This window comes from Onychomys torridus, chromosome 8, assembly GCF_903995425.1.
Source record: "Onychomys torridus chromosome 8, mOncTor1.1, whole genome shotgun sequence".
Taxonomy (NCBI): domain Eukaryota; kingdom Metazoa; phylum Chordata; class Mammalia; order Rodentia; family Cricetidae; genus Onychomys; species Onychomys torridus.
Genome location: NC_050450.1, coordinates 86,233,859 through 86,356,555, shown reverse-complemented (window position 1 = coordinate 86,356,555; position 122,697 = coordinate 86,233,859). Strand labels below are relative to the sequence as shown.

At 42.5% G+C, this 122,697-nt stretch overlaps 2 protein-coding genes across 5 annotated transcripts; both read left to right on the top strand.

Moving 5' to 3' along the window:
* Positions 1-10,400: 10,400 nt before the first annotated feature.
* On the top strand, positions 10,401-52,745 carry Med1 (mediator complex subunit 1). Of its 3 annotated transcripts, none has more exons than XM_036195764.1 (18): positions 10,401-10,641; positions 14,616-14,722; positions 20,741-20,819; positions 24,244-24,298; positions 24,403-24,535; positions 25,682-25,710; positions 32,665-32,736; positions 34,041-34,115; positions 34,714-34,787; positions 36,980-37,069; positions 38,589-38,700; positions 39,383-39,507; positions 39,792-39,910; positions 41,753-41,954; positions 44,095-44,190; positions 44,389-44,494; positions 46,430-46,570; positions 51,765-52,745. In XM_036195764.1, exons 1-18 carry the CDS (start codon positions 10,617-10,619, stop codon positions 51,793-51,795), a joined length of 1,671 nt encoding a protein of 556 aa, XP_036051657.1. In that variant the 5' UTR covers positions 10,401-10,616; the 3' UTR covers positions 51,796-52,745. The 3 variants fall into 3 exon arrangements, with proteins under 3 accessions (XP_036051657.1, XP_036051656.1, XP_036051655.1); XM_036195763.1 differs by lacking the exon at positions 51,765-52,745 and adding an exon at positions 46,765-47,440; XM_036195762.1 differs by lacking the exon at positions 51,765-52,745 and having other exon boundaries at positions 46,430-50,725.
* A 2,090-nt stretch (positions 52,746-54,835) lies between these two features.
* Fbxl20 (F-box and leucine rich repeat protein 20) lies at positions 54,836-120,028 on the top strand. Of its 2 annotated transcripts, none has more exons than XM_036196292.1 (15): positions 54,836-55,045; positions 79,452-79,513; positions 91,875-91,929; positions 94,468-94,542; positions 96,350-96,444; positions 97,640-97,708; positions 103,101-103,196; positions 105,897-106,023; positions 107,405-107,479; positions 108,616-108,746; positions 110,698-110,758; positions 112,327-112,371; positions 113,497-113,553; positions 114,866-115,078; positions 116,434-120,028. In XM_036196292.1, exons 2-15 carry the CDS (start codon positions 79,452-79,454, stop codon positions 116,539-116,541), a joined length of 1,269 nt encoding a protein of 422 aa, XP_036052185.1. In that variant the 5' UTR covers positions 54,836-55,045; the 3' UTR covers positions 116,542-120,028. The 2 variants fall into 2 exon arrangements, with proteins under 2 accessions (XP_036052185.1, XP_036052184.1); XM_036196291.1 differs by lacking the exon at positions 54,836-55,045 and adding an exon at positions 55,063-55,347.
* The last annotated feature ends 2,669 nt before the right edge of the window (positions 120,029-122,697 follow it).

Here is a 122,697-nt window from a genome sequence, read left to right as displayed (position 1 = left end):
GAGACGCATCTTAGCAGGCTTGTAAGAAGTCATTTGATTGTCAGGATCTTTTAAACAACGGACAGGTGGACGTTGGGGACATTACAGCTGAAGTCTGCGTTTAAACAAAGATTGCTATGAAGTGCCAGGCATTTTGCATTCATTTTCTCGTCCCACACATCGAGCTCCCGGGGCCGGGTGGTGGTGGTGGTATTTGCCGTTATCCCAGCACTCGGGAGGCAGAGGCAGATGGATCTCTGAGTTCGAGGCCAGCCTGGTCTACAGAGTGAGTTCCAGGACAGCCAGGGCTACACAGAGAAACCCTGTCTCCAAAACAACAAAAAACCCAGTCACTGGACACTGTCTTCATTGCGATTTTACAGGCGAAGAATTCCAGATTCAGAGAAGTAAGATTAGGGATAGAAAAGTTAGTGCAGAGTGCCAAAGGAAAAGTCACTCTGTAGCGCAGGCTGGCCTCAAAGTTTTGGCTATTCGGCCTCAGCTTCCCTATTGCAGAGATTACAGGCGCGAGCTTTTTTCCTCTGCATTATAATTTAAATTTTAAATTTTCTCCTTTTTTTTTTTTTTTTTTTTTTTTGAGATAGGATCTCCCTTCGTAAACCTGACTGGCCTGGAACTCACAAAGATTGGAATGCCTCTGACCGAACCACCACGCCTCTCTTTTACATTGTTTTAAATAATTTTAAATGTCAATTGAACAAGCGAAATAGACACAAAGGATATATGAAGCTAATTACAGTTGGAAATGGAACTCAAACATCTGAATGGTTTGCTTAAATCCAGATTCTGAAGACGTTTTAAGAACGGTATTAGAAGTCAGTTTGAGTCGGGCGGGGGTGGCACATGCCTTTAATCCCAGCACTCAGGAGGCAGAGGCAGGTGGATCTCTGTGAGTTTAAGGCCAGCCTGGTCTACAGAGCGAGATCTAGGACAGGCTCCAAAACTACACAGAGAAACCCTGTCTCGAAAAACAAAACAAAAACAAAAACCACTGGATCTAAACACATTTGCACTAGGTTCAGGCCCCCCTGGGAGGATTTCTTTTGCACTACTCTTGTTTGGTGGATAAAATCCTATTCTAGGAAATCTTGTGTCCAAAATTTCTTTCTTCTGGGGCTGGAGAGATGGCTCAGAGGTTAAGAGCACCAACTGCTCTTCCAGAGGTCCTGAGTTCAATTCCCAGCACCCACATGGTGGCTCACAACCATCTGTAGTGAGATCTGATGCCCTCTTCTGGCATGCAGGCATCCATGCTGTGATGTAATAAATAAGTAAATATTTTAAAAAGTTTTTTTTTCTTTCCCCACTCCCCTTCTGTTTTCTCTTTTCCTTTTCTCTCCTCATCCCCTTACCTCTCCTACTGCCCTGGAGAAATTCTCCAGGCTATCCTGGCACTCACAATTATCTGCTCAAGTGTCAAAACCCTGGAATTATAGGCATGTATTGCCATATGGGCCTCTCAGGTTTTTTAAATACAAAAATTCATAAATTCCTGTTCCAGGACAGCCAGAGCTGTTAGAGAAACACGGGGGGTGGGGGGGGGGTACCGCGAGGGGGGATGTAAACTCCATGAATTCTCACAATAACCAGTGACAACAGTGCTTTTGTGAAAATAAAGATTGCTCTCAAAAATAAATGGAAAATAAGGATTGTTTCCCTTTGCAGAAAAACTTTGAACTCAATGATTCGAGGAGCGTTTCGGGGCTCTATTTGCACACCCTCCAGAGGTAGGGTGGTAGGACTCTGTGGAGACAGGCCCTTGCCTACAAATCCCCCAAAGCAGGTCAGAAAGTTTCTATTTTCATTTTACACAGGAAGTTATGTGGCTGGAAAGACAACTCAGGAGATGAGAGCACTGGCTGTTCTTCCCAGAAGACCTAGGTTCAATTCCCAGCACTCATAAGGCAGCTCACAACTATCTGTAATTCCAGCTCCAGGGGAACTGACACCTTACAGAGAAATACATCTAGCTAGGCAAAGCACCCATGCACATAAAATAAAAATAAATAGATCATAAAATTTTTAAAACTAGACTACGGATAGGAAATTTAATTAAAGTTACAATTGGACAGGCGGGTGGTGGCGCACGCCTTTAATCCCAGCACTTGGGAGGCAGAGGCAGGCAGATCTTTGTGAGTTCAAGGCCAGCCTGGGCTACAGAGGGAGTTCCAGGAGAGGCTCCAAAGCTACACAGAGAAACCCTGTCTCGGAAAGAAAAAAACAAAAAACAAACAAACCAAAAAGTTACAATAACTACCTCCACACACAAATGAACTTAATAGTTGAGATTCTTGGTGGTATGGTGCTGTTTCTGAGACAAGATCTCCTGCTGTAGCTCAGGCTGACCTGAAAGTCATGTGGTAGTTGAGGCTGGCTGCAACTCCTGCTCTCCCCGCCACTCTCCACAAGTAACTGAGATTACAGTTTGAGTCAGCATGTCTCCAAGTTACTAAGTTTTAGGTTTAAAGAGTTCTCCTGGGCCTGATGGGATGGTACAGGAACTCAGCCTACCTCTGTCTCCCCAGTCCTGGAATTAAAGACATGCAACTCCACTCTGGGCCTTATTTTGTTTTGGGTTTGAGACAGCATCTCAGGTGGCCTCATAGCCATAAGTAGCAGGGTCTGGCTCCTGGTTCTTGCTTTCATCCACAATGTGCACCTCCAAACCAGGCTGAGGGATTCTTTGTGTATACCTTGATTACTTTCCCAGAGATGTTAAACATTTGTCTTTCTTCCTAGAATGCTCATTCAATGTGTGTGTGGGTTTTTGTTTGTTTTTTTGTTTGTTTTTTGAGACTTGGGGGAGGGGGAGGTCTTGGCCTAGAACTTACAGAAATGTGTCTGTCTGCCTATGCCTCCCAAGAGCTGGAATTAAAGGTTTGTGTCACCACAACCAGCTAATTTTTTTTTTTTTTTTTTTAATTTTTAGACTAAGTCTTATATTACTCAAGCTGGCCTCAAACAGCTTTGTAAACTTTACATTTTCCTAGCTACACTTAGTAAAGACACTAGTGTTTATTTGTATGGAACGTTTCCATGAGAAAGTGTTAGGTCTGAGAACCCAGGACAAACAGCCAAGGGAGGTGTCTATTTAACATCTCAAAGGGGACTTTGGCCTCTCCCTCAGTTCCTACTTGTTAGAAAGTCCAGGCTCCTCAGTACTTCTCACCCCACCCTCTACCTCAACCTCTCCAGCCCCTGAGCTTCCTGGCTTTTCCCCAGCTGCTATTCCCTATATATAACCCAGGCATTTGGTTATGCAATCCTTTTTATTTCTTGGCCACTGGCTCTTGGTTCCCACTCTCCTGTCCTCTTGGCTTCTGGCTCCACCCTCTCTCTCCCCTCTCTCCTCACGTGGCAGGGTTCCGTCTGCTGGTCAGTCCTCGCCCTCTCCACTATCCAGGTGTGTCTGCCTCTGCCTGTGCTCCCCTCTATAGCAAGAACCTCAGCCCTTCAGGAGCAATCATGTCCTCCTCCCAGAATAAGGAATAAAAGGAGGACACCACTGTTCCTAAGGGGCTGAGGTTTTTGGGTTTTGGTGGGTTTTTTTTTGTTTTGTTTTGTTTTTGTTTTTTTTTTTGAGACAGGGTTTCTCTGTGTAGCTTTGCGCCTTTCCTGGAACTCACTTGGTAGCCCAGGCTGGCCTTGAACTCACAGAGATCCACCAGGCTCTGCCTCCTGAGTGCTGGCATTAAAGGCGTGCGCCACCAGTGCCCGGCAGGGGCTGAGGTTTTTATTGTAGATATAAAGGAGAGCACAGGTAGAGGCAGAGGCATGTGACAAAGTCCAGAGTGAATTGGGCCAGGAGAGAAGGGGAATGAGAGAGAGAGAGAGAGAAACTAGGGGCCAAGAGGAAAGGAGGAGCCAGGAAGGAGACCAAGAGACTGGTGTAACCAAAATGGCTAGGTTATATAGGAATCAGAGATTGGGAAAGGAAAACCCAGCCACTATAGAGTTTAGAGTAGGGGCCAGGGTGGCAAGTGCTGGAGAGCCAGGAGTTCAAAGTCAGCCCGGTCTACAGAGTGAGTTCCAGGACAGCCAGGGCTACACAGAGGAACCCCCTTTGAAAGGGGGGGGGGCACTGGAGAGATGGCTCAGCAGTTAAGAGCACTGGCTGCTCTTCCAGAGAACCAGAGGGTGGAGGTTCAATTCCCAGAACCCACATGTCCGCTCACAAAATCTATAACTCTTTTTCCAGGGAATGCAATACCATCACACAGGTATGCATGCAGGCAAAACACCAATATACATAAAATACAAATAAATATAATAAAAAAAAAGAAAGGAAGAATCACAAAAAAAGGGAGGGGGAAATAGTTCCCCCAGGCAAGCTCTGTGCCTGCTCCTGGGGAGGGGGAAATGTTCCACTTCTTTCTCTTTCATGATTTATGTGTCCTTATTAACCAGTAATCCACATAATTGAAGAACTCAAAGCCCACCATCCTCTGAAACACAGTAGAAAACTGCCCCTGAGCTGAGCTGAGCTGGGTGGTTGCTGCCCAACAACACAGCCTGGACAGAAGAGGTTCTCCCTTCTGTCCAGTACTAACCAAGGGGACTTTCATTTTTTTTTTTTTAAGATTTATTTATTTATTGTGTATACAGTGTTCTGTCTGCACATATCCCTGCAGGCTAGAAGAGGGCACCAGATTTCATTACAGATGGTTGTGAGCCCATCAGGTGGTTGCTGGGAATTGAACTCAGGACCTTTGGAAGAGCAAGAAGTGCTCTTAACCTCTGAGCCATCTCTCAGCCCCACAAAGGGGCTTTCAACAGCTTTTACTTTTACTAGGTTCCTTTTAAAGGGTTAAAGACAGCTGCTAAGGACATAATATCATGAATGTAATAAATCAATACAATTAATGTAATTAATGAATATCATAAATATAATTATTGAATGAACTAAAAAAAGAGAAACCCCACAAAAAAAAAAAAAAAAAAAAGACAGCTTCTAAAAAGATTTCCTTTGTCACCCAGTCGGCCCCAGCTGTTAGAAAAAAGTTATAAAAGTTAAAATTTTCTAGCTGGGTGGTGGTGGTACTTGGGAGGCAGAGGCAGGCAGATTTCTGTGAGTTCGAGTCCAAGATGGTCTACAAAGTGAGTTCCACGACAGCCAGGGATACATAGAGAAACCCTGCCTCGAAAAACAAAAACAAACAAAAAAGTAAAAAATGTCAAAGTATAAGCAGGTCCCAGTTGCTGGAGGTAGCTTTAAAAAATGTTTAACAACAAAAAACTGATTGGGACAAGAACTTTCAAGCCACTGTGATGATGCTGGCTAATAGTCTTCTCTGGTGACTGCCCCACAACTCTGGGGGCAGTGCTAGCACAGGGAGGCAGTGGGGACAGCAGTCGAACAAGGAGACCTAGTGCAGCACTTCCTAGCAAGGACAGGTGTTGACCACCAGTGCACAGTTTTGATGGCCAAGTCCTACTAAAGGTTTGAAATATGGCTGGAGAATGGTTCAATGGCCAAGTGTTTACTGCACAATCATGAGCACATGGTTTTCCCCTGGAGTTTGCTTGCCGGTCAGTCTAGACAGGGAAGCAAGCTCTGGGTTCAGTGGCAGACCCTGTCATAAACACACATATACACATACAGAAAGGATTATTTTTTCAGTTCTAGGGATTGAACCCCGGTCTTGAATATACTAGGCAAGAACTCTACCAGGGGCTGGAGAGATGGCTCAGCGGTTAAGAGCACTGGCTGTTCTTCCAGAGGTCCTGAGTTCAATTTCCCAGCAACCACATGGTGGCTCACAACCATCTGTAATGAGATCTGGTGCCCTCTTCTGGCCTGCAGGCAGAACATTGTATATATAATAAATAAATAAATCTTAAAAAAAAAAAAAAAAAAGGGTTGGGGGATTTAGCTCAGTGGTTGAGTGCTTGCCTAGCAAGCGCAAGGCCCTGGGTTTGAGCCTCAGCTAAAAAAAAAAAAAAAAAAAAAAAAAAAAAACCTCTACCAGAGCCATGTCTCCAGTCTAAAACATCCGGTCTAACAGAAGACTTCAAAGAAGCGTTAGGTTATAGCAGTTTGCTATGTATTTTTTTTATACAGTGTTCTGTCTGCAGGCCAGAAGACAGCACCAAATCTCATTACAGATGGTTGTGAGCCACCATGTGGGTGCTGGGAATTGAGCTCAGGACCTCAAGAAGAGCACCCAGTGCTCTTAACTGCTGAGCCATCTCTCCAGCCCAGCAGTTTGCTTCTTTTGTCTAGAACGACGTAGAGATCTGAAAAAGACCTGCATGGGAACATAACTCAATAGTAGTGTCTAGAGCAATTAAAATCTTGGGTTCAGAGTGGGCATGGTAACACATGCCTTCTATCTCAGCCCTCTGGGAGTTAGAAGCCAGCCTGGGTTATATAGTGAGTTCCCAGGACAACTCAAAATAGTTTCAAGAAGTCCCTGAAACTGACCAGAGTCACCAGGCTCCTTCTTCCCCAGAGTAAAGGAGCCAGCTGCAAAGCATACTTTCAGGAATGGTAAGCTGCAAAAATTCTGAGACCAGTCCTGCTGCCTGGAAGAAGCAGAAACCAGCTTAGCTGCCTTGAAGAGGTTTAGACCAACTGAGTCACCTGGAAAGGACATTGTTCAACCTTTTGAGATGCCTGCAGTGTGCTCCAGGTTCCCAGCTTTTGTGAGCTGTCACCCATGCTGGGTTGGGCTTGGAATCATTTCTATTCCTGTAAGTAATCCTGTAGGCATCTTCCTGTAAGTAACCCCAATGAAACTCATTGGTTTACCAAGTTGGAATTTGGTCCTGTCCTGTATTGAGCTACCTATCTAGGTGTGAGTACATGTGTGTGTTGCATTTGCCCAGAAAAGGTATTGTCACACAATAGCATCCAGATAAACATCACAAATATATAAACACACTAAGAATGTTTGCAGATGTTAATTAACAAAGATCTCCTCTTATTAGATGTATACTGCTACTCCTGTTCATCTGAACCACATTATCTGTTAGGATGTTTGAATACCGAAATAGAATGCCTTACCATGTATTGCTGGCTGTTTATGTTGATGTTTGTTTTTCAAGGACAGCCTTGAATGTAGCCCAGGTTAACCTGGAACACACAATCTTTCTACAGAGTGATAAGATTGAATGTGTTTGGGGCTTGAAAGATGGCTCAGCATCTAAGAGTACTTGCTACTCTTCCAGAAAACTGGTATTCAATACCTACCCACATGGTGGCTCACAACCACTTGTAACTCCAGTTTCAGGGAATCTGCCCTCCAATGACACTGCATTCATGTGGTACACAGGCATTCATTCAGGCAAACATTCATACACCTGGGTTGTTTTTTTTTTTAATTTTTAAAGATTTATTTATTTATTATGTATACAGTGTTCTGCCTGCACACCAGAAGAGGGCACCAGATCTTATTACAGATGGTTGTCAGCCACCATGTGGTTGCTGGGAATTGAACTCAGGACTTCTGGAAGACTAGTGAGTGCTCTTAACCTCTGAGCCATCTCTCCAGCCCCCACACCTGGGTTTTGATCAAAATTCAGTAAGCTAGAGGGGAAAAATCCACCCTTTATGGAGCAGTTATTCTCAAGAATAATAAAAGTACATTAAAAAAAAAAAAGAACTTGGTCAGCAGTGGTAGCACACAAATGTAATGCCAGCACTAGGGAGGCAGAAGCAGGTGGATTTCAGAGTTTTGAGTCTAGCCTGGTCTACAGAGTGAGTTCTGGACACCCTGGCTGTTACAGAGAGAAACTGTCTCAATAAACAAAAAAGAAAACAACAACAAAAGTATACTAAGAACTTTCACCATTAATATCACTGTCGCTTGTTGGTTTGTTGGTTTTCCGAGACAGGGTTTCTCTGTGTAGTTTTGGTCGCTGTCCTGGAGCTTGCTCTGTAGACCAGGCTGGTCTCGAACTTACAGTGATCTGCCTGGCTCTGCTTCCGGAGTGCTGGGATTAAAGGCAAATGTCACCCTGCCTGGCACTAGTATAATCTTTTAAAGAATGTTAGATAATACTTTAATAGTTTCTGTGCCTGATACAGGTAAGTCCTTACTTATTATAAATAATGCCTGACCTCTGTACAAATGGGGGCAAATTAAGCTTAACATTCTTAGATCAGTATGACTGTTCATATCTGTACCATGCCCAGCTCAGCATGGTAAACTAGGACACTGTTTTCTAAAGCCATCTCTTTGTGTGTGTAAAATCATTCTTTTGAAAAGAATTCCTGTTTAGTGTTATTTATTTTATTTTATGTGTATGAGTCTTTTGCCTACATGTAGGTACACCACATGCACCCTGGTACCCTGAGAGTTCAGAAGGTTGGATTGCTGAAACTGGAGTTGTAGATGGTTGTGAATCATCATGTGGGTGCTGAGACTCGACTCTTGTCCTCTCTGGAAGAGCAGCCAGTAGTCTTAACCACTGGCCACCTCTCCAGCTCACTGAAATAATCATTTAAGCACCTAGTGTTTATCAGGCACTGCGGCAGGCACAGCAATACAAAGTTGCATAATATAGAGTGCTAGCCTGCTCTTTCCGAGGACCCTGACTCGATTCACAACACCCACACAGTGGGCCATCTGTTCCAGGGGATCCAGTTCCAGGGGATCCAGTGCCCTCTTCTGGCTTCTGGCATACGTGCAAACACTCATACAGATAAAATAGAATTAAAAAAATCTAAAAACATAGATTAAAAAAAAAAGATAAGAAGCACATATAAAGAAAAATTCCATACAGAGCAAACTTTTGTAAACTACATTACAAAAGCATTACTTTATAAGCACATGTGAATGTTTGCTTCCTGTTGGAACTAAACCACATAAACGTTCCTTGAAAAAAAAAAAAAAAAGAAAAGAAAAAGAGCCTTAAGGATTCAGTCTAGATGGGAGAAAGTGTAAACAGTAAAACAAACACTAAAAACAACAATAACAACAAAAACCACCTGTGTGATACAGCACCAGTATCCTTTTTTTCTTCCTTTAAAGACATTTTTTAAAATGTATTTATTTTATATGTATGGGAGTTTTGCTTGCCTGTATGCCTGTGTATCACAGAGGTGCCTACAGAGGTCAGAAGAGGGTGTTGGATTCCCTGCTTGACTGTGAGTTGCCTTGTGGGCGTGGGAAATTGAGCCAAGGTCCTTTCCTTTTCTTCCTTCCTTCCTTTCTTTTTTTTTCTTCGAGACAGGGTTTTCTGTGTAGCTCTGTAGGAGTTGAGGTGGTTTTCAAGAGCACGTGCTCTAAAGCAGTGAGCCATCTCCCCAGGAACCTCTTTTTTTTTTTTTTTTTTGAGATAAGGTCTCACAAATTCCAGATTGGTCTTGAAACTTAAAATTCCATCTTATTTATTTATTTTGGGTTCCTGTGCCATGGCTCAGGAGAGGTTATCAGAGGAAAACTTCCAGGAGCAAGTTCTCACTTCTTATCAAGTATGTTCCAGGGATGGAATTCGTGTCGGTTGTCAGTGGGTACCTTTGCCCATTGAACCATTTTGCCAGCCTGATACCAAGTTTTTGAAAAACTGTTTTGTAGCTCAGGCATGTTTTGACTTGCTATGTGACAGTCAATGACCTTGAACTTCTGATCTTCCTGCCTAACCTCTCAATGGTAGAATGACAGGCAAGCCACCAAGCTTGGTTTAAGTTGTGCTGGGGGTTAACCCCAGGGCTTCTGCATGCTAAGCATGTGTTCTACTCGTCAGTGGCATGCCCTGTGAAATCTTACTATCTTTGAAAATATTCCTGACACCAAAACTCACCGAAGGGCTGGAGTGGTAACTCAGAGGTTAAGAGAACTGGCTGCTCTTCTAGAGGTCCTGAGTTCAATTCCCAGCACCCACATGGTGGCTCACAACCATCTGTAATGAGATCTGGTGCCCTCTTCTGGCCTGCAGGCATGCATGCAGATAGAACACTGTATACTAAATAAATCTAAAACACACACACACACACACACACACACACAACTCAATGAATATCTTTCAGTAAAGAGGTTATTACTTTTATAAATACTCTTTTTTCTTTGGTTTTTCGAGATAGGGTTTCGCTATGTAGCTCTGCCTGTCCTGGTACTAGCTCTGTAGACCAGGCTGTCCTCGAACTCAGGAGATCTGCCTCTGCTTCCCCAGTGCTGGGATTAAAGGCCCGCGCCACCACCGCCCGGCCAAAGAACTAATTTTAATTTACAAACTGTACATCTATCAAAATGAAAACATAGAGTTTCGAAAAGACGCCAACTCGGTGGGCGCACACACCTTAAAACGCAAAGGTGTGAGAACTGGGCAATCCGTGACGGGCCTGTTAGAAATCCCGCGGGAAGGACGACTCAGCCAATTTTCGCGAGACTTTGGTACTTTTTTTTTTTTTTTTTTTTTTTTTTCCTTCTTCCTCTGCCTCGCAGGAACACGATTAGTCTCGCGATCTTTGGGAAGTTCCGTTGGGGAAGATGGCGGCGGCCGCGAGCACCCTTCTCCTCTTGCCGCCCGGGACTTCAGACTGAGCCTTCCCCGGAAGAATAGGGGCCGCTGGTGCGCTGCTTCCCCGGAGCTCAGGCCTACTTGGTTCCCCGCTTGGAGCTGGGGAAAGGCTTACCCTCCTGTGGCCGCCCCAAGACCTCACCGCTGTCGGGATGAAGGCTCAGGGGGAAATGGAGGGTGAGTGACTGGGGGAGGGGGCTGGGAGGGGGCGGGACACAAGTGTGGGGAGCCAATCTCCGAGAGGAGGTGCGGACCCACGCCCCTCCAGGGCCACCTGGCACGGAACTGGAGCCAGGTGGAATGTGCGCTTTAGATTCTGATGGTGTCTTCGAGGTGGTGGAGCGCCGCCTCTGAGGGGGTCTCCCCGCCCCCCTTTGTGAAAGGTTTTCGGCACGATCGGGGACGAGGAGTTGAGCCGCGGGGTAGCTTAACCTGGTGGGACGCCAGGAAAGTGAACCGGAAACTTGTCTACTCTTTATTCCAGGAACGATATCTGAATATGACCTTAGAGACAGTAATACAGAGCAATGTGTCAGGGTAATGAAGGATGTCTTAGCGTGAGTGACACGGTGGGGTCTTTACGATAATAAAAGCTGGCAGCTAGTTCCTTGGAATGTCAATGTTCAAGTCCTGTGTTGTGTATTTAAAAACTGCTCTTTTAATGGTGCTTGAATGGCGGCTTTGTTGTTGTTGTTGTTTTGTTTTGAGACTGGGTTTCTCTGTGTAATAGCCCTGGAACTCGCTGTGTAGCCCAGGCTGGCCTCGAACTCACAGAGATCCACCTGCCTCTGCCTCCCGGGTGCTGGGATTAAAGGCGTCCACAACCACTGCCCGGTTTGAATAGTGGCCCTAAAGAGATACTGGAAGAATGTGTTCAGAACTGTAAACGGGCAGGAACAATTCCCAAACCAATTTCCCAGAAGAGGGCAGATAAGGGAAGAGATTGAATCTATTTTGTTTTGAGACAAGGTCTTTCTGTGTAGCCCAGGTTCACTCAGGTCAATCTTTCTGCCTCAACCTCCCAAGTACCGGCTTACAAACTTGTACCATCACGGTTACCTAAGTGTTTTGTTTATTTGTTTGTTTGTTTTGGATTTTTGTTTACTTTTGTTTTTTTGACCCAGAGCTGTAGCTCTGGCTGTCCTGGAATTCGATCTGTAGACTAGGCTGGCTTCGAACTCAGAGATCTAGCTGCCTCTGCTTCCTGAGTGCTGGGATTAAAGGTGTCTGCCACCTCCGCCCGACCAGGTCAGTTAAGAGTTCAGATTTTGGTTTAGATCCTTTCTTCACTACCTTAACTCAACTGGTTTATCCAAAGTGAAGTCATGACATTCTTAGACATACTTAGACATACTTAAACCATACTTAGACAAATACCACATTTTCTCTCTTAGGAGTCTAGATTTAAGTATGTGTTTGTGTATGTTGATTGTGAAAATACAGAATCATGTGAGGAGATTTTATTTTATTTTATATCAAGACAGGGCTTCTCCATGTAGCCCTGGCTGTCTTGGAACTGTTCTGTAGACCAGGCTGGTCTCAAACTCACAGAGATCTACCTGCCTCTGTCTCCTGAGTGCTGGGATTAAAGGCAAGTGCCACCACCTCCTGGCATGAGGAGGAGCTCTTAAGGGAAGAAAGGTTAATGGAATATGACATGAAAGTGGAAGGCAGGGCTGTTTGGAGGTTGGGGCATTGATGGAGTCAGAGAGGAAGAAGAATTAGACCAAAGGATAATGTCCTATATTAATCTGAATGCCAAAATGATCCCCATTATTTTGTATGTTAATTTATAAAATGATTTAGGGACTGGGGATGTAGATCAGTGGTTATAGCAAGAGTGTTCTTCTTAGGTTCAATACCTTGCACCAAAATAAAAGGAGAAAAGGGGGAAGCAACAATAATTATGCCCCAAAATTAATGGAGTCCATGTTTTCATACTGAAAACTATGTTTTTCTTTCAAAGTGTGCTCAAAACATATTATTTCAGGTATGGTATGTGTATCTATGTGATTAGAAATGGTTGTTTGTTTGTTTTTTGTTGTTGTTGTTCTATTTCAACATTTTAACAGAACCTGGGCCCAGCATGCCTGTAATCTCATTTATGAGAAGGTAGAGGCAGTAAGAGCAGGACTTCATGTCCTCTGCTGCTCAGCAGGTCCAAGGCCAGCCAGGCTGTATGAGACTTCCTCCAGGGGGAAAGGCTGGAGAGAGAACTTGGTCAGAAGGCAAAGTGCTTCTTGTGCAGAAGACTTTTTGAGTTTGAGCTGCAGTACTAGGGGGGGATGAGACAGGCAGGTCTTTGGAGCTCACTCTGTGAGCCTAATCAGTGAGAGACCCCCCAAAATGGTGTCTGTTTATAGTGGTACACATCCATAGGAGGTGCTGAAGGAGAGGAGGCAGGAGGATGGTCTGGGCCAAAACTCAAGCTTGGGGTAGCTCGTGTTAATAATCCCAGCACTTTGGAGATAGAGGTAGGAGCATCAGAAGTTCAAGGTCATCCTCCACATTTATTTATTTAGGGGTGAGGCAGTCTGCCATAGGGTGAATGTGGGGTCAGAGGACATCTTGCTGGAGTCAGTTATCCATCCACTGTGGATTCTGGGGTTGAACTCAGGCTGTCTTGTTTGGTAGCAGGTGTGTAACTCACACTGAGCCATCTCGTCAGGCCTCAAGGTCATTCTCAGCTAGATAGACCTGGAGGTCAGCAGGGGCCATGAGACACCATCTCAAAAAGGAAAAAAGGGGTGAGGGGTTGAAGATAATGGCTGAGTGATTAAGAGCCCTCACTGTTCTTGACATAGGTCCAGGGTTCTGTTCCCAGAACCCACATTCCCTAGTTTTAGGGGTCCTGGTGCCATCTTCTAGCGTCCTGAGTAATGAACAGATGTGGTACACATGAATGCTAAAAATTCACACATAACATAAGTAATTTTTTTTAAATATGTATTTTATGAATATGGTTGTTTTGTCTTAATGTATTTCTGGGTACCAAGTGCATACCTTGGAGGCCAGAAGAGGACATCATATCCTCTGGGACTGAAGTTACATATGATAGTGAGCTGCCATGTGGGTGCTTGGATTTGAACCCAGATCCTCTGAAAGAGCAGCTAGTGCTCTTAAAAGGATAGGTTGGGCATTGTGGAACACTGCTTTGATCCCAATACTCAAGAGACAGAGGCAGGTGGATCTCTACGTGTTCAAAGCCAGATTGTTTAAACCCTGTCTAAAACCAAACCAAACTTCTGTCTGGGCTGGGAAGATCCCTTGGCCTCATGTAAAAGACAAGGACAGCCTGGAGCAAGTTGTCCTCTGACCTTCACAGGCACTGTGGTAGGTTCATACCAGTACTCACGTTTATATGACGCACACAGACATCCAGACACAAATAGTGACTAGTAGTATTTTAAATGTTTGTTTTATGTATGTGAGTGTTTTGCTTGCATGTATGTCTATGCACAGCATGTGTGCCTGGTGCCTGTGGAGACCAGAGGAGGGTGTCAGATCCTTTGGAACTGGAGTTAGAGATGTTTGTGAGCTGCTATATGGATGCTCGGAACCTAACCAGGTCCTCTGGAAAAGCAACTGGTGCTCTTAAGTACTTAGCCATTTTTCTATTGTTTAAGACAGGGTCCTACTATGTAGGTTATGCTGTTATTGACATTGCAAAGATGTGACTACTTCTGCCTCCTGAGGCTAGGATAGAAAGTGTACATCACTATGCTTGGCATAAAAATTGAAAGCTCATTTCTGAGCTGGACATAGTATATAACTAGTCACAGCTATCCAGGAGGCTAGGGCAGGATGATTGTTAGGGCCTAAGACTTCAAGGCCATCAAAATGGACAACATAGTAAGACCCAGTCTCTTAGGAAAATAAGTTAGAAAACTGTGTGTGTGTATGAATGAGTACATTTGAGACATGGTCTTCCTCTGTAGCTCAGGCTGGCCTTGAATTCATAAACCTCTCTCAGTCTCTTCAGTGCTGGCCTTGAAGATGTGGGCAACCATCTAGCTTTCTTTGTTTTGGAGTAAATGATATTAAAAATATTTTGACAGTTCCTAACTGAAGTACAAAGCTTCTTTGTAAGAAAAATGATGGAAGGTCTTGATATGAGAGTGTCTAATGATGTTTTCTGCTTTACATTATAGAATCGGAAAAGCTGAGTAAGATGAGTTCCCTCTTGGAACGGCTCCATGCAAAATTTAACCAAAATAGACCTTGGAGTGAAACCATTAAGCTTGTTCGTCAAGTCATGGTGAGAATTGTGACTAAATGGGTAAAATGCTGAGAGGATTGTTTAATAAACTAGCCTTTCTGTGTCTAATTGTTACTAGTTACAATGCTGTATCCTCACTTACTCCTCATAGAACAGCCGAATCCATGTGGGTATTGATTTCAGGGGCCAGCTTAGGAAGGAAGTGGCTTGAATTCCCATATCCACAGTGGATTCATGCTAGGATTCCTCACAGATCCTAAAATCCATGAGTCCTTAAATTCCTTGTTTTAAAAGGCATTGTCGCCAGGCAGTGGTGGTGTACGCCTTTAATCCCAGCACTCGGGAGGCAGAGGCAGGCGGATCTCTGAGTTCGAGGTCAGCCTGGGCTACAGAGCTAGTCCAGGACAGGCTCCAAAGCTACAGAGAAACCTTGTCTTGGAAAAAAAAAAAAAAAGAAAAGAAAAGAAAAAAAGAGAAAAAAAAGGCATTGTCAGCCAGGCGTGGTAGCACGATTTTTATCTCAGCACGTGGTTGCAGAGGCAGGCAAATGTCTGTGAGTTTGAGGCCAGCCTGGTCTACAGAGTGAGTTCCAGGACAGCCAAGACTCACAGAGAAACCCTGTCTTTTTGTTTGTTTTTGTTTTCTGAGACAGGGTTTCTCTGTGTAGCTTTTTTCTTGGAACTTGCTTTGGAGATCAAGCTGGCCTTGAACTCACAGATGCAGCAGGCTCTGCAACCAAGTGCTGGGATTAAAAATGTGTGCCACCTCCAGCCGAAACCCTGTCTTAATAAACCAAAAAAAAAAAAAAAAAAAAAAAATCAAAAAGACATTGTCCTTGTACACTGTAAACATTCTCCTGAGCACTTTCAGCAAATCTGTACATTACTTACAATAGTTAAAACAGTACAGATAACATGTAAATATTTGTTATGCTGTGGTGTTCATTGTCAGTATAGAGAAATACTGTTTCTAGTTCAGAAGCAGAATCTTATGTATCTCTCTCAGGTCTTGAACTTGCTTTGGTAAGGCATGTGCCCAAACTGGCATTGAACTTGTTCTGTAGCTCAGACAGGCTTTGCACACAAATCCTCCTGCTTCAGCTTCTCGAGTAACCTGTATCATGGTCCTTTTGAGTCAGGTCTTCTGTGTGGCTTAGGTTGGCTTTGAACTTGGTATACAGCCTTTGCTTCCCAGGTGCTGAGAGTTCAGTGAAGTACCACCACCCCTGCGCTATTCGCGTTTTCTTTGACCTGTTTGAAAATAGGGTCTCATCTATTTTTTGTGTGTGTGTTTTTGATTTCTAACTCTTGTTTGGTGCCCATTCACTGTTAATGGTCCCCTATGGTATTATTACTTCCCTTTGAGTCATAAGCCAGTGTAGTGATACTTGAAATACCTAAGTGGAAGGTGGGGCGCTGGAAAAGTATAGTAGCTGTGTGCTATATGTCCATTAGTATTACTTAGGGATAGAGAACAGTGATTGGGTTTGGGATTGTTTCACTTAGTTTTTAAGAATTCTGTATATAAATTCGGCTTTAATGAGACTATTCTCTCCTCCCTACTAAAGTTCACTTTAGTTCCAGGTAAGGCTAGTTTATTACCGTTAATCTGTCCAATCATCAGACTGTCACTAGTGGAAGAACTAAGTTCATTAGTGAAGAACTGTAGTTTAGAGGTAAGGGGTGTAATTAATTCAGTGGTAGAACATTTGCCTAGTATGTATGAGGTACATGGTGTTCATTCACTAGCAACAGAGGATAAATGAACCAAAACCAAACCCCTGTATTTCAGACTTGATTGCATTGCAGTACTTTACCAATGTGACTTTGAGTAAATTATGTAATCTCTGTGAATTTCTGTTTTCTCATGGAAGCATATAATGCTGGTTTGCTATTCCAAGTTTTTTTTTTTCTTGTTTTGATTTTGTATGTATGTGTTTTGTCTGTATGTATATCTGGGCCAGAAGAGGGCATCAGATCCCCTGGTACTTGAGTTACAGATAGTTGTGAGTCACCATGTTGGGTGCTGGGAATCAAATCTGGGTTTTCTGTAAGAACAGCCAGTTCTCTTAACTGTTGAGCTATCTCTCCAGCTCCTGGTTTGCTTTTCTACATGATTTTGTATAGCAGGAACCTTATAAGTCTTATTAATAAAATCAAACCTGAGGCCAGTTATTGGGGTGAGTGCTAGAAGATCAGAGGGACAGAACAAGCCACAGCTTCCTCACCTTGCCAGTTCCTCAGCTGATTCTGTTTCCTCAGACTGGAAACCTCTGTGTCCTCATCCAAATGGATCTCAGCTGAACTGCTGCTTGAAGCCTGAAAGCTTAACCAGCCAAATGCTTCTAGTTTCTGGTCCTCACGCCTTATATACCTTTCTGCTTTCTGCCATCACTTTCTGGGATTAAAGGTGTGTGTCACCATGCCTTACTGTTTGTAATGTGGCATTGAACTCACAGAGATCAGCCTGGCTCTGCCTCCTGAATGCTGGTATTAAAGGCGTGTGCTAATACTGCCTATCCTCATGTTTAATATTGTCTCTGACCCCAGATAAGTTTACTAGGGTGCACAATATTTTGGGGAACACAATACCATACCACCACAATTTTGTTGTAAGGATCATAGGAGCTAGCATACTGGTGAGGGTAACCTTGAAATGACCTTTAGCCCACATCCTCCTTCTACCTCTGAGTGTTGAGATTACAGGCAAAGGCCACCATGACCAGTTACTGCCTTGCTGGAGATTGAAGCCAGGGCTTTGTGCATGCTGGGCCATTGCTCTCCCGGCTAAGCCATATCTCCATCCTGGTAAAAAGATTTTGAAACTGAATTTTATATATGAGTGCATGTGCATCTTCATTTAGTTTGCATACAAAAAAGTACCTTTTTTTTTTTCCCCTCAAGACAGGGTTTCTCTGTGTAATAGCTCTGGTTATTTTGGAAATCCTTTTGTACACTAGATTGGCCCTAAACTCTCAAAGATTTGCCTTCCTTATATCAATAAATCCTCATAAACAAAATTTCAGTAATGCTTAGAAGTTCATGGCCTCTGGAACCAAAGAACCAGATTAAAATGCAACAGTGATATCAATGGGTAAAAGTTCTTAGTATCGTTTTGTTGTTTTATTTGGAGGCAGGGTTTCTCTATAGTTCTGGCTATCCTGGAACTCACTCATATATTTATTATGTATACAGCATACTGCCTGCACTTATCCCTGCAGGCCAGAAGAGGGCGCCAGATCTCATTACAGATGGTTGTGAGCCACCATGTGGTTGCTGGGAATTGAACTCAGGACCTCTGGAAGAGCAGCCAGTGCCCTTAATTGCTGAGCTATCTCTCCAGCCCCTGAAACTCACTCTTTAGACCTGATTGGGCTCAAACTCTGGAGATCCACCTGCCTCTACCTCCCTAGTGCTGGGATTAAAGGTGTCGACCACCACCACCCAGCCAAAAAATATTTTTTATTTCTTGCTTTTTTCTTTTCGTTGTTCCACAATTTGCTCTCTGTCTCATATATTCCAAACTGGTCTCAAGCATATAATCTTTCTGCGTCTGCCTCCTGAGTGCTGGCATTACAATCATGTATCACTGTTCCATTAAATTAAAAAACAAAAAACAAAAACCAAACATTTATTAGTCTTTAAGGCAGAGTTTTACTATAGCCTGATGTGGGTTCTGGACACTAAACTCAGGTCTTCTAGAGGGGCTGCAAGTACTGGCAAATACTGAGCCATCTCTCCAGCGCACCTCCTTCATTAAAAAAAAGAGTTGGGGGTTTGTTTATTTTTATATTACATGTATGAGTGTCTTGTCTTTGTATGTATGTGTACTCTGTATCTGGTGGCCAGAGAGTTAGTTCGGAAGAGGCATCTGTTGATCCCATGGAACTGGAGATACAGATGTTTGTGCGTGGCCCTGAGGGTGACTGAAATCAAACCTGGGCCCTCTGCAAAAGCAACAAGTACTCTTATTTGCTGAGTCATCTCTCCAGCCCCTCCAGCCTTTTTTTTGGGGGGGGGGGTTGAGACAGGGTTTCTCTGTGTAGCTTCGTGCCTTTTTCCTGGAACTCACTTGGTAGCCCAGGCTGGCCTCAAACTCACAGAGATCCACCTGGCTCTGCCTCCTGAGTGCTGGGATTAAAGGCATGTGCCGCCACCATCACCTGGCCCCTCCAGCCTTTTTTTCAGACAGGGTATATGTTGCTCTCAGTGGCCTGGAACTTGCTATAGAGACCTGGCAGGCCTTAAAATCACAATGACTTGCCTGCCTCTGCCTCCCTAATGCTGGGATTAAGGTGTGTGCCACTATGCCTTATAGATTTATTTTTATTTTCATTTCTTGAGTGTTTGCTCATGTGTATGTAAGTACACCATGTGAATGCAGTCCCTGTGGAAGCTTAGAAGAGAGTGTTGGGAATACTGGTACCTTAAGTATGGGTGCTAGGAACTGAACCCTGGTCCTGGTCCACTTGCAAGTACAGCAAGTGCTTTTTTAATCACTGAGCCATCTCTCTAGTCCCCCAGAAAGCTTATTTATTTTTATTTATATACATTGGTGTTTTGTCTGTTAGTAGGTATCCTGGAATCAGATCCCCTGGGACTAGAGTTATAGACAGCTGTGAGCTGTTATGTGGGTGCTGGGAATTGAACCTGGGTCCTCTCAAAGAGCAGCCAGTGCTTTTAACTGCTAAGCCATTTCTCCAGCCCCCCCCCCCCCTTTAATTGGTTTTTCAAGATACAAGATAGGTTTCTCTGTGTAGCTCTGGCTGTCCTGCAGCTCACTCTATAGACTAGGCTGGCTTTGAACTCAGAGAGCCACCTGCCTTTGCCTCCTGAGTGCTGCTGGGATTAAAAGGGTGAGCCACTACTGATAGGTGTTTGTTTTGTTTTGTTTTAAGTTACTTATTTTATTTTACGTGCATTGGTGGTTTGGTTTTGTTTTTCGTCCCCTGGAAGAGCAGCCAGTGCTCTTAACCGTTAAGCCATCTCTCCAGCTCCTTGTTTTTGTTTTTTGACACAAGGTCTTAGTATATAGCCCTGGCAGTCTTGGAAACCCCCTGTGTAGACCTGTCTGGCCTTAAACTCACAGAGATCCTCTTGGGATTGAAGGCATTTGTCACCACATCTGATGATGATGTCACTTTGTAGGAGGTAGATCTCACTAATAACATTTAGGTTCTTAACACTTTTTTTTCCCTGAAAGCTTAGCCTGTATTAGAAACTAAAATACATTTTTTTTTACTATTACATGTAAGTATGGATATATTCATCTATATGAACTTTTCCTTTGGGTAGGTGGACAGGATAGCAGGTTGATGGTATACACCTCTAATCTCAGTTCAATGGCCATTCTAGGCTATAGGAGGAGTTCCAGACCCTAAAATACTTTGGGTTGTAATGGCCCTGCAGGTAAAGGGGGTTGCTGCCAGGAGTGATGGCCTGCATTTGGTACCCAGAACCCATATGGTGGAAGAACAGAACCAACTCCTAGACATTGTACTCTGACCTCCATGTGTGTCCACATGACTCTTTGTCTCATACACACAGATAACTTAATGTTAGGAAATACATTCCCGTTGCTGGGCAGTGGTGGCCCACACCTTTAATCCCAGCACTTTAACCCCAGGAAATCAGAGGCAGGTGGATCTCTGAGTTTGAGGCCAGCCTGGTCAACAGATTGAGTTCCAGGAGGGTATGCAGAGAAACCTTGTCTTGAAAAACTACCCCAAAAAAAGGAAAAGAAAGAAAAGAAAGAGAGGGAGGGAGGGGAGGGAGGGAGGGAGGAAGGAAGGAAGGAAGGAAGGAAGGAAGGAAGGAAGGAAGGAAAATAAATAAATAAAATACTCCCCTCCAAAAAGAGTTCTCAGGAAGTGGAGGCTGGAGGATCAGAAGTTCAAGGTTATTCTTTGCTACATAATAAGCAAAGCCTGCCTGGGCTAGAAACTTTATCTCAAAAGAAACAAAAGAATCTGTAACTTTCCTACTAGGTTAACTGTGTTTAACTGAAACATTGGTTTGGTTGATGTTTTTGCTTTAATCATTTTGTGATTTGGTGCAGGAGAAGAGAGTCGTAATGAGTTCTGGAGGGCATCAGCATTTGGTCAGCTGTTTGGAGACATTGCAGAAGGCTCTCAAAGGTTTGTACATACCTTTGAAATATGTTGCTTTTATTCAAACTCACATAAAGGAGTATTTGGGGGGATGGCTAACTTCCAAACTTAAATAGAAATACAAATTAATTTTCTATATTGAATGTTGCTTTTATTTTCATTTATGGAGTTGAAATGAGCTTGTTTCTGAATTTTTAAATTTTATTGACTTATTTACTTTATGAGGGGTGTGTGTGTGTGTGCGCGCTCGCGTGTGAGGGGGGTCAAATGTATACCACATGGAGGACAGAATTCTCTTTTTTGGGGGCGGGGTTTGGAGACAGGGTTTCTCTGTGTAGCTTTGTGCCTTCCTTTCCTGAATCTCGCTCTGTAGACCAGGCTGGCCTCAAACTCACAGAGATCCGCCTGCCTCTGCCTCCCTAGTGGTGGGATTAAAGGCATGCGCCACCACTGCCTGGCAGGTTTCTCTTTGTAACAATTTTGGCTGTCCTGGGGCTTGAATCAGAAATCAGTTGGTTTTTTTTCCTTTCTGCTGTGGATTATGGGAATTGAGCTCAGGTTGTCAGGCCTGCAAGATAAATGCTTTTTTCCAATTCAAAAATATTATCTCAATTTTGAAGCATTTATTATTTATTTGTTTGTTTTCTGAGACAGGGTTTCACTATGTAGCCTTGGCTGCCCTGAACTCAACTATGTAGACCTTGAACTCAAAGAAAGCTGCCTGTCTGTGCCTGCCAAGTGCTAGGATTAGTGGTGTATACACCACCAGGCCTGGTTTGGAATATTTATTTATTTATTTTTACTTTGGGCTTTTTGAGATAGGGTCTTACTATTACAAGTCAATATTCTTGCTGTCTTTGATCTGAAGATCTTTCTACCTCATTCTTCTGAGAACTGGGATTATAGGTGTATGTGGTCATACAGGACTACAACTTAACTTTATTTTTAATATTAAATAATAATGATTGGCTGGTATATACAAAGCTATCTGTACTGGGGCCAGGGATGAATAATATGTGTGAATGTATGTATGTACCATGTGACTACAGTGCCAATGGGTCAGAAGAGGGCATCAGATCCTCAGGAACTGGTTGGTATTCCAGATGGTTGAGAACCATCATGTGGGTGCTGGGAACTGAACCTGGGTCCTCTGCAAGAGCAACAAGTGCTCTTATCTGTTGAGTCATCTCTCCAGCCACTTCCCACTCCCTTTTTAGAAGTGGTTGCATCTAATCCACACAGGTTGAAAAGTCTTTATGTAGCCAAAGATGACCTTGAACTCTTGATCACCTTTGCTTCTACCTCCTAAGTGTTGACACTATTATGGCTTGTGCCATAATGCCTGACCTCCATTGCACCTTTGATTATTCATTCATCTGTTTATAGACACTTGGATTGATTTCATCTTTATTTATTTTGTTTTGTGCTGGAAGTTAAAACCCGACCTCACATGCATTAGTACTGAGCTACAGCCTCTAGCTCTCCATCTTTGATTTTTACGAATAATACTGTGAAAATTATGTCTTTGTTTTTGGGGGAGCTACCTTTTGAACTAAAGGTAGTTCAGAGTCTATGTATGCAAGTAAGCTGTCTGCAAGTACAGTGTATCCTGAGCCAACTATTGGGGTTTTGGTGATAGAAGTAGAGTCTGAGACATCATGAATGCTGTGTGTTCTACCACTAAGATACATCCTTGACTCTCTTTATGTTGGTTTTCATATTTATCTTCCTTATTCTAGCATTAATAGATAGCCTAGCTTCATGAGTGTAGCTAGGAGCAAAGGTGTACCATGATGCCTGGCTTTGTATTACTTTCTCTTTCTTTCTTTCTTTCTTTCTTTTTTTTTTTTTTTCCAGAGCTGAGGACTGAACCCAGGGCCCTGTGCTTGCTAAGCAAGCGCTCTACCACTGAGCTAAATCCCCAACCCCTTGTATTACTTTCATATGGTTTCTATAAGTTAAAGATTCCTTGACCCAAATAAGGAGTAATAAAGGAGTATGCTGGGCAGTGATTGAGTAAGCCTTTAATCCCAGAACTTGGGAGGCAGAGGCAGGTGGATGAGTTCAAGTCCAGCCTGGTCTGCAAAGCAAGTTCAAGGGCTACATAGATAAACTCTTGTCTTGGAAAAAAAAAAAAAAAAAAGAATGACAAAGATGAGTAGCATTTTTAGCTACTTTCTGGGTTGGGTTTGTGGTAGTTGTTAAGGCAGAGTCTGATAGACCAGTCTGACTTGGAACTTATATAATGCAGCGCAGGGATGGGATAACAGATGTGTATCTTCATGCGTGGTGTTCATGTTTGTCTATTTTGTATTTTGAGACAGGTTTCACTATATAGCTAATGCTGGCCTTGCTCCTAATCCTTTTCCCTCTGTTCCCCAAGTGTTAGTTATATTTAGTCTCATAATTTTTCTTTCATTCTTTTTTTGGTTTTGTTTTTTAAGACAGGGTTTCTCTGTGTGTCTTTGGCTGTAAACCAGGCTGGCCTCCTGAGTGCTGGGATTAAAGCCATGAGCCACCACCACCCGATTAAGTAGATCTTAATATTGGTTACTTTCCATATTTCTATTTAAAAATACTTAACAAAAGCAATTTAAGGAAGGAAGGAAGGTTTGAATTTTTTTTTTCCTTAGAGTTTAATCATGGCAAGGCAGCCTGAGTTAGGCAGCTGGTCACAATGCCTCTACATTCATACAGTGAGTGCTGGTGTTCAGCGTACTTTTCCCTTTGTCCTGTTCAGTCTAGGACTTCTAACAATAGTATTGTGCCACCTGTATTCAGAGTGGGTCTTAGCTCCTCAGGTAAACCTCTTTAGAAAAAACACCTCTGAGCTGCAGAGATGGCTCAATGGTTAAGAGCACTGATTGTTCTAGAAAATCTGAGTTGGATTCTTAGCACCCACATAGTAGCTCAAAACCATTTTTAACTCCAGTTCCAGGGGATCTGATGCCCTCTTCTGGACTCCGTGGCCACCCATATATATAAAATTAAAAAAAAAGAAACACCCTCAAAAACACACAGAGCCAGATGGTGGCGGCACACCCCTTTAATCCCATCACTAATGAGGCAGAGGCAAATTGATCTTTGAGTTCAAGGCCAGCCTAGTCTACAGAGTGAGTTCCAGGACAGCCAGGGCTACACAGAGAAACCCTGTCTCTAAAACCAAACAAAAACCAATGGACAGCAGTATGTCTCTTTGGTACTTCTAAATCCAGTCCAGTTGACAATGAAGGTTAAGCATCATAATCACTGTGCTGATATCATTTATTTACCTAGTCACCATATTACCTCGTCACCTGATTACTAGGTCACATCTAAACATGGTGCAGATTATACACATCTGAACATCTGAACTATTGAATAATGTTTAAGGGTGTGGAAGGAAGGATATACTTGTTGATTTGGAATAATCTTTATAAATTCCTTTTCTTCTCTCCCCGTCTTTCTACAGTAACATCTTTGCCAGCAATGACTGATCGTTTGGAATCAATAGCCAGACAGAATGGGTATGTAACCTAATCTGTGGGCAGAAATATTCAGCACAGTGCTGATTTTGGGTAGCATTATTATGTGTCTTCTATTAATTTTTGTTTTGATTTGTTCCTGCTAGACTGGGCTCTCATCTCAGTGCCAGTGGCACTGAATGTTACATCACGTCAGATATGTTCTATGTGGAAGTGCAGTTAGATCCTACAGGACAGCTTTGTGATGTAAAAGTGGCTCACCATGGGGAGAATCCTGTGGTATGTGTCGATATTTCACTGGAACCTATGGGGTTTACTTAGGAACATAATTAAAAATGAATTGTTGGGGGTCTGTATAGCTTTTAGGTTTTTTTTTGTTTGTTTGTTTTTTTGTAGAGATGATGTGATGGGCTATATTGGTAGTTTTAGGATAAAGTTTCAAAGTATGGATCCTCTGCCATCACCAAGGGTTGATGAGTGGGAACACCATAGGGACCCTTTTTATTCCAAATACCAAACTAGAGCTTAGGGTGACTGAGCAATAATTGCTCAAGACACAGAAACAGCCTTTCAATTCCTTTTAAAAGTGATTATAATCAAGACAGATAATATGAACAATCCTGCAATAAAAGTGGATGTGACCGGGCGGTGGTGGCGCAGGCCTGTAATCCCAGCACTTGGGAGGCAGAGGCAGGTGGATGGATCTCTGTGAGTTCGAGGCCAGCCTGGTCTACAGAGGGAGATCCAGGACAGGCTTCAAAGCTACAGAGAAACCCTGTCTCGAAAAACCAAAAAAAAAAAAAAAAAAAAAAGTGGATGTAAAATGCATATAATTAAGCAGTTTTATTTAGATTCCAGGGATGATGTGAAGAGAGATCTTAATGTTTTAAACAAACTACTTTAAAAATGACTCCTTTATAAATGATTCCATATATTTGATTTTTCATATCCCACCCCAAACTCATGGTGCACATGTCGAAAGACAAGGCTTTTTGACGGCAGAGAATAAAGCGCTTGTTGTATAAGCATGAGGACCTGAGTTGAGAGTCTTTGCACCTGAGTGAAGGGTTAGTTACCACCCCAGTGCTGGGGCTGCTGGGTGCTTGCTGACCAGCTAGCCTCATGGAAACATCAAGTTCCGGGGAAGCTCCAGATCAGCAAGAGACCTTCTCTCAGAACATAGGAAGGAGAGTGATAGAGGATGACAGCCGATCGCCTGCGCGATCTCTCTCTCTCTCTCTCTCTCTCTCTGTCTCTGTCACACACACACACACACACACACACACACACACACACCTTTTGATGTCTTGATGTAGGGCTTTCTATAGTTTTAATGTTTTTGTTTTAAAGCATATGTTATTAATAGAAAACTTTTCAATTCTGTTAATTTAGTTTAATGATGTAACATAATTTCTTTGATTTCAGAGCTGTCCAGAGCTTGTACAGCAGTTAAGGTAAGCAGATAATATTGGTCTCTTTTTTTGCACTGATAGATAATCTTGTTCTTTCTTTGGAGGGAGATGGATGGGCAGGGTCTTGCTTTAGAGTCCAGTCTGGTCTGGAACTCTGCATCATTGTTGCTCAGCTTCCTGAATAGCTCAGCATAAGTGTCTGTACTCTTGCTGTTCTTTATAGCTGGGACTTGTGGATATATTTTCTTGATGAGCATTTCTTCAGTCTGTTTCTGTTTGTGTTGAGAATTGAGTTAATAGGACTTTGTTGGTTTGTTCAAGATTTGGTCTCATGTAGCCAAGGGTGACATCAGGACTTCTGCTGCTTCTGCTTTCTCCACCTCCTTTTTTTTTTTTTTTTTTGGTGCTGAGGATCGAACCCAGGGCCATTGCTCTACCACTGAGCTAAATCCCCAACCCTTGTTTTTGTTTTTATTTTTTTTTTGTTTGGTTTGGTTTTGCCTTTTTCGAGACAGGGTTTCTCTGTGTAGCCATAGCTGTCCTAGAACTCACTCTGTAGACCAGGCTGACCTCAAACTGATCCACCTGCCTCTGCCTCCTGAATGCTGGGATCAAATGTGTGCCACCACCTGCTAGCCCTGCCTCTCCACTTAAATGTTAGGATTAGGGCTGGAGAGGTGGCTCAGAGGTTAAGAGCATTGGCTGCTCTTCCAGAAGTCCTGAGTTCTATTCCCAGCACCCACATGGTTTCTCACAACCATCTGTAATGAGATCTGTGCCCTCTTCTGACATAAAGGTGTACATGCAGATAGAGCAGCATATACATAAATAATAAAATCTTAAAAGGAAATAAATATCACCATGAAAACTTTTTCACTTCAGAGAGAAGTGAAGGAGAGAAAGCTGTATTATAATCTGTCACAATAAAGTAGTAGGCTTGACAACAGTCTTTTATCTGCTGGTGGCTTTCCTACTGACTTGATTTTTCCCTTTGAATTGAGTGGGATTTCCATGTTTAAATTTAAATCCAGACTAAGACTTTCTGGTAATTTGAGGCAGTTTAGTTTTGTTGTGGACATGCTCTGTTAGCTATGGATGGCTTAGAAAGCGTTGTAACTTTGGGGGAGTAGGTTTTATAGTCAGGTTTCTATAGTAGTAGTTTGTAGTTAGAGTTTTCCTGCCTGGCCCACAGTCAGGACAAATCTCTCTCACCCGCCAGTCCCACAGTCACTCAGACCCAACCAAGTAAGCACACAGTTTAGAAACTGTATGGCCATGGCAGGCTTCTTGCTAGCTAGCTCTTATATCTTAAATTAACCCGTTTCTATTAATCTATACTTTGCCACATGGCTTGTGGCTTACCAGTGTCTTTACATGTTGCTTGTCATGGCGGTGGCTGGCAGTGTCTCCTCCAGCCTTCTCCTTCCCAGAATTCTTTTCTCTCTTGTCCTGCCTATACTTCCTGCTTGGCCACTGTCCAATCAGAACTTTATTTACACAGAGCGATATCCACAGCACTTCCCCTTTTCTTTTTTTTTAAGGAAGGTTTTAACTTTTACATAGTACAATTACATATAACAAAACAATTATCAAGCAAGAATTACAGTTACAATATTAAAGAAGATATCCTATCTATCTTATATTTATGAGTCTAAGGTTTTATATCTAATGTATCTTTTATCATAACTGAGGAAATTATAACTATCTAGTCTTCAACCACATCAAAGACCTCAGAAGGATATAATATTACCTGAGAACTGGGAGAAGGATGCAAACAACTTTCGGGAGTCTTGCAGGAGTAGACAGAGACAGCTGGCAGCCTGGACAGTCACCTAATGTTCCTTTGTAAAGTTGGGGCATTTGTCTTCAGCCCACAGGGCTAGAGTCTCTTGGTCACTTCTCTCAGTGTCCTGTAGAATGTCTGGCAGTTTCCTCTGTGAAGGAGGAACCTGAAGGACCATGCTGTCAAGCAAAGTTTAGTGGTCACCTTTCTATGGGTCCTGCATGTCCAGTCGATCGAGCAGTCCAGGCAAGAACAGTTTCTTGCTCAAATGGCTATTTTTGCAAAGGTGAAGATAAGATATGAAGTGTCTTAAATGCCCATCCTCCTCTCTGAAGTAAATTGGTGCTACAAGGAGCAGACATGTCTCACTGTCCAGAAAGTCTAAATTTTAAAAGTATTTTAAATGCCATATTCTGTAGGTCTTTGAAGTATTTGAAGATTACCTATCTATCTGAAATATCTCTATGTATATGTAGAAGACTTAAGTAACATGGCTGTGAGTATGATTATCATAGATGACTAATTATTAATCTATTTTTAATTATCGATTACAATTTAAAATGAGTTATACAAACATAATACCTTAAACATGAGTAGAAATATGCACACAGTATAATAAAATTAACTTTAAGTTTGTATCAATAGACTAAAATCTATACCAAAGTAAAACATTTTAAATGAGTTTTTGCTCTTTAGAAGTAAGTTCCCTAATCTACCCTTTCATCCTATTATATCTATATCATATTCCCCTTTCTTCTTTAGAAAGAGATCTCATTTATAATCAACCTGCTTTAAAGAAAAATAGTGTTTTTTCTCTGTCCCACACCAGAGGGCTCTTCTGATTTGGGACACAAGACTCTCTTAACCTTTTCTTTTAGCAATATGTCTGGGTTTAGAGAAGGAGTGAGCCAATTCTATCTCCAAAGCCAGCTTGATAATTTTGGGAAATTGGGCGTAGTTTCTCTTACTACTTCCTGCTGGAGGGGGGCGCTGCATCTAATGGGAACACAAAGAAAATTTTAGGATTATGGAGTAGTCCATTAGGGTGAACCTCTGAGCCAGTGGCCTTGAAACCATTCTGGATGTCAGATCATCTGGGCCATGGTATCATCGGAGACCTTTCAGGTGGTCTTGGTTGATCAAACCTGATATATCTTAATCTGGAACAAATCCACAGCCTCTGGCTTTCTGTGGAAACAAAAGCAGAGACTCTTTTCCAAAGCAACATATCCTTATATCCAAATTTTGAAGTCAAGTTACCTTTAAAATTTACGTATTTATTTAACTCAACAGCTTTTACGATCAAATCTTTTTCTTCAGTTAAAAATCCCAAAGACAACATAAACCAGATTCTCTGTGTAATATCCATCTTTGTAAGACTGAAACACCTCTGTGGCTGCTGGCTCCGCCCACCTCAGCTTCCCAACATGGCGGTGGTTCAGTTTACTGTCAGCTCTGGGTCTGGAGCCATGTGTACCATCAATTATCAGAAGCAGTTCTATCAAAGCAGTGCATAGCCCAGAAACTTTTTTTCTTTTTTTTAAACTAGAAAAGGCTAAATCTACCATGCAGCAGAGTAAAGTGTCGCTTATAGATTCCTCATTCCTGCCACACTGCAGGTCAGACTCACACGCCAGGAACCCGCCACAGTAGCTCAAACCGGCAGGCTGCCGCTAACTTGAGAGAGACAACTAGGAAGCTGTTTTTAGCTCCGTTTAGAGTCTTTTTTTCTCAGGTTTTAGGTGGAAACTCTTGCAAACACGTTGGGCGCCATTTGTAGTTAGAGTTTTCCTGCCTGGCCCAGTCAGGACAAATCTCTCTTACCCGCCAGTCCCACAGTCGCTCAGACCCAACCAAGAAAGCACACAGAAACTTACATTGTTTAGAAACTATATGGCCGTGGCAGGCTTCTTGTCATCTACTTCTTCTCTCTTAAATTAACCCCTTTCTGTTAGTCTATACTTTACCACATGGCTTGTGGCTTACCAGTGTCTTTACATGTTGCTTTTCATGGCGGCGGCTGGCGGTGTCTCTCCCCACCCAGCCTTCCACCTCCCAGAATTCTCTTCTCTCTTGTCCCGCCTATACTTCCTGCCTGGCCACTGGCCAAACAGCATTTTATTTATACAGAGTGATATCCATAGCACTAGTTTATTGTATTTGTGGTCAAATATACCAGATTCCAACCTTTCTTTCTTTCTTTCTTTCTTTCTTTCTTTTTTTCTTTCTTTCTTTCTTTCTTTCTTTCTTTCTTTCTTTCTTTCTTTCTTTATCTATCTATCTATCTATCTATCTATTTATCTATTCATTTCATCCATTTATTTATTTATTTATCTAGCCATCTGTTTGCTTGTTTGTTTATTTATTTATTTGAGACAGGGTTTCTCTATATAGTTTTGGTGCCTCTCCTGGAACTCACTCTGTAGCCCAGGCTGGCCCAGAACTCACAGAGATCTGCCTTCCTGAGAGCACCACCATCTGGCTACATATATATTTTTTTAATGTGATTTAGGTGTTTTGTCATGGGTTTCAGGTCCCCTGGAACTGAAGTTACAAATAGTTGTGAGCTGCCATGTGGGTGCTAGGAAGTGAACCTGGGTCCTCTGGAAGAGCAGTCAGTGCTCTTAACTGCTGAGCCATATTTTGAGCCCCATAATTTTTGTTTTATAGATTTATTTATTTTACTTTTTGAGTATTTTGCCTGTATGTATGAATGTTCACCACATAGTTGTCTATGAACACTTGTGAGCCACCATGTGTTTACTGGGAACTAAACTTGGGTCCTCTGTAAGAATAGCCACTGCTTTTAACTGCTTAGCCAGTTCTACAACCATCTTCTAAAAGCTGTAATGCAGTCAAATATGATGGTGTGTCTTTATTCATTCCCAGCTTCCCAGAGGCCAGTGGAGGGGAATTTCTTCATGTTTGAGGCCACTTTGGGCTACATAATTTCAGGTTAGCCTGAGCTACATAGCACTACCCTGTCTAAAACAAACAAAAAAGTAGTAATTTAATGTAAAATAAACCATACAACTATTTGATTGAAACTTACCAAGATGTTTAACCACGATACTCCAGAATGAGTGAATATTTCTGGCGTTCACCCCTGAGTAGAAGACTATTAACTTATGAACCTGGTGATAATCTAAAGTTAATTTGTAAACCCATTTGGAAGAAGGAATGTCAAAATGAAAGTTATCCAGATACTTTAGCCACTCAGTATGCATGCTGCCAGCATGTCAGGGATATCTTGCTGACCCTTTTGTTTCTTCCCTTCTTACCGACCCTCGCTGTTGTATTTAAATGCTACCATATGGAGGCTGATTAGTTTGTTGTAGGCCTGTTTCCTGTAAGACTGGAAAGCAGAGCCAGGTGGTAGTGGTGGCGCACACCCTTAATCCCAGCACTTAGGAAGCAGAGGCAGGAAGATCTCTGCCAGTTTGAGGCTCGTCTGTTCTACAGAGTGAGTTCCAGGACAACCCAGAGAAACAAAAGAAAAAATTATTCAAATGAGCTTTGCGTATTGGCACTAAGATCAACACCTGCTAAAGTGGAAAAATGGAAAAAAGTTACCAATTTTCAACCACTTACTGTTTCTCAGTCCTTTTTTTTTGTTTGTTTGTTTGTTTTGTTTTTTCGAGACAGGATTTCTCTGTGGAGTTTTGGTCCCTTTTCTGGAACTCATGCTGTAGCCCCAGACTGGCCTTGAACTCACAGAGATCCGCCTGGCTCTGTCTCCTGAGTGCTGGGATTAAAGGAGTGGGCCACCTATGCCTGGCTAGTCCTTTTTTTTTTTTTTTTTTTTTTTTAAAATAAAATTTTAAGCCTGAATATTGGGATCAAAAAACCAACCATTGTACTAATATAATCTTTATTCTGTGGGTGTAGACCTATTCTTTTTCTTTTTTTTTTTTTTTTTTTCTTCTTCTCTCCTCAACTTCCCCTTTGAGATTAAATCTTGCTCTGTATCCCAGGTTGGTCTCTCACAATTCTCCTGCCTCAGATTCTTGAGTTCTAGTAGGGATACACCACTAAGCCCTGCTACTTTTTGACTTAAAATTTAAAAAATATCTATTTATAGATATGAGTGATGTCTGCTTGTCTGCCTGCATGCAAGGAGAGGTCATCAGATCCCATTACAGATGCTAGGTGGGTGCTTGGAATTGAACTCAGGTCCTCTGGAAGAGCTGCCAGTGCTCTTAACTGCTGATGATGCATCTCTCCAGCCCTCTTGTTTTCAGGTTTTTGTTTTGTTTTTTTAACATTGCCAAATTCATTTTACGAGGCCACAGTTATCCCTACATCCAAACCACATAAAGATTCAACAAAGAGAATTACAGATCAGTTTTCCTTATGGACATAGATGCAAAAATTCTCAATAAAATACTTGCAAATCCAAAAACACATCAAAATTATCATCCATCACAATCAAGTAGGCTTCATCCTGGTGTTGCAGGAGTAGTTCAACATAATCAATAAATATAACCCACCATATAAACAAATTTTGTGACAAGACCGTGTGTTTCTTTTGGCACAGCTTCCTCAGCTTGCATATAGTTTCACAAGTCCATTATCAGAATGGTGGAGGACAGCGGGGTGCAAGTAGACATGGTGTGCAGAATTCTACCTTTTGATCCAAGGCAACAGGAAGTGAACTGAAACACTGAGTGTTTTCAGTTTTTTCACTTTATGGGTATGAATGTTTTATCTGCACCATCTGGATGCAGTGCTGGTGGAGGCCAAAAGAGGGCATCAGATGCCTTAAAACTGGAGTTACAGACATTAAAACCCTCGTGGGTGCTAAGAATTGAAAGCAGGACCTCTGGAACTGCAGCCAGTGCTCTGTTGAGCCTTCTTTGCAGCCCCCTATCCCCCCCCCCATTCTTGATTAACTATAAAACTCTGGGACTTCAGAGGCGGTGGTGCTTGCCTTTAATCCTAGCAGTGAAGAGTCAGAGGTAGGAGAATCTCTGATTTTAAGGCCAGCTTGATCTACAGAGCAAGTTCTAGGACAGCCAGAGCTACAGAAACACTGTCTTGAAAACCAAAAACAAACAAACAAGCAAAAAGCTCTCTTTGAGATAATGATGTGAGCAGTTTATTAAAATGACTTTTAGATAGCCATGTTTGGGGGCTTTTTTTTTTTTTTTTAGGATAAAGTAGTAATTTTGTGTTGTATTCTCTCTTTTCCCACCTTCCTGAATTACCTATAGGGAAAAGAATTTTGATGAGTTTTCTAAGCACCTTAAGGGTCTTGTAAACCTGTATAACCTTCCAGGAGACAAGTAAGTAATTTCATTTCATTTATTCATTTATATAAGTTTTCCATTTTGGAAAAATGTGTATAAATCTGTGAGCCAGTTTGGGTTACACATTTTCTTACTCTTCTGATGTATATTTATCCCTGTTTCTATTCATACTGTAATCTATAGTTCAGCTTCTGACATTATATATTTGTTTTTAATTTTTAAATTTATATATATATATATATTTGCATCTGTTTTTTGCCTTCATGTATTGATTTCCAGGATATGGAACTAACCTCCCCTCGTTTATTTATTTATTATTTTTAATGATTTATTTATTTATTATGTATACAGTGTTCTGCTTGCATGTATGCCTGCAGGCCAGAAGAGGGCACAGATCTCATTACAGATGGTTGTGAGCCACCATGTGGTTTCTGGGAATTGAATTTAGGACCTCTGGAAGAGCAGGTAGTGCTCTTAATCTCTGAGCCATCTCCCAGCTCCTCCTCTCTTTATTTTAGCCTAACTGGGATTCTATTAAACTGCATATTTTAAAGGGAAATAAACATAAACTCTGATAGTTCTAAAAATAAACTTTGTTTTGGTTGTATTGGAAAAAAAAAATAGTAGCCCAGGCTTGACCTCAATATGTTGTTGAAGATGCCCTTAAATTCCTTAGGTTCCTCTTTCTCCATTAAAGTGCCAAGATTGTAGTAGGCATGTGCTCCAATATCCAGCTTTGTGAGTTTATTTGTATTTAATTTGTTTATTGGTTTTGCTTTTTGAAACAGGGTCTTACCGTATAGCTCTAGATGTCTTGGAACTCACTGTGTAGACCAGGCTGACTTCAAACTCACAGAGATCTGCCTGCCTCTGCCTCCTGAGTGCTGGGATTAAAGGTGTACAAATCATACCTGGTTTTGTGTTTTCTAACTGTTTTTAAGAGTAAAACATGCTAGGTGGCTCCACCCTTGAGAGTTTCTGTGTTGGTACTTTTTGATTTTGCTGTTTTGAGGCGGGGTCTCATTGCATAATTTTGGCTGGACTAGAACTTGCTTTGTAGAACTTGCTAGCTAGCCTAACCTTAGAGAGATCCATCTGGCCTGTGTCGGTACTTGTATGTGTTAATTTTTCAAGTGTTTTTTTTTTTTTGTTTTGTTTTGTTTTGTTTTTTTTGAGACAGGGTTTCTCTGTGTAGATTTGCGCGCCTTTTTCCTGGAACTCACTTGGTAGCCCAGGCTGGCCTAGAACTCACAGAGATCGCTGGGATTAAAGGTGTGCGCCACCACCGCCTGGCTATTTTTCAAGTGTTTAACTAAGTTTTCTCCTCATTTACTCTCCAGCAAACTGAAGACTAAAATGTATTTGGCTCTCCAATCATTAGAACAAGACCTTTCTAAAATGGCAATTATGTACTGGTAAGACTGGCTGATGAGGCCATTCTACATGACTTAGTTTCTCATCGAGAAGATTTCTAAGGTCTTAATTTTTACATGGGTGTACTCTAGGTATATCTGATTACATATCTTTGCATGAAACTATGTAGCATATGTCTGTATTGTACCTGTATTGTACATACTTGTCTTTTGCTATTGCTTCCCCAATGATTATTGCATTCCATTTTTCTGAGTAACTATCATTTAAGTTATGGCTGTTATTCCATAGACTTTATCTGAAATATTTTCACACTTGTTCACGTTATCTGATGAATAGTAGTTCAGTTGTGGTTTTTATTCATTAATTTGAGATGGAGTGTCACTAGGATGTCCAGGCTGGCTGACATCATGGGATGCACCAGAGTTAGCCTCTCAAGTTACAGAATTATGGGAATATGTAAACCTGATTTAGTTTTACTTTTTATTATGTTACTTATTGATGTCTACTGGAAAATAGCCCCTTTTATTGAAGGTGAAACACACTTCTTATATGTGCTGTTATAAGAGAGTCATTTTGATAACTACTATAGAACTTGTGTGAGGTACCAAATCCAGTCATCGTAGATCATTTGTCTTGTAGGAAGGCAACTAATGCTGCTCCGTTGGATAAGATCCTTCATGGAAGTGTTGGCTATCTCACTCCACGGAGTGGGGGTACGGTATCTTACCTTGATTGTTTTGAAAATGTCTAGTATTAGTTTAAGGGTCATTATTTTATGTTAATGTGTGTGAGTGTGGTGTGCATGTTTGTGTGTGGAGGCCAGAGAACAGGTCCTACACTTGGTCCCTTGAGACAGGGTTTCTCAGGCTACAGTCAGTAAGCACCAGTGCTGGGATTAGACATGTGCTTGTTGCCATGCTTGGCTTTTCGCGTGAGTGCTGAGGTCCTGAACTAGGTGCTCATGCTAGCACGGTACACTCTTCCCCACTCTCTAGCACCCTTATTACCATTTTGTTGTTCTTCTGCAGTGCTGGTAATCAAAACCGAGCTTTGTGCATAGTAGGCCAGGTTTTCCACCACTGAACTACCTGCTCAGCCCTGAGGAGATACTTTTCATTTAACATGAGCTTGTGAAGACATAAGTTAATGGAGATAAATACCAGAAATTTGTGATGACTTCTTAGATGTTGATACTTGCCCTCTCTTTTTTATTTTATTGTGTGAAATATATTGTTGTTCCCAGAATTATTTTTGCAACTTTTTAATTTGATTGCATATTACCCCCCCCTGTGTGTGTGTGTGTGTGTGTGTGTGTGTGTGTGTGTGTGTGTTTCATGTTCTATTAAGTATGTGGAAGTCAGAGGACAGTTAGTGGGAGTCAGTAGTTCTGTTCTTTTGCCATGTAGGTCCCTGGGAACTCAGTTGTCAGACTTTGTGGCTAATGTCCTTACATGCTGAGCTATCCTATTGGCCCTATGGAATCGTTTTTTGCATATAGACTTATAGAAATGTGGATTTTGTCTGTTTTTTTGAGATAGGGTTTCATTGTGTAGCCTTAGCTAAGCTGGAAATTGCTCTGTAGACCAGGCTGGCCTTGAATTTATAAAGATCTACCTGCCTCTGTCTCCTGAGTGCTGGGATTAAAAGTGTGGACTATCACGCCTGGCAATTTTTTCCCCCTTTTTAAAAAATAAAGACAAAATCTTTTGTAATTGAGGCTGGTCTTGATCTCATTATGTGCATATGGACTTCTGATTCTCTTGCTTCAGAGTATTTACCATTCTATCTTTTTTTGGGGGTGGTGGGTAGGGGGTTTTAAGACAGAGTTTCTTTGCATATTCCTGACTGTTCTGGAATTCGATCTGTAGACCAGGCTAGCCACCTATCTCTGCCTACCAAGTGCTGGGACTAAAGGCATGCACCACCACTGCCTGGCTCTACCTGTTTTTTCTCATGCACATGGGTAATTAGCTTATACAGATGTCTGTGCATGCCATGCTCATAGAGGGCAAGTTGTGATCTACCATATGGATGCTGGAAGTTGAACCTGTGTCCTCTGGGAGAACAGCCTCCTAACTGTTGAGGCATCTCTCCCTAGATGATGTTCTGAGTTCTATGCAGTGCTGGGGCTCAAGCCCTTGGGTAAGCTAGGCAAATACTCTATACTCTACAACTGAACATTTCTACTCAGCTTTTTTTTAGGTTGAATTAGGGTCTCACTGTCTTCCAAGTGGTTTTGTTTTTTTTTTTTTGTTTGTTTGTTTGTTTTTTGTTTTTTTGGTGGAGCTGAGGATCAAACCCAGGGCCTTGCACTTGCTAGGCAAGCGCTCTACCACTGAGCTAAATCCCCAACCCTTTTTTTGGTTTTGTTTTGTTTGTTTTTTCAAGACAGGGTTTCTCTGTGTAGTTTTGCACCTTTCCTGGAACTCACTCAGTACATCAGGCTGGCCTCGAACTCACAGAGCTCCACCTGCCTCTGCCTCCTGAGTGCTGGGATTAAAGGTGTGCGCCACCACCGCCTGCCAAGTGGTTCTTGAACTCACTATATAGCATAGGCCGGCCTTGAATTTGTCGCATTCTGCATTCCTCTAATCCCAGGCTAGAGTGAGCTACCACACTCAGCATTTATGTGTGTATATAGCAGTTTTGGGAGAAGTATGAAGGGTTTAATTGAACCCAGGGCCTTCCTATTGTAGGTAAGCACTCTATATAGCATTGAGCTATCCCCAGCCTCCTCTTGTTAGTTTGAGATAAGGGTTTATATAGCTAAGACTCCTTAGCTTCTTGTTCTTCCTCCCAAGTTCCTAGATTATTGGTGAGCACCACCACAACAAGTATGAATGATTTTTTAATGGTATCATTTATTAATGAAGATGACATAATTAATAAGTTCTATTTGTGATAGGTCATTTAATGAACATGAAATACTATGCCTCTCCTTCTGATCTGCTGGATGATAAGACTGCATCTCCTGTCATTTTACATGAAAAGAATGGTAAGTGTTTGTTTCTCTTGTCCATTGAGACAGATCTTTTTATGTAACCTAGGCTGTTCTGGAACCTACTATGTAACACAGGCTGGCTCTCAAACTTAGAGTAATCATATATATCACTTTAGCCTTCCAAAAACTGAGGTTATATGTGTGAACTACTGTACCCAACTGGATGTGATTTTGAGACAGGGTGACCTCACCTGGCTGTATACATCAAAATGACCTTTACCTCCTATGTGCTGGGGTTATAGGCATGCGATGCTCAGCTTTCTCCATTGTGTTAAAAAATATTTGTGAAATTTGCCGGTGGTGGCGCCCACCTTTAATCCCAGCACTCGGGAGGCAGAGCTAGGAGGATCTCTGTGAGTTCCAGGCCAACCTGGTCTCCAAAGCGAGTTCCAGGAAAGGCACAAAGCTACACAGAGAAACCTTGTCTCGAAAAAACAAAACAAAACAAAAAATTATTTGTAAATTCGAATGTCCAGCTTCCCTTCCTGTAATTCATAATGTGATATTTCTTAATGAATTCCCTATCCCTATAATATGTTCGGATATAACACATACATCATGTATACACCTCACATAAATATATATGTATGTACTTATGTACCTAAACATATATATATATATATATTAAATAGTAGCTTAATGCGTAAATAAGTTAATGATGAACCTTGTAGGCGTGATAGTTACTGAAGCCTCAATGGGGGTTGGAACTTCCCGATCAAAACTGGAATGCCTACCCACTACACTAACGGAGAAGGCTGGGTTTGGGACATGCCAAAATGCCAGCACTGATGAGGATCAGTCAGGTGAACCTGAGTTGAAGGCCAACCTAATCTATGGAGTGATCAAATAAATAATAAAAAAATAAAATAAATGTGACTAAAACTGCAGTATTGAATGGCACTTTGTATTTTAACTTTTTCTTTTTGGTGTTTTGAGGCAGAATGTCATATAGTCACAGCTGGGAGTGGTGGGGGGTCAGCTGGCATCAGACTTGTTATGTAACTGATGATGAACTTGGGACTTCGGTCCTCTTGGCTCCTTGATGTACACTAACACACCTGGCTTGTATTTGGACTAATGTAGCAGAAGAAGTCCATTACTTTATTTGACCGCAGTATAACTTCAATAATTGATTATTTCCTGTAATTATAAGCCCATTTAGCTCTTTAAGATTTCCCCCCTTTGGGCTATGGTGTTATACTCATTAGCAGAAAGAAATACTGAGTGGCTAGCTAGGTGGTGATGGTGGCGGCGGTGGCGCATGCCTTTAATCCCAGCATTCAGGAGGCAGAGCCAGGCGCATCTCTATGAGTTCGAGGCCAGCCTGGTTTACAGGCGCAAAGCTACACAGAGAAACCCTGTCTCTGTCTGATTAATTATGACTGATAGTGAAGGGTTTTTGTTTGATTGTTTGCATTTTAGGTTTTTTTTTTTTTTTAATGTCTTTTAGTGTTGTGATCCTTGTAATCTGTGTTAGGAGGAGGAAAACCTTTTTTTCTTTTTCTATTCCCAGTTCCTCGATCTTTGGGCATGAATGCATCAGTAACAATTGAAGGAACATCTGCTATGTACAAACTCCCAATTGCCCCATTAATTATGGGGTCCCATCCAGTTGACAATAAATGGTAAGTTAAATAGGATTTAAAGTAGTGAAGTCCATTTTCAGCATCAAGCTCTTCCTTGAGTTTCTAGATGTTGCCCTTTTGTTTCCATCCACTAATTCCTCTATTGTTATTTATTTGAAGGTTACTATTTGATATCTACTCACAAAACACATACCTTTACAATTTTGTTTATAATTAATTAAAAAAAATTTTTTATGTATGTGTTTTGCCTGCATGTGTGTCTGCACACCATCTGTGTGCCTTGGTGCACTTAAAGGCTAGAAGAGGACATCAGATCCCCTGGGGCTGGAGTTATAGATGGTCGAAGTTCTCATGTGGGTGCTGGGAATTGAACCAGATAGTGTTCTTTTCCACTAGCTATGTCAACATTTCCTATATACTGTATTCTTTGTCCTGAATAAATTAATCATATTTTGTTTCTGGTTTTGGTACTGGGGTTGAACCCAGAGCTGCAAATGAGAAACACATACCATCACCCTGAGCTAGACCCTGAGCCCCATCATAAATGTTTTATTAACTACTTCCTACTTAACAAGATAATTTATTTTGAAATTATGGGAAGGAAAGTAGAAAAGTGAGCTTTTGATAGATGTTATGGGCCTGTGTAATATATACATGTCTAAGAAAAAGTGTTCAGATTTTTCAAAATGGAAAATTTCCCTCTCTTCTTTTTTTTTTGAAGGACCCCTTCTTTCTCCTCAGTCACTAGTGCCAACAGTGTTGATCTTCCTGCCTGTTTCTTCTTGAAATTTCCCCAGCCAATCCCAGTATCTAAAGCGTTTGTTCAGAAACTGCAGAACTGCACAGGTAAGCTCTTTTTAAAAAGTGTTTGCCGCACTGTAATAGAGGCAGGTTTACCTGTGAAGATACCCACCTGCTGTGAGTGTGAGGGGGGCTGGAGATTTTCTTAAACGGCTTGCAGTCCTCCAGGCCTCAAAGACTAGTGATGAGTACAGACGGTAGGTGTTAGTAATGCTTGTAGTACTTTTTAATATATAGGCGAACAAATAGGAAAATCATATAAGGAAAATGGAGTTGTCACTAATGTGATTTTAATGTGTGATCATTATAATCAGTCCTTGTATTTCCAGGAATCCCATTGTTTGAGACTCCGCCGACTTACATTCCACTCTATGAGCTCATCACTCAGTTTGAGCTGTCAAAGGATCCAGATCCCCTGCCCTTGAATCACAACATGCGGTTTTATGCTGTAAGTAGGCCCTGGGGGTCTGGAACATTGTTGGTTCTTTGTAACTTTAGTGAGGTCTGATATCTGTCTGATAGGGGCAAAAAAAGTCATCTGAAACTTACTAAAGCAAAAGGGAATGAGCTTTTGAGTTAAAGAAACAACCATGTGTTGTCTCTCTCTCCCTCTGTGTGTATTGGCGTTTTGCCTTCATGTATGTACAGGCAATGTGAGCTCCCATGTAGGTGCTGTGAACTAAACCTGGGTCCTCTGGAAGAGCAGCCAATGGCTATTACCCCTTTTTTTCTAGACAGGTTCTCATGTAACCCAGGCTGGCATTGAACTTAGCAGAGGATGATCTTAAGCCAGTCCTCTAGACTGCCATGACTAGAGGCACACTGAGAACTATCTACAACAAGGAAAGCCAGGGCTTTTGGGAGGCAGAGGCGTAAGGATTGCCTTGACTCAGAGGACTACTTGAGCTATGTAGCAAGACTTTTTCTCAAAAAAAAGAAAAGAAAAGAAAAGATTTATCAGAATTGAAAATCTTATAGTGCTACCTTGAGCTTTTAGAAGGTTAAAGATGTTAAGACTTGTTTCTTGAGGGCATGGTGGCACACACCTTTAATATCACAGCATTTGGAAGGCAGAGGCAGGCAGATCTCTGTGAGTTTGAGGTCAGCCTAGTTCTACAAAACTAGTTCCAGGACAGCCAGGACCCAGAAGAGAACCATGTCTCAAAAAGGAAACAAAATAATTAATTTCGCCAGGCGGTGGTGGCGCACGCTTTTAATCCCAGCACTCGGGAGGCAGAGGCAGGAGGATCTCTGAGTTCGAGGCCAGCCTGGGCTACAAAGCGAGTTCTAGGAAAGTTGCAAAACTACACAGAGAAACCCTGTCTTGAAAAACCAAAAAAAAAAAAAAAAAAAAAAAATTCTTGGACCAAGTGTGAGACAGTGAGATCCTATCTCAAAAAGGAAGAAAAACATTTTCCTCTTAATTTACCATTTTTATGTCTATGACTGTTTTGCCTACATGTATATAAGTATGCTACATTTCTACATCCACAAAGGCCAGAAGAGGGTGTCAGATTCCCCTGGATTTGGAGTTGGACTGTTGTGAGCTACCATGTGGATGGGTGCTGGGAACTGAACCCCAATCCCAATTCTCTGGAAGAGCAGCCAGTGCTCTTAACTGATGAACCATCTCTTCAGCCGTGGCCCATTTAAGTGCTATGGATTTAGAATAAGAAAGATCTTTAAGTGTGAATGGAGAACAAGATGCTGACATGTATAAATTATGAAAGGCCCCAAAACCTCATCTGGGTTTGAATTCATAGGAATGTTGAGAGTTTAGTTTATACAACATAGAAGCTCCCCAATTCTAGCTACATTATAATTATATAGGTTGTTTTATTAACAATACAGTTTTGTAATTCTTTTTTGGTTTTTTGAGACCGTTTCTCTGGTAGTTTTGGTGCCTGTCCTGGGTCTTGCTCTGTAGACCAGGCTGGCCTCGAACTCATAGAGATCCTCCTGGCTCTGGGATTAAAGAGGTGTACCACCTCAGTCTTTAGGAATTGCTAATGCAAAATCGAAGGTGATTTTTGTGTTAGCAATCCTCCTCAATGTTTAATAATACATTCATTAATAGACATATCTTTTAGCTAAACAAATAACTAGTTGCTATTCATAATATCAGTTATTAAAAGAGGTCTGTATGTATATGTGAAGTTTATACTTCCCATGCTTTTGGTGTGCCCTTTCCCTGCCCCCTTGGTATTCCTCCTGCTGCTTTCAGGATAGTTTGTGATTAGGTACAGTGAGTAAGTAAATACCATTGACTTACCGTCTTCTTTTTGCCTAGGCACTTCCAGGTCAGCAGCACTGCTATTTTCTCAATAAGGATGCTCCTCTTCCAGATGGCCAAAGCCTGCAGGGAACACTGGTTAGCAAAATCATGTTTCAGCATCCTGGCCGAGTTCCTCTTATCTTGAATATGATCAGACACCAAGTGGCTTATAACACCCTAATTGGAAGCTGTGTCAAAAGAACTGTTTTAAAAGAAGGTACTCTCCTTCCTTTTGATATATTTAGGGAGAGTGGTGCTGACTTCTCCAATGGCTCTTGAATTTGGTAGCTCTTTAAAATATCCATAGAACTTTAAAGACTACAGATGGTTTGATTTCCACACCCCATCAATGTCAATGTGGCTGGTGTGGTGGTGCATGACTTTAATCCCAGCACTCAGGAGACAGAGGCAGGTGGATCTCTGAGTTTGAGACCAGCCTGGTCTACAAAGGGATTTCTGGAACAGCCAGGGCTACACAGAGAAGCCTGCCTCATCTCTCCTCCCTGACCCCCCAAAATGAATGTCAATATAAACAATTGGGAATTTAATCACTACAAATTATTTTGATGGGATTAATTTGTTATACTTGGTATTTATAATAAAAGGCGAGAGTGTGAGTATGAGAGACTTAACATTTTCTGTATTCTTTTGCTGTATTTTTGAGATGTAGTCCAGGCTGGCCTTGAACTTACTGTGTTCCCTAGGCTAGCCTTGGAATTGAAATGATCCTCCTGCTTCAACCTCCTATGTTAAGATTAAGGTCTGTACCATACTTCCTGTCCACTTTTTCTAAATAGTAACACAAACTAGGCCTTGTGTCTTTACTTTGCTGTCTTGGTGCACTTTGTTAGATAGTTTGTCCGAACTAAAGGTTATGTTGTTGTTCTGAGTGCTAGATCTAGTCCTTAGCATAGCATCCCACCCTGTTCTTTGGAGTATCTAGCTATAAGACTTTAAAAAGCTAATATCTATGACCTGTCCTTTTTCTTTCTGGATTCTAAAAGGCTTTTTTCTAACACAGTTGACTGCTTGAAGCTTTGATGCCAATTTTGGTATTCTAGTTAATCAGTTAATGTTTACCTTGGTCAAATATCATTCTAGTGATAGTTACCTAGTATTAGATATGTATCAGTGGAAGTTGTAGGCAACAAGAAACATGGCCTGTAAATCTAGAGAACTACTTCAGAAATTTTGTTTTGAGATAGGGTCTCAGGTTACACCAGACAAGATTGAACTAAGTATGCAGTGGAAGCTACTCTTAAATTCCTGACTCTTCTGTCTCCGAGTCTGAAGTGCTGGGATTATGGGTGTGTATTACCATTCCCATGTAAAAATGCGAATTAGGAAGAAAAAAAAAAAAAGTATGTGTATGTCTGAGTATTTCGGCCTAGGCCACTAGAGTGTTTGGCTGAAGAACCAGATTGCCTGGCTAAGAGGCAGAGGCAAGTGAATCTCTGAAACCCCAAAAAAAAGAACCAAGCTAAAGTAAGTTGTGGCTTTTAGGTACAGTTCTTGTCTACCAGTGGTGAGGCCATAGATTCAATTTGTTAGCTCTGGAAAAAAAAAAAGTCTAAAAACAATAACTAAAACGAATTTGTAATGAAGGCTTACATACGTATCTGGTGTAAGTGTGTGTATGTGTGTGTGTGTCTCATTAGTTTGACATAGGGTATCACTGTTTTTCTGGCTGGCCCGTAACTTGGTATGTAGACTAGACTGGTCTCAACCTCACAGAGATCTCTACCTACTCTGCCTCCAAGTGCTGAAATTAAAACTGTATGCTACCATACCCAACTAAATATATCATTTTAGATTATGATCCTTACCAGATTATATGCTGCATAGTTGACAGATAAATTGATAGAAAGGAGGTTTTATTCTGGCTATGGTGGTGCAGATTGTAATCCTCAACACTAGGAGGCAAAGGCAGGTGGATCTCTTCATAGAGAGTTCTTGGGCTGCATGGTGAAACCCTGTCTCAAAAACAGTGGGTGTTATGGTAATAGGACTAGGTGGCTTGTCAGATAGACTGGAGATACTGAGAGCTGGGCATGACGGCAAATACATTTAAAGTCAGTACTAGAGCAGCTAAGGCAGGAGGGTTATGGGTCAAGAGTAGTTTGGGCTACGCAACAAGACCATGTCATACATTACAAAATGAAACAAGACAGTATGTTTACTAAATTATTTTTGTATTTTTATATTTATTTTATATGCATGAATGTTTTGCTTGTCTTGTATGTATGTGTACCATGTGAGCCTTGTGGTCAACTGGCTATTTCACTGTCTATATAAAGACAATTACTTGTTTGTCTCATGTCTTAAGTATGGTTATACTCTTTTTCCTTGTTTTTTAGACTCTCCTGGGCTCCTCCAGTTTGAAGTGTGTCCACTCTCAGAGTCTCGCTTCAGTGTATCTTTTCAGCACCCTGTGAATGACTCCCTTGTGTGTGGTGAGTTGTTTGGGTGGAAACATCTTTCTTGGGATGTATCTTTGTGGTTTTTCGGAGACAAGGTTTTTCTGTGTCAGCCTCCAACTCACAGAGATCCATCTGGCTCTGCCTCCCTAGTGCTGGGATTAAAGTGTCTTTTCTTACAAGGTGAGTAGCTGAATGTATCACAAGTATCTGTCTGCACATTTTGTCTTTCAGTGGTAATGGATGTGCAGGACTCAACACATGTGAGCTGTAAACTCTACAAGGGGCTGTCAGATGCACTCATCTGTACAGATGACTTCATTGCCAAAGTTGTTCAAAGGTAGTAGTGACACTTTCTCCATAAGAATTCCACTAAGACTTGTACAAAGTGTGCTTGTATGTATGTATGTATGTATGTATGTATGTATGTATGTATGTATGTATGTATGTGGTTCAAGACAGGGTTTGGGTTTCCCTATGTAGCCCTGACTGTTCTGGAATTCACTCTGTAGACTAGGCTGGCCTGGAACTCAGAGATCCTCCGGCCTCTGTTTCCAGAGTGCTGGGATTAAAGATGTGCATCATCATGCTGTATGCTTTTATTTTTTACATGAATTAAAAGAGAGTCATTGCCATTTATTTGAATTCACTATGCTTTGGATTAAAAGAAAATGTGAATTTTGTTACTTAAATATCACTATGAAAACAATAGGGGTAAAGCTGGTAATTTTCAAGCCTTGTTATTAAGATACTTTTCAGGTGAGAGAGAACTGGAAAAAGATGCACCTTTTCTTCCTTTCTTCTTCTTTTTTTTTTTTTTTTTTTGTTTTTTTTGTTTTGTTGTTGTTGTTTTTGAGACAGGGTTTCTCTGTGTAGTTTTGGTGCCTGTCCTGGTTCTCACTTTGTAGCCTAAGCTGGCCTCGAACTCACAGAGATCCACTGGCTCTGCCTCCGAGTGCTGGGATTAAAGGTGTGTGCCAACATCACCCAGCTTTTCTTTTCTTTTTCTTTTTTTAAAGACAGATTCTCATTATTGCTGACATAGAGCTTGCTATTTAGGAAAGGTGGGCCTTGAGTTCAGAGAATGGCCTCCCTTTGCCTTGTGAGTGTCGAGGGCAGGCGTCACCATGCCTAGCCTTTAACTTACCTCTTTTTTCACATTTTAAGGGATAGACCATGTTAAATGGCAATGTGTGGGAAGTTAATATTTAAACCAGTCAGCTTTCTGGAAACATTATTGTGTAATTTTGAAGTATTTCTTTCTAAAGTAGTGGGCTCACATTCTATTTAAAAATAGACGTTCATTTAAGTTTTGAGACAGGGCCTCAGTCTTCCAAGCTGTCCTTGATAATGAAACAAAGGATGACCTTGAACTCCCTATCCTTCTGCCTCTACTTCCTGAGTGCTTTCATTGAGGTTTTTAGCCTCCCCACCTGCTTTACCTGGTGCTGGGGAGGAAGCCCAGGGTTGAATTCCGGGAAGGCAAGCACTCTAGCAGTTGAGCCATGCCCCCAAGCCGCAAAAGGACATTGTAATAGAGTCCCATTAAGTTTTTGCTTTCAAGCAAAAATATCAGTCTTTAAGACAGAACACTTACAGTTTACAATGCCCAAAATATGATTGTTCAGCTTAGGACAAAATTTGCTAATTTACATCCTAAGGCAAAATGTTTTCCAAAGGGTGTTTATAGTCTAAATTTACCTGGAAGTTAGAAGTTTTTTGCTTTAAGCTAAGCAGTACTGCATTACCAGCAATAGTACTTTTAACAAGTATTTTTGGTATTGCAATGGCTTCTTTAGTGGTTTCATATTTATCACCTGTGACCACGTGAAGCCCCCACAAGGAAGGTATTTTATTAGGGAATTCCATTATCATCATAATTCCTTCCCTTGTGTCTCTTAGTTTTCATTTTGAGACAGGGTCTGGTTGTTGTAGTTTAGACAGGCTTTGAAGTCACAGTTCTTGCCCCACCCATTCCTGAGGACTACTTTCTTTATTTCAGTGTAAACTGGTTTTGGAATCTGGTTTGGTTTTAGTGTATGTTCCATAAGTGTTGGATCACAATTCTTTTTAGAATCAGTATACCCAAATCTTTGTAATTTGATAAAATTACTCTTGTCTTACAGATTACTTTATCTGAAAATTGCTAACTACAAACTTGTGAGGCTTATCCAAATCTCAGGCAAAAGTAGAGCCCTTTGTTCCAAATAAATGTTAGGTTTTATTCATTAGCTAATGAATGCAGTGCTTACTTTCCCCCCCTCCTATCTTACAGATGTATGTCCATCCCTGTGACGATGAGGGCTATCCGGAGGAAGGCTGAAACCATACAGGCTGACACCCCAGCACTGTCCCTCATTGCAGAGACAGTCGAAGACATGGTGAAAAAGAACCTGCCCCCGGCTAGCAGCCCAGGGTATGGCATGGCCACAGGCAACAACCCAATGAGTGGTACCACCACACCAACCAACACCTTTCCGGGGGGTCCCATTACCACCTTGTTTAACATGAGCATGAGCATCAGAGATCGGCATGAGTCGGTGGGCCATGGGGAGGACTTCAGCAAGGTGTCTCAGAACCCAATTCTTACCAGTTTGTTGCAAATCACAGGGAACGGGGGGTCTACCATTGGCTCGAGTCCGACCCCTCCTCATCACACGCCGCCACCTGTCTCTTCGATGGCCGGCAACACCAAGAACCACCCGATGCTCATGAACCTTCTTAAAGATAACCCTGCCCAGGATTTCTCAACCCTTTATGGAAGCAGCCCTTTAGAAAGGCAGAACTCCTCTTCCGGATCACCCCGGATGGAAATATGCTCGGGGAGCAACAAGACCAAGAAGAAGAAGTCATCAAGAGTACCACCTGACAAATCCAAGCACCAGACTGAAGATGATTTTCAGAGAGAGCTCTTCTCAATGGATGTCGACTCACAGAACCCTATGTTTGATGTCAGCATGACAGCTGATGCGCTGGATACACCTCATATCACTCCAGCTCCAAGCCAGTGTAGTACTCCCCCAACAACTTACCCACAACCAGTACCTCACCCCCAACCTAGTATTCAAAGGATGGTTCGACTATCCAGTTCAGACAGCATTGGCCCAGATGTAACTGATATCCTTTCAGACATTGCAGAAGAAGCATCAAAGCTTCCCAGCACTAGTGATGATTGCCCACCCATTGGCACCCCTGTTCGAGATTCTTCAAGCTCTGGGCATTCTCAGAGTGCCCTCTTTGACTCTGATGTCTTTCAAACTAATAATAATGAAAATCCATACACTGATCCAGCTGACCTTATTGCTGATGCTGCTGGAAGCCCCAGTAGTGATTCTCCTACCAATCATTTTTTCCCTGATGGAGTAGATTTCAATCCTGATTTATTGAACAGCCAAAGCCAAAGTGGTTTTGGAGAAGAATATTTTGATGAAAGTAGTCAAAGTGGGGATAATGATGATTTCAAAGGATTTGCATCTCAGGCTCTAAATACTTTGGGGATGCCAATGCTTGGAGGTGATAATGGGGAGACAAAATTTAAGAGCAGTAGCCAAGCTGACACAGTTGACTTCAGTATTATATCAGTAGCTGGTAAGGCTTTGGGTCCTGCAGACCTTATGGAGCACCACAGTGGTAGTCAGAGTCCTTTAATGGCCACCGGAGAATTGGGGAAAGACAAAGCTCAGAAGAGGGTAAAGGAAGGTAACGGTACTGGTGCTAGCAGTGGGTCAGGCCCTGGGTTAGACAGCAAACCAGGCAAGCGCAGCCGAACTCCTTCCAATGACGGGAAGAGCAAAGATAAGCCTCCAAAGCGGAAAAAGGCAGATCCTGAGGGGAAGTCTCCATCTCACAGTTCTAATAGACCTTTCACCCCACCTACCAGTACAGGCGGGTCCAAATCTCCAGGCAGTTCAGGAAGGTCTCAGACTCCCCCAGGGGTTGCTACCCCACCCATTCCCAAAATCACTATTCAGATTCCCAAGGGAACAGTGATGGTGGGGAAGCCCTCCTCTCACAGTCAGTATGCCAGCAGTGGTTCTGTGTCCTCCTCTGGCAGCAAAGGCCACCACAGCCACTCCTCCTCCTCCTCCTCCTCCTCTGCTTCCACCTCAGGCAAGATGAAAAGCAGTAAATCGGAAGGCTCATCAAGTTCCAAGCTGAGTGGCAGTATGTATTCTAACCAAGGGTCCTCTGGATCCAGCCAGTCCAAAAATCCATCTCAGACTGGGGGAAAGCCAGGCTCCTCCCCCATTACCAAACATGGACTGAGCAGTGGGTCCAGCAGTGCTAAGATGAAACCTCAAGGCAAGCCGTCATCACTTATGAATCCTTCTGTAAGTAAACCAAACATATCCCCTTCTCACTCAAGGCCTCCTGGAGGCTCAGATAAGCTTGCCTCTCCAATGAAGCCTGTTCCTGGGACCCCCCCATCCTCTAAAGCCAAGTCCCCTATCAGTTCAGGTTCTGGTGGCTCTCATACGTCAGGAACTAGTTCAAGCTCTGGCATGAAGTCATCTTCAGGGTCAGGGTCCTCGGGCTCATTGTCTCAGAAAACTCCCCCAGCATCTAATTCTTGTACACCATCTTCCTCCTCATTTTCCTCAAGTGGTTCTTCCATGTCATCCTCTCAGAATCAGCATGGAAGTTCCAAAGGGAAATCTCCTAGTAGGAATAAGAAGCCTTCTTTGACAGCTGTCATAGACAAACTGAAGCATGGGGTTGTTACCAGTGGGCCTGGGGGTGAGGATCCAGTGGACAGTCAGATGGGAGTGAGCACAAATTCTTCTAACCATCCCATGTCCTCCAAACATAACGTGTCAGGAGGGGAGTTCCAGAGCAAGCGGGAGAGAAGCGATAAAGACAAATCAAAGGTCTCTACTTCTGGAGGCTCAGTGGATTCTTCTAAGAAGACCTCAGAGTCAAAAAATGTGGGGAGCACGGGTGTGGCAAAAATTATTATCAGCAAACATGATGGAGGCTCCCCTAGCATTAAAGCCAAAGTGACTCTACAGAAACCAGGAGAAAGTAGTGGAGAAGGGCTCAGGCCACAGATAGCCTCTTCAAAAAACTATGGTTCTCCATTGATCAGTGGTTCCACTCCAAAGCATGAACGTGGTTCTCCCAGCCATAGTAAGTCACCAGCGTATACACCCCAGAATGTGGACAGTGAAAGTGAGTCAGGTTCCTCTCTAGCAGAGAAATCTTACCAGAACAGCCCCAGCTCAGATGACGGTATCCGACCACTGCCAGAATACAGCACTGAGAAGCACAAGAAGCACAAAAAGGAAAAGAAGAAAGTCAAAGACAAAGACAGAGACAAAGACAGAGACAAGAAAAAATCTCACATCAAGCCAGAGAATTGGTCTAAGTCACCCATTTCTTCAGATCAGACATTGTCTATGACAAATAACCCAATCTTATCTGCAGACAGGCCTTCAAGGCTTAGCCCTGACTTTATGATTGGGGAGGAAGATGATGATCTTATGGATGTGGCCCTGATTGGCAATTAAGAACCTTATTTTCTAAACATATGTCCAGAGAAGAAACTAATGATACATTTACATGTAAACCAACACAAGGGGTGAGTCAGACAGGCCTGATCTGTAAGATTGCTGATGGGCATGGCCTCTACACCAAGCTGGGTACATTTATACAAGTATATCTAAACCCTGCTAAAGGGACCATGGGGTTGGTTGTTCAACAAGTCATATTTCTTTGCCAGAAAGAAATGTTAAAAAATACTTGCTTAAGAAAGGGAGGGGGTGGGAAAGGTTATAGAGAGGGAAGGGTGGGAAAACTGTTGTGGGAAATATTCATATATATTTTTTCTCCCTTTTTCCATTTTCAGGACATGCTTTAAACTCATTTTAGTGCATGTATTTGAAGGGCTGGGCAGAAAATGAAAAAAGCAATACATTCCTTGATGCATTTGCATGAAGGTTGTTCACCTTTGGTAGTTGTCCATTGGAAGCATGGGCAAGGGAAGGACTTTGGCAGTTTTGGACACTGCAAGCAATGTTTGGTGTCTGTTTCTTAGGAGTGATTGGGGGAGGGAAAATTATTTTAGCTATTTATTTGTAATATTTTAATCCTTAATGTTTGTTTTTATGCAATGTTTGTTCTTCAATCTATGGAGGTTATGGTTCACAGTGATAGGCAGGAAGGGCAACGTTTGTTTGGTGGTGGGGAACTCGCAGTTTTTGTTAATGCTGCAGCATCAAAGCCCGCACAGGCTGATCAGAGCCTGTCTTTGAATTAAATAGAAAAACCAAAACTATTATCTTTGGAGGTTTTTCACAGGGTTCAGACATCATAGGAATAATAGGAGTTACCTCCCTATGCAGTTAAAAGATTTATCTTTTTTCCTTAAAAAGGAAGGGTGGCTTTGGGGGGTATAAATATGTTTTCAGATTCTATACCCTATGGTATGAAAACCATTACAGAATTAATAGTTCTCCTAGTTCCACAATGTGCCAAAAGTCTACATCCCAGCATTTTGTTTGCAGGAGAGCTGATGCCATCCCTAAGAGCTGGACTCTTTGTTTCTCTTCATCACAAGGAGGAGGAGTTCAGACTTAAGTCACTCTACTGTGTGCTCCCCGGGATAAACAGTTTTAAAAAATGCAGCCATAGTTCACTTAAAACAATTTCAAGCTCACTTGAAGTAACAGGGGCCTGGAATGCTAAGTGAGCATGAAGATAAACCTTGCTACCGTGTAGCATACAATTGGACCTTTTTGGAGAAACAGGTCTAAGTCTGGATTCTGAGGGACATCAAATGAAGCCCTTCTCATAAATAGAGGAATCCAGGAGACCGTTTTGAGTGCAGCAGAAGTTCTCAGTATTTGGAGGTCCTCACAGAAACCCGAGGCCTTACTTTGACTTTGCCGCCTGCACTGTGCCGTTCCTGATGGTTCCGTTCAGGGTCAGGGTCAGCGGGATGGGGCATGGTCCCCAGCACAACTCTTCCGGATTACAAAAAAACAAAAACAAAAACAAAAAAACAACAAAAAACAAAGCCAGGTGATTCATGTTTGTGTATGTTACAAGTGGAGTGACTTCATCAGATACGGACGATTTCTATATCCAACTCTCTGCAGGTTGGAGTTAGCATAAACTTGGGAAATCTACTGTGGCTTTCTTTCCTGACTGTTTCTCATTTCCTTTGGTGTTCTCCCTTTTCTGGTCATCGGTTCTCAACAACTCCGTCGTTTCTGTGTCCCAAGGCAATAAATAGGAAACAAAACTGTAAAGTGGAGCAAGAAAAGTTACCTGTTACCCTATCAGAGTCCACTGTCTTGGGTGACACTAACAAGGACATGGGCAAGGGGACACTGGAGTGCTTTATCTTGTGGTGCTGATGCAGTGGCAGTGTCTCAGATATACAACCAGGTTGGATTTCTCAGAAGTTTGCCACCTGGTTCTGAATCTTACCCTCTTAGTTTCTGCAGGAAAGTTAAAGTTATATGGTGTTTCAGTTTGTTCTGGGTGGGGATGATCTCATGGGGAAATGTACTGCATAGTATAAGGGGCTCAGTCCCCCCAAGCAGCGCCAACAAATACCAAAATGAGTAAACTGGGAAGCTTTTTCTCTCTTTCTGTCTTCATCCCAGATCAAAGAATCCCGAGTTAGGATCTGGATGAAGGATAAGCCCCTGAATTGTCGATGGGCACACCCCACACAATGGCCCAGCATCTGAACTTGCTTAACAGGGAGCCGGGGCTAAACTGCTTCACCCTGCCTGGGAACCAGGGAGCACTGCATTTCTCCACAGGGTGGAGGAGAAGAAGCAGAATAAACCAAGCCTGGAACACCTCCCCTCCCATCCAGGAGTGCTCATTCTGTTTCAAAAGACGGCAAGAACATGAAGTCAACTTCCACCTGTTTGCTGCTGCTGCTGGACGTTCTTTGTTTTCAGTTTGACCTGATTCTTCTGTCTTTGGCTTCATGTTAAGGGCCTTTGGACAAAATCTGCTCTGATGTACAAGAATATTTCAGATTCAAATTCAGTGTATCTTAAAACAAGTGTTTCCATGGTGAGGAAGGGGGACCTGATGTAATTGCCAAAGCCAGCTTGAGGTTGATAAACTCTTGAATTGGATTTTATTTTTGTCAGGCCATGGTCCGAAAATCTAGAACAGCAATATCATGAATTTTCAGAAGAGCCAGTGAGTCACATAGTATCCACAGTTGAGTCACAGCAGATGTCAGTATAGAAAGCATTCACAATCCCTGGGTAATTCATTTTCTATTTTATTTTCATCTTTAGCCCTGCCTCCCAGTTATTTGACTTGGAATTAACTTTTGGAGGGACAGGAAGTATTATCTTAGAAACTAGGTTGGGAAACATGCTCAATGATAGAGCTGAGCTTTAAATTTTGAGTTTAAAAATGTACATCAGGAGCAGTGGGAAGGGTCTTAAAGTATTTCTCATTTGATTTTCTGTGTGTATGGCTGTTATGTAAATATTTTGTTTTTTTTTTTTTTCATTTTTTGAAATTGGAAAAAAATCTGTGGGATTTTCTCCCCTTTAAAACATTACAAAAAAGAAAAACTGTTTCTTTACATACAAATAAATTTCTTTGATAAAAAGTAATATGCCTCTGAAGTTTTTGTTGTTTTTTCAAAAGGGTCACTAGGCAGCCCTGTTGGCTTGGAATTCGCTGTGTAGGTCAGGCTGGCCTCTTGTTTTTTGAGACTGGGTTTTATGTATCCCAGCCAGACCTTGAACTCTTTATCCTCTTGTCCTCCCTTCCCAAGAGTTGGGGTGCTGGGCCTTTGTTTTGTGATTTGTCTCTTTGAGATAATGTATAGCTAGCCCAGTCGTCCAAGAACTTGCTATGTAGCACAGTATGATCCCGAACTCAGGCAGTCCTTACTGTCTGGCCTCCGGAATGTTGGGATTACAGGTATGAGTCAACACCATAAGATCTTACCCTTTGAATATTTTCATTTGATAAGTGTCTGAAAAATCCAAATTAGTTAAAAACCAATGGCTTCCCTGAGTTTTTTAAATGGGCTCACAGGAATGCATAGTTGGTTGACTCAAGGGACAGGTTTTCTTTTTGTTTGTCTGTATTTGGTTTGTTTTTGTGTGCCAGATTTTCTCACTTTTTCCTGACTTGCAGTTGGTATAAAATTCATCAGTAACTCTTGCTGGGAATGCTACTAAACGTTGCTGGTTTTTCCACTCGCTGAACTAAATGCTTAAAAGCATGTAGGACTCAAAGAGAATGTAACATATGAACCTAGGTTTTTCTGGTCAAGAACTGAATTTTTTGGAGTGTAGGAAGGCCTCTTTATGGGGAAAAAGAAAGTTTGGCCAGCTGTCCTGACGTGTTTAATGCCAGAACTGGGGAGTCAGAGGCAGGTGTGTTTCTCGAATTCGAGGCCAGCCAGAGTTCAAGGACAGCCAGGGCTACATAAACTATATTTCAAAATATAAAAAAAAGTTTATTAATAAAGTGCTTGAAGTCAATAAGCTAAAGTAAGTTTCTTTTAAAAGGTTCTTTGCACTTGTTGCTCTTAAATGTCCATCTTGACCGGATTCTAATTAAAACTAAAAGGGTGTGAGGCCAACTCATAACTGCTTTGAGTATACAATTAAAAGCATTGTGGCCTCATCTAGCAAGGGCGCTATTTATGATAGTTTTTAATATTTCAGATAGGTATTGTGTAATTTGTTTCTCTTTGAAGGGACAATTCACTCTAGATGGTTTCATAACTCATGGACAATAGGTCATAGATTTAGGAGTCTTGAAGGCTGGAGTTTACATTTATGGTAAGATGACACGGACTAGCTTCTGTACTAGGAGCCTAGCCCTATGAAAGTCATAGTTTCCTGCGGTCAGACGCCCCCGCCTACTCTCTCCTACATGCTTGTTTCTCCCGCCGAAATGGCGTCAGGTTGAGGCCCTCACCAACCAGCGCCCTGATTGGAGGGTGGGCAGCCACTACAGCCCATTGGGCGCCACCGGCCGGAGGGGCGGGGATGCCAAAGGCCCTTGTGCCTTGCCTGCCCCCACCCCACCGACGCGCGCCCCTCCCCCGGCCCAAGAATGGGTGCCGGGCTGGGGCATCGCACCCCCTGACCCCGGGGCGAAGCCTCACCGCCAGTCCCTGTGCAGAGCTGAGCGCTGGGTCCGCCTCTTAGCGCCGCCAGCTCCTGCCTTCTGGAGCCGGGCACTGAGAGACAGCCGCCCCGCAGCGGTCCCCCGGCCTCCCCGCAGCACCCCGTAATGCCATTCACCGGGTCGGGGGAGGCGGCGGCGGCGGCGGCACTGCCCCAACCCAGAGACGTCTAGAAAAAGGAGGAAAATGGCTCCGAGCAGGGACCGCCTGCTGCACTTTGGGTTCAAGGCGACAGTGAGTGACAGAGGACGGGAGTTGGGTGGCCAGGGCGATGTGGGTGCCAGCTCAGGCCGCCGGTGAAGTGACTAGACTAGGGCTGGGGACACTTCAGCCGAAAGCTCAGGTTCCGCGTGGGTCGGTGCGCGCTGGGGAGTCTTCGGAGCGGCGGGGGGGCGGGGGGTTCCGGTGATGTTCCGTCCCTGCTTTGCTCTCCTCGCCAGCCCGCGGGCACGCGCGCACTCGCACCCGCCCCACAGCCCCCCACCGCCACCCCCTACACACACGCACGCACACACACACACATGCACACACACGCGCGCGCACACTCGGGCACTTCCCTGCCTCTCCTTGTCCCGGTGGGCTCGCGCCCGGCCGCCCCACGCTCCGGCTGCTCGCGGGCTCACGGTCCGGGGCTGCGCCCGGTGGGGGAGGGGTGGGCTCGCGCCGCCGCCGCCGCCGCCGCCGCCGCGGAGCGCTCCTCCCCTCCCCCGGCGTTCCGAGGCCCGGGCGGCTCTGCCCAATGAGGAGCGGCGTTGCTGGCAGGTGGGGAGTGTTTTTGTTTTGGGTTGAAGTTGAGGCTTTGGAGAGAAGCGAGCTAGCGACTGGCAGTCGTCGCGGCCGCGGACGCCGCGGGCGGTGGTGGAGGCCCCGCGGGACTCGAGCGGCCTGTCCTCCGCGTCGGCCGGGCGGGCCTCGCGTTACCGTCTCCGCCTCCCGCTCCCGGAACTCCCGGGCCTGCCCTGGCCCCTGTCTTTGCACTCCGCACGCCGCAGCGCCCTGTCCGGGCCGCACCCGCTGGCCCCATGAGGAGGGACGTGAACGGAGTGACCAAGAGCAGGTTTGAGGTGTGAGCTCGGAGGGGTCTCGGGCGGCGAGGCAGGCCAGCTCTCACACCCCAAACAGTCGCCCTACCGGAGCCGCCTGCCTGGGGCGGCCCGCCACCCGCCCCCGGCGGGGCAGCCGGCGTCCTCCTCTGCTCGCCACCCGAAAGCCCTGCGCACCGGCTTGCCTCGCCTTCCGCGAGGCTCGCCTGCTGCCCCGGCCATCCGCGGGCCCTGGACCGGATTAGCCCAGGCGCCCTAAATCCCCCCTCCCCCCATGGCACTCCGGCTTCCCATTCTTTGCCCAGCCCTTGGCTAGCCTCCTTCCACCACGCAGTGAAACGCCCGTCCGCGACTGGTCAGCGCCTGCTGCCTTCGTGAATCGTTTGCCACCTCCCGAGCGGGGATCGATGAGTCCTCGCTGGAAGTAGGAAGTGGGGGTGATAAACTAAGAGGATAGAGGCGACTGCTGGGTTTTTGGTGCTGTTTGGATATTGTTCTAACACTTCCTCTTCCCCGTGCAGTCTGTACCTCTGTGGTCATTGTTAGGGGTAACTTGGATATCTGTTCAGGGAATGTGAGGAGGAAGGTCTAAGAGCCTTCGGAGAATTCATTTCTGTTTTCGCCTTACGTTTGTCCTCTGGAGTGGGAGGTTTGTAGTCTTGGAATTCAACAGTAGCTCGTCAGAAAGCTCTTCAAAGAGAATTCAGGGACTGAGAGAGAGATTCCTTTGGGAAGTATTGTAACTAGTGATGAAATACAATAGTATAATAATGTGCAGGAGGATTCATTGGTAGGCTGAGAGACAAAGAAACTTAGACAGCTAGAGTAAGCGTTACCTGGCCTTTTCTGGCCGAGACCCAGCCTGACCTGGGGTCACTCCAGGCTAGTGTTCACCTCACTTGTGTGTTTCTCTCTCCCCTCTCATTGTGTTTTTAACACTCAGTGTTTTCCTTTAGCTCTCTTTGAAAGTTGAAAACAAGGCAGGAATTTATGGGCTTGGGGTGAAAGTCTTAGCTAGGGATGGAACCTCTGTTTAGTCTTTATTTCTAAGAGCATGAGAAAAAAAATACTTGCAGTTACAACTAAAGATTAAAATAGGGCCGCTGTGAGGGAAATTTAAACTAAGAGTTAGAGTATTAAGTTGAAGTGATGAGTGGAGAAAATCAAAGTCATTGGTTGCATTAGAGTTTTATGTGTAACTTTACGATATTGATGGGGTGTTGGGGGAGCATAACAAAAATTACCTGTGTAGGATGTTGTATTGCTCTAAAGTAGGGAGTCCAATAAGGTTTATTTATGGTGGTTTCAAATTCAGGACTACTGTAAAACCATTGAAATTACTAACCAGACATTTGGCAGTTTAGGGGTACTCAAAAGAGTCCAAAATGCTGAAGAATGAGTGGCATATGACCTTTTGAACTGCAATGAGTTCTTTACCAATTCGCTAGTCCCTTTTAGGTTGTGGAATACTTATTGGGAAAGACGGATTGTCATTTGTGCTTTAGAACTACATTCTGTTTCTTACTTTCAAACATTTGTTTGGTTTTGTTTTTCTTGAGATAGGGTCCCACGTAGTCCGTGACCTTGAGGTGACCCCCCACCTCCCAAGGGCTTTGATCACAGGAGCCGCCATGCCCTGCTTCAGGAAATTTTAAACCCTCAAAATTGCCAGGCTGTGGTTCACACACCTTTAATCCCAGCACTCAAGAGGCAGAGACAGGCGGATTTCTGCCTATTCAAGGCCAGGCTGGTGTACATAGCGAGTTCCAGGGACACAGGGAAATCCTGTCTCAAAGTAAAAATAAAACAAAAATCTTCAGAGCTCAGAGAATCCTTTATAAGGGGCTGATTATTTCTAAGTAAGTTATTTCATGAGAATTTTTGTGAGTTGAGGAAATCTATACAGAAAATAATAGCTAATTTCAAATTGTGATCATGACTAATACAAATGAGAGACTCTTGCCCCACCCCAAGATGAGAGAGACTTAACTTTGCATACTGGATTCATTATAATCTTTTAACGGAGTGTTCTGATGTTCTTTGTGTGTGTTTCTTTGTTTGGTCTTTGTGGTACTGGAGACCCAACATAAGACCCTGCAAGAGCTAAATCACCCAGCCCCCCCCCCCCTTTTTTTTTGAGACAAATTCTCATTATGTAGCTCAACTTGGCCTGGAACACTCAGTGGTCCCCTCAGCACTATCTCTTGAATTCTGAGATTCCAGGCATGTACCACAGAGTCCAGTTTGGGAATGTATACTTTTGAATGTGGGTTGTGATCAGAGGCCACATGCTTTATGTCTTATTCTCAGAGCCAGATATACAGAAAAGCTTTTATATTAAACTGAGCCGAGTGGCTGGAAACTGTAATCCTAGCACTTGGGAGACTGAAGCAGGATTTACTTACCCACCCCCCATTCCAATCAGTCTGGTTTATCTGCTGAGTTCCAAGCCAGCCTGAGCTATAGAGTGAGACCCTTTTCAAACCTTGTGCCCTTCAATATTGTCCCCAAAGTAAAAATTTAAAGTTAAAACCAAGAGAGGTCACTGGTTATATAAGCCAAATATGCAGCATCTATGTAAAGCCAAAGCAGGTGACTTTAGGGTAGAGAATGAAAGAGGTTTAGAGGTGAAAAACTTCTTGTTCCTTGTTCTATTACTTTGTGTTTTTTTTTTTTAATTAAAAAAAATTTAAAGATACATCTTCTTTTATGTGTATGATCGTTTTGCCTGCCTGGTGACCACAGAGGTCAGAAGGTAGCATCAGATCCTCTGGAACTGGAGTTACAGATAATTGTGAGCCACCATGTTGGTACTAGAAACTGAGCCCAGGTTCTTTGAAAGAGCTGCAAGTGCTCTTAACTATCAGGCGATTTCTACAGCCCCACATTGTGAGTCAGGGTTTCACACCATAACCAGGATGGCCAGAAACTTCCAACAACTTTCTTATCTCAGGCTTCACCCCATGTGCTATCTAAATTTTGATTCTTAGGATTCTGTCTTACGTTCAGGGAAGTTAGGACCCAGGAGTTCTGGTGTTAAAGTTGAGCAGCTTGACAGTAGAGGACCAAGAGTCTAATCTGCGGGTTTGTTTTCAGAGGTTTAGTTTGTGAATGTGTACATGTGTGAATGTACTTGTGCATGCATGGGAGTGCAGGTGCTGTGGAAGTCAGAGAAACAGGATCCTCCTGAATCTAGAGTTCTAGGCGACTGTGAGCTCCCTGATGTGGGAACTGAGCTTTGTGTCCCTTCAAGAACAGTTAAATGATATTAACCAGTGGGCCTTCTCACCAGCTTTCCAATCTCTACTTTTTTACACTTAACATTTTCATACTGTTCTGTTTTTAGTGTAAGTCGCCATAAAGCCCATTAAATGTGTGGAAAAGTGCTTTTCCTAAAATCCATTGAATATATTTTATTTTGTATATGCTGTCAAGTTAATGATGTGTTTCTCATTTTAATTGTGTTAATCAACTTTACCTTAACACTTAGCAAGATTAACAAGAGACATATTTAAATATCTAGTCTTGCCATTAGCTTCAAATTGATATTTTCTTCAGTTCAGTTTCTACTTTGTCATGTTTTTAATAGATCTGGAATGAAAATATCATAATATTGGGAAAATTCTTACTTGAATTTATTTGTTAAAAAAATCTTAATTAGCATTACCATTAGCTGACTTTAAAATATTTTATAATCAATTCCTGGAGATGTGAAGACCATAAGTTAGGAAGTGAAAGGCACTATTTTGAATCTATATTCATTATTCTTCATTATACTTCACTGACTTTCTTATAAATATGTAATACTGTGGACAGCAGGCCTGCTATCTCTGGCCTGCTTGAGTTACTTTGTCAACTCATTTCATCCAAAGTAACAGAAATCATAGTATGGCACGATGAAAGAGCATACTGTACAGCCTGGAGACCTGGTTATTCATCTAGGTTTTGCCATGAACTAATAACTTTTATCACTTAATTTGTCTGGTCTGGTGCTTTTCCTTTTTAAAAAAAATTTTTTTTTCACTAAACAAGGGAGTTAAAAGCAACTCTTTAAGCACCTTTTGGTTCAGTAACATGGATCTGTGGCGTAAAAAAAGAAAAATGTACAAAGCCAGATGTCCTTGATCATTTCTTTGGCAACACTCTCATACGTTGTTTCAAGCTGGAATGTATACACCTGTTGTTGCAGACACTTGGGATGCTGAAGGAGGAGGACCACTGGAGCCCATGAGCTGGAAATCAGCCTGGACAACATAGACCCAGCCTCAAAAAACAAAACAAAAACAAAAACAAAAAACCCAACCAACCAAACAAACAAACAAACCGTTTGCAGCCTCAGTATCACAAGACTGCTATGATGTAGATTTAAAAACAAAACCCAAAACCCAAACAAAATATTAAAACACCATTTTTATTTCCTAAAGGTTTTCTATCCTATGAAGAACATTCTGCATATTACCCATGTCTACCAATTTAAAAAACTTTTTATTTTATGTGTATGAGCATTTTGCCTGCATGTATATATATGCACCAAATGTGTGTCAGTGTCCTCTGAGGCCAGAAGAGGGCATCAGATCCTTGGATCTGGAGTTGCAGATGGTTGTGAGTCACTCTGTGGGTGCTGGGAACTGAGCCTGGATCTGCTGCAAGAGCAGCCAGTGCTCTTAACTGCTGAGCCGTGTGTCCTGCCTTCTCTCTTGTTTCTCTTGTTTTAGACAGGGTCTCAGTTTGTTTTTAAAATTGTGTGCGTGCAATGTATTTGTGTGAATACAGGTACTATGGTGTAGAGGTCAGAGGGCCACTGTTGAGAATCACTTTGTTCTTCCTGCTGTGGGTTCTGGGTTCTGAGGGTTGAACTCGGGTCATGATGCTTGAGTAGACAGGCACTTTTGCTTGTTTTTCTTGCTTAGCCATTGGTTTTTTTGTTGTTAGTTTTGTTTTTTCTTTCTTTCCTTTTTTTTTTTTTTTTTTTTGCCAGAGCTGAGGATGGAACCCAGGGCCTTGCGCTCGCTAGGAAAGTGCTCTACCACTGAGCTAAATCCCCAACCCCTTGTTTTGTTTTTTAATGATTTATTTATTTATCTTCATACATTGGTATTTTGCCTGCATATATGTCTGCCTGTGTGAGGGTGTTGGATCCCCTGAAATTGGAGTTTCAGACACTTGTGAGCCACCATGTGAGTGCTGGGAATCGAACCCAGCACCTCTGGAAGAGCCACCAGTGCTCTTAAGCTGAGACATCTCTCCAGCCCCCGGTTTTGTGTTTTTGAGACTTGGTGTTGTGTAGTTCAGGCTGGTATCAAAATTACCTTGTAGCCAAAGCTGGCCTTGAACTCTGGCTCCTCCTGCCGCATCCTCCCAAGGCCTGGGATTACAGGCTGAACTGCCATGCCTGACTTTGTTATTAGTTTTGTATTATGTTTTCTATTGTTTTGAGACAGAGTCTCCCATGCTGCAGCCCTGGAACTCCATATGTAGATCAGTCTGGTCTCAGGCTCAACAGAGATCTATCTGCCTGCCTCTGATTAGAGAGTACAGGTATTGAAGGCGTGTGCCAACTCATGGCAAGAATTTATTTGAACACTGTAGGGATTGATTTTGAAAGCAATGATCTGACAGTCCGTCTCTCCATTCTATGTTCTTCAGTCTCAGGGGTTGCACCTAGACCTCATGTGCTAGTCAGACCCTCTTCCTCTGAGCTGCATTCCCCAACTATTTGACAATTTTCACTGGACAAAAACTCCACAAAGTCTATTTTTGTTTGTTTTTTAAAGATAGAATTTCTCTGTATAACAGCCCTGGCTGTCCTGGAACTCACTCTGCACCTGCCTCTGCCTCCCAAGTGCTGAGATTAAAATCATGGGCCACTAGCACCTGACATAAAGTGTTTTTTCTTTTGTTTCCTAATTGGACTTTTTTGAGATAGACTCCTGTTTTGTAACTCAGATTGCCACGGAACTCACTGTATAGCCAAGGCTGGCTAACAACTCTTTCAGCCTCCCAAATGCTGGGGTACGGGTGTGAGCTATCACATCCAACTAAATCATCATTTATATTGAAAGTAGTCACACTTTCAAACTCTAGTATCCTTCTATTTTAGGTCATTTGTCAATATGCTGTTAAGATTGGTGATGCTGCTAAAAATGTTTTCCCCACACTGGACAAGTGCTCTCCTAATATGCTACAACCAAGTCCTCTGTTTTCTTCTTTGAGACGGGGTCTTACTAACTTGTCCAGGCCGACCTTGAGCCTGCTCAGTACCCTTCAACTGTGCATCCTCATGTACTAGTCAGAAACTGGGGTTATAGACCTGCACCACCAGGCCGGGCAAGTGATGCTTTGAATCTGCTTTTGGGGGGACAAGGTTCTTAATGAGTAGTTCTAGCTGGCCTGGAACTCACTGTGTAGACAAAGGCTGGCCTGGAATTCACAGAGATCTTCCTGTCTCTGCTTCTAGACTGCCAGAATCAAAGGCATGCACTCCTGAGGCTAGATGAGATTATACAATCCTTTGGAGCTGGAATTACAAAGGGTGTGAGCCACCTGACATGGGTGCTGGGAACTGAACTCTACTCTGAGCCCAGGGCCTCTGGAAGATCAGCAAGCTCTCTTAAAAGTCCTTCAATTCTGAGCTAGGGAAATAGTTTAGTGATGGAACACTTGCCTAGCATGAGTGAAGCCATGGGTTCAACACCTACTATGTAAAAATGAAAAAATATGTAAAATAAATTTTAATCTCCAAAGTTATTCCATTTCAAACCTTGGCCTCATTTTCCTTGCAAATTAGTGAGTACTTTGCTGTTGGCTAAAGATCCATTCCTGTCCCTTAACTTGTGACAAGTTGGAAACTGGATTGAAAATTCTAGTACTCTTAACTAGTCTAGTGCTGTTGTTCTGGGATAGTAATTTCAGATATTTAAAGTAAAATATTCTAAGATACCAGGGACATCTAAGAGAGAGAGGGGAGGCTGGGCGCACACCTTTAATCCCAGCACTCGGGAGGCAGAGGCAGGGGATCTCTGTGAGTTCCAGGCTAGTCTGTCTGATCTACAGAGCCAGATCCAGGACAGGCTCCAAAGCTACACAGAGAAACCCTGCCTCGAAAAACCTGAGAGGGAGGAGAATGAGTGCTCTTACACCGACCAAAATGTAAGTGCTGCACATGGTAGCAATCATTGTGCTTTTTTCCTCCCTGATCTGGGTGCAGTGAACTCTTAGTTAGGCCCTCGGCCAGACACTAACTCAGAAGAAACAAGACATCCAACCATCATTTTACAGTGTTCTGTCTTCATGCGTTTCAGTCTACTTGATTCTAAAGTAGTCCCAGCTAACAATAGATGGTTATATTGGATTGTGGGGTATCTTTTTTTTGGTTTTTTCCAGACAGGGTTTCTCTGTGTAGCTTTGCGCCTTTCCTGGAACTCGCTTTGGAGCCCAGGCTGGCCTTGAACTCACAGGGAGTTCTGCCTGGCTCTGCCTCCCAAGTGCTGGGATTAAAGGCGTGTGCCACCACCGCCTGAGGATAGCATTTTTACTTGATTCATTTTTCTTAATTATGTGATTTAAAAACAAAGATTTCTACACACATGCTAGGCGAGCAGTCTTCCCATCGAGCTGCATTCCATCCCCTTGCATTAGCTTTTGAAAACTTTGGATGAACAGAAGCACATTAATGAATACCCGCCCCATATATGAAATAACTGGTACACATGTAAATTATAGGGATAGGTGAATAATCTCATGTCTAGTGAGTAACATCTTCTTACCAAAATATTTCTATTAAGATGTTGTCACTGGGCGGTGGTGGCGCACGCCTTTAATCCCAGCACTCGGGAGGCAGAGGCAGGCGGATCTCTGTGTGTTCGAGGCCAGCCTGGGCTACAGAGTGAGTTCCAGGACAGGCGCCAAAACTACACAGAGAAACCCTGTCTCGGGGGAAAAAAAGATGTTGTCTTGGCCTTACTCAGGCCATAGCTGACAGTCATGAATCCATTTGCTTAGTTTCTTATATTTCTCTAAGGTTAAATTCACCTATTATATTACAGTGTAGTAGACAAGGGTTTAGAAAAGTATGAAACATACTGGCAGTTTCTTCTATCTATTCCTCAGCCTCAGGAATTTGTAGTCACACTGAGAAAGGAAAGTGAAACATTGTAAAAATGAGTAGTAAATTGATCTTGGTCATACCTTGGTGGTAAGGCAGCAGTTACATATGGACATGAAGTTTGGCAGTATACAGATATCTGTTCAAATAAAGTATAATCAAATATACCAGTTACAGAACTGTGGTGTCTGTTGGTGTAACTTTAAAAAGATGTAATCTTTAAAAAGATTTTTAAAATTATATTTATGGGGTTGGAGGTTGTTAAGAAGCCAGAGGGCAACTTGCAGGAGTCAGTTCTCTCCCACCACCATGTGGGTCCTAGGGATGGAACTTGGGCTGTCAGGCTGGATGCTAAGCTCCTTTACCTGCTGAGCCGTCTCTCTGGCTCCTGTTGATGTGACTATGATTCACTGAAGGATGCAGACAGACAAGCTAAGAAGAGTTACTTAAAATGCACAGTAACAAGGTACCATAAGTCCACAGCCTTCCTAAAATCATAGCCTTTCCATAAAATTATTTTCATTGCTACTTTGTAACTTTTTTTGTAATTTTGCTGTTATCAATCATAATGTCTGTGTTTTCCTTTTTTTTGTCTTTTTTTTCTTCCAGAGCTGAGGACCGAACCCAGGGCCTTGCGCTTGCTAGGCAAGTGCTCTACCACTGAGCTAAATCCCCAACCCCAATATCTGTGTTTTCTGATGGTCTTAGGCAACTCCTGTGAAAAGGCCCTTTAAACCCCAGAGGGGTTGTGACCCACAGGTTGAGAACTACCGTTTTAAGGGATGAGTAGTATGTGAAAACTTAAGTGTCAAATTTGGAGGCCACCCATTTATTTTTGAAAAGTGGGAGGGTTACAATAAAGAAAATTCATTTTTCTTTGTTGTGTAAAAAAAAAAGCTTGTTTTTCCCTAATAATCTTATAACTCAAAAAGCACTATTAAACAGCAAGAGTTTGGTGTTTAATTTCTAAACATCAGTTCAGCTCATGTTATGACTAGGAAGTGGATATTGGTAATCTTATTTTAAAGCCATAGCAACAGAGTTCAGTAGTTTTCCTCAGGGCTCAATATTAGTTCACAGCAATGCCAAGGTTAGGTCCCCTGAGGTCTTGATTCCTGTATTTACACCTGTATTTATTTTTGTCTGAGTAAGAGACTGATAAACTCACGCAGTTTATGTCACTTAGTGCCCATAGTCCAGCACTTGAGAAATACAAGGTCTGTGTAAAGAGAATCGCTGTGCACTGGTGGGGTGAGTGTTGTACCTCAGTGGCAGATCGTAGATCTCCTGCACTATAAAAATAAACAAAGAAAACAACCACGGTAAATACAATTATTCTTGGGTGTTTTTTATATAGTCTTGCTTAAGTAGCATAAGCTAGCCTTGAATTCACTATATAGCTCTGGTTGGTCTTAAAATTACAACATGTCGCCGGGCGGTGGTGGTGCATGCCTTTAATCCCAGCACTCAGAAGTAGACGGATTTCTGTGGAGTTCAAGGCCAGCCTGGTCTACAAAGCAAGTTCCAGGAAAGGGCAAAGCTACACAGAGAAACCCTGTCTCGAAAAACCAAAAAAAAATTAAAAAAAAAAAAAAAAAAATTACAACATGTCATATCCGCCCCTCCTCCATCCAGTGTTGACTGTTTTTGTTGTTTGTTCCATTTGTGAGACTGGGTCCTAAGCATCCATGCTGACCTCAGACTTCCTGTGCAGCTAAGAATGTCCTTGCACTTCTGATCGTCCTGCCTCTGTCTCCTCGTGTTCATCTGTTACTAGGATTCATGCCTAGGGCTTTGTGTGTGCTAAACAAGTACTCACTCAATTGAACCACGTTCCCACCTCCTCTATTCTGTCTGAAGGAATGTGTTGACCTTAGCAAAGCTGTACTTTTTGTTGTACTTTTTAAAGGCAGGTTTACATTTCAGAGGCATTTATGTAACCTAGGTCAGTTGTGACTAAGAATACTGAATATTAATGAAGCCTCTTATCTTTTACAGTTACAGTTCATGATAATGTACTAGGAAGTTACTCATTAAGCACATATTCTAATTTATTCAAAGAACATTTCAAAATATCAGTTTTCTATAAGTGGGTTGCAGCAATAAGTTGCAGCAGGATTTCTTCTACATAAACTTGTTTACACACAGCGCATGCAGCCATTGTCAACAGCTGATGAGGGTGAGTGCTGGGGTCAGCAGTACAGTGCTCCTTCACAAACTAACGCGTCTCCTGCCTGTGCTCACTCCCATCATGGCTTTATTTCCTCCAGTGAGAGGCGAGAACGGCCAGTTTCCGGGGTAAGAGCTGACTGGTCCAGTGTTTGAAATGTCAACTTAGAGTTCAATGCCAGTGTCTCATCTTGGCAGACATATCTCACAACTGCCTAACAAGGAGTATAGTAATGGCTGTAATGAAATGCTGAATGACTACATTTTAGTCAGACTAAAATTCCAAGGTCCTCCAGTTTAATCAACCCAACATAGAAAACTGAATCAAATTAGGAGATGACTAGTGTATAGTTCCCACTTCGTAAGAGACCTTTTCCTCTAAATAATAAATTCTTAGAGAGTGGAGGGTCGAATACCTAAAATCCCAACACTTTGGAGGTGAAAGCAAGAGAAGTAAAAGTTTGAGGTCATTGACAACTGCATGATACTTTGTTCTCAAAGATCAAAACTAGCTGGGTGTAGTGTACATTTTTGGGATGCAGTGGTAACTCTGAGTTGAAGGCAAGTCAGGGCTACATGATGAGACACTCTCAAAATACAGCAACAGCAAAACTCACAAAATAAACAGTGAGGGTTTTTGTTTGTTTGTTTGTTTTATTTATTTTTCCAGGCAGAGTTTCTCTGTAGCTTTGGAACCTGTCCTGGACTAGCTCTGTAGACCAGGCTGGCCTCAAACTCACAGAGATCCACCTGCCTCTGCCTCCCGAGTGCTGGGATTAAAGGTGTGCACCACCACCTCCCGGCTTTTTTTTTTTTTTTTTTTTTTTGCCAGAGCTGAGGACCGAACCCAGGGCCTTGTGCTTGCTAGGCAAGCATTCTGCCACTGAGCTAAATCTTCAACCCCACCAATGTTTAAAGGATGAAGAAAACAAAGTAGGTTTTTAGTCACAAGAAGTCAGGGGCTAATGAGTTGGTAATAACTTCTGTTGTGTCCACCAACGAAGTATCATATAGGTGTGAGAACTAGTACTTTTCAAGCTGGGTCTGGTGGCACACCCCTTTAATCCCACCTAGCACTTGGGAGGCAGAGGCAGGCAGATCTCTGTGAGTTCGAGGCCAGCCTAGTCTACAGAGTGAGTTTCACGACAGCCAGAGCTATACAGAGAAACCCTGTCAGGAAAAACCAAAACACCCAAACAAAAGAACTAGTACATCTCATACCTTCCCTAATCTCGCAATCTTTTTTTTTTTTGTTTCCCTCCCCCAATAAAATAACTCATTTTGCCAATGTGAGGCACCTAGAATAAGCTCTACTTATGGCAGTGGTCCTCAACCTGGGGGTCACAACTCCTTTGGGGATTGAACGGCCCTTTCACAGGGGACACATATCAGATAGCCTGCACATCAGGGATGTACATTATGATTCATGACTAGCAAAATTACAGTTATGAAGTAGCAATGAAAATAATTTTATGGTTGGGATCACCACACGTGAGGAGCTGTATTAAAGGGGGGAAGCATTAGGAAGGGTGAGAACCACTGCACTGTGTAGACCAGGCTGGCCTTGAACGGCAGAGATCTGCCTACCAATGCTCAAAACAGTACTTTTAAAAAAATATTTATTTATTTATTATATATGCAGTGTCCTGTCTGCATGTATCCCTGCAGGCCAGAAGATGGCACCAAATCTCATTACAGATGGTTGTGAGCCACCATGTGGTTGCTGGGAATTGAACTCAGGACCTCTGGAAGAGAGTCAGTGCTCTTAACCTCTGAGCCACCTCTCCAGCCCAAAACAGCACTTCTAACAAGAAAGCTAATTAAAGTTGCTGCTTCTCTGAAGCTGGATAGTCACCAGAGACTTAAATAGAAAAGAAATAAGGTTAGAAAAAGAGTATCCAAGAGGCGGCTCTCACTCACTAGTCATTCTAGGCATTTATTGTGTTGCATGTAATTATTTACATAGTGAGCTTTTCCCTAGTGCTTTGGAAAGCACCCAGGACCTCAAGCATCCTGGACAAGTGCCCTACCACTGAGCTGTGCTCCCCTCAAAGATAATGACTGTTTTACTAAACAATTTAGGTGTAATCCCAGCACCCAGAAGGCAGAGGCAGGCAGATCCCTGTGAGTTCCAGGACAGCCAGGGCTACATAATGAAACTCTGTTTCAACAAACAAACAAAAAAACAATTTATGAGTTATTCTTCATAATGATGAACCTCATATATAGGACATTTTGCAGATCCTCCTTCAGAAAGTCAACTTTTTTTCTTTTGGTTTTTCGAGACAAAGTTTCTCTGTAGCTTTGGAGCCTGTCCCGGAACTCACTTGGTAGCCCAGGCTGGCCTCGAACTCACAGAGATCCGCCTGCCTCTGTCTCCCAAGTACTGGGATTACAGGTGTGCGCCACCACCACCCGGCCCCGAAAGTCAGCTATTTTAAACAATTAAGTCAAGTAACAATATTTTTAATTTTTTTTGTTGTTGTTGGCTTGGCAATTTGGACATAGAGCTTCAAGCATTGTAAGCACACACGTGTGTGCGCAGACACAGATACCTTTTACTTGGCTTTCTTTGATTTCTTCCAATTTTTTGTTTTGTTTTGTTTTGTTTCTTCCATTTCTATAAGGGAATTTTTCATTTCCTCTTCAAGGGAGTTTTTCATTTTCTCTTTAAGGGCCTCTATCATCTTCTCAAAGTCATTTTTAGGATTGAGTTCTTCTGTTTCTTCTGCCTTGGCATGTTCAGGTCTTGCAGGTGTAGAATCACTAGGTTCTGATGGTGTCATGTAGGTCTTCCTGTTGTTGCCTGTGGTTTTGCACTGGTGTCTACTCATCTCTTCCTCTGCTTGGTGCAGGAGGTGTCTGTGTCTGAAGGTACTTCTCTTGTTCTAATTGTTAGTCTTGGTTCACTGGGAGTTCCTGGTTGAATTGGTGCTCTTGCTGTTGGGCTTTTTCTCCAGTAGCTGCTTTGTCCAATCAGTGGTAGTGGGTTCTGTCTCAGGGAGCAGTTCTTCCCAATCGGTGTAGGGCGAGTTTATGGCTCCGGTGGTTGTTGGTGTTGCAAGGGATGGTTTTCTTGGCAAGGGAGCAGGGAAAGAGGCCACTGTCTGGTCTCTGGGGCTCCAATGGCTGTTCTCAGTGGGTGCAGGGTAGGTTTATGACTCTGGTAGTTGATGGGTTTGCAGAAACTGGGTTGTTTTTTTGGTTGATTGTTTGTTTTTTTGTTTGTTTGTTTTGTTTTTTGTTTTTTGTTTTTGGCAAGGGAGCAGGGAAAGGTAGCTGCCTGGTCCCTGGGGCTCCAATGGCTGGGACCTAGGGGCTGGAGACCTAGTCTGCCGGTCCAGAGATGGGGCCTTCCCAGTAGGTGTAGGGTGGGCTTATGAGGATGGTGATCTGGTTTGGTGGCTGGACGGCTCCTCTTGGGTTCTCCGGTCACGTTTTTGCTCGCGTGCCAACTTCTCAGCTGATCATATTTCCTTAGACTACAGGCTGCAGGCTTCTGAAAGCTCTTCGGAATGGATCTCAGCTGAACAGGGTGATCAGTAGGGCAGTGTCACCAACGCCTTCAAATTGTTGGGCTTCGCAGGATCAGCACCTGGGTCATCCTCTGCCCGGGTCCGTTCTGGACGCGCCTCACTGCTTCCCCGAATGCTGGGATTAAAGTCGTTCGATCAGTCTGTGCCGCTCCCACACACCTCTACATCTCCAGACCTCAAATAATAATAGTGTTCAATACATTAAACGGCATGTTCATATTTATGATTTAATTTAAACTATTTTTTGTTTTGTTTTGTTGTTTTTTGAGACAGGGTTTCTTTGTAGTTTTGGAACCTGGCCTGGAACTTATTCTGTAGACCAGGCTGGCCTTGAACTCACAGAAATCTGCCTGGTTCTGCCTCCTAATGCTGGGATTAAAGGCGTGTGCCACTGTCACCCTGCTAAACTTAGTTTTAAAAAACTTAGAGAATAGTTCTTGTTTGTATTTGATTTTTTTTTTTTTTTTTTAAAGACAGGATTTCTCTGTGTATTGTATTTGATTTTTTGAGACAGGGTTTCTCTGTGTAGCCCTGGCTGTCCTGGAACTCACTCAGGCTGACTTTGATAGGAATAGCAACCACGTCCCCATGGTCGTGCATGCCTGGTGGGACACTTAGTCATCTTCACCTAGTCATTTCAGGGTGATACATCCTTTATAACCCATGCCCTATAGCTGCAGGATGTGACCACGTGATCTATGCGCATGCGTGGAATAGTCATGTGAGCTTGAGTGCGCAGGTGCGGCCTGGCCTTTAAAAGACTGTCCTCATTTCTCACAGATGTCCTTCCATAGGCCTGATCACATCTATCCTTTTCTGCTTGTCTTGATAAAACTCTTGTTAGTGGGTTCTGTCCTGTTTCGTGACTTTTTCCTGAGGGTAAGAGCACCGCTGAAAAACCCATCAGACCTCCAACTCCAGAGAGTTCGGGATTAAAGGCGTGTGCTACCACTGTCCGGCTTAGAGTATAGATCGTTATTTTATGTGTATGAGTGCTTACACAGTAAATAGTATGTTCATGTTTATGCTTTAATTTGAACTTAGTTATTAAAAATCTTTTAGAGAATACTTTTTTAAAATTTATTTTTATTTTCTGTGTATGAATATTTTACCTGCATGTATGTCTGTGCACCACATGTGTGCCTGGTGCCCCCAGAGGCCAGAAGAGAGTATCAGGCCTCCTGGAACTGGAGTAACAGGCACTTTTGAGCTGCCACGTAGGTGCTGAGAATTGAACCCAGGTTCTCTGCAAGAGTACTGGGTGCTCAAAATCTCTGAGCCATCTCTCCATCCAGCCCCTAGTTCTGTTACTTTTATAGATTAGAAAACAGGTGCTTCAGAAGTCTGCTTTCCCAGTGGGTTTTTTGGTTTGTTTGTTTGTTTGTTTTTTGTTTTTTGGGTTTTTTTTTTTTTTTTTTTTGGTTTTTCAAGACAGGGTTTCTCTGTGTAGCTTTGCGCCTTTCCTGGAACTCACTTGGTAGCCCAGGCTAGCCTTGAACTCACGGAGATCCGCCTGCCTCTGCCTCCCTAGTGCTGGGATTAAAGGCGTGTGCCACCACCGCCTGGCCCCAGTATTGTTTTTAAGACAAGGTTTCATGTAGCCTAGGTTGGCCACACAGTCACAATATAGCTGAAGCTGGATTTGAGCCTCTTGTCTCTACCTACTAAGTGTTGGGAAAATGGTGGCACACACCTTTAATCCTAGCATTCCAAAGGCAGAGATCTGTCTGAATCCCCGTGAGTTCAAAGCAACACTGGAAACAGCCAGGCATGTTGCCACATGCCTTTAATCCCAGGAAGTGATGGCAGGAAGCAGAAAGGTATATAAAGCATTAGGACCAGGAACTAGAGCCTGGTTAAGCTTTTAGGCTTTAGCAGCAGTTCAGGTGAGATTCATTCTGGATGAGGACTCAGAGGCTGTCAGTCTGAGGAAACAGGATCGACTGAGAAGTTGGTGAGGTAAGGTTAGCTGTGGCCTGTTCTGCTTGTCTGGTCTTTCCAGCATTCACCCCAATAACTGGCATCGGATTTGTTTTTATTAATAAGACCTTTTAAGATTTGCATTACAGACAGGCTTGAACCTAGCCAGAGTTACAGTTTGAAGATGGTCTTTGTAGCCCCCCATCTTAAAGTTGGGAGGACCTCATATGTGCCTGGTGTTGGGAACAGACAAAATCTTGTCCTGATGGAGTTTAAAATCTAGTTAGGGAGATTGATAAGTTATAAAAGCTAATATGTAATCTAAAATACTAATAACTGCTGTGATCAGAGTAAAGGACAAAGACTAATCAGTAGGAACTGCTGGTGTGGATGGGGCAGGAGATGATGATGGATGGCCTTGTAGACATTTAAACTCTGAATTTGTTTCTGATAAAATAGGCCATAAGGATCTCTGAGCCAAAGAAGAACATCATACAGCTTGTTCTTTGAAAGTATGTTGAGCTAGAGATGAAAAACTACCTGCCTAGCATCCAATAAAGCCCTGGGTTTGTCCCAAAAGTAAAGTCTCATTCCTGCTTTCTAGAGACATGTTTTTTTTTAAACATTATTTGAGACTATTATACAAAATTATTTGAGAATATTTCTCTCTGTGGCCCTGGCTGACCTGGAACTTGCTCTGTAGACCAGGCTGGCTTCAACTTGAGAGTCCCCTGCTTCTGCCTCCCGAGTGCTGGGATTAAATGTGTACACCCCCCACTATGATTTATTTTTATTTCATGTGCATTGTTGTTTTTGCCTGTGTGTATGTCTGCGTGAGGGTGTTAGGTCCCCTGTAACTGGAGTTAGACTGTGAGCCGTATGTGGATGCTGGGAATTGAACCCAGGTCCTAGCCATCTCTCCACCCCTGATCTGTGTTTCCTTTATATATACTTGTAGACTGAAGTAAATTTATTCTTATTTATATTTCTATTTTAAAATATGAGGTCAGGTGAATATTTTCTAATTGTGGCACTCAGAATGTTTGGGTTTGGAGCGTTTCATGTTTTTGCATTAAGCATATCCTATATTGTAAAAGTAGAGATGATAGGATTTTCTGTCATTAAGTGATATGTCACCAGGCAGTGGTGGCGCACGCCTGTAATCCCAGCACTGGGAGGCAGAGGCAGGTGGATCTCTGAGAGTTCGAGGCCAGCCTGGGCTACAAAGTGAGTTCCAGAAGAGGCGCAAAGCTACACAGAGAAACCAAAAAAAAAAAAAGAGCAATACGATCTGTGTCCAGCATGGTTCAATCCTGTCACTGATGAGGTAGAGACCAGCCAGGTCTGCATAGTGAGTTCCAGAACAGCCAGAGCTATATAATAGCTATTATGCTCAAAAAACAAAAAGAAACAAACAGTACTCTTAAGTGCTGGGATTAAGACACCACCTCCTGCAAGAAAAGGGATTCCTGAACTCCATGGCCAAAATCCAACTATTCTCACCGTCTCTGCTACAATCACTGGGTAAACACCACTGTCTCCTTCTGATAACAGTCTCATGGTGTTTTATGTGATTATGTCTCCAGAAGGCAGGGATGATCCAGTTTGTGTTATTGAAATACTATATTTATTTAGCCTATGTCACGGTGACCTCTGGAGGTCAGAAGACAACGTGTAGACATGTTTTTTCTATAATACGAGTCCTGGGAAGTGAACTCAGGAGTCCTCAGGGACTTAAAATGTTGCTCTGGATCATAAAACCAAGTAAGGAGACAAAAGAAAAAAGGAAAAAAAAAAAAAAAGAAAAATTGAATGAAGTGTAAAGAGGGCACAGGAAATGGCTTTGGTGCATGTATGACACAATACAGATGACCCATGTTCAGATTCCTAGCACCCATGTAAATGCTGTATGTGTTCTTGCACATGCCTTTAACTCCAGCACTAGGCATGAGGGACAAACAGAGAAACGTTGGTAGGGTTCGCTACCAGTTTAGCCCATTTGGAAAACCTCCAGGTGAGTGAGATACCCTGTCTCTAGGGAGTCAGGACACCCGCCACCCTCCTCTGTCTCATGTGTGCATACGGACACATGTGTGTATATATTATATACACAAACAATTTTAATCTGAAGTGCAGGACACTAATTGGTAGTGGATGTAGGCTAAGTAAACAAGATAGAAATCAACATAAAAGAAACGTATGCTGTTGAGTCAGATGTTAAAAGGCATCCAATGCAGACAGCTTGACTATTAAGTACTGCATGTGTTTTTCCATGTATTTCTTCCTTGGTGTTTTTATCTCAACATGTCTTTGTTAGGAGAGGTTTAGTCATGGTGTGGTAATATACTGGCCATAGTTTGTTTCTAAAAAGCAATTACATTTCTACTAAGGAAAAACTTTGGGTGGGGAAATTATAACCTTATTTTCTTTCAGATTTATTTAGCATTCAAAAATGTTTTTCCTTTTGGATTCTGGCAAGAAAACCAGCCAATTGGAAAAACATCTGGTGTTGGTTGAGTGAGGGAATGGCACAACCTTGTAAAAAATTACTTATAAGAAAAGTTGTTTTTCTTTTCTTCGAGATGAGGTTTCTCTGTGTAGCTTTGCCCCTTTCCTGGAACTCACTCTGTAGCCCAGACTGGCCTCGAACTCACGGCCCAACAAGAAAAGTATTTCTAAAAATCTTCTCAGGTGGGTGGTGTGGCACACGCCTTTAATCCCAGCACTTGGGAGGCAGAGGCAGGCAGATCTCTGTGAGTTTGAGGCCAGCCTGGTTTACAGAGTGAGTTCCAGGACAGCCAAAGCTACACAGGGAAACTCTGTCTCAAAAAGCCAAAACAAAATGAAATTTTTCCAGCTTTAACTATGCATTTCTTTATGAATATTGTCTTAATCTTCCCCCAAAGTGTTCCTACTACCATAAGATTTGATGTATCCGAGGCTACTATTGGATGTTACAAAGTTTGTTCAAATCTATGAAAATGAGACCCACTAGTCATACTTTTTTTTTCAATGAAGAACCATTTTTTTTTTTTTTTTGGTAGTAGTTGCTGTCCAGTACCCCCTTAACCTTCAGTAGCATTGAGTAGCTTAGAATTAGTTCATCTTGGCATTTCTGCTTCTCTTTTGAAAGGCCACTCAGCAGGCCGAGGTCCTTTGGCAGCTTGACTTTCTGGAGTGTGTAATAGGCCTTTATTAGAGTATGAGACTCTGGTGTTGCTGGCAGCTGATTCTGTTTCCCACATGGTGTTTTGTTGTTCTGAAGTCTTGCCTAGATTTTCTTATGTATTAGCAGGTGTGATTCCAGAAGGTGTTTCTTAGGGCCAGGCCTTGAAAATCACTGCCCAGTTTGGTGTGTGTGCTCACTGCCATGTTCATCTGCGTGATTGTAGTTGTGCATGTACCATGGTGGGCTTGGAAATGTCAGAGGACAGCCTAACTATCACCCATCTCCATTGTCTGCCACTTTATCCACCAGACTAGCTGTTCTGTGAGCCCCCAGAGATTCTGTTTGTGTCTCCCTTGAAGGGCTGGGATTACCGGTACACTGCCCATCTGGCTTCATTTGGATTCTGGGCATTTGAACTAACTCAGGTTCTCATGTTAGGTAGCAAGAGTCTTTCCTCCTGAAGAGTCTCCTCAGCCTTGACTTTGTTGTTGTTGTTGTTAGTTTTGTTTTTTGGTCTCAGTGTTTAGCCCAGGCTAGCTTCAAGCTCATGATCCTCCTGCACTTGTCTCTCAAGCATTGGTGTTATGGGCATGGACACCTTAGCCAGCTGAAAGCTACCTTTCAACACCAAGTAACTCCTCAGTGGACTCTCTTTGGAAGGAAAGTTGGGAGCCCAGAGGCTTCTTTTTCTCTTAAACTTTCCACTTATGCATATCTAACACATTTTATTTTCTTTTTTAATTTTTGGGTTTTTTTTCTTCCGAGACAGGGTTTCTCTGTGTAGTTTTGGTGCCTGTCCTGGATCTCAACTCTGTAGACTAGGCTGGCCTCGAACTCACAGAGCCTCCTGACTGCTGGGATCAAAGGTGTGCTGCACCACCATCACCACCCAGCTAACACATTCATTTGTAGATGGACACTTAACTTACATCTGCTTTTGGGCTACTGGGAATAATGCTCAGCCTATGTAGTTCGTTCGTTTTCTTTCTTTCTTTCTTTCTTTCTTTCTTTCTTTCTTTCTTTCTTTCTTTCTCCCTCCCTCCCTCCCTCCCTCCCTCCCTCCCTCTCTCTCTCTCTCTCTTTTGAGACAGGGTGTCTCTGTAGCTTTGCACCTTTCCTGGAACTCGCTTTGTAGACCAGGCTGGTCTTGAATTCACAGAGATCCTCCTGGCTCTGCCTCTCCCAGTGCTGGGATTAAAGATGTGTGCCACTATGCCTGCTGGATGAAAATACTGATCTGTACAGTTTGGTATCTTAGTGACCTTAAAATAGAGTAAAAACAAAGATATCTGCACCAGGCTAAATTGTTATCAGACTGTTTTAAGACAAAATCTGGAAAACAAGTGCATATACAAAGGAATAGCACTGGTTAACAGCTGACTTTGATCAGAAATGCTAGACATTCAGATGTGGTGATCCGTACCTTAACCCAGCTTCTGGGAGTCTGGTAGGATCTGTTGCCTGAGGCAAGCAAAAGGAAGAATGAAGAGCCAGAAAGCAGATGGATGATACTCAGAGTTTTAGAAGAAAGATGATCAAGATTTGTGGGCGTGGGTGTTGCTTCCAGTGGAGTTGTTAAGCAGTGTAAGGCTCAATTCCCAGCAACCACATGGTGGCTCACAACCATCTGTAATGAGATCTGGCGCCCTCTTCTGGCATGTAGTCATACATGCTGTATACAAAATAAACAAATTAATTTAAAAAAAAGATCTGAAAAGAAATGAAGTACTGACACTAGTACAATGTAAATGAATCTCAGAACCATTGTAAAAAGAGATCAGTGTTACATAACAGGTCACGTCTCGGTTCCCTTTATATGAAGTGACCGGGCATAGAAAAATTCATAGACTGAAGAAAAATATGTTCCTGAGCAATTGCTTAATGGATACAGAGTGTTCTGTGAGGATAAGGACATTCTGGAACTAGGAAGATGGTAATAACACAGCAGTTTTAAGTACATTAAGATGCACTAAGATCCCACTAAAATGCACACTTCAAAACAATTTTACATGAATTTCTCTCTCTCTCTCTCTCTTTTTTTTTTTTTTTTTTTTTTTTTTGGTTTTTCCGAGACAGGGTTTCTCTGAATTTCTCTTTTTATAAAAGCTTTTTTCACTGGTTGGTGGTGGCGCATGCCTTTAATTCAAGTGCTTCGGAGGCAGAGGCAGGCAGATCTCTGTGAGTCTAAGGCCAGCATGATCTGTAGAGTGAGTTCCAGGACAGCCAGGGCTATAGAGAGAAACCCTGTCTCTAAAAAAGCAACCAAAAGTTTGTGTCAGAAGCATTGAATAAGTGTGGTGACACATTGCCTACACATTGTCTACAACCTTGATTCAGAAGCCTGAATCAAGAAGCTAGGCTGAGTAACTCAATGAGACCTCAAAAATAAAAAAATAAGGACCAGCAAGATGTCTTAGCAGTGAAGGGGCCTTCCACCAAATTGGGGCCTTGAGTTCTATCCCTGGGACCTATATAGAAGTCAAGAACCCAGTTCTGCAAGTTGTCTGCTGACCTCTACATGTGTACTATGATGTCCATCTCCCAATACACACGTGAAAATAAGTAAATGTTGTTTAATTGAGAAGTTTTTAAAGGGCTGGAATGTAGAGTGCTTGTTTAGCATATTCAAGGTCCTATGTTTAATCTTTACTGGTCAATAAATTATGCCAATAATGATTGTTAATTTTGTGTGTCAATTTTAGGGATACTTAGATAAGAAATAAAGTATTTCTCTGATATTATCCTTCCCACTCTCCCTTAAACTAAGACATCTGTTTTCTACCCTTGGACATCAGCGCTTCTGAGCTTTTGGACATTGTCTCTACATGCTAATAATCTCCAGCATTATTTGCTTGACTTATATGTAGATACATAGATACACAGATCTACTGATATTGTTTCTCCAGAGAACCCACACACATTGTTATTCAGAAATAACAGCATATGAGTTTAAGGCTAACTTGGGCTATAGATCAAGACTGTGTTTTTTTTCCCCATTTACTTACTTACTTACTTATCTATCTATCTGTCTGTCTGTCTATCAATCTATCTATCTATCTATCTATCTGTCTATCTATTTATTTATTTGTGTGTAGCTTTGGTGCCTTTCCTGGATCTTCCATCTTCCTCTGTAGATCAGGCTGGCCTCAAATTCACAGAGATCCTGTTTAAGACCCTGTTTTAAAACCTCAAACCAAAACACAAAATATTAGAGGACATTTTTTTAAAAACTTCAATAAGCAAGCACCAAGACATTTGTTGTTTGCAGATCTGCCTTCCATGAACTATTAAAGGTTGTTCAAGCTTAAAGGATATGGTACCAGATGGTAGCTTGAAGAAAAACACTGTGAATGTTAGTTACAGAGGTAAATATATAAAACTATAAATAAATTGTTCTTTTATTATCTTAGCTGAATTGAAAGACAGCTGCATAATTAAGAACTATAGTTTGGGGTTTATCAGATTAATATATAATCACAAAAAAGAAAAGAAAAAAGAGTTCTCTTGTAGTATAGTTCCTGTATTTTATAGAAGATGAGCAATCTGCAGTATATTGTGGCTAGTTAAGGTGCAAACTGGAATTGCTAGAGCAACCATTAGGAAAATAATTTAAAAAAAATATTTTTTTAAACGAAGGAATTAAAGCCAAGCAGTAGTGACACACGCCTTAATCCCAGCACTCTGAAGTCAGAGGCAGGAAGATTTCTGAGTTCGAGAACAGCCTGGTCTACAGAGGGAGTTCCAGGACAGCTAGGGCTACACCAAAAGCCCTGTCTAAAAAAACAAAAAAAAAAAGGAAAAAAAAATAGGAATTAGGGTCTGGATAGATGGCTCAACAGTTGAGAAAACTTGTTTCTGTCTTGTGGGTGGTGGCAGCACATGTCTCAGATTCAGTACTCTCAAGCAGAGGCAAGTGGATCAGTGAGTCCAAGGCTAGCATGGTTCTATTTATTCTAAATAATTCTAAATAAATGGAGATATAATCCATGATTCTAGTTTGGAAAACTACTAATTTTAGAACAGCAGTGTCCTCCAATTCTGTGTGTATGGTGTGCTCACAAGTCACAGTTTTCAGCAATGAGTTTTGTAGAAATTGACAAGTTAATCAAATTCATAGAGAAAGTCAATGTCTAGAATTGCTCAAATTATTTTGAAAATGTACAGAGACCCTTACAGATCTTAATTTCAAAATGTAACTATAGCTATAATAATCAAAATAATAAGCAATTGGTGTAAAATTACATATAGTGGAAAGGAACAGTATTGAGATCCAGAAACTGTTTTGCACTTTGGTTCACGTGATTTCAATAAAGGTGCCAAGGCAATTCACTGGGAAAAGAAAAATCAAATAAATGACAGTGAACCAATAGTATTTAGATATGTAGATATCCAAGTAGATGAGTGGTTTCTCACCTCATGTATATAAAAATTAAATCATAGACCTAAATGTAAGAGCTGAAACTGTAAGGCTCATAGAATAAAAGTATAAGAGGAAATCTTCATGATTCTTGTGTAGCACACAAATATCATGAATCTAACAACAAAATACCATTAAGATACCATTAATAAAATGGCTAGCCGGGTGGCGGTGGCACACGCCTTTAATCCCAGCACTCTGTAGGCAGAGTCAAGCAGATCTCTGTGAGTTCAAGGCCATCCTGGTCTACAGAGTGAGCTCCAGGACAGGCATCAAAACTACAGAGAAACCCTGTCTTGAAAAACCAAAAAGACCAAACCAAAACAGAACGGTGAAGCTGGGCAGTGGTGGTGAATGAGCTTAATCTCTGGGAGACAGGCAGGTGGGTCTCTGACAGGAGCTCCAACAGTAACTCAGGACAGAGAAAGTCCCTTTTACAGACTGGAGAGGGGAGGCTTCTGTGATTAGTAGGTCAGTGTAGGCACTAGACTGGATATAAGGCTATGGTAATTTAGGAGCTGATATGTTGCCTGCCACACCTTGGACCTGATGCATCTGGCTGTGGGTCCCTGTTGTAAGGAAGGTAAGAGGACAGCTTTCGGCACCAATTCTCTCCTACCTCTAGTTGCCAGGATTTGAACTCAGATCATCAGGCATGGAAGCATTTCCCTCCTAAACCATTTTCTGGCTCCCGCTTTTTTTTTTTTTTCTTCTTTTAACCTTTCTCCTGAGGGTATTGCCTCCTAACTGTGAACATGCTAAAATGTTAATGCCTGATACAATGGTTTTTGGGTTTTTTTTTTTTAACAGATGTTCTCAAACAGTGATGAAGCTGTAATCAATAAAAAACTTCCCAAAGAACTCCTGCTAAGGTGAGTCTGAGCCCTAATTCTGTTTTAGTTGGTGGTGTACATTGTATTCATATATGAAGTATAAACGTGTTGCTAGTTTTCTGTTGCCAGTGTTTGTCAGGAGAGACCAACTTTTTGACGTTGTCATCTACAGATGTATTAGGCTACATTCATAGCCTTCACGGGGATCATGCATGAGGCCAGCTTACAGGCTATACCTGCTTGGTCTATCTTATCTGGAATTTTAAATTTATTGTAACAATTTTAAAAAGTTGTTAACAGTGTTTCAGCTTAGATTTGCATATGATTTTGTATCTTGACTTTGCCTTTTGCCTTATTGTAAAATAGGTAGAAAATTTTCAGTCCTTTGAAGAGAGAGTCTAGGCCATACCATATCCCTTCTCTTTTGTTTGTATTAAAATGTTACCTGTACTGGGGGCTCCATGAAGAACATTGCTCCTTGCTTAAAAAGCATCTTTGTATATCTTCTGTGGAACAGACTTAGACCCCATCACCACACCTCTACCACTTGAGAGACAGGGTTTCTCTGTGTAGCCCTGGCTATCCTGGAACTTGCTCTATAGCCCAGGCTGGCCTTGAACTCAGAGATCCACCTGGCTCTGCCTCCCGAGTGCTGGGATTAAAGGCGTGTGCCACCAATGCCTGGCTACTTTTTTTTCCCTTTGAGACAGGGTCTCCATGTAGTCCAGGCTGGCCTGGAATCTTGCTATATAGACTAGGCTGACTGGGAGTCAGGATACTCTTACCTCTGCTTCTTAACTGCTGGGTTTAAAGGCATGTACCACTAGGCCTGGCTCCTTGTTTTAAAGGTGAAAAATAATTCTTCTCTTCCTTAGACCATATTTAGGATTAGGATTTTACAGTACTTTTTTTTTTTTTTTTTTTAACTTGTAGAAACTACATTGTAGCACTATCTGTGACACAAATTCAGCCTCCAATTTAGAGATGTCTGACTTAAGAATTACTTAGAACCGGGCGGTGGTGGTGCAGGCCTTTAATTTCAGCACTCAGGAGGTAGAGGCAGGTGGATCTCTGTGAGTTCAAGGCCAGCCTGGTCTACTGAGTGAGTTCCAGGAAAGACACCAAAACTACACAGAGAAACCCTTGAAATCTGTCTTGAAAAAAACCAAAAAGAATTACCTAGGAAGAAATTGGCATTTGGGGAGTTATTTACTGATCCCTCTGGGTATCAGTTGAGTATTTAATCAGAATATTCTGTATTCATTTATATCATAACTGAGAGGAAAATATATTTTCTTTTGGAGATTTAACAAATTATTGTGATCAAAGACAGTGGTTTCTTTTTTCTTTTTTATTTTTTGAGACAGGGTTTTACGTGTAGCCCTGGCTGTCTTGGAACTAGTGCCAGGTTGGCCTTGAACTCAGAGATTCACCTGCTTCTGCCTCCTGAGTGCTGGGATTAAAGGCCTGCGCCACTGCCACCACCACCACCATAGCCAGCAAAGAAGCTGTTTCTTAATCTTTTCCTGTAGTCTTGGTCTCACTCAGCCCTAGCTGGTCTGGAACTCACTGTGTAGACCAGGCTATTTTTGAACTAATGAAACTCCCCGATTCTGCCTCCTGAGTGCCAGGTTTAAAGGCGTGTGCCATTGCCCCTGACTCCTAGCCCCCTTTTAACATTGGAGACAGAATCACAGTGAGCAAGAGACTAGCCTCAAGCTTTGAGATCTTCCTCTGCTTCACTTGTATCATTCCAGAAGTGCACTCCTGCACTTGGGCCTTAGCCATGGAGTAGAGCCTTTGCATGCAGTCTTCAGAAGTCAGTCCAGTTTTCATAGAGTGTATGTTCCTGCATTCCACTGCTTGTGGTTATCTGTATTTTCTTTCCAATTTTAGATCTCTAAACTCACCTGCCAGCCCCAGGATAATTTATCTTCAGGGTAAAAGTCATAAAAACCCTTAAAATTTTTATGCCCTTCTCCTTTTTAGAAGGGACATGATCACATGTGGATTGTGGTATTGTGTGGATGTGTTAAGGTACCCTAGACAAAATCTTGCACAGATATGGAAGTCTGAATGTAACTGTCTGTCTCTGTTGTCCTCCAAGCTACATGTGACTTTCAGTCACTTTGTTGTAGAATATTTATTAGACATAATTGACATGAAACCATTAGAAATCATTCTGAAGCCAGAAGTGGTGGTGCTCACCTTTAATCTCAGTACTTTGGAGGCAGAGGTAGGCCGATCTCTGAGTTCATGGCCATCCTGGTCTACAGAGCTACTTCAAGGACAGCCAGGGCTGTATAGAGATCTTATCTAAAACATCAGTCTGAGGTGAGTGTGATGACACCTTAGGAGGCAGAAGGATCAGGAATTGAAGGCTTTTCTTGGCTACATAGTAGATGCAAGACCAGCCTGGGCCAAAGACTCTTTCTCAAAACATGAAATTAAAATAAAAAATTAATCTGAGGTTGAACATTTTCTTGTTTTATTATTTTTGTCTTTTTGCGGGAGGGAGGCTGAGGACCAAACCCAGGGCCTTACGCATGATAGGCAAGTACTCTACCGCTGAGCTAAGTCTCCAACCCCCATTTTCATTATTTTATAATGAACAATATTAGTCAGAGCATGAAAGGCTTTTGTATCAGGGTGTAATCCTGACTGACCTGAAACTCTGCCTCCATAGGCCTGGAATTAGAGAGGCATGAGCCACCACATTTGGCAAGCATGATCCTCCTAAAGAACTTTTTAAAAGTTTCTCATACTTGGATCAATAAGACTGCTGCTCAGCATTTACTACAATACCCTGATGACCTGCCTGAGTTTGACCTCCAGAACCCATGGAAAGTGGAAAGAGAGACCTCTACACAAGCACACATTGGCAGCCCCACCACCACCACCACCCTGACAATAAATAAAAGATTTTAAAAGGCTTCTAAAACTAGTATTTTTGTGCAGGAGATTTAAGGCCAGACGATGGTAAACCATGTTGTGAACTCACGTATCACTTATCTTCCAGCTTCTGTCTCAGTCTCCAAGAAGAAAGGAAGGAGTGGAGGAGGGCTGGCAAGTAAGATAAGAAAGTATAGTTCCACCTCAAAACATGGCATGCCTCAGTTGGAGGCAGGCATGGGCCCTTAGCAAGTTCCAGGCCAGCCAGCGCTGCACAAAGATCCAAGTCTCTGCTGCCCTTTGCTCCTCTTGCTCACTACTAAGAATCAAACCTGAGGCTTTAACCATGCTTAGACAAGTACTCTGCAGTGAGCTACGGCCCCAGTCCATTTGTCTTTATTATATTGTTATGGAGGTGATTTGTTTTTGATGCTTCTTGTTTGTTGTTTTTGAGACAAGGTCTCTCTGTGTAGCCCTTACTGTCCTGGAATACACTATGTAGACCGACCAGGCTGGCCTCAAAAGTCACAGATCCAACTGCCTCTGCCTCCCAAGTACTGAGATAAAAGGCAAGCACCACCACACCCTACTGCTGTAAGTTTTAAGTGAGTTTGTTGGTTTTTATTATTGCTTTTTATGTATCTTTTAACACAGGAAGTGGTTTTCTGTGTTTCTTTGATTGGTTTTTGCTGGTTTTGAGAAAGGGTCTCACTGTGCAGGCTTTCCCTCTACACTTCCACCTCCCAAGTGCTGGGTTTATAGGCCTTTGCCAGCCTGTTTTTGTTTTTGTGATAACAAGATCTGACCCTTTAGCATAGACTGGCACAGTCTTGTTTCAGTCTCTCAAGTGATGAGATTATAGTCTAAGCCACCATACTTAGCTTATCATAAATCTGGATAACGAGTTTTATACATTGTCTACATTGTTATGTTACCTATAAAAAAAATCTGTCATTTGTAATTTTACATCATCATTATTATTTTAGTTTTTCAAGACAGGGTTTCTCTGTGTAACAGCTCTGGCTATCCTGAAACTCACTTTGTATACCAGGCTGGCCTTGAACTCACAGAGCTCTGCCTGCTTCTGTCTCCCAAGTGCTGGGATTAAAGGTGTGTGCCACCATCTCTAGCTTTCATTATTATTTTAGGTAGAATGTTCAAGTCATGGTGAATGAAGGTGATTCCTATCTTGTTTCTGACTTTATAAGGACAGTCCATATCTTTTTAATGGAATAGCCTAACAGCCAGTGTTAACAGATCTATTAATCTAGAGCATGTTCACTTCATCTGTCATAAACCTATAGGTAGAGAAATAAATAGGATTTGTACTATGTCTTTTTTGTGGCTATACTACAGTTTTTACAATCAGTTCCCAGCTGTCAGGTTTTAGTTTTTCCCCATTTGCTATAGTAACACAGCTAAGTGATTTTTTTTCTTCTTTAAAGTCTTGCTAATTATTTCATTAGAGTATCATCCTAGGCATGAATCATTGGGATGAATAGGGTAGGCAGAGTGTGGTGGGGCACACCTGTAATCCCAGCACTTAGGAAGCAGGAGCAGGTAGTTCTGAGTTCAAGGACAGCCAGAGCTACATAGTGGTACTCTGTCTGGAAAGAAAAATGAATAAGTTAAATTTTCTTGATTAATTTCAAACTTACAGAAAAGTTACAGTATGGAACCCAAGCTCATCTTTTTTGCTAGACATGGTGATACCTTCACCCTCCTGTAATCCCAACATCCAAGAATCTGAGACCAGGAGATCATGAGTTTGAGGCCAGCCTGAACTAAATATAGAGAACCTATTTACAGATAAGCAAACAAAAAATTGGTTTATGAACATGTAGGAAAGGAGGAAAAATTGATCCTTATAAATTGATGGTATGAATATAAAACTTGTATAAATAGCCACTATGGAAAAAAACAGCTTAGCAGTTCTCAAAAAGCTAAATTTAGAAATATCATCAGCATTCCCACTTTTATAATTAGATTAATAATAATAATAATTGGAATGAAAACTGGTAGGATGGCTCAGTGAGTAAAGGCACTTGGCACCAGCCTGATGACCTGTATTTCATCCCTGTAACCCCCGACCCTCCATATAAATATATAAATATAATAAAGTAATTGGGATGGTTATAGCAGCATTACCAGTAATAGTCAAAAAGTATAAATAACTGTTGTTTATAAATTGAAGAGTAAACAATATGGTATGTCCATACACTGGATTATTACTGTACCTTAAAGGATGAATTATGGATATGTTCTATAACCTGTAGGTGTGTTTTAAAACACGCTAATTGAAAGAAGTCAGACACAAAGGCCTTGTTACTCTATCCCATAATAGGAAATGTCCTGAGTCATCAAATCCATGGAGGAAGAACTCAGTGGGAGTTCCTAGGCTGGGGGAGGAAATAGTACCTGGGAATGTCTGGAAGACAGTGATGTTTGGCTTTGCAGATAACTGTGTCCCACAATGTGTGTGTGGAAGTCTAAGGACTAAACTGGGCATTGGTTTCTTGGGTCTTCCATGTGCATTCTGGGCATTGAGGTCAAGTCATTGGGCTGATTGGCAAGGGCCTGTACTACTTCTTGAAGGTAAAGCTTTGTTTAGCAACCAGATAATGTTCTGTCAGCAAATTCATCACAGATTTTTATGACACCTTGTAGCATCCTATGCAGCAGTTAAGACAACACTAGCATTCTGATAGTTCCTTTGACCTAAAGCTGTTTTCAACTGCCAATAATTAACATTTCCAACTTCAGCTAAACAATATTGAGATTATCTCATGTAAAGAAAGTAGTATACAAAAATAAACCAGGCTATTAGGTTGATTGGTTTAGGGACCTGCAAAGTTTTAAGCATATTTCTTCCTGTATTCTGTGGTAACTAGCCTCATTCTGGCTCCAAAGCTGCTTTTCCTTACAAGTACATAATGGCTGCCAGCAAAGACGGGGTTACTGTCTTTCCTTCTTCACTCTGGGTACACAGGTAGTTAATATTGATCCTTAGTAATGTCTTTTCTCAGATCTTAGCCCAGTTAGCCTAATCGTGAACCGGTCCCTATAACTGACTCAGATTAGAACAAAGTGGATGCTTGGGAATCAGAGAGCCACTGCAGAAGGTATCTCACGGAAAGGAGCCAGGAGTTTCCTTCAGTTAGGGTTCTCTTCAGTGTAATTTCTCTCAGCAAGCCTTTTGATGGTTTCCGATGGCACAAAAGCATGTGTTGGCATCTGGGCCTAGACAAAATATATAATAAATAGAGGTTTGTTTCTCAAGAGTTTTGGAGACTGAGAAGTCCATGATCAAGGTATTGCTATCTAAAGACAGAAGAGACCACTGGTGATGACCTTCTCAATACATTGTAACAATCAGACAGAAGAGAGGCCACTGGTGATGACCTTCTCAATACATTGTAACAATCAGACAGACAAGGGGGCCACTGATAATGACCTTCTCAATACATTGTAACAATCAGAAGAGAGGCTGGTGGTGACCTCAATACATTGTAACAGTCAGACAAGCTCTCCCCCCCAACCAAAAAAAACAACCAGGGTTTCTCTTGTGTATCTTTGGCTGTCATAGAACTCACTTGCTCAGTAGACCAGGCTGACTTCGGACTCAGATATCTGCTTGCCTCTGCTGGGATTAAACGTGTGTACCACCACTGCCCAGCGTGTCCACTCTTTTATGAGGACCTTATCTCCTGATAAAAGCACTGTCTATCCACTTCATGAGCTAACTACCTATATTGGAACTACCAATATACTTTTTGTTTTGGTGTTTTGAGAAAGAGTTTTACCAATGTGGCTCCGACTTAGCCTCATGAGCGCTAAGATGAACTACCATACCAGGTTTATAGTCTAAATTTCTATGTGTATTTTAGAATAGACATTAAAACTTTGTATTTCTTATGAGGTCATAAATTTTTTTTGCTTGTTTGGGTTTTTGTTACTTGGTTTTGTTTTGTTTTTTGAGATATGGTCTCACTGTGTAGCCTTGGCTGGCCTGGAACTCAAGATGTAGACCAAGAGGGCCTCAAACTCAGAGTTGGTTATGCATGCCTTTAGTCCAGTACTTGGGAGGCAGAGGCAGGTGGATCTTTGTGAGTTTGAAGCCAATCTGGTCTACATAGTGAGTATCAGAACAGCTAGGACTATGTAGAGAGACCTTGTCTCAAAAACACAAAACCAAAACCTCCTTGAGTCCATCTGCCTCTGCCTCCTAATTTTTTATTTTATGTATTTGGGTGGTTTGTTGTTTTTTTTTTTTTTTTTTTTTTACATGCATCTGTGTACATGTGCATATCTGGTGCCTGCAGAAGCTAGGAAAGGGTATGGGATCCCCTTAAACTGGAGGTACAGACATTCTGAGATGCCAGGACTGGAAATAGTCCTAGTTTTAGTTGGAGATCAAAGGTAATTTTCTTTTTTTCAGGTGAACAAGTAATAGATTTATCATTTTCATTGAAAAATAAGAATTCTAATAACTGCCTTTACCTCAGTAAAACACTGTTCTACTTTTTTGTTTTGTTTGAGACATGATCCCACTGTATAGTTGCGGCCCCCTGGAACTCAGTGTGTAGACCAAGCTGGCCTCACACTCGGAGATCCACTCACCTCCCCAGTGCTAAGATCCCAGGTGTGCAACACCATGCCCAGCTGCTGCTCCTACTTTTGGATTTCCTCAAGGGGAAAAAATCCCAGGGCCTTTCCCGATAACTGAATCTATGACAGTCTGAGAAAGTTCCTCGAAAGGCATGGGAATGCTGCTTCTCTCCTGTTCTATAGCCTTTGATCTGCTCATTTTGTCATTTGTGATCGTCATTATAATGAACCTGTAAGTGTAAAAAGAAAAGTTTTACTTCCCAACACATCCACGCAGCGGCTGACATTCCTTTTCCACAGAGCTTGGCTGTGATGACTTTTGCATAGAAAATGGGATTGCTAATTGCCCAGTATGATCAGAGAGACTTGTCATTAGGACTCCTACAGCACATTATTTTTACTTTATGGGGTGTAGGTGTTTTGTCTGCATTTATGTCTGTGTACAGGTGTGCAGTGATTAAAGAGGCCCGAAGAGGGCCTTGGATCCCTGGGACTGGAGTCGCAGGTGGTTATGAGGTGTCACCTGGTGCTGAGAGTCAAACCAGTACTCTTTATTTTTTATTTTAAAGTGTGCTTTGCTTTATGCACATATGTTCACCTTGTACATGTCTGGTGTCCTCAGCAGATCCCCTGGAATTGGAATTAAAGACAGCTGTGAGTGAGTCACCATGTCGGACTGGGAGTTGAACCCAGGTCCTCAGCAAGAGCAAGTGTTCTTAACCCCAGAGCCATCTCTCAGCCCCTCCTGCTTTAATCTAGAGCAATAATAGAACTACTTTCTAGACAGTTCAACTTTGTAATATAGTTAATGAAATTGTTAGTTGTTGGTATAGTTTAGATCTTGACTGTCTTCTAAAGGCCCATGGGTTGACGCCTTGGTCCTCAGTCTGTGGCTCTGTTAGGAGGTGGGAGAACACTAGGGGCGGGACATCAGGTTATTGGGAGTGTGCCAGGAGGGGAGAATGTTGGAATGCCAGGATTCTCTCTCTCTGCTTCCTGGCTACCATGTATTCACCTCACCAACCGTCTAAGCAACAGCATAGCCAAGTAACTGTTAGGAAATCGTGATCTCAATTATTTAGTGCAGTGAGGGAGGTCTAACACACAGTGTACGCTGAAGAATTTAATGTACTCTGTGAGGCTACCAGGTGTAAACTGAATAAGGCTTTTACACATCTACTGAATATCATTGTGGTTCAATAATGGTACTGAAAGTATCTAGATAACAAGATCAGATGGCTGGTATGGCCTCTCTCTCTCTCTCTCTCTCTCTCTCTCTTTTTTTTTTTTTTTTTTTTTAGTTTTTCGAGACAGGGTTTCTCTGTGTAGCTTTGGAGCCTGTCCTGGAACTCACTTTATAGACCAGGCTGACCTCGAACTCACAGAGATCCGCCTGCCTCTGCTTCCTGAGTGCTGGGATTACAGGCATGCACCACCACTGCCCAACTGACCTTTCTTGATATGTGACAAAGAGGATCATTTAAAAAACATGAGAAAACTGGACATGGCTGGCATACACCTTTAATCCCAACACAGGAGCCAAAGACTATCCTTTCTCTGTGTGATTTCAAGACCACCTTGGTCTACAGAGAAAGTCCTGGGATAACCAGCGCTACTTGGACAGACCCTGACTCAAACTCCCCCCCAAAAAAGATACAAAACCACACATGAAGTGGGCTGGAGATATGGCTTAGCAGTGGATCCAGGTTTGATTCCCAGCACCCATATTGTGGCTCCCAGCTACCCACAACTTCAGTTTCACAGGATATCTTGCTTTCTTCTGATGCCAGACAATATAGGATATATATATATGAATTCAGGTAAAACATTCATACTCAGAAAATAAAATAAATATGAAACAAAACATTGAGCTGGAGATGGAGGCACACATTTTTAATCCCAGCACTTGGATGGCAGAGGTAGTCAGATCTATGTGAGTTGGAGGCCAGCCAGGGCTACATAGTGAGACCATGTCTCAGGAAAAGGACGACAGATATATGAGACAGCCAGGTGTACACCTGTAATCCCCACTCAGGAGACAGAGGCAGGAGAGTGGCCCACCAGTTTGAGGCCAGCCTGCTGTTGCTGCTTAGACTTTCTGTTCTTTATCCTTGTCTTTCTTCAGGGGCTAGTGGGAAAGGGTGTGTATGTGTTTCTGGGGATCAAACTCAGGTCCCTGCGCATGCAGGACAATCACTTTACCACCCAGGCCTAGTGGCAACTGTTTTCATTGTATTATCCCATCATCCTTGTTTTCTGGGCTTCTGTTCAGGTATTTTGCTGGCATTGCAGGATATAGAGCAGTATGTTTACTCACCCTGTTGTTCCTGGTCCTTCTAACTCAGTTATCAGCCTCTTATGTGGAACAAATAAAAATGTATCAGAAATCCAAGATGAGCCTAAGTAATTCAGGTGTGTGATCCCACACTTGAAAGGCTAAGGTAGGAAAATCACAAATTCAAGCCTGCTAGGAATACAGGGTAAGGTGAAGGTCAACCTGAGACCCTGTCTCAGAAAGTAGTAAATAGGGCTGTGGATTAACACAGAAGCAGAGCCTTTGCATAAGGGACATTTCTTGTAACAATTCAGTGCTATTGTTAGTTTTTCCTTTTTTCTTCTTGACACAGTGCAACTAAACTAAATAATCCAAACCACCGTCAGTATGATGCATACTTGTAATTCTGCATTCTAAGTTGAGGTGGAAGGGTCAGGAGTTCAAGGATAGCCCCAGCTAGTGAAAACTTGTCCTGCAGAAGAAAGAACAAGAAAGCAATGTTGGCATCAGAACGGAAAATGCTACAAGAAGACATAAAGTCCAGTGGAAAAGGGAGTTAGAAACAGACTCCCCAACACACACACATTCTCTTCCAATGATTTCTGACAGAGTTGCCTTGGGAAAACATCCACATGCAAAAGGTTGAAATTGAACTGGAGAATGTAAATGTAGTTCAATGGTGACTTGTGGGAAGCTTGCTGTGTTTGATCCCAGCAGCACACACACAAAATGAAGTTAGATTCTTACTTTATACCATAGCCAGTGTCTACTCCAATAGACACCCTCCTCAAAAAAAAACTAAGCATAAGACATAAAATTATAAATTAGAATATAAATTAAATATTTAATATAATATAAATATAAATTAAAAATTATAAAATTAGAATAACCCAGGCAGTGGTGGCGCACGCCTTTAATCCCAGCACTGGGAGGCAGAGGCAGGCGGATCTCTGTGAGTTCAAGGCCAGCCTGGTCTACAAAGAGAGTTCCAGGAGAGGCACAAAGCTACACAGAGAAACCCTGTCTCAAAACAAAACAAATTTTGGAATAAAACAAGGGGGAAGGCTTCATAACATTGTATCAGACAATGATTTCTTGAATATGACACCGAAAACTCAGGAAGTGAAAGAAAACTATGTAACTTTTTCTGAATCGTAATGTAAAACTTGCACATTAGAAGACGCTCCAGCAATAATAAGAAAATCCTTACTGTGTAGAGTGAAGGGCTGTAGTCTTGAACTCCACAAACTGCCTGGCTTTAAAATGACTACAGGACTCAAATAGATGGTTTTCCAAAGGGAATGTGCATATGGCCAAGCGCATCAGGAAATTCCAGAGCTTGGCTTGCTGACTTAAATGAAGTACCTGGGAAGCCAAGGCAGAAGTGTCCTGAGTTTGAAGCCAACCTGGCCTGCAGAATGAGAGCCTGCCTCAAAACACCAACTACAAAGGCACAAAGAGATACCAATTCTTATTTCATAGCCATTAGTGTGGCTGCTAAAAACAAGAAGTAATAAATGTCAACAAAGACGAGGCAATTGGACTATTTTTGCACTGGTGTTTAAAATGGTACAGCTGATACATAACAGAATCACAATTGTGCAGAACAATTAAAACAGTGGTCCAGAAATTCTACTCCTGAGTACGTACCTGAAATAAATGAAATCAGGGACTCAAACAGGTATTTGTGTACATAGGAACAGAATTCATAATAACCAGTTAGGGAAAGTAACACAAGTATCCGTGGATGGGTGTATAGAATACAGTATTTATATAAAATGAATGAGGGGCTGGAGAGATGGCTCAGAGGTTAAGAGCACCAACTGCTCTTCCAGAGGTCCTGAGTTCAATTCCCAGCAACTGCATGGTGGCTCACAACCTTCTGTAATGAGATCTGGCACCCTCTTCTGTATATATAATAAATAAATAAATCTTTAAAAATAAAATGAATGAGTAATCAAACTTAAAAATGAAATCAAAGCAAGTACTTTGCCCAGAGAGAAAGTAGAATGGTGGTTATCAAGCGCTAAGAGAGAAATAATGGAGAGTTAATTGTCTAATAAAAAGTTAACAGTTTGACAAGATATTGCATGATGAGAACCATGTTTAATGCTCTTGAACCATACACTTTATACAGTTAGGTTAGGGGCTGGCCCTCAACTGCCATGTCATTCAATGTCGACAGAGTTCTTTTTGCAATTTGCCCAGGATATATTTGTATTTGTTTGAAAGGTCTTCTGCCGCTGGATAATGAAGGTGTTCATGTGTGTATGATATTGTGTGTGTATTATTGTAGGCTAAAGTTTGAGGGTGGAAAGGGGACCAGCAAGGTGGGGAAGGAGGACAGAAGCAGACCAGAGGGATGACTGAGCAGTGCACAACGATATTCATACAATACAATGAAACCTATTATTTTGTACACCACAACTTTTTAGTTAAAAGAAAAAACAAAAAAACTAGATGTGGTGTTTGTATACCTGATAGCCTAGCACTCCAGAGGCTTTGGCAGGAGGATCACAAGTTCAAGGTCATCCTAATCAACATAATGGGGATGGGCAGGAGAGAAAATGAATGAGACAGAATATAAGAAAAATGATACAAGTTTGTCCCTCTCTTCTCTCTTAGGATATTTTCTTTCCTGGATGTTGTTACCTTGTGTCGCTGTGCTCAGGTCTCCAGGGTAAGATGGTTGACATTAGAGGGACCTTTTCCTGGCTCTGAGGTGGATAGCCTCTGTATGTACTGTCCCTAACATTTATATACAATAATAATATAAAATAAATGTTGAAAGCATTGACTCAGCTAATTAACTAAGCTTGACTCAACAAATTATAAAACAAAATCATATTTTGCTGTTTTTGTAGTTCATTTTACATCGGCACTTAGACACGCATATGGATGTTTTAAAGACTCTTAAGCATCTAATTCTTGTTATCTTCACATAATCTTTCCTGGGCAGTCGTGGTGCAAGCCTTTAATCCCAGCACTCAGGAGGCAGAGGCAGACGGGCGTCTGTGAGTTCGAGGCCAGCCTGGGCTACAGAATGAGATCCAGGACAGGCACCAAAGCTACACAGGAAACCCTGTCTCTGAAAAAACAAAAATGGCAGTGGAGGAGGGAAAAGTTAGAGTAGACCGGCCCTCCCGGAGGTCCCACAAAGTCCCACTGTGTGTTAGGTGACACAGATACACTCCGCTGCCACTGCATACAAAGGCCCAAAACCTTACTGTGGAAATTCCCCTTTATGGTGATCCTAAAGTAATTTCTCCATCCTAAAAGCTATACTTACTTTTGCACGTCTGCCATTCAGCAGTGTAGTGATTTCTTTGTAGTTATTGTCCCAGGAACTATACAATTCTTACAAGTAAGCACATTTCCCTTTCTGACTCCATGTGAGCAGAAATCATCATCCAGGGCTGTTCACAAGTGAGCTTTAATTGTGGATTTCATTTAAGGAATGGAGGGAACCGTGCCAAATGTCATTAAATCTGGACCATTGGTGCATCGGTGTCTTCTGTTGTTCTCAGTAATTAAGGGTTGTGTGGGAGGGAGGTGTTTGCTCTCCCAGTGCTGGGGTGGAGTCTAGTTCCTGGAGGATGCTGGGCTAGACCTACCACTTAGCCACACTGCCAACACTTGGAGGTTTTCTTGTTGTTTTGTTTTGTTTTTTAATGCAGACTCTAGGGAGGAACCTGTCATTCCTAATTTTAGGCTGAGTTCTGCATGCTTCCTGCTCCCTGAAGAACCTGGCAAGGACTAGCACACAATCAGAGATATATTTAGTTCAAGAATCTCTTAAACATGTGGTTTTTAAGTTTTATTTGTTACTTCCATGGCTAGCTATTTAGAAGACAAAACAAACCAAACCAAACAAACCAACCACTGGAAAAATCTGAAGGCACAAAGAGAAAAGTATCATTGACCACGTGAGAACCTGACCTAGTTTTAGAATAGCTTCTTGCTTACCATCATGCCAACATGTTTCTTACTGATTGTAGGACCGTTACCCCTGGGCTTCTTAGAATATCTAGAATTTTGTTGAGAAATTCTGAAGAAAAGTGGGACATGGTAACCCAAGCCCTTAATCCCAGCACTTGGGAGGCAGAGGCTGAGGGGTCTCTAATAAGAGTTCAAGGTCACCCAGGGCTATACAGTGAGACTCAGTATCAAAAAAAATTGTCTTTCAGAGAAATGGCTATAAGTATAACCTACATTAAGTTGCTGCTTAAATTTGTTGTAATAAAGAATATTCTAATACTGGGTGGTGGTGGCACACGCCTTTAATCCCAGCACTGGGGAGTCAGAGACAGGCAGATTTCTCTGAGTTCAAAGCCAGCCTGGTCTACAGGGTGAGTTCCAGGACAGCCAGGGCTACACAGCAAAATCCTGTCTGGGGATATATGGATATATATATATGAAGGAAGAAGGAAACTCTAGAGCTGGATATAGTGGCTTATAACTATAACCCTAGAACTTGAGTATCTTGGGTTTGAAGATACCCCTGGGCTACATAGTGAGCCCTTGTCTCAAACATGCACAAATAGTGTGTACATTTATTGTTCTGAACAATACATGGCTTTTATTATTTAATTAGGGAAGCTCTTAAAGGCTGTAAAATACCAAATGACCTACAACAAATAATCTTCTACGGAGGTCATTTTTCGCCCGGTCCTGATGTTGAAAAACAAATTTTCTTGCTGCCTCCAATTTATTGACTAGATGGCTAAACAGTTTTAAGTTGGCAGTTTTAAAATTACCACTGAGTCCTGGGCCTGGCATCCGAGGGCTGTGGAGGCTGAAGCAGGAGATTAAGGTTGGAGACACCTGGCCTGCACAGTGAGACCTTCCCGAGAAGCAACAGTTGGGACTGCAGCTTAGTGGTAGAGTGCTTGGCTAATGTGCACGGCCCGGACCTGACCCCAGCGTGACAAACAGTGAGATAAGGCTGTCAAGCTGGACAGAGTATTGGTTAATTATAAAGTGCAGCTGAGTGAATCCATTGACTAAGGAAAACGCAGTTAGAGAGATGGTGGAGCAGAGGCCCCACCTCCTCCCAGGGCTGCACCGCTAGGTGGGGTGCTTGGAGATACTGTTGGGAGGGACTGAGGAAGGGTTGGGTCAGTTCGCAAGTGTTGGTTAGTTGAGTTAGGAGTTTAAATATTGCCAGTTTCTGTTCTCATTTTGACCGGTACTCACTCTACCTCTTTATTCAAAATAGGCTTGGAATGTCCTAGCTCTGGACGGCAGCAACTGGCAACGAATTGACCTGTTTGATTTCCAGAGGGATATTGAGGTATGATTGCATGGTGTGTGGCCCCATTTCTTCCATTAGTAGTTACAGCACTAATCCTAGACATAGAAATCTTTATTTTCCACTGAAGAAATTATTTTTGATACAGCTGAACTTGGTGAAGCCTCCAGTGTTCTCAAGAAGATTTTCTTAGGTGGACATGATGACACAGGCCTTTAATTTCAGCAGAGCCAGGCAGATCAATGTGAGTTGGAGGCCAGCCTGGCTGCACAGTGAGACTATGTCTCAAAACAAAACAACAACAAAAAGTGTTTCTTCAGGTTGGGGAAGAGAGTAAAAGGATTTGAACCTAGGGCCTCAGGTGTGACAGGCCACACTCTGCCACTGGCTTGTTTTTCTACCCCTAATTCCCTTAAGTTTTTCAGGATAAGTAGACTTATTTCCCTGAAATAATGCTAAATTCTTTAATAACATTAGTCCTGAACGGAGACTAGAAGGGTTTGTTTGGTAGTTCTGTGTTGGCTCATGTAAAACAGGTTATTTTACATTAATTTACTGAATGGTCAGGAGGCTTAAACCTATTGGATGATACTTGTGTTTGCTCTTGATGTGTATTTTGATTATCGGGGGAACAAAAATGGAGATAGTTTTTATGGAAAATGAAAAGTGAGTAAAACTAAAATTATTAAATTGTTTTTACTAATGAGGGATGATTTTCTTGTGTGTGTATGTTTTCCTTTTCCATTTAATCTTTTAGTATAGCTTGTTACCTCTAAATAAAAAAGTGTAACAGCATCCAGGCATGCACATGCTATAATCCCAGCACTTAGAGACAGAGCCTGGAAGCTCAGAAAGATGTTCAAGGTCGGAGTGAGAGATGGCTCAGTTGACAAAGTCCTTGCCATCCAAGCATGAGGACCTGAGCTCAGCTCTCCAGCATCTGTGTCACCTCAGACCAAGGGGGTGGAAACAAGAACAGATGCATCCGAGGAACTTGCTGCCTCCTCACTCCACCAGTGTGGAAGTGCTCCTGCTCACATATGCACGCACCACACAAAGTTCAAGTTCATCCTCAGCTACATAGTAATCATATTAGCCTTTAGTACAGGGGATGTGTCTCAAAATCAACAAAATCGGGCTGAAAAGATGGCTCAGCAGTTAAGAGCACTGGCAGCTCTTCTAGAGGTCCCGGGTTTGAGTCCCAGCATCCACATGGCAGCTCACAATCTTCTTTAACTCCAGTTTCAGGGAGCCAGGCTCCCTCTTCTTTCTGGCCTCCACAGGCACTGCATACATCTGATACCCAGGCATACATGCAACCAGAATCCATACACATAAAGTTAAAACAAAAAAAAAAAAAACAAAACAAAAACACTAACATTATACCATTATGCTGCATTTACTTCATAATTCTCTGATCTCATGGATATATATACTTAAAAAATATGACCCACAGAATCATTTGGCAAGATGGTAATTGCTCATTGAGTTCCTGCTATATCTAGAATACTATAGTAAGTACTTTCAAAGGACACGAAAGTAAATGTGGAAGGTTATGTCCTTCCATATCTGTGTTTTAACACAGGCAAACCATCTACATGCATAGAAAGCTCTGCCCAAAGTAGACAGCACTGTTCCTCAAATACAGGCTGTCCTACACCTTGAACAAAGAAGAGACTAGAGTTGTGTTTTGAAAAGACTTTCTCAGTAAGTTGACATTTTCATAGGAAGAATTTTTATTTAGAAGCCTTTCTCTTTGTTTATAAATTGATTTCAAACAAAACAACGAGGATGTGTTCTTGTCAAAAGAAGTAACGTAGGCCATCTTTTTGCTTAACTGTCTCTTTAGGGCCGAGTAGTAGAAAATATTTCAAAACGATGTGGAGGCTTTTTACGAAAGCTAAGTCTTCGTGGGTGTCTTGGAGTAGGAGACAATGCATTAAGGTAAGAAAATGTATCTATTTAAAAAATAACTTTTGATCTCTTAGATTGAAGTAAAGACAGCACCAACTCACTCAGAAAAGGGTAAAGTAGATTTTAAATTCTTATGCTGTTTAAAATGTAAGCATATACATTGGTTATAACAAAAATATATAATAGGAAGTGGGGACCCAGGGTGTAGTAGCATACTCTAATAATCCCAGGTTAGCGTGTTTGGGAAAGAGACTAAGTTTGAGTATGCCTGGGCTACATAGCTCATAGAATAGAAAAGTGTTCCACATTAAAATAGTTCTTTGGGGACCTTGATTAAAGGCTTTTGTTAACTCAAAGATAAAATTATTTAGTTTTTGTTAGCACAAAGATCGACATTTAGCCCCAGAAATTAAGAAGTTAAGGCAGAAGGATTGTAAGTTCAAGGTCAGTCACAGCTTTAAACAACAGTGTGTGGTGGGGACTTCATTTCTTCCCGCCCACCAGCTGCTTTGCCCTGTTGAGCTCCTATTCATACCTCACAGACCAAATCCAAAAGTTTGTTTGTTTTCCCTCCACCCAATAGCCAGTTCTTTGATTTTGCAGATACTGGCTGGATATTTCCATTCACTGCTGGCACTAACTGTCCACAGGCTGCCAGCTCAGTCCCAGAAGTCAACCTCTACTTGAGATGCCAGTTGCAAGTCCCACATTACTATGCACAAATCAGTGTTACCCTGACTCTTTTCAGATTTTCTAATTTGCTCCAATGAGTCCTGCAATTCAGGAAAGTACCCTAGGTACTATTAACAGTCTGTTATAGAGCGCATAAATGAATAGCTAGAGGAAGCCTATGCAGGGCAAGGTTTAGATGGGACTGGAGCACAGGGGCACCTGTCCATGTGGAGTTGGGGCCCGCCACCCTCCCCATCACACCAGCCCAGAAGCTCTGGCCCCATTCATTGTTTAGTGGTTTTATGGAGGCTATATTATTACAAAGACATAAAGATCAAATCTGAGAACAAATGCTACTCCTCTGACCTGTCATTCAGGAAATTACAAGGGTCTGAGGATCTCTATCCTAGTATCTAGGAATAAAAACCAAGTATGTATTTTGCATATTATGGCATCATAGATGCCAACAACAGTATTACCAGTGGTAATGCCTTTTTATATCTCGGATTTTGTCCACCTTATTTATAACCTTTACTTTTCTTTCCCCATAAAGGACTTTTGCCCAAAATTGTAGGAATATTGAAGTACTGAATCTGAATGGGTGTACAAAGACAACAGATGCGTAAGTATTCACTTTTAGGAGGATATGTCATAGTCCATAGTCTGTCCTCCTCTAGCTGTGACTGTAGGCTAGTGAGCACATTGAACTAAGTTTTCTTGACTTTGAACAAGTGTTTGTTGGGCTTATGATGCTAGGGATGAACCCAGGGCCTTGCAGTGTACCACTAAACTACATCTCTAGCCCTAAAAGAATTTTAGGTGACATATGCTGTAATCCCAGGATTTGAGAGGCAGAATAATCTCCAGTTTAAGGCTAGCCTATGAAATATGAAACCCTGTCTCAAAAACAAAAGCAAGATAGGAAGAATGTTATGTGTCTATAACCCTAGTGCTTGGTGTTTGGGAGGTAGAGGGTGGATCATGAGTTCAAGGCAACCTCTGCTACATAGTGAGTCCCATACCAGCCTGAACTACAATGAGATTCTGTCTCAAACAAAACAAAAATGGGTGGAGGAGGGATAGGTGTCAAAGCAGTCCCTAGACTGAAAGCAGATACTCGAACCCAAATTGAATTATGAGCCATGTTGGTGCCCTAACTCAGAAAGAAATTACCTCTACTGACTTTTCTTTTGTTCAGTGCTGGTGATGGAGCCCGTGGCCTAGTGTGCTTGTCAGGTGCTGAGAGCCCATCACCCAGCTTCAGCTGTTAACTCTTGTGGCCATTCTTATCCATCTCGTTGACCCCTCCTACTGATTTATTCTCTATAATTTTGTCATTACTTGAAAGAAAAAAAACGTTCTAGACAAGGTATTTAATCTAAATATTTTAGATTAGATTTACATCTTAAATTCAAGGCCTATTTATTCTCATAGTCTGAGGACTGAACAAGCTTAATAAGTTAAGATTAAAATAATAAGCAGATATTCTCTTTCTATAACTAGAGAGCTAAACTAGAGGTCTTCAACAGAAGAAAATCTGAGTAAATACCAAGAATTTAAAAATTAATATACATCTAAATAACCCAGAAATTTGAAGACAAAAAAATTAAGTCTTTTGAGCTGAATGGAAATAGCTAGCCAGGCATGATTCATACCTGTCGCCTGTGCACTTGGGAGGCTGAAGCAGGAGCATTGCCTTGCATTTCAGACCAGCTTGGGCTACGGTGATTACATAACTTGTCCATTAAACTCTATCTCAAAAAAGAACAAAACAAAAAAAGAAACTAAATACATCTTCACCTATCATAAAAGGGACGTTTTCATTTAACTGAATAAGCACAGAAACAAAACCAAGCCAGGCATTGTAGTCCACGCCTTATCCCAGCACTGGGAGGCAGAGGCAGGCAGATCTCTGAGTTCAAGGCCAGTCTAGTCTACAGAGTGAGATCCAAGACAGCCAGGGATATGTGGAGAAATCCTGTAAAAAAACAAAAAACGCCAGCAACAACAAAAACCATGAAACCATTCTTAATTTGTGGGCAATCTTAGGAGACTGCAAAAAGGCATCCTTTTAAAATAGCTGAATTACTGATCCACAGAAAATGAAATAAATAATATTTTAAGCAAATAATTTTAGGCAGTTTTCCTTGTTTGATGTGTGCCTGACAAGGGAACCCACACCTGTAATCTCAGCACTCAGGGGGTTGAGATAGAAGAATTAAGGTGCTCTGGGCTCCATAGCAAGTACCTGGCTCGCCAGGGCTATACAATCCAAACATACCTACATAGGAGGCTGAGATAGGAGAAAGGACAGTTCAGGTTTTACTAGGCTACAGAGCGAGGTCAAGGTCAGCTTGGGTAACACAATGATACCCTGTCACACAAAAATAAAATACCTAGAGATATGAGAGACATAAATCAATGATAGAACCCCACCCTAGCAATGTGAGGCATTCAGTTTAATCCCCAGTTCTATGAAAGAAAGACAAATGTGCTGTTGTTTCCTCTCTGTATTCCAGTCTAGCATCAGCCTTCCCAAAGTCTAGATGATGGCTGTGTGCCACCACACCCTGCTGTAACATTTGACTTAATGGTGAAAGACTTTTTCCCTCTAAGGTCAGAAGCAAAGTAATTGTGCCACCTTGAGGGCAGGGTAGGGCAGGCAGAATACAACAGGTGTTAAACCCAGGGTCTGAAGCATATTAAATATGCATCCTTGTCACTGAGGGGCGCTCCCAACCCACTCTGTTTCTAGTCCACATTGCACTGGAGTATCTGGTCGGTGCAGTGAGTTTAAGGGTATTTTTTTGGTTTTGGTTTTGGTTTGTGGAGACAGGGTTTCTCTGTGTAGCCCTGGCTGTCCTGGAACTCTAGCTGTAGACCAGGCTGGCCTCGAACTCAGAGATACACCTGCCTCTGCCTCCTGAGTACTGCATGGCTTGCCACCATGCCTGGGTTTTGTTTTTTAATGCATCTGGACAGATGGAAAATAAATGAACAAACAGAAACAGTGAAGTATTTATGGGTATTAATCCTGCAAATCTGTTCATGCAAAACCATAAGCTACGGCCAGGAGAGATGGCTCAGAGAGTGTACCGCTGTTTCAGAGTTGCTTCTAGCACCACATTCAACTCCAGGAGATCTGATGCCTCACACACATACACACGCATGTTTTTTGAACTTAAAGACAGTCATAAGGCAATTCAGAGGTGGTTGTGAATACCTATAACCAAAGATCAGGAGTTCAAGGCTAACCTCAGCTATATGAGATGCTAAAGTTACTGTGGTGGGTGGGTGTAGCAATTCACGTCTTTAATCCCAGCATGGAGGTCAAGGCAGGTGGATATCTATATTTGAGGCCAATCTGGTCTACATAGTGAGTTTCAAGACAGCAAGGGCTACACAGAGAAACCTGTCTTGAAGAAACTGACTAAATAAATAAATACTTTTAAAAATCATAAACTACCAAAAGAATGATACTATTCATGAACAAGTTCTAAAAGCTCCTTATTGCCAGTGCGTTGACTTGTTGGGTACAACAGCACTGCTGTGCAAACCTAACAACCTGTGTTCAACCCCCAGGGCCCAAAGCTGACCTGTGAGATCCACAGACATACCAGAGCACACTGTGCTCACACGCAATAATTATGCACACAATAATAATAATATCTTCGGCAGGGTGTGTGGCTCACACATTTAGTCCCAGCACTCAGGAGACAGAGGCAGGTGAAGTTCTATGAGTTTGAGGCCAGCCTGGTCTACAGAGCGAGTTCCAGGACAGCCAGGACTATACAAAGAAACCCTATCTCAAACAAACAACAATAATAATAACAACAATAATAGTAGTAATTCTCTGGATAGAAGATCAATATACAAAAATTTCTGTTTCTATACATTAGTGATAAAATGAAAAAATGAAATTTAAGAAAAAAGTTTCAAAAATAAGAGCAAGTAAAGACAACTTAAAATGGAGAAATTATTTTATAGAATCCATGCAGTTCCCACCAAAACCTCAGCAGACTTTTTTTGTTTTGGTTTCTCTGTGTAGTCCCAGTCCTGGATCTCACTCTGTAGACCAGGCTGGCCTTAAACTCACAGAGATTCACCTGCCTCTGCCTCCCAAGTGCTGGAACTAAAAGCTGGTGCCACCACTGCCTGGCTGACTTTTTTCTTTTTTAAAACTAACTGATTTAAACTTTTATGGGCACACAATACATAAAACTGTAAAGTGGCGCCCTCAGAGAAGTCAGCTACCCAATTAAGTCTCACTCTAGACATGGCAATGGTCCCTGCAAGGGGAACAGACTCAGGAGCTCTGCGTTTCCAGTTTGAAACACTCTCAAAAGTGCAAAGCAAACAATGAAACAAAGCCTGAGGCAAAAAAGGGAGATGGAAATAATAGAATCTTGGAGACTGGTGAGAACTTAGTTTCTGGGTGCTCTGAGGTCATGTTGTGGCACATGCATGTGGTGCCAGCACTTGGGAGGCTGAGACAGGACGAGTGTGTTAGTTGAAGGCCAACCTGGACTACAGTGTAAATCCTCAAAAAAGAAAGTTTTCTCTATGTTCCCAGTTCTGGCCCACCTTTCTGTGCTGATAGTGCACCTGCCGACATGGTGACCCACATGACATTCTGCAAGAAATACAGCAGGCCCCCACCCCACAAAGTGGCATGGTCCAGGACAAGGATTCTCCGTGTGTCCAGGGAGAGCAGCACTATGTCAGAAAACAGCAGCTACAGTGCGCAGACTAAGCCCGTTTCTACAGAAAGGTTAAAACTGCAGTTGAGTGACACCTGTGTTAAACCAGCTGGAGATCTGAGAATTCCAGCTGGTATGAAGACAAAGTCATGAGCTTGTGTGTATATTTGTGCACCACATTGGAGCTGGTGCCTGTGGAGGCTAGAGGAGGACATCAGATTCCCTGGAACTGGAGTTACAGATGTTTGTGAGCCACATTAAACCCAGGTCCTTCCTCTAGAAGAGCAACCAATACTATATATATAAATTTATTTTTATTTTATGTACATTGGTATCTTGCCTGCATGTATGTCTGTGTGAGGATGTCAAGTTACAATGTTGAGCTACCATTTAGATGCGGGGATCCGAACTCAGGTCCTCTGGAAGAGCAGCTACTGCTCTTATCCACAAGCCATCTCTCCAGCCACACAACCAATGCTTTTAACTGCTGATTCATTTCTCCAGTCACAAGCTTATATATTCTTTAAAATATTCTTGGGCTCATCATGGTGGTGCAAGCCTGATGATTGGAGTTTGATCCCCAGAAACCATGGTGGAAGCAATAAACAACAAGTAAAAGTTGACCTCTGACCTCTCCATAGGGCTGTAAGGTATGCTTTGATACATGTATACATACACACATACATCATATATATGTGAAAATCTTAAAATTAAATGTATTCATATAGGGTATTGAGTATGACTCAGTAGTGGAGGGCTTATTTAGTGTGTGTAAGATCCAGGGGTTGGCCCCCAGCACTGTACATACACACAAATCATAAAACACTGGACGAAGGCCAGGCAGTGGTGGCACACGCCTTTAGTCAGCACTCACAAGGCAGAGGCAGGTTGATCTCTGAGTTCGAGGCCAGCCTGGTCTATGGAGTGAGTTCCAGAACAGGCTCCAAAAGCTACACAGAGAAACCCTGTCTTGTGAAAAAAAAAAACCAAAAAGTGAGGTTTTTTGATTGCTGCAGAAAGTTTTTTGAATAGAAAATTGAGTGAAAACAGACATAGAGCTTTGGTGCTATCTTTCAGACATTTCCGGAAATGTTACTTACTATTTTTATGTGACTGGGAGTGCAGCCACACAATTGTTACCGCACAAGGATGGGATCAGAGGACAGCATGAGGGAGGGTCTTCCCGTGGGACCTGAGGCCTGAGCACGGCTCCTTCAGATTGCATGGCAGTGCTTTTACCCACTGAGACATCTCCGCCCAGGTGTGTTCTTATCTTAAATGTGTGTCCACCGTTTTCTCTTTCTCTATCTGCAGGACCTGCACTAGCCTTAGCAAGTTCTGCTCCAAACTCAGGCACCTCGACTTGGCTTCCTGTACATCAATAACAAACATGTCTCTCAAAGCTCTCAGGTAAGTTTCCTATGGTAGTATGCCTATTAATACGTACTTTGAAAAAATGACTGATAATACAGTTGGAGTTGACAGTATTGTTTTCGGGTGTGTGCTGTAATTCCCAGAAGACCTTTTCTCTTGCTGCTGCTGACACTCAGATCACAGGGCACATCAATATGAAGTGTGCAGAGCAGTGTGGGTTAGCCATTAGTGAGTAGATGTTCATAGAGGACTGCTTTTTTAAAAAGAAAAAAAGCCAGACGGTGGTGGCGCACACCTTTAATCCCAGCACTCGAGAGGCAGAGCCAGGCGGATCTCTGTGAGTTCAAGGCCAGCCTGGTCTACTGAGTGAGTTCCAGGACAGGCTCAAAGCCACACAGAGAAACCTGTCTTGAAAAAAATAAATAAATGAATGAATGAATAAATAATAAAAAATAAAAAGAGAAAATGGCATGTGTTGTTACACCTTAGTGGTTAAAATGGAGTCTGGAGCCAGGTTGTCCTCTGACAGCTTTGGCTGAGCATGAGCTAGGGAAGGGGATCATTAGCTCAAGGCCAGTCTGGACTTCACAAGGAGACATCTCCAACTGCGTGACGGAGACTCTAGAAGACAGTGTTTGTGAAGGTTTTGTTTTCTTTACAGTGGAACCAGGGTTTACCTGTGCAGGGCGGGTGCTGTCCCCAAGCTCAGTGCCCAGCCTCCCTTTGCCTTCCCTTTTTCATTTCTGTCTGTTGTAGCTTTCTGTCTGTTTAAGACAAGGTCTCACTTTGTACCCCTCTAACTCATTATGTAGACCAGGCTGGCCTTGAACTCAGAGATCAACCTGTCTCTGCCTCCAGAGGTCTCTGAGATTTTTTTGTTTGATTTTGCCTTTTAATTTTTAGATAGTGTCTCACTATATATAAACCAGACTGACCTTGAATTCATTCTATAGTTCAGGAATCTTTGAATTTATGATCCTTCTGCCTCAGCCTCTCAACTGTCTGGGATTACAGAGTGCTACCAGACCTGATTTAGAAAAAAGTTTAAGACAGCATGTCACATATTCCAGGCTAGCCTGAACTTCTGAAACTCCTGCCTTCAGTTCCCAAAGAAAATGTATTTTAAAGGAAGAGTGGCTGGGTGGCGGTGGCGCACGCCTTTAATCCCAGCACTGGGGGGTTCGAGGCCAGCCTGGGCTACAGAGTGAGATCCAGGAAAGGCTCCAAAGCTACACAGAGAAATCCTGTCTCAAAAAACTAAAAAATAAATAAATGAATGAATGAATGAATGAATGAACGAATGAATGAAGAATGAAATACTCATTCCCTTTGAAAATCTACTCTAGACTTTTCTAAGTAATTAGGGTGCTTACACACATTAAGAATTAAGCTGGGGCAGGGCGGTGGTGGTGTGCACCTTTAATCCCAGCACTTGGGAGGCAAAGACAGGCAGATCTGTGAGTTTGAAGCCAGCCTGGTCTACAGAGCAAATTCCAGGACATGGAGGGCTACACAGAGAAACCCTGTGTAGAAAAAGCCAAAAAAAAAAAAAAAAAAAAAAAAAAAAAAGCTGTTAAGCAAACTCTGTATATTATGGTGCTGTGTACCTAAAATCCCAGAGTGAAAGAGGCAAGGGAAGTCCTACATGTTCAAGCCCAGCCTGGGCTACATAGTATTAAGCCAGCCTGGGCTACACAGCAAGACCCTGTCTCAGAGAGGAAGAATGAGAGAGTGTAAATGAGGTAAAACACGGCTCCTTTTGGAACTCCCTTGTGAATACACAATGTGTCTAAAACTGCTTGCCATGTAAGGCTATAAATACAGTGACACTTAACATTTATAAGACTCTTTCACACAAATGATCTCATTTATTTTATTTTATTACTATTTTTTGTGGGGGGGGGGGTTCGAGACAAGGTTTCCCTGTGTAGCTTTGTGCCTTTTTCCTGGAGCTCACTTGGTCTAAGATGTTGTGCTTATCAGTCTCACAGAGCCTAGAGATGAAAAAGACTTAGGAGTATTTATTGTGTTGCTACACTAGCTGGTGGAGGGGTGGGTGTCTCCATTCATGCACGCCTGGGACCGGATGTGGCTAACCTTGCACTAAGAGGTTCAGACAGACTTCTTAAAGTGGCTTGCCTGGAGTCAGATTGTTTATGTTGAAGATGAGCTTAAACCTAGATCTCCTGGCTTTATTTAAGGACTTTCCTCTAAGTAAGCAGGGTCCTTAGAGCCATTCCAGCAGTGTTTGCAATGATGGAAGAAAGCTTAAAGCCTTCAGTCTTCCCTATAGGACTAGACTAATCAGCAGACTAGGCAGAATCAAAGGAGAAGCTAGTGTATTGTAGATAAAGGGTGAACATGATCTGGCCTCACTTTGGCCTGCAGAAACAGTACTCTAGAAATGTCCCAGATAAAGAAATACATAGAGCCTTTATGATTTTTTTTTTTTTTAAATAAAAGTTCACTACAACTTTGATACTAGTAAAATTCCTTGGTGGAAAATCTGAGCTTGAATCTGAACTGTCATTGGTTACTCTGTAAAGTTTATACTAGTTATTTCATTTCCATTTCCAACCTGGATATGAACAACTGTGCTTTGTCCTTGTTGGTAAACTGGATTTAAAATTCCCTGCCTAGTGACACAGTCCCACTCCAGGAACATCACGAAGACTAGACTGGTGGCCTTGGGACTAGAGGTAGTGACATGCTTGTCTCGTTTTGTTTTTTCCTAAGTGAGGGGTGTCCACTGTTGGAGCAGTTGAACATTTCCTGGTGTGACCAAGTAACCAAGGATGGCATCCAAGCACTAGTAAGAGGCTGTGGGGGTCTCAAGGCCTTGTTCTTAAAAGGCTGCACACAGGTAATGCTCTGTGGAGTGAGGGACTGTGAGCTCTTTGGAGGTTTCCCAAGATGTCTGTCCTAAAGAAAGTGGGACTTGTAGATGCTGCTGACTGGGAAGACGTGTGCTTACCAAAAGTTAGGGTTTCTTTCAGAATTGAAGCATGGGAAGATTAATATCTGACCAAAGTGTAAATGGGGGAGAAAGGACAAGGTGGAGAGACACTCATGTAGTATCATTTGTCTGTACTAGAAAGAGCTTCTTTATTCCTTGTTACTCTGAGATGCATAGGCAAAAGGGCAGTCCTGGCAATCGATGCTCGCATAGGCAAAAGGGCAGTCCTGGCAATCGATGCGCGTGTAACCAGCAGGAATTGTTGATGGATGTGCCGGGTCGACAGCAGCTGCATTTTAAAGGTGTCATGTTACCTCCTGCTGTAATGCCACACGTCTAACACTTCATTAAAAAATTCTCAAACCCAGGCCTGGAGGTACACCCCTGTAATCCTAGCATTTTGAAAGCTGAGGCAGGAGGATCCTTATGAGTTCAAAGCCAGCCTAAGCTACATCATAAGACTGTTTCCAAAAAAAGCCAAAATGAACAAACAAAAAAGTGATAATAAAGATAAATAAAACTCAGTTTCTTGGGTAAAACAAAACTGATGAGGTAGCATTAGAAAGAACTGATCGGGAGTAGTGGAGTTTCATGTGCTGACGTTTACTGGGGACTGCTGAAGCTGTACCATAGACTCCATTCCCAGTGCTCTCACTGTTTTGCCATGATGGGAAGAGTTCTTTTGTTTGAAGCAGAACTTTGGATATATGGTTGCTTTAAGACAACAGCTTGAGCTTCTGGTTATTTGTGGAATCCTGAAAAATATTGATTGGAATGCTTGCTATGATCAATTCCTTCCATCTGTCCCCAGCGCTGTAAGTTTGCACTGCTCCTCAATAGCAGATAAACACTGGGGTTCTGTTCTCAGCTCCTTCCCCCAAAGCTTGTTTAAAAAGACAATAAAAACTCTCTATGGGTTGTAGAAGTGTGAAAATTATTTTGCCTTTGTAATCTTTCTACAACTTACCATGAATATTTAATTTGTTAGAAGCAAAATACTTATTCAGACATGATGACTCAAGCTTGTACTCCCAGCTCTGGCATTCATAATAAGAATTTGGTATGATAAGAACTGACTTCAAAAAATCCTGGTAATTATTACTACTAGGAATGAGACAGGATCATGGTTTTGGTTTTTGGGTTTGGTTTTGTTTGTTCTTTTTTTTTTGGGGGGTTCATTGTTCCTTTGCAACTTGGTTAACTATATTGAGAATGTATTGATGAATGTATGTAGTCTTTTTCTGCTTTAAAACAATGTCAATAATCTCTTATTTTTTAATCTTTTCAGCTAGAAGATGAAGCTCTCAAGTACATAGGTGCACACTGCCCTGAACTGGTGACTTTGAACTTGCAAACTTGCTTAGTAAGCATCCCATCACATAATGCTTCTGTATTAGTAATTCCTCCTAGTAACATTTCAAAAGTTTTATCAAAAACAATAGCTTACAGGCATAGTGACACACACCTATCATCCCTGGACTGAAACCCCAGCGCTGAGCAGATTGGGACAAGAGAATCATGAGTTGAAGGCCAGCATGCATTATGTAGCAAGCTCTAGACCAGACTGGGCTGCATAGTGAAACTGTTTCAAAGACAAAACAGGAATAGTGACTCACACCTGTGATCCCAGCAGTTGAATGCCAAGAAGCAGAAGAATTGCCATGAACTGAAAGCAAGCTGAGTTACATAGTGAGACCCACACAAATGTTTATATACCCTTTCCTTTGTTTTTTTGTTCCTATTTTTTTATTTTGAACATAGTCTGAGTATGTAGCCCAGGATGGCCTTGAATTTATCCTCCTGCCTCGGTCCTTCCAGTGTTAGGGTTATCAGTGTTTGCTCATACACGCATCTCCGACATTTTACTTAATAATTGTTTGTTTTTCGAGACGGGGTTTCTTTGTCTAGTTTTGGTGCCTGTCCTGGATCTCACTCTGTAGCCCAGGCTGGCCTTGAACTCATGGAGATCCGCCTCCCGAGTGCTGGGATTAAAGGCGTGTGTCACCACCGCCCAGTTTACAATTTACTTTTTCATTAATAATTTTCAGCTATGCTTGTAAATATGTTTAGACTCTTCAAAGACTGCTAATCTAACTAGGCATAGTGGCGCACACCATTAATCCCAGCACTTGGGAGACAGAAGCAGGCGGATCTCTATGAGTTCCAGGACAGCCAGAGCTACACAGAAAAAAAGGAAAAGAAGACTGATGTTTTTAACTGTTCTCAGGTTTTATAGCTTTTTAGATAAGCCCTCACCATGACATGCCCCAAGCTGTTCCCAGCACCATCAGGTTGAAAAGAGTCTAACCCCTCTCTTCAGGCAGAGTCAACACAGCTGCAGAGTCATCAGGAACTAGGGGGACTGTTGGCCCTAGGTTTGGGGTATCTGGTAGATGTCCAGGCCGCCTTGCCTCCTCAGTGAGGCTGCTTCCACAGAAGTAGTCTTATTTTTTTATAAAGAGTGCATATTGATTTTTGTCATTTTTCTGTTTGTTTCAGCAAATCACAGATGAAGGTCTTATCACCATATGCAGAGGGTGCCGTAAGCTGCAATCCCTCTGTGCCTCTGGGTGCTCCAATATCACAGACGCCATCCTGAACGCCCTAGGTCAGAACTGCCCTCGGCTTAGGTAAGCACTGTTTATTTACCTCAACAAAATTAAAAAAAAAAAAAAAATCAAGGGATTAAGAAGCTGTCTTTATCCATGTTTTTCTCTTGGAATTTTCAACTTTAAGGTCACTGAAATGGCACTACCCTTCTAGCTGACTACCTACTAGCTTTGTTAATGTCGTGAATAAGTAATCGGTCTTACTGGTCATAATAGAAAAAATTAGTACTTTCTTAAAATTCCTTTCTCCACTTTTTTGGTTTTTCAAGACAGGGTTTCTCTGTGTAGCCCTAGCTGTCCTGGAACTTGCTCTGTAGACCAGGCTTGAACTCACAGAGATTCCTTTCTCCACTTTTTAAAAGCCCATCCTGAGGCTACTTATATTGTTGTAATCCATGGAAGAAAAATGTCTTAAACTTCGTTCTGCAGGAGAACTCTTTGTGTCTGTCCTCTTTTATTTATGTACTTATTTATTTATTTGTTTATTTTGAGGCAGGGTCTCTATTATGTAGCTCTGGCTATCCTAGGACTCATTATGTAAAGCAAGCTGGCCTCAAACTCAGAGATCCATTTGCCTCTGCTTCCTGAGTGCTGGGATCAAGGGCGTGCACCACCATGCCTAACCATGTTTATCATCTTTGAGAATAGCTGTTACTCTGTAGGTCTTCTCTGCTTGAATATGGGAGTGTCTGGGTATTTACCCAGAGTTTTCTGTTAGGATGCACATAGTATCAAAGCATAGCGGTGTTCTGGAAGAACTCGCATAATGCTGTTTTGTAGTGAGTGTGAATGTCCCCAGTGACTTACAGTGATAGTTAGGTACTGTTTTAGGTGCTTTACAAATACTGATTTTTAACATAAGCACCATTTCTATCTTCATATCCTAGAAGAGTCCAGGATGTGAAGTGACCTGTGAAGAAAGTCCACAGCCATAAGTGCATGAGCAAGGGTTCCAAGACAGGCCTCTGCTGCCAGAGCCCACGAAGGCGCTTTCTTACATAGAGTAACAGTTATAAAGCAACAAATCTAAAGACTTTTGTGATGGTTGCCTAGTGATGGCCTAACTATAGTTGCTGACAGTGTTGAGGTGTCTTCCTGGCTATAGTGCCTCCATCCTAGAGTAGAGTTCTCCTCAGGGGCTGAGAAGTGACCAAACCTCCAGAAGACAGTCGGTGTTAAGACTTCTCTACTTTAAAGCTAGGGCCATCAGCTCTACCCTCCTGTGTGTCTGTTACATTGTGAGAGTGCCAAGTCTCTGCTGTGACTGTGTTCTCCTTAGAGCATCCATTTCTTTTTATTTGGTGATTTTACCTTTTGACTTTGGTTGTAAGGGTGTTTAAGGAGACATGATCTTTGATGCCATCACATAGCACAGATGTTACCAGACTTTACACAGAAGCCCTGTGGGTAGTGTGAGGTCAGTGGTTAGCAGCTGCTGAACAGGAGAGTGGCTGCCACCTGGCTTCCTTCTGCACGCCCTAGGGGCCTGCGGGAGGAGACAGCTAGTGTCAAGCTTAGGCTTCATACCTGTCCTCTCATCAAGCTTTTAAAGCTGTTGAAATCTGCAGAGACCTACATTAAAGACAGAAAATAGTTTACTTCAGTGACAGATGAACTGAAACAGAGTATTTATCTCCATTTCTTTTGTTTTCTAGGAGCAGGCTACCCTCTTTGGGTAAGCAGTATGTCATCAAGAAGGCTTTTAATTTGTCATTAACTACAAGCCTCAGTTATATTCCTCTATATTTCATTACTACATCACCCTGATATGTGGTATTGACAAGACCTCTTTATGATAACTACATGAGAACAAACAGCAAGATCTGTGTACAACCTTGTTCAGTTATTAAAGTCACTCTATATTATAAGTGTTAGAGAATAAAAGATTGTTTTCTTAAATTCTTGCTGTTTTAGTAAAACCAGGTTTCATGAACAAAGACCTAACTTTCTTTTCACTTTGTTCTTTTAATAGAATACTAGAAGTGGCCAGATGTTCCCAGTTAACAGATGTGGGCTTCACTACTCTGGCCAGGGTAAGTGTTTATCCACGTTATAGTTGGCTTCCATAGGTTTTCAGGGGTGGGGGAGAATGTTATTTCAGAGGGAAGCAGCAAAAAGAGAAACTTAGCATGGCTGCAGAAGTAGGTGTGAGACAGGGGACCTCCTCTGTGGCTGTCTGAGCCTTCTTATGAGAGCTATAGACCTGATGCTGCAGAAAAGGCAGCCGGTTCTGCAGGTGCAGACATGTTGGAGAGGGCTGTTTGGTGACACTTTGAGTTCTCTGCAGTTTTATTAAGATGGTGAATTAAACTAAGCCGAGGCTTCTGGTACTTTATAAAACTCTGATTTGCTGTTGGGCGGTGGTGGTGCACACCTTTAGTCCCAGCACACAGGAGGCAGTGGCAGGCGGATCTCTGTGAGTTCGAGGCCAGCCTGGTCTACAGAGCGAGATCCAGAACAGGCACCAAAACTACACAGAGAAACCCTGTCTCAAAAACAACCTAAACAAACCAACCAACCTCTGATTTGGTATGTGATTGAGTGAGAAGAGCATTCAAGGAGATAGAAGCCTGGTTAATAATATACCAGTCACTAGAGACTTTTCTGTACTTCCAGGGGATTTTTATAATTGTAGTGGTTTATATAAAACACTGTAGAATAAGCAGCATTTCCTTTTTTGTTGTTGGGTTAGTTTGTTTGTTTCTTTGTTGAGACAGGGTTTCCCTGTGTAACACCCTGACCATCCTGGAACTCGCTCTGCAAATCAGGCTGGCCTTAAACCCAGATCTGCATGGCTCAATAACTACATTTTAATTTGTATTGACTTCTCTCGATATTAAAGAATAAGGGGAATGTAATTTGCTGAGTTTTTTTTTTTTTTTAATTTAAAAAAGATCTCTTTGGCCAGGTGTGGTGGTGCAAAGCCTTTAATCCCAGCACTCGGGAGGCAGAGGCATGCATAGGTGGATCTTTGTGAGTTCGAGGTCAGCCTGATCTACAGAATGAGTTCCAGAATAGTCAGGGCTGTTACACAGAGAAACCTTGCCTTGAAAAAAAAATAAATCTCGTTAGTTAGCCTGGTATTAATTTTTGGTAAAATTATTCCTTTGGACTTATAAAATGTCCAGTATTTCAGTATGAAATAATTGAGACATTTTACTGTGGTCAGTCTTCTTAAATTTACGATTTATTCGGGGATGATGATATACATTTATTATTAGTCATAGCCCATGGGAAGCTGAGGCAGGTGGATCATGGGTTTGAGGACATCCTGGGCCACAGAGTAAAAATATAAAAGAACGTGGCACTAAACTAACAGCAGCTCTGAAACACCAAGGTGTTTGGTTTTTCAAGACAGGGTTTCTCTGTGTAGTTTTAGAGCCTGTCCTGGATCTCCCTCAGTAGACCAGGCTGTCCTCGAACTCACAGAGATCCGCCTGGCTCTGCCTCCTGAGTAGATTAAAGACATGAGCTACCACCACCTGGCCTGAAACACCAAGATTTGATCAGTATGTTTAATAGTCTCCTAGTTTTTTTGGCTTTTATAATTTGCCAATGTTTTAAAAGTTTGTACTGAATTTTATGGCATTATACTTCATAGAACTGCCATGAGCTTGAAAAGATGGACCTAGAAGAATGTGTTCAGGTAAGCACCTGTTTTGTTCACTGGAGCATTGTGGTAGAAACAGTATGGTCTTGCAGAATGCCTAAACCTCTCCCCCTACGTAGGACACTGGAGTACTTGACCATGTCCCTGATTCTCCACTTCCTGGGGTATCTTCCAGACCCACAGGGAGTGGTGTTTGTGCTATAAAATCATTGAGCAGATTCTGTTTATTAGTAGATGAGTGCCTCCCCACCCATTGGCCTCTTGTGCATGCCTGAGTGGCCCTCTGACCCCTAATGCCCTCCACATTCACGAGTTCCCAGAGCCTCTCAAGCTGTGTGCAATACAAGTAAAGGTTGGAGAGGAGCTGGAACAGAGGCAGACTTCTAGTCCTAGGGTCACTCTGATAGAATATTATAAATCCTATAATAATATGCGGTTCCAAAAGTGCCTCCAATTGTCCTATGCGGTGGTATGCCTAATGGAGGTAGAGGTAGGGCAGATACCTAAAATTTTCAGGGTGTTTTGACATTAGTTTTTCATGGATCATATAGTCAGGTTTTTCCCTCTACTGGTCCAAAGAAAGGACAGCATTAAGGTCTGGTAGACAGAAGTTCTAAAGTTTTTATTTAGTTTAAAATATTAAGTGAAAATGGACAGATGGCTAATTTAATTAAAATATAACACAATTTAAAAAAAAAAACCTCAACAGTTTTAAACAATGAAGGCTTAAAACCCAGAAAAGGTTCTTAGAGGCCTGGCAGTTTAGGCAAAGCTTAGGGAAATCATTTTTTCAGAAGCAAAAAGATTTCTGAAGCTGGGCAGTGATGGCATGTACCTTTAATCCCAGCACTCGGGAGGCAGAGCTAGGTATCTGTGAGTTCGAGGCCAGCCTGGTCTACAGAGCGAGATCCAGGACAGGCACCAAAACTACACAGAGGAACTCTGTCTCGAAAAACCAAAAAAAAAAAAGGGGGGGGGGGGGGATGTCTGAGGTAGACCCTAAAGAGACCACCCCCATACTAACTAGCATCAAATGCCCTTGGAGTTTGGGGGGGATGTGTGTGGTGTGGTGTGGTGTGTGTATGTGTGTGTGTGTGTGTGTGTGTGAGAGAGAGAGAGAGATAGAATTTTACCTACAACAAACTTACTTGTTTTTTTTAGATTACAGACAGCACATTAATCCAGCTTTCTATACACTGTCCTCGACTTCAAGTATTGGTGAGTATGACTTTCAGTGTTTTGTATTTTTAATTATTAATTAATTTATTTATTTTAAAAAATTAGATTTATTTACTTTAATTTATATGTCTGGGTGTTTTGCCTGCATACACCACTTACTTACATTTGTTCCTGCTGGATCACCTGGAACTGGGGTTACAAATGGTTGTAAGCCATCATGTGGGTGCTGGGAACTGAACTCAGGCTCTCTTTAATCTCTTATTGTGTGTGTGCACGTATGCCATGTTGCACGTGTGGAGGTCAGAGAAAAACTTTCTGGAGTCAATTCCCTCCTGCCACCTCTACATGGCTTCTGGGGATGGAGGTCAGGTCAAGAGGCTTGGAGACAAGTTCTTCTACCCCCTGAGCCATCCCACAATCCCACCTTAGAGTGTTTTATGTGTTATTACATCTAGTCAATTACATTGCTAACCAGGTTTGATGCTGTGTGCCGATAATCCCAGCACTCAGGAGGCTGAGGCAGGAGGATAACCTAGAGTTTAAGGCCTCCCTGGGTTATATAGTAATGCACATTTGCATAACAAAAACCTAGAACCAACCAGTGCTTTCCAGGACAAGGTCAAAAGAGAATGTAGAAAGAACACTTCATGTATTTGGTGAGCCAGTACTATCCAGAACTGGGTTGAGCATTCTGAGTTCCCTAGAACTAGAGTTTAGGGAAAATTGGTCAGATTAGGTATGATACCAGCACCTAGTGACTGTAAAAGTCATTGTCAGCCAGTTGTTAATTTGTGCCCCTGAATGAGATGTTCCATATTTAGTTCTAATTTCCTAAAATGCTGAGTATGAAAAGCTTGAGCTCTGTCTTGCCCTACAGGTAAGAAAGGTAAGAAAAGAGTGGACTTCTTTTTTTTTTTTTTTTTTTTTTGAGGCACTGTGGTCTCACTATGTAGCTCTGGCTGTCCTGGAACTTCCTATGTAGACCAAGCTAGTCTTGAACTCACAGAGTTCAAGTCCTGCCTCTCTGGAATTAAAGGGGGTGTACCACCATACCTGGTAGGGGTGGGTGATTTTTAACGCTGTCCTACTTTGTGAAGTAGTTCACAGTCATTCCATGAATTCACACAATAAATTTAGAATTATACTGAAGGGGAAAAGAAAAAGTCAGTCATACATGCTGAAAGCAGAGACCGTCAGTTTTGGTTTGCATTCTTATTTCAGCATGCATGGCTCTAGGTGGCGCTGTAGTCACCAGGATCAAGTAGAGGGTCTGTGTTGGACTTTGACATAAGCCTGTGGCAGGAGGAACGTCAGAAGATACTTGTTGTCCATCTTTGCTCTCTGGTTGCAGAGTCTTTCACACTGTGAGCTGATCACAGATGATGGGATTCGTCACCTAGGGAATGGGGCCTGCGCCCATGACCAGCTGGAGGTGATTGAGCTGGACAACTGCCCACTAATCACCGATGCGTCCCTGGAACACTTGAAGAGCTGTCACAGCCTTGAGCGGATAGAACTCTATGACTGCCAGCAGATCACGAGGGCTGGAATCAAGAGACTCAGGGTAAAGCTGCCCGCTCCTCAGCCCTCCGTTCCCCATCTCTCCCGTTCTTCTCTCTTTCAGATTTAGACTCTCACGATTGCTGTGTTTTCATTTTCTTGGCTATTTAGCAAGGGAGGAAAAACTAACAACCAAAAAAGACCTCATGCTAGAATTTGGTCCTAAAGGAAAGGGAGGAATGACCAAGAAACTATCTGGTGGGGCATGGCGTGCAGCCTGGTAGTCAGGGCTGAGAGGAGATCCTAACTGCAGCGCTGTGCTGGGCTGTAAAGTGAGCTCAGCGTCCAGTGGGCTGTTTATTGAGGCCCCTGAGAATGTAGTTTAGGGGTAGAGCTTGCCTAGCCTGTAGAGGGAGAAGTGGCCTGGAGCAAGACAGGGAGATGGATATGGGAGATTGGTCCATCTCCACACTTGCCTCAGGAAAAACACTGTGGTGACCACAGCTCCTCCCAACAGCGGAAAAGGGCTCCTGGAATAGTGGGAACCTTGCACCCACAGGCAGACAGCTGCAGGGGCGCTAGAGCAGTGTTTTCTGGTGTTTTGAGACAGTGTCGTGGAGCCCAGGCTGGCTGCAAATTCAATGTGAAGTAGAAAAGATGACCTTGGACTAATAGTTTTCCTGCCTCCTCCTTAAGGGATAAGATTACAGGTATGCACCCCAGCATGGCTTAGAGGCTCTGATACAGCATACTTTGTGGTGCCTGTACCTGACCACCAGGAGACTCGCCCTCTCTGGTTCTTCAGGAGACTGATTTGTTCTTCAAGTTATGTAGCAATTTTCCTGTTTACTGAGCTGAGGGGTGTGTCTAGAGATGGTAAGGTCCCGAAAGATGTGATTCCCCATTTTTTGTTTCCTCTCATTAAGGAGCATACTGCCTTAAACCTAATAAGTATTCAGACACAGTAAAGACTAGAAACATGGTGTGTTTTTTGGTTTTTTGAGACAGGGTTTCTCTATGTAGCTTTGCGCCTTTCCTGGAACTCACTCTGTAGACCAGGCTGGCTTCGAACTCACAGAGATCCTCCTGCCTCTGCCTCCCGAGTGCTGGGATTAAAGGTGTGCGCCACCACTGCCTGGCTTAGAAACATGTTTTAATTCAAAAAGTAATCATTTTAAATTTGTCTGGCTTCTTCCAGCTATGGGATTCTAACTGTGAATCCCTTTGGGACAAGATGAAAAACGAGAATTTTCGTTTTTGTTCCCATTCCCTCTGTAGAACAGAGTAGAGCCTAGGCCTCCTCACATCCCAAGTAGTGCTTAGCCAGTCCTGCTCTCTGTCCTTCAGCCCCTTGGCTTCCGAGAAACAACACTGCTCCTCTGTCTAAGCTCTCTCAGTAATGTTTCTGTCTTGTTTCAGACCCACTTACCCAACATTAAAGTCCACGCCTACTTCGCCCCTGTCACTCCACCGCCGTCAGTAGGGGGCAGCAGACAGCGTTTCTGCAGGTGCTGCATCATCCTATGACGATGGAGGTGGTCAGCTCGGTGAACTGAGTGTTGAGTGACACTTCTGGACTTACCACGGAGTCTCTCCAGTGGAAGCGGACCCAGGATTCTGGGCAAGGGTTACAAAAGCAAGGGCAGCGTCCGGATCCCCAGAGCCACACGTGCACAGGCACATGCCCTCACCCCATCCGCTGCAGTCCGTGACCATGGCACTGAAGTTCGTACTGGCTGCAACAAGTGGATTGGTAAAACTTAGCCATTCCTATTGGACGTGTCCAGAAGAAATCTTAGGCCATGGTAGAGGGAGGGGACATCCCAGCAGAACCCAGTGTTACTACTGCTGTGGTTTATTTTATTAAAGGGTTCCTGTGGGGATTTTGAAACAGTAACTGCAATCTTCCAGGGTGAAAAGTAGCATGGAAAACAATATATGATGAATCCAGGGACCAGAAAGAACATCCTTTGCATCCTAGGAATGGTAGCCATCCATTGGGAGATGCCCATGAAACTTCTGCGCTTCCCTGTTTCCATGCCAACATGCTGAGCATGCTCACAAAGAAGGCTCGTCCACTCATCTGGTGTTTTAGTATTTGGCCCAGAGGTTTCCTTAGCAGCTATATTGAAATTGCTGGGGTCCAAATATCCTTTTCCTTAGCTGCTCACTCTGTCCCTGTCACTGTACACCCATCTCCCATTCTCTTTGCTTACTGCACTCGGGCTCAGTCTGCTCCAGTCATGGTCTGCTGCTCACATTCAATTGTTACTCCTTTGCTGTTGTGTTTACAGATTGCATTTGGGATGATTAGTTGGGGTTACCAAACATTTTTAAAAAGAAACATCAATAAATATTTTTTTAATCTAAATTTTACCATTAGGGGACCCTGCCTGAATCTTTGCCAGTCTGGAGGGAAACCATAACGGGAGCAGGAAAGTTAGGATAGGAAAGAGTTTTGATGAAAAGAAACTTTGCCTTTTGGTTTCTGTTGTCTCCTCTGCTGTTCACTCATTTGCACAGTGTTCTCAATGTCCCCTGCACATTTCCCTCTTCTAAACTTGGTGAGCTTATTAGGAAAGGAGAAGTGCATCATTAGTAGGAAGTGGATGGCAAGTCCCCAGACAAAGCCTGGGTGTCCCCACTACCCAAGCTGAAGCACAAATGGCCTGTGTTGACAGGAACATGGTGAGATCTCTGCCTGTCTGCAGAGTTACTTGAGTTACTTGCTTTGCAGCGGAGCGGGGCGGGGCTACAGTTAGTTTCTGGAGCCCCTCCCCCACTTAATCCCACCAGGGATATCTAATGATGACACCTCAGAAGACCCGAGCGTAGCAGCCCATTCTCTCTTGTTCGCTGCAGACTTACTTCCTCTGAGTGGAATATGAAGGCAGCCAGGCAGGGGCATTGGGGCAGCCAGAGAGCCTTGAGAGGGAGTAAGGGATCAGTGTCTACCAAGCCTGGGACCTGGCCCCTAAGCTGAGAAAAGGGGTTTAGTACCTATGGCTCAGAGTCAAGAAGAAGCCTCTTCAAAAAAAGACTCACAGAAAATGAGAGAAGTTCAATGAGTTATTCCTAAACTCCAGTGTTAGAGGCCTTGTGTGATGTTTAATAGGGTGTTGGGGGAAAGGCTTTTTATTTTTAGGACGTGGATGTGCAAGCCAATATGATCCCAAGATGTTAAAAGGGTTGTTTTGAAGCTATAGGTACTGGTTCTACCAGAATATATAAGAATAAAGTCTGATTTGTTTCTCCATTAATGTAGAAAACAGTCAGATGGAAAGGCCCTAGAATTCTATACTACCAGATTTATTTATCATATTAAATGTATTTAAAATGCTCTTTTGAAAGCTAAATTACTTGTGGGGTTTTTTGTTTTTGTTTTTTTGTTTTTGTTTTTGTTTTTATTCCTTCTCACCTTTATGTTCAAATTACCTTGCAAGAAATTTCTTTTTTCCTCTGATACCAACTGGTCTTGGCACCTGGGCTCCAGTTCCCCTCCTCTCATCCAGCATCCTGAGAATGGGGCTGCAGTGGTTCACACTGTTTTACCCGGCAGGAACATTTGTGCACACCTCCACCACCAGGGATGACGTCATGCTCTCTAACCCTGGCTGGCCTGGAATTTGTGGTTATCTTCCTGCCTCAGCCTCCCAAATACTAAGATTATAGGTGCAAGCCACCATATCAAACTCATTATACTTTTAAAGTCTGACTCAGTATGTACATAGATGTATACACACTTCCAAATGTATTTAGATTTAGATCCCTAAGTCTCTCAAACAAAGCTCTTAGCTCTAAACTGTGTTGTTTGATTTTGTCCCCTAAGTGCCTAACGAGTTGACAGTGAACCCTGAACACTAACGGTCAGTAGACATACATTTGAATTGCAGTCGAAGCCATTCAAGCACCTCTTCTTTCCATGAGAGGTTGAACGAGTCTGCTATTCACCAGTATGTCAGAGGTCTTAAAAACGCTGTTTTTCTTCTCAGTGTATTGCCACATGCAGGTTCATTGGATTTGTCTTGGTGACCTTTGCTGTTAAGGCAAATTCCAACCTTTCTGGGCCAAGAACATCAAAGGAGAAGGCCTATGGCTGTACAGCCCTGGCTGCATATGGTCAGGCAGGAGACGTGTTCCTTTCTCAAGTAACATCAGGCCCATCATGCTTGGAGGAAAATAAATGTTTTTTTAAACGTTGATTTGAATCCTACACCAGCGTATTACACCAAGACTCCGTGGTAAGTTTCAGTCAGGTGGAAAGAGCCCTGACATTTGAATATAAATGCTTCCTGTCTACATGTGCAGAATACTTCTAAGAATTCAGTAGGGTTTTGGTTTGGTTGCTTGGGTTTGGGGTTGTTTTGGGGGCCATGGATGGAACCCGGGGCCCTTGCACGCATGTTCTCTACCACTGAGCTGTAGTTCCGGCCCCTAGTAAAACTTAACATAAGAAATTCCCCTTTGGAAAAGACTGTTGGGAGTTGCCAAGATGACTCGGAAGGGAAAGGCACTTGCCATGCAATCCTAATAATGGGGTTTGACCTCAGAACCCACATAAAAGAGCTGGATGTAATGTGCATCCATGATTCCAGCGCTCCTGTAACTAGAAGGGAGGTGGAGACAGGAGAATAGGCCAGAGGCTTGAGGGCCAGCCATCATGGAGCACATCGCTCTGGCAGAAACGAGAGAGACCTTGCCTTAAGAAGGTGTGGAAGGAGAGAATGACTCCAGGAAGTTGTCCTTTGACCTCCACACAAGCTGGCAGGCATGTGCCTGCACTCACACAATGAAAACATAGTTAGGAAGAAATAAACGCTCGGGGAGCCAGGTGAGGGGGAGTGTGTAATCCCAGCACAAAAGAAGCAGAAGTAGGATTCCTGCAAGAGCCAGGCCAGGTTGGGATACATAGCTTGAGACTGCCTCTGAAAGGGGAAGAAGCCTGTGGGTCCATTTGTCTACTTTTACACCCACTCCAGAATACGCCTTTTATGATGAAAAAAAAAAAAAAAAAGTGAATAGCAGAAGATCTAGAATTACATGGGCCTAATGAAGATGGCACCCATGATCTCAGAGTTTGAGGTCAGCCTCAGCTGCATAGTGACATTCTTTTTCAACATACCAAGTAAAAAGAATAAGGCACCCTCAAAGATGTTGCCAAAAGCCTCAGAGTGGCCAGGAGGAGCTGTCTGGAGAACGTTCTTGACTACACAGATGATCTTTACTGCCGTTTTCGGCCCCCAGTCCCTGCTGCCGCTATCGGCCCATTGAGGCGGTCACCCGTCTTTACCAGTTCTTCCAGCACCTGCCTTGGGTCTCTGTCTGAACCTCTCTTTATTGCGGGATGTGTCCCCCTTGCCCTGTTCAGGGCAGGCTGTCAGTGCAAGTGGCTCAAGTCATGTCTCAGTTGGGTGGTCCTGATGTTTGGGTTCGAGTTAAATTCGAGGTCACAGATAGATGGCTTTGAAAGAGTAAAGGCACCTAACTTCCGCTAGCATTTGGTATGTGAAAGCACAGTGTGCTTAATGTTTTTAAAACATTTTATTTTTCCTGCTCTGACCTTCTGGATGTAAAAGGATCCCTCAGTTTTTGTAGTTTCTGGTCAGATTTCTATGTCTACTAGGTTAATTTAGCAGGTGTAAGTCAAGAACGGTATTTTAATCATTTTCAAGGGAAGCTTGGTGAATAACTTACCATGTTCTGTTTGGGGCATTCTAAAGTTTGTTGTAATTCATTCATTATGAATGAATGCTGTGGGCCACTCAAGTCCAGTCTGGACTGTTTATGGCTGTGAGGCACTGAATTCCATTCGGTGTTTTCAGTTATCTGGTAAACTGTTTGGAGCATGCCTTGACCTGATATGGTTAGGAAGTGTGAGGGTTGTCACTGGGAAGAGGTGAGTGACTTTCCTGTCTGTCTCTATGGCCAGCCCCTTAAGTGACAGTGTGGAGACTTCATGATTGATCTTAGTTGAGATGGCTCAGCAGGTCAGTGTGTGTCCTGGACATGCCTGGCACTTGAGTTCTGACAGAACTGGCTGCTGAAGGTTGTCCTCTGACTCCAGGATAGATGCCATGGAATGCACGCACATGTGGACACATGTGGACACATGCTGTAATAATAAATCAAATGCTTTTTTGTTTGTTTGCTTTTTGAGACACAGTTTCTCTGTGTAGTCCTGACTGTACTGAAACTCATTCTGTAGACCAAGCTGGCCTCGAACTCAGAGATTTATCTGCCTGACTCTGCCTCCTGGGTGCTGAAATTAAATGTGTGCACTGCTGCCGCCACCACCTGGCAATAAATAAAATGCTTAAAAAATAAGACTGACTTCTCTGAAAGGCAGGTAGCTCATCTAATTGTTGTTAGTGAGCGGGTGGACAAGGAAAGAGCCCTGTTGAACCTTGGCTGTGTTGTACAGATGGGTTTCTGTCCTGTGGGTCCTGCTGAGAGGCCAGGGATGAACCCAGCCTTGTCTAAGAAGAGCTAGAGGATGTTTGGTTGGAGGTCTTGAAGCAGAAACCCTTAAATGACCTGAGGATAAAAAATTCTAAATCAGAAGGATGAGGGAAGTAAGAATCTCACTTCATCACCTTTATTTTTTATCTTAGATCTGCATTGGAAGATGCAGAAAGCCATGTATCAATAGGGTGTGATTAGCCCTGCTGGCTTGAGAACAAAATTTGGCTGTAAATGCTATATCCAAATGTCCCAACTTTACATCTTCATTCTCCAGCAGAGAGTATACACTATCTTTTTTTTTTTTTTTTTTTTTTTTTTAAACCTGCCCAAAACTACCCCAGGAGGCAGGTGAGTTTTTATATGAAGGGCTTCTGAAGCAGCTTCCTGTTCAAGCCAAGTCTGCCTGTGTTGTCCATTTTGACTCCTGCATCTCTGGAGGCTTTGATCCCGTAGGCGCTTAGGAAAGTCAGTTCATTAGCCTCTCACTTTAGTCTGAGCGAATCTTGGGGTTTGAAGAAAGTTATGTGTAATATTCAGGAGGAAAAGCTTTTGTTCTACAGATCACATGAGGGAATGTTGGAGAACATTCATCTGCAAATCCTCGATCTCTGCCCTTTGTGGAGTTGAGTTTGCACATGAGTGTGGGTGTTCTAGCCAGAGTGGTGCCTAGAACCAGGAGCAAGCAGAGACTGGTGACCCCTTTCTGGTGTGTTTTCCAGCATCTTCTCTTGAGTTGGCAGTCTAAAATGGTAGGCAGGGCTCAGGGAGAATCATTCTAGAACTGGGATGCTTTGCCTCAGGAAGAGCGACTGTCCTGAGCTCAGGACTGCTGCTTCCCATGTGACAGTCACTGTGTGTCTTCACCTCATCAACTCCATGCCCCTTCGGTGGCAAGAAGGGCTTTCCTGCTGCTTCTGGGTGCGGCTTTGGTGCCAGGACAGGAGTGTGGGACAGTGAATAACAGTCTTCACCCTAGGAGGAGGTGATGGGAGAGGGGTGTCTCCTACCAAACCCCCAGAACCGGGAAATCTAAGATGTGTGAAGTACTGTCTCTCTGCTCCACTAACTACCTGTGTTAACTCAGATCTGCCCTGGGTTGCTGCTTATGTCTGTCTCCCCTCAGCCTAACATTTCTCAGCCCCTGAAAACACTCATCCACTCATTTTTAGTGTCACTGAAGAATGAGGACTTCTAAAGTCTTAGAAAATCTACTTGAAATTG

Bases quoted from the DNA above. Each gene is read 5' to 3' on its own strand.
- Fbxl20 (XM_036196291.1), top strand. From the start codon at position 55,306: ATGAGGAGGGACGTGAACGGAGTGACCAAGAGCAGGTTTGAG. The intron at 106,024-107,404 runs GTAATGCTCTGT...TAATCTTTTCAG, and splicing joins TCTTAAAAGGCTGCACACAG to CTAGAAGATGAAGCTCTCAA. The intron at 113,554-114,865 runs GTGAGTATGACT...CTCTGGTTGCAG, and splicing joins GTCCTCGACTTCAAGTATTG to AGTCTTTCACACTGTGAGCT.
- Med1 (XM_036195762.1), top strand. From the start codon at position 10,617: ATGAAGGCTCAGGGGGAAATGGAGG. The intron at 20,820-24,243 runs GTTTGTACATAC...GTCTTTCTACAG, and splicing joins ATTGCAGAAGGCTCTCAAAG to TAACATCTTTGCCAGCAATG. The intron at 39,508-39,791 runs GTAAGCTCTTTT...TTGTATTTCCAG, and splicing joins GAAACTGCAGAACTGCACAG to GAATCCCATTGTTTGAGACT.